The 144,179-nt window shown below is 43.8% G+C and overlaps 2 protein-coding genes and 1 long non-coding RNA gene across 4 annotated transcripts; 2 read left to right on the forward strand and 1 right to left on the reverse strand.

Annotated features, from left to right (window-relative positions):
• Window positions 1-4,279: 4,279 nt before the first annotated feature.
• Window positions 4,280-13,854, reverse strand: LOC133084938 (uncharacterized). The gene is made up of 3 exons (XR_009699492.1): window positions 13,731-13,854; window positions 13,150-13,226; window positions 4,280-4,504 (listed from the first exon to the last, which is right to left on the reverse strand). It is a non-coding gene; the product is annotated as an uncharacterized LOC133084938 (long non-coding RNA).
• Window positions 13,855-13,924: 70 nt separating this feature from the next.
• Window positions 13,925-120,486, forward strand: CRTC3 (CREB regulated transcription coactivator 3). Of its 2 annotated transcripts, none has more exons than XM_061179900.1 (15): window positions 13,925-14,207; window positions 21,733-21,831; window positions 77,983-78,102; window positions 85,645-85,706; window positions 87,025-87,087; window positions 89,305-89,405; window positions 97,332-97,367; window positions 100,295-100,380; window positions 102,072-102,121; window positions 107,557-107,774; window positions 110,436-110,734; window positions 114,647-114,847; window positions 114,935-115,015; window positions 116,450-116,552; window positions 117,006-120,486. In XM_061179900.1, the coding sequence occupies exons 1-15, from the start codon at window positions 14,076-14,078 to the stop codon at window positions 117,212-117,214; spliced, it is 1,860 nt and encodes a 619-aa protein (XP_061035883.1). In that variant the 5' UTR covers window positions 13,925-14,075; the 3' UTR covers window positions 117,215-120,486. The 2 variants fall into 2 exon arrangements, with proteins under 2 accessions (XP_061035883.1, XP_061035885.1); XM_061179902.1 differs by having other exon boundaries at window positions 117,009-120,486.
• LOC133085748 (cytochrome c oxidase subunit 7C, mitochondrial-like) lies at window positions 37,993-68,109 on the forward strand. The gene is made up of 3 exons (XM_061182939.1): window positions 37,993-38,112; window positions 66,206-66,213; window positions 67,884-68,109. Exons 1-3 carry the CDS (start codon window positions 37,993-37,995, stop codon window positions 68,107-68,109), a joined length of 354 nt encoding a protein of 117 aa, XP_061038922.1.
• Window positions 120,487-144,179: the final 23,693 nt, after the last annotated feature.

Genomic DNA, 144,179 nt, shown 5'->3' on the forward strand with positions numbered 1-144,179 from the left:
AGATTTTTTATTTCATTAGGGGTTGCAAAATGGTGATATTCTATCATTCCTTCTTCATTTATCAGAATTTTTCTAAAAAGAATGTCCTATCATCAATTATTTGGTTACCTTGAAGACTATACAGGAAAGATGATGAATGCTGTTTCTCTCCCTTTATTTACCAGTTTTCAGAATAAGACTGTTCCCTAACATCTTCTAAAGTTGACCAATGAGGTTTTGTTTTTTTTCAATCACATGACTCCTAGATTTATTTTTAATAAATATTTATTTATTTTTGGCTGCATTGGGTCACAGGCTTTCTCTAGTTGCTGCGAGCGGGGCTACTCTTTGTTGCAGTGCGCGGGCTTCTCACTGTGGTGGCTTCTCTCGTTGCGGTGTGTGGGCTCTAGGCATGCAGGCTTCACTAGTTGCGGCTCGTGGGCTCCAGAGCGCAGGCTCAGCAGTTGTGGTGCACGGGCTTAGTTGCTCCATGGCATGTGGGATCTTCCCGGACCAGGGTTCAAACCCGTGTTCGAGCATTGGCAGGCGGACTCTCAGCCACTGCGCCACCAGGGAAGCCCTAGATTTTTGATATATTTGATGTCTTTCAATCCACTCACGGCAGATATACATATATTTTTTTAATTTTTAATTTTTTACATGCTCAAATTGTCCCCTCTTGGGCCAGTAGAAATACCTTCAGTGGTGACCCTTGAGTTCTTTTGTCATGACCCCAGTGTTCCAGCCACATCTTGTTACTTTTCTCACCCCAGTATTCTTTTATTTTAAATTAACCTTTACTGGAGTACAGTTGCTTTACAATGTTGTGTCAGTTTCTGCTATACAGCAAAATGAATTAGCTATACATATACATACACCCCCTCTTTTTTGGATTTCTTTCCCATTTAGGTCATCACAGTGCATTAAGTAGACTTCCCTGCGCTGTACAGTATGTTTTCATTAGTTGTCTGTTTTATACATAGTATCAATAGTATATGTGTGTCAGTCCCAACTTCCCAATTCCTCCCACCCCCATCACCCCAGAATCAGCTATTTCTCCAAGGAGCCCTGGTTACTTTTAGTGGGAAAGGGTATTTAGAGAATATAGTCTGGGTGCTAGGAGCCCTCATCACTATTAGGTTGGTCATTGTTTCTCACTGTTTTCAGTGGAGATAGTTTTTAAAGAACATTTCCTGAATTCATTATTTTCTTTTAATAAAATGCTTTTATCTTAATATATGCAGCTCTATGAAAGAAAAAAGTAATGATTAGTAGCATTTGCCAATTCCATGGTGTAAATACCTCCCCATAGCTGATTTCAAGCTTGACGCCATTGGTCACTGAATGTAGAGTTGGGAAAAGATGCTAACCAGCGGCTCTCATGAACTGGTGCTAAACTACTGATTTTATTCCAAGAATAATAGGGAGCAATTGATGGATTTTAAGAAGAGCAAGAAATGATCAGATTTGGGCCTTAGAAATGTGGAGCTGGATGGCGATAAGGAGTCAAAACTCAAGACAGGTTGTGCTAGCTATCTCCTGTTTGTCCCTCCAGATCCACCGTCTACCTTCCACTCTCTGTGTGCCCTGGGAAGCTGGCCTCATGGACTGCATCACTGTCTCCCTCTAGCTTCTGGTTGGGTTTGGCCAATGACAGGCACCACAAGGAAAATAAAGGTCTAAAATAAGGTGAGGTTAAGATTTATTCCTTCAGGTCACTGTGAATTGGCTGCCTCTCCCTACCAAAGGCCAGAGCTCCTATCAGGCTGCTCTCTCCAAATAAGCACCTTCTCCCTATTGCAGTAAGCAATCCCTCCCCAAGTCCCTTCAGGCCCAGAGTGCTAATGATTCCTGCTGTAACTAGGCCCGGGAGGTACTGCATTGTCCATAAACCCTGCCCTGTTTCTTTATTAACTTTTCTTCAAATTGCCAGTTTCAGTGTGCCATCTGTTTCCTGCTGGGACCCTGACTGATACACAGGTGGACCAATTAAGGTCTCAGTTAGTGAGAGATTTGGTGGCCTGAATTGGATGGTGGTTGTTAGAATGAAAAGAGGTAGGTAAATTCTAGAGATATTTAGGAAGCAGAGTTGATTTACTGGATGTTGGAAGAGTGGGCCCTTGTGGAACACTGGGCCAGCCAGTGCTCTGTAGGAAATATTCTATGATCAAGAGAGTTTAGGAAGTGCTGTATCCCACCATTCTACTTAGAAGTCAAAACACACATAAATGTATTAAAAAGCTTTGAGGGGACTTCCCTGGTGGTCCAGTGGTTAAGAATCCACCTTCCAATGCAGGGAATGTGGGTACGATCCCTGGTCAGGAAACTAAGATCCCACATGTCGTGGGGCAACTAAGCCCGCACACCACAACTACTGAGCTCGTGTGCTCTGGAGCCCGCCCGCTGCAACTGGAGAAGCCCACGTGTTGCAACGAAGAGCCCTCACGCCACAATGAAGACCCAGAGCAGCCAAAATTTTAAAAATAAAAATAAATAAAAATAAAAAAGCTTTGAGAAATCCCACAGCCAAGAGACCAGCTTAACTTTGTGCAGCCTAGCTTTCCCCAAATGTATTTGACTATGCAGTCCCACCCCTCCTACTTTTCAGGAAGCTCCTCTTAGCCATCTATGACACTCATGTTCCATGGAACACACTCTGTGAAATGCTGGAGAAAGAGGAGGCTAGAATAGAACCTGACTTTAAGCTCTCAATAACTGTTAAATATTACTTAGGAAACAAAAAATCAAAAATATTTATTTGTATATCACCTTTGCTAAAGAGTTTTGGATCCCATTCAACAATATGAGTTTGGTGAAATTATTTGTGAAACACTTTTGGCCTTAAATTGCAGTTATTCTAAAATTTGCCCTATTTTCTAGAAAATAAATTTGATATGATTACGTAAAAATATGTGCTTGCTAAACTTACTATATTGCTCACAGTCACTGGCCTTTGTCCCTGGAGAAACACATTCCCAGTTCCTGTAGGTACAGAGGCACTGAGATCTGGATGGTGAGGGGAAATCTGGAGGTAGGGGTTGAAAAGGCACACAATTGAAAGGATGATGTAACAGAAATTAAAGGATAATTCCTCTCATAAAAAGCCAACTCAGAAAGACTAGCTTCCAAAAATTAAAAGAACCAGTGCCCAAACACCCTTTTCCACTAAAAGAAAGCAGGACTGCTTGGAGAAGTGGCTGGATCTGGGGCTGGGAAGAAAAAGTACAAGATGGTCAGAATATCTTGTTGTGCCCCAAAAGAAAAAAACACTAAAAAATGGATGGGGGCATATTAAAAGGCCACAGAAGCCAGCTTAAAGGTTAAAGCTGGGATAATTTAAATATAAAAATAGTAATAGTAATGGATTATAACCTAATTGGATAAAATAAGAATTCATGAGCCCATTCTAATATAAACAAATAAATGGGGAAAAGGCAAGAATCATTAATGAGTGCTAAAACTAGTTGGGTGCAAGTTTATTGAGTACCAAAATATGCGGTCTCAGACTGTCTCCCTTCAAGAGTTGTATTGACTACTAATGGAAAAAATAGAAACTTTACAGTGGAGAAACCTGGCAGAGAGCATCTTAACTAAATGATCCAAACTTAACATCAGTAATAGGACAAGTTGACATCGTGTGCCTCCTGATTGATAAACTATGAATGCAACATTGCTCCTGTGCTATTCCTACCAAAAATGCATAATGTGAAACTAATCATGAGGACATACAAGACAAACCCTAATTAAGGGACATTCCACAAAATAACTGGCCTGTCACTTCAAAACTTTTCAAAGTCATGAAAGACACAAAAACTGAACAACTGTTCCAGATTAAAGGATACTAAAGAGACATGACAACTGAATATTGGGAGTGATCCTAGATTTTCTTTTGCCATAATATTATATTGGGACAGTTTGCAAAATTTTTAAATAATATCTGCAGATTAGATAACAGTGCTATATCAAAGATTATTTCCTGATTTGGTAATTATACTGTGGTTATGTAAGAGAATACCCTTGTTTTTATGAAATAAACACTGAAATATTTAGGGATAAAGGGGCATCATATCAACTTACTCTCAAATGGTTTAGAAAAAACGAACATATATAGAGAGAAAGAAATAATAAAGCAAGTGCAGTAAAATGTTAATATTTGGGAATCTGGGTAAAGAGTATATGGGAATTCTTTTTTTTTTTTTAATAAATTTATTTTATTTATTTATTTTTGGCTGCGTTGGGTCTTCGTTGCTGTGCGCGGGCTTTCTTTAGTTGCAGTGAGCGGGGGCTACTCTTCATCGCAGTGTGCGGGCCTCTCACTATCGTGGCCTCTCTTGTTGCGGAGCACAGGCTCCAGACGTGCAGGCTCAGTAGTTGTGGCGCACAGGCTTAGTTGCTCCGTGGCATGTGGGATCTTCCCGGACCAGGGCTCGAACCCGTGTCCCCTGCATTAGCAGGCTGATTCTTAACCACTGCGCCACCAGGGAAGCCCAGGAATTCTTTACATATCTGCAACTTTTCTGTGACTCTGAAATTATGAAAACATTAAAAGTTAAAAAAAAAAAAAAGGAAAAAAAAAGAAATGAGGATCTTTACCGAAGTGCATCAGGAATTGGCTGCAAGAAATGGAAAACAGACTTCCAGTGATTTAAACAAATAGGGTTATCTTTGTTTCACATAAGTCTAGAAGAAAACAGTTGCAAGTATTTGTTTAGCTACTCACAATACTAACACTGATCAGGTTGTTTTCTATCTTTCTGAATACTCAATTTGTTCTTATGCTTTCTCTTTTCATGGTTGCAAGAAGGCTCCATAGCTCCAGGCAGCATGTCTGTATTCAAAGTATAAAGGAGAAAGGGGCTAGCTGCAGCTAAATATGTCCCTTTTATCTGAAAACCAAAGTTTTCTGGGAAGCTTTCCAATTGGCTTTTCCTTAAGTCTCAATAACCAAGCTGGTCATGTGGCCAGGCCCATCTGTGAGGGAGCCCTGGAAGTGGCATCTGCCTTTCTGGTCTCTGTGAAAGAAGAGTGGAGGGAGGGTTTGCCATACCAAGAAGTCGATTACTTTCCATTTGAAAACCATAGCCCATAGTAATTCTTTGATTCACTCTGATTTCATTCTTAATGGCAGCATTTCCTAAGGTTTGACCCATAAACCACCTGTATAAAAATCACCTTCTGTGATTTTGATCTTCTATGGGCCCTGAGCATTCCTGGACATTCTGACTGGTTATGCCACAAATACAAAGCTCTGATCATTCTTTACTGGGGCATTTCTCAGGGTTGTGTTTGCAGCAAGCAACTTTGAGGGATGAGGCAATGCCTTCTGAATCAAAGAGCAGTTTGGTTCCTCTCTTGTGACAGAAGCCACTGCATGTGTAGGCGTCCATCTGGGCCCTTCTGCATCACCCCTGTGGGACTTGGTGGGCAAGAGGAATTGACACAAAAATGATGCTCATGCTGTTTGCTGTGCAGTGTCTCTGACCCAGGCATCTCATGCCTCCTGCCAGCATCCATGAAGTAGTAACAGGTTAATGTACTAGTTTGTAAGTAGGGTAAAATCCCAGCCTGAAAGGGTAAACTCTACCACAGGCAAAGTTAATAAGGAAGCTTGACTATCTCTGGCTGGGCTCTGGGGGCGGGGGTGGGAAGCCCCTTGCAAAGCCAAAAACTTGGCCCTACATGGGTTTAGGGGCTGAATTTATGGTCTCTATGTAATAAAATTCCCAGGTCTAGTAATTGATTCCCATGCAGCTCATGGAACAAAGCAAAACAACATTTGAGTCATATTCCCACTACCCAGGATACCCATGGGGTAAGATAATTGAACCTTCCTAAAGATGAAAGCATAGTTAAAAACATTAGGAAACAATCCATCATAAATAAGAGCCAGCAAATACAACAAACAGGATTAGAGCTCCCCAAACTTGAAATAATAGAACTACATGCTGAAAGGAAGTATAAAATTAGTATAACTAAAGGCAAAAAAAGAAGGAATAAAAAGATAAGAAAAGAACAGGACTCTGAGTAAAGAGTAGGCAGATTTGAAAAAGAACTAAATGGAGTTTGTAGATGGGAAAACAGTCCTTGAGGAAGAAAAAACTCAATGGATAGGTTAAACAGCAGATTAGACATGGCTGAAAAGAGAAGTTAGTAAAGTGGAAGATAGATCTGATGAAATTACCTAGAATGTAGCACACACACACAAAAAGAGTAGACAAATATAAAAGGGAGGTAAAAAGACATGAAGGATAGAATGGAAATGTTTAATATGCATCTAACTGAACTTCTACAGGGAAAGAACAAATAATGGAGAAGAAGCAATATTTAAAGAGATTTTAGAAAAATTTCTGGAACACTTGGAAGACATGTAGCAGGGTCTTCCAGTTGTTCTTCAGTATCTGTTTTCCTGGCATCTAAAAGTAATGGTCCTCAAAGTGAGGTCCCAGAGCAGGCAGCATCAGCATCACCTGAGAACTTGTTAAAAATGCAAATTCTGGGCTTCCTTGGTGGCGCAGTGGTTGAGAATCCACCTGCCAATGCAGGGGACACAGGTTCGATCCCTGGTCCGGGAAGATCCCACATGCTGCAGAGCAACTAAGCCCGTGCACCACAACTACTGAGCCTGTGCTCTAGAGCCTGCGAGCCACAACTACTGAGCCCACATACTGCAACTACTGAAGCCCGTGCGCCTAGAGCCCGTGCTCTGCAACAAGAGAAGCCACCACAGTGAGAAGCCCACACACCGCAACAAAGGGTAGCCCCCGCTCGCTGCAACTAGAGAAAGCCTGCGTGCAGCAACAAAGACCCAACGTAGCCAAAAATAAATAAATTAAATAAATAAATTTATATTAAATAAATGCAAATTCTCCCCACCATCCAAGACATACTGAGTCAGAAACTCAGAGGTTTCTGAGCTCAGAAGAATTTGAGCCTCAGAAGGTGCTCAGCAATCTGTGTTTTAAGAAGCTCCCCAGTGATTCTGATGAATGCTAAAGTTTGAGAACCACTGTTCCATCATAATAGAATCCTGATTTTTAGTTGGACACGTCTACCTTGTATCTAGGTATGGCCATGTAACTAAGTTCTGTTCAATGGAATGGATATAAAAGGAAGTTCATGTAGCAGCTTATGAGAACCTTCCTTAAAGAGACAGAATGCATGTGCCCTTCTCCCTTTCTTTTCACCCTCCTGTGTATTGCTGCTTAGCGTGGAGATACTACCATCTTGTATCATGAAGGTGAGGGTGTGAATGGCAGAGCAACAGGATAGTACCTTGACTTTTACACAAGAGAGAAATAAATTTTCGTATTGTTTAAGGTTACTTTTTGGGAGGTTTTCTGTTACAGCTAAATCTAATTCTAAATGATATAGGTATTCAGATTGAAATATACTGAGTTCCAAACAAGATAAACAAAACAAAAAATCCATATCTTGACATATTGTTACAAAACTGCAAAGTAACCAAGGAGAGGAGACAGATTATCTACAAAGGAACAGAAATTAAGCTAAGAGCAACAGCAACAAAAGAGACCAGAAGACCAAAAGAAAAACAACTCTTAAGTTCTGAGTTTGACCTGAAAATAACTGATACTCACAGATAATGAGCAATTCTCTTACAATCTTTATTTTTTTATTTTATTTTTTGGTTGTGTTGGGTCTTTGTTGCTGCACACAGGCTTTCCCTAGTTGTGGTGAGCAGGGGTTACTCTTTGTTGCGGTGCGAGGCCTTCTCATTGCAGTGGCTTCTCTTGTTGCGGAGCACGGGCTCTATGAGCACGGGCTTCAGTAGTTGCAGCACACAGGCTCAGTAGTTGCGGCATGCGGGACCTAGGGCGCATGGGCTTCAGTAGTTGTGGTGTGTGGGCTCAGTAGTTGTGGCGCACAGACTTAGTTGCTCCGTGGCATGTGGGATCTTGCCAGACCAGGGATCGAAACTGTGTCCCCTGCATTGGCAGGCGGATTCTTAACCGCTGCACCACCAGGGAAGTCCTACAATCTCTATGAAGAATGAAGAGGTATGAGAACAACTTAGACAACCAGGGGTCAGCAAACTATAGTCAATGGGCCAAATCTGTCCCACTGTCTGCTGTTGTAAATAAAGTTTTATTAGAATTCAGCCACGTCCATTTATTTATGTGTTGTCTATGGCTGCTTTCATGATACAATGGCAAAGGTGAGGAGTTACAAGGCGACAAGACCAGATGACCTGCAAAACCTAAAATGTTTACTATCTGGCCCTTTACAGCAAAAAGTTTACCAATCCCTGACTTAGACAAATGATACATCTCAGTGAGTGTGGATTCCCAGTTCCCTTCTATTCCTCTTAGGGGATGCTCAGATGGCGGTAGCAATGGTCAACAGGCCTGAAGAGCTTCAATATAAAGCTCCCAGTTTTAAATTCTACTCCTGCCAGAGCAGCCATATCAGCGCTTGGAAACAACTTAGGTTACGGTAGCACATAGGGAAATAATTTTGCCACTCTGCAAGCCAGGTCACTTGGGTCCTGATTCTGGGTCCAGGTTCATGGTCCTGAAATTCTTAGCGTGTCCAACTTATGCAATCTCTCCTTGCCTGTGCCTTTACTTTTAACTTTTTTTTTTAAAACCCTCCCAGCACTTATACGTATAACTTTTAAGTTTTGTCCAGCTAGGGGCTTTCCCGTAGCAGGCCTAGCCATGCCCCCCTCCCCCCATCCCATGGACCAATGGTAACTGACAAAGCAGAACATAAAAAGCTGAAACCAAAGTGCCTGAGAACCAGGGGAAAGGGGAAAAGCTAATAAGAAGCAAGATGATTTACACCAAAGAACTTCAGAAAGAGGACTAGAGGCACCAGAAGAGGGGAGGGATAGAGCTGAAAATACAAATGTTGGTCAAAAGTGTATACGAGGAGCAGTTAGACACCCAGATCCCCTCCCCAACTGCTCAAAGCAACCTGATGACTCCTTTCCACCAGGAGTGTAGACAGGAGGTTAACTCTGGGGAAGCAGAGCCAGAGATGTTCTGGACTCAGGGTGAGGCAAAGAAAAAGCTAGAGTGAGGTGCTGTCTGAAAACAAAGAGAGTAACAGCAAGTCAACACATCAAATAGTGAGACCCTTAGCTCTTTTTTCTTCCCACATGACTCTCAGAATGCCAGCAGTTTATTTATACTCCTGGATAGTCAACTGGAAGATTCTTTAGGCAGGAGAAACTGACCTGCCCAAGAGAAAAAACAAAACAAAACAAATTTTAAAAACTCCCCAGGGACTTCCCTGGTGGCGAAGTGGTTAAGAATCTGCCTGCCAATGCAGGGGATGTGGGTTCATGCCCTGGTCTGGGAAGATCCCACATGCCGCGGAGCAACCAAGCCCGTACACCACAGCTGCTGAGCCTGTGCTCTAGAGCCTGTGAGCCACAACTACTGAGCCCACATGCCACAACTACTGAAGCCCACGCTCCTGGAGCCCATGCTCCACAACAAGAGAAACCACCACAATGAGAAGCCCGCGCACTGCAATAAAGAGTGGCCCCCGCTTGCCGCACCTAGAAAAAGCCCGTGCGCAGCAATGAAGACCCAATGCAGCCAAAAATAAATAAATAAATAAATTTTAAAAAATAAAAATAATTGATATTTGTACCATCTTTCTTTTTTCTGATTTTACTAGTAATACATACTTGTCTTTAGAATTGCACATAATTTAGAAATGTGTAAAGTGTAAGGTAAGTTTCTCAGTAGTCCCTACATCCCCAAAGACAACTGTTGTTAACCATATCTTGATATGTTTACAAAATTTTTTCTATTTAAGTATAACAGGTACTGGTTTGGTTGCTGTAACAAAGGCCAAAACAACAGGGCTTTAAACAAAACCAATGGTTATCTCTCAGTGATGTTATAGTCTAGAAGCAGTTTAGAGCTAACATTGTGGTTCCCCAGGGCTGGGAACCCAGGTGCCTTTGCTACCATCGTTCTGTCATTCTGAACACATAGTTTTCCTCTAATGGTCTAAGATAGCTGCTCTTGATCTAGTTACCACATCCATATTCCAGCCAGTGAGAAGAAGAGGAAAAAGGCCATTCTCCTTTACATTTAAGGGCATGATCCCAAAGTTGCCTATATTTCTTCTGCTAACATCTGTTGGGTGGAACACAGTCACATGACCATACCTAGTTGCAAGGGAGAATGGGAAATGTAGTCTTTAGCTGACTTTAGCTGGGCAGTGAAGCACCCAGCTAAAGCTCAGTATTTCTTTTAATAAAGGAAGGAGGGAAGAATGAATATTGGGAGACAATCAGCAATCTCTGCTACAGAATATATAAAAATATTTATTTAAAAACATTTTAATTTCCAGAAACAAGGAATCTATACATATTTAGTGTCTCTGTCTTAATTATGAATGGAGTCAGGATCACCAGAGGTTTGAGGAAAGCCTCTAGAGGGAGACCAAAGTGAACAAACTGAAAAACTCAGACAAAACAGAGACAGACAATACAAGGAGTAGAAGAAAATGTAAAAACAGAAATAACCTATAATTAATAGTGCACCCATGAAATGAGTACAGGATGCTATTTTTAAAAATTTCAGAAATCAGGAAAGAGCATTCAGAAATTAAAAATACACTAACAGAAATAAAAGTTTAACAGAAGGGTTGAAAGACAAAGTTGAGAAAATTTAGCAGGAAATAGAACAACAACAAAAGACAGAAATAGAAAATAGGAGAGAAAAGATGAGAAAATTAGAAGAGCAATCTAGGAGATCCATTAACTGACCAACAGAATTTCCAGAAAGAAAGAACATAAAGAAAATAAAGAGAAGAAAATTATCAAAAAGATAAGACAATTTCCCAGAACTAAAGGGCATGAGTGTCCAGGTTCCACACACATACCTAATGCCAGTGCAATGAACAACAAACAACAAAATCCCCACACCAAGGCACAGCATCATAAAATATCAGAACACGAAGCCTTCAGAGAATGGGGGGCAGGGGGAATGAAAATAAATAAACAATAACAGCCCTCAAAAAAACCAGGTCATCTACAAAGGAAAGGGAAACAGAATGTGAGTGGCCTTCCCAATAGCAACACTGGACGTGAGAAAACAGTGAAGCAATGCATTCAAAGAACTAAATGAAAAGGATTTCCGATGAAGAAGACTATTCTTAGCCAAAATATCAATTAAGTCTGAGGGAAAAATAAAAACATCTGCATACACACAAATTCTCAAGGATTTTATCTTTTATGTATTCTTTCTTTCTCAGGAAACTATTGGAGAATGTCCTCCACTAACATGAAGCAGTACACGGAGCAAGAGGACAACTTGGGACACAGGAGGCAGAGGTCAGAAGACAGCAGATGAAGGGAACCCTCAGGATGATGGTGAGGTCAGCCAGCAGATAGCAGCGCAGCAGGCCTGGAGAGCAACCAGTCCAGGATGGAGCAGGAAGGTAAAGTGCTCTAGGAGAGAAGTTCCCCCCAAAACTGATCATTCATGGGTTCAGTAATGTCTTTCACAATTCTGGGAACTTTTTAGAAAGAAGACCAGAGGCACCAGAAGAGGGGAGGAACAGGGCTGAAAATCCAAATACTATAAATCAGAGTTTGGGAAAGCATTTCTAACGAGTTGAGAGACATCTAAGCAAATAAAAAACAAAGGCAGTTTTTAACTCAGAAAAGTTGTATAAAAATGGAACTATAGTACACTGTGTAAACACTTAATATTGACTTACCAAGAATTATCATATAACTACATTGAAAGAATGGGAGCAGGGAAAATCATATTTTTGTTGGGGGGGCACAAAAGAGCCAAAGCATCCTTTCCCATAATAGAAAATGAATAGTCAACATCTAAAACTGAAAAATAATCACAAAACAGCAGGAAAAACTTATTACAGTGGGATTGGGCATTACTTCTTTTTAAAATTGTATGCCTTGTAAAACAATTGTTTAAAAAATCCACATGTATTTATTTGATTAAAAAATTAAATGGAAAAAGATTAGATTAACCATAATAAGAACAGAAGTAGGATGACTATCTTCCAAATTAGATAACGGAAACATGGAAATAAAAAAGTCATTCAGTGCAATAGAATTCGATATGATAGATCCTTGCATTGGTGAATTGGTGGATGAAAATGGAGGATTTAGCTCAACACCCATTCCAGTGTCCTCCTGTGCCTTCCTATACTTCAGAAGCTGAAAGGCTACATTTCCTAGATGTTATTGCAGCTAGAATTCTGGATGCAATTTTGGCACTTCCAAGCCAATTTTCTCTCTTACTGGATTTGTAAGGTGGAAGTGAAGCTGAGACTGTGTATGTGCTGTTTCTATTGGTGAGGACTGTCAGATTTTTCTACAGTGGCTTCTTCTCATATGGTTCAGGAGGTGGCAAGTGTAGTGACAGCTCTCCAATTCAGTAGGTGGCTTCCAGATTTTAGAAGAGGCAGTGGCTCTTTTGGTGGCCTGGTTCTGCAGCATGTCTCTCAAGGTCATTTCTGAACCGTTCAACCTGGAGTCTGCTTCCTCAGCCCTCCAAACAAGTCCTTAAGCCATTTTATACCCTATACCCTTTTATACTTAAACTATCTAGAATGAATTCTGTTCTCTGAAACTGAACCCAATGTAACAGGAAAGCGGAAAATAAAATATAAAGAAAAAGCATGGTAGATGGCACAAAATAAAACAGAAGAAATAAATCCAATTATACTTAATAAAACAAGCTAACCTCTAGCTAATAGAGATATGTTCTCATATTAAATTTTCTAAAAAAAATCTATGAGACATATGAAAAATACAATGAAATACTACACAGTAATTAAAACAAATGAATCAACGCAAATGAATTTCAAAAACAATAGTAAATGAAAAAGGTTGCAAAAGGTTATTAAGCATGATGTTTAAAGCCAAATTTGGTATTTCATATGCAGTTGGTGGAGCCATACATCGTATATAGTAAAAGTGTAAAAACATGAATGTGAGTGATACGTACCAACTTGAGCCCGGTGACAATCTCTAGGGAGGAAGGAGAAAGAATAAGGGTCGGGTTTTACTTCTGTCTAATTTTCTATTTCTTTAATAAATACCAAGTAACTGAAGCAAAATGTTTTGATACATTTAATCTTGATAGTGGAGGGCGTAGGTGTCGCTAACATCATTTTCTGCACTCTTCTGCGTGTCCCTAATAGTTCTTAACTTACAAAACGCAGACGCATTCTCAGAGCCGTCCAGGACATCTTTACACACAGCCACATCTATACGGAGAGGAGCTTCTGGGCTGCAAGAGAGGGAGAAAACCATTGAGGCTGAGAAGCTAGTTATAAACGGGGAGTTGACGTCTGACTGGAGCTGGAGTCTGCAGAGGCCACGGATGCTCAGAAAGAGCCTGGAAAAGGGGCCGGGGCCGAGGAGCGAGGAGGGTGCCCCCGGCTCAAGTTCGGGCAACCCGGGAGATGGTTTTAGAAACTGAGATCCCGATTTAGTAACTTTTTTCTTGGGTGGGCCTGAGCGGACTGTCAGCGACACAAATCGAGGGAGGAAGCGGGCTGGGAGGCGGAGGACGGAGGGAAGACGTTAGGCCCCAGAGTGTGGGAACTGAGGGAGAGGATTGCTCAAGCGTAGGTCGCCCCGTTTTCACCCCCTGAAGGAAATCAGCATAACTGGAGGGAAGACGGGCGAGAAGGATGTTAAAACTGTTCTAAAATTGTAACGTAAATCCAAAGGCCAGGACGTCCCTACGAGGGACCGTTTTGGTAAAATGGTACCCTAGCTGCTCCCTCACGTCGGATGCGTTTTGCTCTGCTGACGGGGTTTCCTCGGTGTCTGCGTGGCGGGTCGCGAGCCCGGCTCGGGACGCCGGGGAAAGCCCTCCGGTGGCTGGCGCGGAGCCGGGTCTGGGCCGGGCGGCGGGCGGGCCGCGCCGAGGGCGGAGCCGGGCGCGCGGGGGCGGACCTCGGCGCGCTCCCGGCCGCTCGCTGGCGGTGGGGCCGCGGCGGCTCCTCTGCCGGGTCGCGCCGGAGGACGGGCTTCGGGCGGCGGCCGGGGCGGCCTGCGGACGGACGGGTGGGCCGAGTCGCAGGGCCCGCGCCCGCCGTCTCCCCCCTCCTGCCGGCGCCGGGCCCGCGCCATGGCCGCCTCGCCGGGCTCGGGCAGCGCCAACCCGCGGAAGTTCAGTGAGAAGATCGCGCTGCACACGCAGCGGCAGGCCGAGGAGACGCGGGCCTTCGAGCAGCTCATGACCGACCTCACCCTGTCGCGGGTGAGGGCCCGGGCCGGCGCGGGCGGGCGGCCACGGCCGCGGGCGGGCCCCGCGCGGCGGGTGAGAGGTCGCGGGGCCGAGGCGACGGCGGGGCCGGGCGGGGTCGCGCCCGCGGAGTGGAACCCGGGAGCGGGGCCGGCGCGGCCGCGGCCTCGGCGCTTGCCCGCCTTCCGACACCCGCTGGCGGTTTGCTGTTGCCGCGGAGGTGGGAGGGTCGCGGGGCAGTGTGTACGGGGAGATGGGAAGGGGCCGAGCCCGGGAAGGCGGGCCGCCGAGTGAGGGCGGCCTAAGGGGGAGGGTGACCGGGAGCCCGGGGAGGAAATCACAAACAGCTCGGAGGCGGGCGGTGCGGCTTCTCACTGCTCCGAACATCCACCGCCCGCGAGTCCTCCCGACTGCTCGGCGTGGAGGGCCCGAGGCTCCCACCCGCTCCTTCGGGAGAGCTCCGCGCACCAGTGAATCCAGGGCCGGCCCCGGGCTGGTTTGGGGTCTGTCTGGGTATCGAGATGTGATTCCATGTCGAGTGTGGGGCTTTGCTACTCTTCCTCCATGGAGGTGCTGTATCGGTGCGGTTTACTGACTTCAGCCCCGATGGTTCATGAGAACTGGGAAGGTGTACAGCGTTGCTGGTGACGGAGGAGGGTCCAGGAGGAATAAGGCGCCAGCCGGGACAAACACCCGGCGAGGTTAGGTAACTGTCGAGGGAGGCAGTGGAGGATGGAGAGCCAACAGGAGTGTCCGCGCAGAACTGCAGAGAAGGAGGGTCAGCGTGAGCGGGGCAGGCAGGCCTTGAGGATCCTGAATGCTGACCTTGAAGGACCGTCAGGAGGATGGGGGAGGATGTACAGAAGCGGGGGCGGGGTTGGGGGCAGCCTGAAGGAGAATTGAGAGCCGAGTCGCAAACTGGTGGCCCCTGGCTCGCTGAGCTGCAGACGCGATATTTTTTGGCCATTGGTGCTTGGGAAAACTTCTGGAGTCTGTTGCCAGAATTGGGAGATTTTTCATAGAAATCAAAGTTGGAGATTTTAGTGTACAATCAAAATTTCGTTCTTTCTCTCTATTTTAAAAATATATTTATATACATTTAAAATTGGGAGACCCGATAACACTCATCCTGATTTCCCATGTGACAGCCAACTGGCTGGAGCTGGGTGATGGCTGCCCCCTCAAATGGAGCATGTATTCTCTGGTTGGCCACAGTTCACCCCACACCCTGTCATGATCCCCCACTCCTGAGGCTAGGTGTCACTTGCCATTTATCATATTTTTTCCCCCACCCCCGTATCATATTTTTGATGGTGTTTTCTTTTAGCGAGGTTAAGGAGAAAGTGAAATATCTCTTGTACTTACATTTCTATCATGATGAGAAGAAATATATATAGATAGTGCTAAACCCTATAGCTCAGATTCTCTTGAGTTTAGCAAGCCTGATCAACTCTGCCCCATATGATAACTCAATTCAGCCACCACTTTTCTCTATTCTAATTGCTATAAAATTATGATGTCATTTTGTCCCTCACCTTGTACAGGGCATTATTTACATGTTAATTCTGCCTATGTTCTTTTCTACTCTCTACCAATTGCAAGTAAAATAATAAATACTACTTGGCTCCACGGTGTTCATAAACACAAAGGCAAGCGATAACACTGAATTTGCCTAGTAATGTTTGCTTATTTAAAATTTTAAGGGTAACTTTCATAATGAAATTATAAAACTGAAACACTTCTTGTAGAGAACTCGTAGATCCCCAAGCGTATGTCTGAACCTCCAAGGGTCCAAAGATCTCAGATGGAGAAGAATCTATCCAGTTCATTATTGATAACCAGATGGCAGATATACTGATTTTCCATTACTAGCCCATGGTGGGCATGCTTATAAATGGAACAGACATCGCTAATCAATCTAGGTACTCTTTCCTTTCTGAGTCTGTGTTGGGCTTCGACTCTTTCTCCATATAATCAGAGTCAGTCCTTCAGAGTTGGAGTTAAATCCTATTTGTTTAGTTGGTGGGATAGATTAGATTATGGAGAATTTTTCACTCTAGCTTTAGGGGTTCAGCCTTACCTGGAAGCAATGGAAAATTTTTGAGAAGAGAATGCTAGGAGGATCAGTTCAATGGTGGTACCTGGAATGATAAGGAGAGGGAAAAAAGTGGAGGCAGATATGCCTGGTAAGAGACTGTTCCTTTGTTCATTCATTAATTTGTTGGTACTTGAGTCCCCAGTGGGGGGTGTAGGGGTGGGGGGAGGTGAAGATGTGGTACCTTGCTTCAAAGATCTTATTAATTTGTCTAGCAAATACTTTTTGAGTCTCTAGTGTGTGCTGGGGGTTAGGATGGACACTGGGGATATAGTAGTGTCTCGTCATAGATTTTAGGGTTTAATGGGGAAGACATTCATTTGACAAGTCAGGACACATTTTGATGAATAGTATGAAAGGGGAACAGTTGGGAGTGTATGGTAGGGAGTCCTCACCTCTTCTAGTGGCGTAAAGGGTTAGTGGGAGTGGGGAAGGCATGTGAGGGTATATGCTCCTGTGTTGAGGGAGGGTGAGTGTTTTAGGCACAGGGGACAGGTTCAGCAAGGGGATGAGGAGGGTAATTTGAGATGAGGCATTCATGGGGATTTGGGACTTGATCCTAAGGACAATGGAAAGTCATTGAAGGGGTTGAACCAGGGGAGATTTGCATTTTGAAAGAATGCCTCTAGCTCCAGAATGTAGGATAGATCGGAGGAGGAGGTAGCAGGGAAATCCTTTGGAGTCTAGGAGATGTGATGGTGGCATTGGCAAGGGTGGTAGCAACAGGGAGGCAGAGAGGTGAACAGACTGATACTTAGGAAGTAGAAAGGACCAGACTTGGTGAATGGATGAGGGAGGTGAAGGAGAGGGAGGACTCAGGATGATCCCCAGCTTTTGGACTTGAGCCATGTCAGGGTATCCTCCGCTAAGAGAGGGAGCACTGGCAGGAGCAAGGCGGGAGCTGACTCAGTGTCAGGAGAGGCTGAGCTTGAGGTGCCTGTGAGGCATTTAAGTAGAGATGGGCCAGCAGATAGTTGTATATATGGTCCTGGAGCTCAGTAGAGAAGTCTAGGCTAGTGGGAATCTTTGGTGTGTAGCAGCAGGAGTAGATTCTGCTGCCTAGGAAGAATTTCTAGAAAAGATCTTAGAAATTGGTGGCCTAAATTCTAATTTGGCCCTCTGATTTTTTTTTTTTTTTTCAATTAGGGCCAACAGTGAATATTGTGATTTTACATTAAAATCTGGACTCTGTCTTCTTTTGAAAAAAGAGATCATCTAATAACACTTACCCTACATTTCCGCATGGCAGCGATTGCCTGGAGTTGAATAGCCGCTGCCCCCCTTAGACAGGGCACGGGTGTGTCCTTCAGTTTGCCACAGTCCCTGTCACTTCCTATGGTTTCCTCACAGTGATTCTAGGCCTCTTCGCTTACTTATCTTCCATACTTGGCACCCGTAGGCTTTTGAGTTTGTAACCCATGCTATACATAGAGTGAAACATGGAAAGGGCCTAGGAGAAGCCCAAGGAGCTCCACCATTTAGAGGGGAGGTAGAGGAGGAGGAGCCAGCAAAGAAGACTGAAGAGCAACCAGAGAGCTAGGAGGAGAGCCAGGAGGATTATGGTTAAGAGGAGGGGATGTGGACCAGCCGAGCCCCGTGCTGCTGACTTGGTCTGATGTGATAAGGACGCGTTCTTTGGTCCAGTCATGTGGAGGTCGTTGGTAACCTTGGTGAGAGCCACCGTGTCCACAGTGTGCTGGGTGGAAGGGAGGTTGTGAGGCACTGAGGCCTTGAATGGAGGAAGTGGGACAGGGTTGGGAACTTGTTCAAGAAGTTTGGCTTTGAAGGACAACTGGTAGTGTTGAGAAACCACACGATCAATAGCACATCAACCTGGAGTGTTAATTTTGCTGGAATATTTGGGAAAAGCTATTACTTTTATATTAAAACAAACAATAGATATGTTATGGCATAGTGAGGCCTCAGAGGGGAATAGAGGAGACTGGAAAGATTAGATTTGGGCTGAATATGGAGCGTTATCTCTTTGCCAGCCACTGTGCTGATCACTTTACATTCATTATCTCATGTAGTTCTCACAGTAACCCTGTGGACTGTGTATCTGGAGCGATCCTCATTTTGTGGGAGAGCAAACAGACTTGAGACGTAAGGTTGCATGGCTGGTAAGAGGCAGAGCTGGGGTTTGATTATGGTTGTCACACTGAATGTCTATATACTCAACTGCTTTTTCTCCCCCATTAGGATATCTAATTGTACCAGCGGCATTTGTTGAAAACAGTTTTCCTTCTCCATTGAATTGCTCTGACACTTGTCAAAAATCAACTGGCCATGTATACGTCGGTCTATTTTTAGACTGTCTCCTGTTCTGTTGATATGTTCATCTCTCTTTTGAACAATAGCACATTGCCTGGATTATGATAGCTTTATAGTCAGTCTTGAAACGAGGTAACTCAAGTCTTCCACCTTTACTGTTCTTAAAAATTGCTTTGGCTACTCTAGGTCATTCACATATCTACATATTTTTGAATTATCAATTTCTGTGAAAAGGCCTGCTGGGATTGTGTTGACTATTACAAGACTTTTTCAAAAAGGAATTAGTGAGACTTAGATCTCGTTTCATACAGACATTGGAGGAAATTCCACTAAAAGTGTGTGACTATAGGCTAAAAGTTGCTAACTCAAGGTACTGGGTGAGGCAGGTCAGGAAAATGAGTGGAGGGGCGAGGAATGAGATGGTACATGGTAGCTGATCTTGGGCCATAGTGGAGGAGTAACAGGGTACAGTGAGGACACGGGCAAACTGGAGAACCCAAGCCCTGTCTAAGGGGGCAGGCACTTCTCAGCTCCACCCATTGTTGCCATGAAGAATATGGGTTCAGTGTCGTTAGATCTTTCAATCAAGAGAAGATGGAAATCCAGATTTTTGTGGCTTCTTGCAATTTAAAAATTTAAAACACTGAGTGGGTCAGTAGCATGTGGGTCAGACAGAACTCTCTAGGCTAACCATGTCCTGTCGCCTGCCAGTCCATGACCTCTGCCTCAGGCTAATCATCCTTTGGTCCTCATTTTCCTCATCAGTAAGCATGACGGTATTGAAGACAGTCTCTAAGGTTCTTTCTAGCTCAATGGCTCTAAATTTCAAAGGAGAAAAGTGTCAGAATTACTCAAGGGTTTAGGAGGTAGTTGAGGATATCAGCAATAATGATAATATTTTGAGCAGTTGTCCAGACCTGTACACTTTACACACCACTGTCATGTCTGTTCTCTGTTTTAATCCTTCCATCATCTTTGTGAAGTAGGCAGCAGAATAATCTGCGCAACCACGTGGGAGCTCCGGGTTACAAAGTCAGGTCTTCCCATTCCAAAGCCAGTGCTCTTTTTACTGTAGCACGACCATCTCTGAAGACTCTAGAAATGGGCACTTCGGTAGGGACAGCAGATATGGATGACCGTGAGAGGGCCTCAAGCTCAGTTGAAGGCAAATCTCTAGCTAGATTTAGAACTTAGCTTGGTTGAAGTGTCAAGGTTTTTGGATAAGAGTTGAAGCCTTTGTGAGAACTCCCTGCAGGTAGGAACCTTGGCACGTATTCATCTTAGTAAGCTAGCGCCTGGCACAGTACCTGACACACAGTTAAACGTTTTTATGTAAGTGACTAAGTGGATGGATTGATGCAAGAAGGAATCAAAGGCTTTAGATCAAGGGGGCTGAGAATTTTGTCGAGAGACTTTCAAGGATAGAGTCAAATGCTTCTGGTTGAGAATGTCAAGATCAAAAGCTGAGACTTTATAACTTAGCTGATAGATGGGAAAAGCTCATCATGGTTTCCTTCTCATATTTGGCTCTCAGATCTGGGTTTTGATTAATAGAGTTTTACTGTGCAGTATGTTTGAGAAATCAAGTACTGTGGGTATAAGGAAGTTAAGGCTGCCAAAGGGTTTTATCTGCCTTTAAAACTTCCAAACAGATACAAGTCCTTATCTTTGGAGATGCATATTGAAATATGGAATGCTAGGATGCCTGGATTTCTTTCAGTGGAGTGCAGTGGGTTATGGAGGAGGTAAAGATGAATCAAGATTGGATGTAAGTTGATCATTGTTGGAGCTGGAAGATGAAGAGATGGGGTTTCATTGTACTCATCTCTATTTTGTACGTATTTGAAAATTTTCATAATAAATGTAAAAACAAAAAATCAGAGCACTTCATAGGTGCAGCGATGCTTTTGGTCAACCAAACTTCACTTTCCTCTGAGCTTGTGAATAGTATGATCATTGAGGGAGAAATGGAACAAAGGAAAGGTACATGGCAGAAATAAGAATGTGGGTTTTGAGTTAGCCATAGCTCAGCCTCCTCTAGCTGTGTGACCTTGGGCAGGTGTCTGAACTTCCCTGAGTCTGGGTCTCCACGTTCGTAAAAGCAGGATCATGTGGTCTCCCTTGGTGATTGCTGAGAGGGTTAGGGATAAAATGGGCAGAGCGTCTGAGGACAGCATCTGGCTCATCTTAGGGGCTCATATCTGGTAGTTTTTATTATTATTAGACAAAGACAGAGAGTAATGAAAGGGTAAAAATCTGCCTCGGAGTTCCTATCTACCCTTTCTTCTCTACATGAATTACACGTGCCAAGGGTTACATAACCACAGAGGTAATTTATTGTTTTAGAAGCAGAACTCTTAAAGACCAAATTGGACCACTCTGGGGTTTACAAGAACTGTAGTCAGTTTACTGCCTTTTGAAAAATGAAGCAAGGAAGAACTTACAGAAGAAAAGCATATTAAAACAGTGGGATACCATTTTATACCTGTTCAGTTGGCCTCCTTCTTTTCCCCAATTCATGATAATATCCAGTGTTAGTGAGTTTTTGGTCAAACTGTTTTCTCATATATACATTGGTATACCCTCCGGGAAAACATTTTGGCAGTGTGTATGGAGAGCCATCAAAAGGCCCAAACCCAGAGACTTAGCAATCACTCTTTGCAATGCGTTCTAAGGAAATAATTCAGAAGAAGAAATGTTATATAGCCATTAAAAATGCTTATGTAATATCATAGAAAAGAGTTATGATGTAAGCATGCAAGATTATACCTATGTTGTGATCACCACTGTGGAGTTATTACGCATAAATGTAAAAGGAGACTGGAAAAGAGCATGGAGAAGGGAAGATAGTCAATGTGTTAGAGTCATGGACAGTGGCTTAGTTTTTTTTAAGAAATTCTTTTGTTGCTGTGCCTCCACACACATACACTCAAAGACCGTGCAAGAGTACCTCACTGTCATGGCTGGGACATTTAGCACAGGGGTAAATTCTTTCCAAAAATAGACTAATCAAAACCCAGAAAGCACTGGAAACCTGAAAGGTTTTTAGTAGAGAAGAAATCGAAGCCAAGACTTTCACTCTTGAACCATTTCGCTACACGACACCATACTTTGATGCTTCTTTCAGATTTTTGCCGTCATCTCTCAACAGCTTTGAAATGTCTTTGTTCCCAGGTTCAATTTCAGAAGCTTCAGCAACTGCGCCTTACACAGTACCATGGAGGATCCTTACCCAATGTGAGCCAGCTGCGGAGCAGTGCCTCCGAGTTTCAGGTACCTGAGATACTTACTTTCTTTGAGCTGAGTGGGGTGTAAAAGGAGAAGCAAAAATTTTCCTTGAAAAGATTAGATCTTGGCTTCCCTGGTGGCACAGTGGTCGGGAGTCCGCCTGCCAGTGCAGGGGATACGGGTTTGAGCCCTGGTCCGGGACGATCCCTCATGCCACGGAGCAGCTGAGTCCGTGCGCCACAGCTGCTGAGCCTGCGCTCTAGAGCCTGCGAGCCACAACTACTGAAGCCCGCACGCCTGGAGCCCGTGCTCCGCGGCAAGAGAGGCCAGCGCCATGAGGGGCCCGCGCACCGCAGCGAAGAGGAGCCCCCGCTCGCCACAACTAGAGAAAAGCCCGCGTGTAGCAACGAAGACCCAACGCAGACAAAAATAAATTAATTAAAAAAAAAAAAAGATTAGATCTTGAAGATAAACTGGGCTTAGATACAGTTCAGTGTTCTTCTGGGAAGTCCATTGTTATTCTTTTTCCTAGTTGCGGCAGCATAAGATAGTGTTATTTCACAAATGGTCTAAGGCAGCACTGTCCATTGGAAATATAATGTGAGCCACATATGTCATTTAAACATTTCTAGTAGCCACATTAAAGAAAAAGAAACCAGTATAATTAATTTTAATATTATTTAAATAATTTAAATAATTATTTGACCAAATCTATCCAAAATATTATTGTTTCAACATAGAATCAATATTAAAAAACATTAATGAGGTATTTCACATTCTTTTTTTTCTTTTTTTTAAATTAAGTCTTTGAAATCTGATGTGTATTTTGCACTTAAAGCACATCTTAATTTGTACCAGCCATGTTTCACTACCTTCATGTGGCTAGTTCCTACCATTCTGGACAGGACAAATCTACAGCACAGATAAGTGGTCTATATTGCGTTTATTTTTAAATTTTTTTTAATTAATTTTTTTTTTTTTGGCTGTGTTGGGTCTTCGTTGCTGCACGCGGGCTTTCTCTAGTTGCGGTGAGCAGGGGCTACTCTTCGTCGAGGTGCGTGGGCTTCTCACTGCAGCAGCTTCTCTTGTTGTGGAGCACAGGCTCGAGACGCATGGGCTTCGGTAGTTGCAATATGTGGGCTCAGTAGTTGTGGTGCGTGGGCTCAGTAGTTGTGGCTTGCAGGCTCTAGAGCGCAGGCTCAGTAGTTGTGGCGCACAGGCTTAGTTGCTCCGCGGCATGTGGGATCTTCCCAAACCAGGGATCGAACCCCTGTCCCCTACACTGGCAGGCAGATTCTTAACCAGTGCGCCACCAGGGAAGTCCCTATATTGCATTTAGATTAGTGCAGTGTCATAGGGTGCTTTAATCATTCATATTAATGAAGAGCCTTGTTCAAAACAATGTGGAATTGGTGATTTAGACAGTGGTATATGATACTGTTTTTAAGATCTGAATTAGATTTAGATATCCTAGTCTTTGAAAAATTAGGAGCCTGACATTCTAATTATACAATTTAAGATTCAGTGTTAAATTTGAGATGTAAACTTTAAGATGAAGTTTATTCATTTGGACGCCTCTCCATTTTAAAAGTACTATCTTCTTTCTTTGTTGTGAAATCTGGTTCACTTGTTTGATGATGTCCCGTACAGCATAAATATTATTTAAATGGAGACTTCCATCTGGGAGTGCTAATAGGAACTCTTAAATGTAATGTGATTAGAAAAAGTACTATATGAACATATTTGTACCTTAGTACACTGGAATCTTGTCTTTAATATAATGACTTTGGAATCTCACTATAATACTGCCTATATTAGAAATCTACCTCTATAGATCAAACTGTCTTACATGTTGGCCATTGGGTCATTCAGTATCCAAATAAAGTAGATCTCTGCTTTATGCTGGATTTCATGCTTCAGAAAATAGAACTTTGTCAAGATATGCTGTGTTTGAAATCCCGATTTTGTGGTACTTTCCTGTCAACTTTAGAGGAAGATAGAATGTGCTATAGTGTCCTTTTCCTTGTGTATTGGGGGATGGGATGAAGTGACAGCCCCAGGGCTTCCCAGGATTCTTTCTCTGAGTAATTTTTACACTTTGAAACAATCACAAACTTATAGAAAAGTTGGATGTACAGTAAAAATAACTGTATTTTTACCCTTGAGAATAAGTTGCTGACCTAATGCCCTATCAACCCAAAATACTTCACCGTGTATTTCCTACAAGCAAGGCCGTTGTTCTACATAACCTGGATAGAGCCATCAAAATCAGGAAATTAACAGTGATGCATTATTACCATTTGATCCTGAGACCCCATTCAGGTTTCACCAGATGTCCCATTACTGTCCTCTACAGCGGAAGGATCCAGTTCAGAGCACATACATTGTCTTTACTCTCCTTCAGTCTAGAACAATTTTTCAATCTTTTATTTTTGACATTAAAGAAATTATTTTTGACTTTTGTGACCTTGCCACTTCTGAAGATCACAGGCCAGTTCTTTTGTAGAATATCCCTCTGTTGGGGTTTGTCTGATGTTTCTTCATGATTTGATTCAGATTATGCATCTTTGGCAGGAATAGCCAAAAGTGGTTCTGTTATTGTATCCCATTAAGCGGGTGACTTTTCATTTTCATGATGTTCACTTCTATCACGTAGTTAAGGTGGTGTCTGTCAGTCTTCTCCACTCTGAAGTTACTCTTCTCCTTTGTAATTAATAGGTATTTTGTGAGGAGATACTTTATCCTGATTCTCATCAAACTTTCAATTTATACATTTATTTATTTATTTCTATATATGTGGTTTTGTGATTTCTTATTTTTTTCCATGGTTTATAATCTATAACTATTATTGTTATTTTGATCCTCACATCATCCCTGATTAGGCCAATAGGAGCTCCTTCCCAGGATTCTTGTCAAACTGAGAAAAAAAGGGAATCCCAGAAGCATAAATTTTTTTAAGCAAACATTTTTGAAGTGTAATTTATATGCAATACAATTGACCTTTTTTAGATTTACAGGTTACGTTGTATAATTACCACCACAATCAAGATACAGAACAGTTTCATCATCCCCCAGAAGTTCCCTTAATATCCCTTTGTAATCTATTCCCATCCCCTACCTCCAGCCTCTGGAACCACTGATCTGTAGTTTTGCCTTTTCCAATGTGTCCTATAAACAGAATCAGAAGTATAGTTCTTCTTTCACTTAGCAATTGCATTTGAGACTCATCCATGTTGTGGCATGTATGAGTTTCCTAGAGCTGCCATAACAAAGTACCACAAACTGGGTGGCTTACATTTTGAACAGCAGAAATTTATTCTCTCACGGTTCTGAGGCTGGAATTGTGAAATCAAGGTGTCCGTAGGGCCGTGCTCTCTGGGGACTCTAGGGAAGAATCCTTCCTCGTCTCTTCCTAGCTTCTCTTGGTTGCCTCCAGTCCTTGGTGTCCCTTGGCTTGTAGCTTCATCACTCTACTCTCTGCCTCCATTCCATATGACCTTCTTCCCTGTTTGTCTGTGTCCAAATCTCCCTCTTCCTTCTCTTATAAAGACACCAGTCATTGGATTTAGGGCCCACCCTAATCCAGTATGACCTCATCTTAACTTGTTTACATCTGCAAAGATTCTCTTCCCAAATAAAGTCACATTCATGGGTACTTGGGGTTAGGACTTGAACAAATCTTTTTGAGGGAACGTGATTCAACCCACTACATTGCAGTTATCAGTAGTTGACTCTTTTTATTGCTGAGTAGTATTCCATTGTATGGAGGTACTATATAATTTGTTTATCCATTCATCACTTGATGAGCATTTGGATTGTTTCCACCTTTTGGCAATTGTGAGTAAAGATATTCACATTCAGTTTTTGTGTAAACACCTAGTAGTGGAACTGCTGGATCAAATGTAAGTGTATATTTAACTTTGTAAGAGACTGCCAAACTGTTTTACAAAGTGGCTATACCATTTCACATTCCAGCAATGTTCCAGTGACGCTGCATTCTCTCCAGCCCTTGGTATTTCATTTTTTTTTTTTAAATTGCGGTTAAAAAAACACAACATAAAATTTATCATCTTAACCATTTTTTTTTGACTTTTTATTTTATTTTTTTTTTCACACACACACACTGTATTTTATTTTTACAAGAGATAAATAAACTGACACCAAGCATTGTAAATGGATGACCATGACAAAAGCAACAATGATTGCAATTACCAAACACGAAACACCTCATACTATGTCATAATATTGACATTCAGTCCAGTAATCTGCCACTGTAACAACGCCCTTACTTTGCAGTGAAAATTGATTTGTATATTTTTTGCCTCTGAGTCCTTGTGGGATTTTTTTTTTTATTCAAACAGAAAGTCACAAATATTATAATCATCCTCATCAGTTCACTAAGTCCCATGTAATTAATTTTTTTTTTCATCTTGATCTTTTGTTAGCACTTTTATGAATTCATCAGTTTTCCATTAGAGTTCTGAAAATGCTTATTCATTCAGTTCAGTAGTATAGTCAGTTACCAGAAACCTGTACTAGTCAGAGTCTTTTCCATGAATTCCTTGAAGATGAAACCCTTTTATAGGAACATTTTTGCGAAAGCATCAGAGTACACCCAGAACTGTCTGTAAATGACAAAAGACTTAAAAATGACCACGGTTAAAGATTTGATGAAAGTTCATAATAATGCAATTGACAAGGAACTTTAGTTATTTCTGAGATATACATTTTAAAGTAATAACTAGAATTATGACTTATAACATTATACCAGAACATATAAGATTTTTAGAAATTTCATGTAATGTCTAAAACATTTATATTAACGTATTTCCATACAAATAACCCAAAGAAAGTTTAGTATTAGTTGTTTTTTTTTGTTTGTTTGTTTTTTCATACTGCAGGTTCTTATTAGTCATCAATTTTATACACATCAGTGTATACATGTCAATCCCAATGGCCCAATTCAGCACACCACCATCCCCACCCCACCGCGGTTTTCCCCCCTTGGTGTCCCTACGTTTGTTCTCTACATCTCTGTCTCAACTTCTGCCCTGCAAACTGGTTCATCTGTACCATTTTTCTAGGTTCCACATACGTGTGTTAATATACGATATTTGTTTTTCTCTTTCTGACTTACTTCACTCCGTATGACAGTCTCTAGATCCAGCCACGTCTCAACAAATGACTCAATTTCATTCCTTTTTATGGCTGAGTAATATTCCACTGTATATATGTACCACATCTTCTTTATCCATTCGTCTGTCGATGGGCATTTAGGTCGCTTCCATGACCTGGCTATTGTAAACAGTGCTGCAATGAACATTGGGGTGCATGTGTCTTTTTGAATTATGGTTTTCTCTGGGTATATGCCCAGTAGTGGGATTGCTGGATCATATGGTAATTCTATTTTTAGTTTTTTAAGGAACCTCCATACTGTTCTCCATAGTGGCTGTATCAATTTACATTTCCACCAACAGTGCAAGAGGGTTCCCTTTTCTCCACACCCTCTCCAGCATTTGTTGTTTGTAGATTTTCTGATGATGCCCATTCTAACTGGTGTGAGGTGATACCGCATTGTAGTTTTGATTTGCATTTCTCAAATAAATAGTGATGTTGAGCAGCTTTTCATGTGCTTCTTGGCCATCTGTATGTCTTCTTTGGAGAAATGTCTATTTAGGTCTTCTGCCCATTTTTGGATTGGGTTGTTTGTTTCTTTAATATTGAGCTGCATGAGCTGTTTATATATTTTGGAGATTAATCCTTTGTCTGTTGATTCGTTTGTTAATATTTTCTCCCATTCTGAGGGTTGTCTTTTCGTCTTGTTTATGGTTTCCTTTGCTTTGCAAAAGCTTTTAAGTTTCATTAGGTCCCATTTGTTTACTTTTGTTTTTATTTCCTTTACTCTAGGAGGTGAGTCAAAAAAGATCTTGCTGTGATTTATGTCAAAGAGTGTTCTTCCTATGTTTTCCTCTAAGAGTTTTATAGTGTCCGGTCTTACATTTAGGTCTCTAATCCATTTTGAGTTTATTTTTGTGTATGGTGTTAGGGAGTGTTCTAATTTCATTCTTTTACATGTAGCTGTCCAGTTTTCCCAGCACCACTTATTGAAGAGGCTGTCTTTTCTCCATTGTATATCTTTGCCTCCTTTGTCATAGATTAGTTGACCATAGGTGCGTGGGTTTATCTCTGGGCTTTCTATCTTGTTCCATTGATCTATGTTTCTGTTTTTCTGCCAGTACCATATTGTCTTGATTACTGTAGCTTTCTGGTATAGTCTGAAGTCAGGGAGTCTGATTCCTCCAGCTCCGTTTTTTTCCCTCAAGACTGCTTTGGCTATTCGGGGTCTTTTGTGTCTCCATACAAATTTTAAGATGATTTGTTCTAGTTCTGTAAAAAATGCCATTGGTAATTTGATAGGAATTGCATTGAATCTGTAGATTGCTTTGGGTAGTATAGTCATTTTCACAATATTGATTCTTCCAATCCAAGAACATGGTATATCTCTCCATCTGTTGGTATCATCTTTAATTTCTTTCATCAGTGTCTTATAGTTTTCTGCATATAGGTCTTTTGTTTCCCTAGGTAGTTTATTCCTAGGTATTTTATTCTTTTTGTTGCAATGGTAAATGGGAGTGTTTCCATAATTTCTCTTTCAGATTTTTCATCATTAGTGTATAGGAATGCAAGAGATTTCTGTGCATTAATTTTGTATCCTGCAACTTTACCAAATTTCTGGTGGCATTTTTAGGATTCTCTATGTATAGTATCATGTTATCTGCAAACAGTGACAGTTTGACTTCTTCTTTTCCAATTTGTATTCCTTTTATTTCTTTTTCTTCTGTGATTGCCATGGCTAGGACTTCCAAAACTATGTTGAATAATAGTGGTGAGAGTGGACATCCTTGTCTCGTTCCTGATCTTAGAGGAAATGCTTTCAGTTTTTCACCATTGAGAATGATGTTTGCTGTGGGTTTGTCGTATATGGCCTTTATTATGTTGAGGTATGTTCCCTCTATGCCCACTTTCTGGAGAGCTTTTATCATAAATGGGTGTTGAATTTTGTCAAAAGCTTTTTCTGCATCTATTGAGATGATCTTATGGTTTTTATTCTTCAATTTGTTAATATGGTGTATCACGTTGATTGATTTGCGTATAGTGAAGAATCCTTGCATCCCTGGGATAAATCCCACTTGATCATGGTGTATGATCCTTTTAATGTGTTGCTGGATTCTGTTTGCTAGTATTTTGTTGAGGATTTTTGCATCTATATTCATCAGTGATATTGGTCTGTAATTTTCTTTGTTTGTAGTATCTTTGTCTGGTTTTGGTATCAGGGTGATGGTGGCCTCATAGAATGAGTTTGGGAGTGTTCCTTCCTCTGCAATTTTTTGGAAGAGTTTGAGAAGGATGGGTGTTAGCTCTTCTCTAAATGTTTGATAGAATTCACCTGTGAAGCCATCTGGTCCTGGACTTTTGTTTGTTGGAAGATTTTTAATCACAGTTTCAATTTCATTACTTGTGATTGGTCTGTTCATATTTTCTCTTTCTTCCTGGTTCAGTCTTGGAAGGTTATACCTTTCTAAGAATTTGTCCATTTCTTCCAGGTTGTCCATTTTATTGGCATAGAGTTGCTTGTAGTAGTCTCTTAGGATGCTTTGTATTTCTACGGTGTCTGTTGTAACGTCTCCTTTTTCATTTCTAATTTTATTGATTTGAGTCCTCTCCCTCTTTTTCTTGATGAATCTGGCTAATGGTTTATCAATTTTGTTTATCTTCTCAAAGAACCAGCTTTTAGTTTTATTGATCTTTGCTATTGTTTTCTTTGTTTCTATTTCATTTATTTCTGCTCTGATCTTTATGATTTCTTTCCTTCTGCTAACTTTGTGTTTTGTTTGTTCTTCTTTCTCTAGTTCCTTTAGGTGTAAGGTTAGATTGTTTACTTGAGATTTTTCTTGTTTCTTGAGGTAGGCTTGCATAGCTATAAACTTCCCTCTTAGAACTGCTTTTGCTGCATCCCATAGGTTTTGGATCATCGTGTTTTCATTGTCATTTGTCTCTAGGTATTTTTTGATTTCCTCTTTGATTTCTTCAGTGATCTCTTGGTTATTTAGTAACGTATTGTTTCGCCTCCATGTGTTTGTGTTTTTTACATTGTTTTCCCTGTAATTGATTTCTAATCTCATAGCGTTGTGGCCAGAAAAAATGCTTGATATAATTTCAATTTTCTTAAATTTACTGAGGCTTGATTTGTGACCCAAGATGTGATGTATCCTGGAGAGTGTTCCATGCGCACTTGAGAAGAAAGTGTAATCTGCTGTTTTTGGATGGAATGTCCTATAAATATCAATTAAATCTATCTGGTCTGTTGTGTCATTTAAAGCTTGTGTTTCCTTATTAATTTTCTGTTTGGATGATTTGCCCATTGGTGTAAGTGAGATGCTAAAGTCCCCCACTATTATTGTGTTGCTGTCGATTTCCTCTTTTATAGCTGTTAGCAGTTGCCTTAGGTATTGAGGTGCTCCTATGTTGGGTGCATATATATTTATAATTGTTACATCTTCTTCTTGGATTGATCCCTTGATCATTATGTAGTGTCTTTCCTTGTCTCTTGTAACATTCTCTATTTTAAAGTCTATTTTATCTGATATGAGTATTGCTACTCCAGCTTTCTTTTGATTTCCATTTGCATGGAATACCTTTTTCCATCCCCTCACTTTCAGTCTGTATGTGTCCCTAGGTCTGAAGTGGGTCTCTTGTAGACAGCATATAGATGGGTCTTGTTTTTGTATCCATTCAGCAAGCCTGTGTCTTTTGGTTGGAGCATTTAATCCATTCACGTTTAAGGTAATTATCAATATGTATGTTCCTATGACCATTTCCTTAATTGTTTTGGGTTTGTTTTTGTAGATCCTTTTCTTCTCTTGTGTTTCCCACTTAGAGAAGTTCCTTTAGCATTTGTTGTAGAGCTGGTTTGGTGGTGCTGAATTCTCTTAGCTTTTGCTTGTCTGTAAAGCTTTTGATTTCTCCATTGAATCTGAATGAGATCCTTGCCGGGTAGAGTAATCTTGGTTGTACGTTCTTCCCTTTTATCACTTTAAGTATATCATGCCACTCCCTTCTGGCTTGTAGAGTTTCTGCTGAGAAATCAGCTGTTAACTTTATGGGAGTTCTCTTGTATGTTATTTGTCGTTTTTCCCTTGCTGCTTTCAATAATTTTTCTTTGTCTTTAATTTTTGCCAGTTTGATTACTATGTGTCTCGGCGTGTTTCTCCTTGGGTTTATCCTGTATGGGACTCTCTGTGCTTCCTGGACTTAGGTGGCTATTTCCTTTCCCATGTTAGGGAAGTTTTCGACTATAATCTCTTCAAATATTTTCTCTGGTCCTTTCTCTGTCTCTTCTCCTTCTGGGACCCCTATAATGTGAATGTTGTTGCGTTTAATGTTGTCCCAGAGGTCTCTTAGGCTGTCTTCATTTCTTTTCATTCTTTTTTCTTTATTCTGTTCCACAGCAGTGAATTCCACCATTCTGTCTTCCAGGTCACTTATCCGTTCTTCTGCCTCAGTTATTCTGCTATTGATTCCTTCTAGTGTAATTTTCATTTCAGTTATTGTATTGTTCACCTCTGTTTGTTTGTTCTTTGTTTAATTCTTCTAGGTCTTTGTTAAACATTTCTTGCATCTTCTCGATCTTTGCCTCCATTGTTTTTCCGAGGTCCTGGATCATCTTCACTATCATTATTCTGAATTCTTTTTCTGCAAGGTTGCCTATCTCCACTTCATTTAGTTGTTTTTCTGGGGTTTTATCTTGTTCCTTCATCTGGTACATAGCCCTCTGCCTTTTCATCTTGTCTATCTTTCTGTGAATGTGGTTTTTGTTCCACAGGCTGCAGGATTGTAGTTCTTTTTGCTTCTGGTCTCTGCCCTCTGGTGGATGAGGCTATCTAAGAGGCTTGATCGGAGGGACTGGTGGTGGGTAGAGCTGACTGTTGCTCTGGTGGGCAGAGCTCAGTAAAACTTTAATCCACTTGACTGTTGATGGGTGGGGCTGGGTTTCCTCCCTGTTGGTTGTTTTGCCTGAGGCAACCCAACACTGGAGCCTACCTGGGCTCTTTGCTGGGGCTAATGACAGACTCTGGGAGAGCTCATGCCAAGGAGTACTTCCCAGAACTTCTGCTGTCAGTGTCCTTGTCCCCACAGTGAGCCACAGCCCGCCCCCGCCTCTGCAGGAGACCCTCCAACACTAACAGGTAGGTCTGGTTCAGTCTCCCCTGGGGTCACTGCTCCTTCCCCTGGGTCCTGATGCGCACACTACTTTGTGTGTGCCCTCCAAGAGTGGAGTCTCTGTTTCCCCCAGTCCTGTCGAAATCCTGCAATCAATTCCCACTAGGCTTCAAAGTCTGATTCTCTAGGAATTCCTCCTCCCGTTGCTGGACCCCCAGATTGGGAAGCCTGACGTGGGGCTCAGAACCTTCACTCCAGTGGGTGGACTTCTGTGGTATAAGTGTTCTCCAGTCTGTGAGTCACCCACCCAGCAGTTATGGGATTTGATTTTACTGTGATTGCGCCCCTTCTGCCGTCTCACTGTGGCTTCTCCTTTGTCTTTGGATGTGGGGTATCTTTTTTGGTGAGTTCCAGTGTCTTCCTGTTGATGATTGTCCAGCAGCTAGTTGTGATTCTGGTGTTCTTGCAAGAGGGAGTGAGAGCTCGTCCTTCTACTCCGCCATCTTGGTTCCTCCCTCCCATCTTAACCATTTTTAAGTGTATAGTTCAGTAGTGTTAAGTATATTCACGTTGTTGTGCAACCAGTCTCCTGAACTTTTTCATCTTATAAAACTAAAACTCCATACCCATTAAACAACAACTCCCTACTGCCTCATTCCCCAGCCCCTGGCAACCACTATTCCAATTTCTGTCTCTATAAATTTGACTACTCTAGGTACATTATATAAATGGAGTCACACAATACCTATCTTTTTGTGACTGGCTTATTTCATTTAGCATAATGCCCTCAAGGCTCATCCATATTGTAGCATGTGACAGGATTTCCTTCCTGTTTAAGGCCGAATAATACTTCATTGTATATATATATATGCCACATTTTGTTTATCCATTCATCCATTGATGGACACCTGGGTTGCTTCCACATCTTGGCTATTGTGAATGATGCTGCTATGAACACGGGTGTGAAAATATCTCTTTGAGATCCTGCTTTCAATTCTTGTTGATACATACCCGGAAGTGGGATTGCTGGATCATATGGTAATTCTATTTTTAATGGCTTGAGGAACCCCCATACTGTTTTCCACAGTGGCTGTACCATTTTACACTCCTACCAACAGTGTACAAAGGTTCCCATTTCTCCACATTGTTATTATTATTTTCTGTTTTTGTTTGTTTTTCGTTGTTGTTTTTTATAGTAGTCATCCTAATGGGTGTGAGGTGGTGGTGTATCAGTTTTATTTATTTTTTTTTTAATTATTATTATTTTTTAATTTATTTTATTTTTATTTATTTTTGGCTGCATTGGGTCTTCATTGCTGTGCGCGGGCTTTCTCTAGTTGTGGTGAGCGGGGGCTACTCTTCGTTGCGGTGCGCGGGCTTCTCATTGCAGTGGCTTCTCTTGTTGTGGAGCACGGGCTCTAGGTGCACGGGCTTCAGTAGTTGTGGCATGTGGGCTGCAGTAGTTGTAGCTCGTGGGCTCTAGAGCGCAGGCTCAGTAGTTGTGGCGCATGGACTTAGTTGCTCCGCAGCATGTGGGATCTTCCTGGATCAGGGCTCGAACCCATGTCCCCTGCATTGGCAGGCAGATTCTTAACCACTGCACCACCAGGGAAGCCCCCGTTTATCAGTTTTTAAAAGTTGATCGTTCTAGTGCATGTGTAGTGGTATCTTGTGGTTTTAATTTGCATTTTCCTAATGACTTATGATGTTGAGCATCTTTGTGTATGCTTATTTGCCATTCTTATCTCTTCTTTGGAGAAATGTCTGTTTAAATCTTTTGCCCAGTTTTTAAATGGAGTTGTTCATTTTTTTATTATTGAGTTGTGAGAGTTCTTTATATATTTTGGATACCATTTCTTCATCAGATATGTATTTTGCAAATATTTTATCCCAGTCTGTGGCTTATCTTTTAATTTTCTTAAAGTTTTTTTTTTTTTTTTATAATTGCTGGTTTTTTCTTTTTTTTTTAAAATTTATTTATTTGTTTTTTATTTTTGGGTGTGTTGGGTCCTCGCTGTGCATGGGCTTTCTCTAGTTGCGGCAAGCAGGGGCTACTCTTTGCTGCGGTGCGCGTGCTTTTCATTGCGGTGGCTTCTCTTGTTGCGGAGCACAGGCTCTAGGTGCGCGGACCTCAGTAGTTGTGGCATACGGGCTCAGTAGTTGTGGCTCACGGGCTCTAGAGTGCAGGCTCAGTAGTTGTGGCACACGGGCTCAGTTGCTCTGCGGCATGTGGGATCATCCTGGACCAGGGCTCAAACCTGTGTCTCCTGCATTGACAGGCGGATTCCTAACCACTGCACCACCAGGGAAGCCCTTCTTAAAGTTTTGAAGAGCAGAAGTTTTAAATTTTGATGAGGTCCAATTTATCAAATTTGTTCTTTTATGATTTGTGTCTTTTATGTTTTATCTAAGAATTCTTTGCTTAACTCAAGGTCACAAAGATTTTTTTTCCTTTGTTTTCTTCTAGAAGTTTTATAGTTTTAGGTTTTATGCTTTGGTAATTTCAAGTTAATTTTTTTTAATGTGGTGCAAAGTATGGTTTGGAGGACCACTCTTTTTGCATATGGGTGTTGAATTGTTCCAGCATCATTTGTTGAGAAGACTTTCCTTTCCCTATTGAACTGCCATGGCACCTTTGTTGAAAATCAATTGACCATATATGTGTGAGTCTATTTCTGGACTCTGTCTTCTGTTCCATTGGTCTCTATGCCTGTCATTTTGCTAATATCACACTGCTGTGATTGCTATACCTTTATAGGAAGGCTTGGAATCAGGTAGCAGGAATCCTTCAACTTTGTTCTTTTTCAAAGTTGTTTTTTGCTTATTTTAGTTGCTTTGCTTATCCATAGATTTTTTTTTTAATTTACCATTTTAACCATTTTTATTTTTATTTTTTTTTAAATCACAGTGCTTTATTTATTTATTTTTTCTTTATGTTTTGGCGGCCTTGGGTCTTAGTTGTGGCACACGGGATCTTCATTGAGGCATGCAGAATCTTTTTTTTTTTGTTGTGGCACGCGGGTTCTTTGTTGCAGTGCATGGGCTTCTCTCATTGTGGTGAGTGGGTTTTCTCTTTCTAGTTGTGGCGCGTGGGCTCTGTAGTTTGTGGCATGCGGGCTCTCTCGTTGAGGTGCATGAACTCAGTAGTTGTGGCGCACAGGCTTAGTTGCTCCGCGGCACGTGGGATCTTAGTTCCCCGACCAGGGATCGAACCTACGTCCCCCGCATTGGAAGGCAGATTCTTTACCACTGGACCACTAGGGAAGTCCCCTCTATAGATTTTTAGACTCAGCTTATTGACTTCTACAAAAAGTCGTGTTGGGATTTTAAGTGGGATTTCACTGAATCTGTAATCAGGTTGGGGAGAACTGATGTTTTAATTTTTTTTTTAAATTTATTTAATTTATTTATTTTTGGCTGTGTTGGGTCTTCATTGCTGCACGCGGGCTTTCTCTAGTTGCGGCAAGCAGGGGCTACTCTTCGTTGCGGTGCGCAGGCTTCTCACTGCGGTGGCTTCTCTTGTTGTGGAGCACGGGCTCTAGGCGTGAGGGCTTCAGTAGTTGTGGCTCACGGGCTCAGTAGTTGTGGCTCGCAGGCTCTAGAGCTCAGGCTCAGTAGAGAACTGATGTTTTAATACTGAGTTTTCTAATCCATGTACATGGAACAGAAGCAGAGATTTTTGATTCAAGTTAAGTTGCTTATAATTATTTATTTAAACACAGTCCACTTCCTTTTATGTTTATAGATCATTTTGGAGTTTACAAAATGTTTTCACAACTCTTATTCTACTTGATCCTTAATACATTAGTTGGTAAGCATAGCACTATATTAATATTGGTTAAAGACCAATTTTCTATGCTAATGGAGGATCTAAAAGTACATTCTTTTCATCTAACCCATTGGGCCCTTATTCAGAGAACACAAACTTACCAGATGAGTAAACCAAAGTAAGCTTTTCAGGCTACCTTCTGATAATCCTTAGCAAAGGACAGGTCATCGGTCAGGGGTGGCTAGGGTTACAGCCCTCCTATTTCTAGGCAGGGCCTGGTGTGTGTACACTGAAGGCAGAGAGAGGAAGTGGGCATTATCTTCTTCTCTGAGGGCTAGGGCTGTCTTTTCTGGTTAGGGGAGGGCTTGCCGTTCTCCAGTGCGTTGCAGCCTGCGTAACAGCGAGGGCACCTGTTGGCTGTGCGGCCTAATTGTCAGGCAGCTACAGAGAGAGGGACAGAGGGCATCTCTTTGTATAGTGCTATCTGGGTACAGTTGTAGCCTTTCACAGCCTTCACATAACCCCCCTAGTCCTTTCAAATTATATCACTAAAAACTAATCACACTTTTTTACATTTCTGACTACTACATTTTTTAAAAATTGGGTCATCTTGTTTATAACTGAGAGTTTATAATTTAGGGAACAAACAAAGGGAGAAAGCCCTATTGCAAGCAGAAGGACTTGGCCAGATGCAAAATGGTGATTTTTCTGAGACCCACCACCAATACAAGTGGGTATAGTGAGGCCCAGAGTTTGCATAGCAAGTATGTCGGAGAAGCAGAACTTAAAAATCAAGTCTTTGACTCCTAGTTCAATTTTAATGGCTTTCCTTTGCTGAATTTCCTTTAAAAGTTTTATAAGATTGTTTAAAAAATGACTGGCAGGGAATTCCCTGACGGTCCAGTGGTTAGGACTCCACGCTTTCACTGCTGAGGGTGCGGGTTCGATCTCTGGTCAGGGAACTAAGATCCCGCAAGCTGCACGGCGCAGCCAAAAAAAAAAAAAAGATTGGCAAGGTACATTGGTTAAATTCAAACAAATGGAAAACACAAGTAGCAATATTAGCCTCAAAATACTACTGCTAAAAATAGCCAACATTTGTTGAGTATGAGCTATGTGCCAGACACTGCATTAAGCTCACTACATAGATTATTTAATTTTCACAAAAACCTATTGGGTATATGTATTTGGTAATTGTCATAGCATTATTTGAGTTGTACATGATAAAATAACATAGCAACAAATTGCAAAAAGCAAAAACTAGTAAAATGAGGAGAATGTGACAGCACAATTGTAGATTTTTAATTCACTATAACAGTTGAGTCAGTACTCAAAATATAGAGTGATATCATTAGCAAATGAGGATTACTATATACAAAATGTTTTTTTGATAAAAGTCCCTTTTATTTTCTACTCAATATAAAATATGTAAAATCAGATATTATATCGTTTCTTCAGCCTTCTGCCAGTGAAGCCCTGGTCCTTGAAATACTTTTTTATAATTTTTGTTGAAATATAGTTGATTTACAATGTTATGTTACTTTCAGGTATACAGCAAAGTGATTCATTTACCCATATATAAATATATATATATTCTTTTTTTACATTCTCTTCCCTTATAGGTTATTACAAGATATTGAGTATAGTTCCCTGTGCTCAAAAATTTATTCTCTATAATTTTTTTCTCTAAAAAGGTAAGATAACCTTTTTTAGATATTCATAGACAAGTTTTAAAAAAACATTTTTTTTCCTGATTGTAAAAGTGATGCTTATTATAGAAAACAGGTAACATTCCTGTTCACATTTTGGCTCTTTTCTTTCAATAGTTTTGTTGTGACTGTAAATATTTTTAACAAAATCAACATCATACTGCATGTATAGTTTTGTATCTTTTTGACATCATGAACACTTTCTTATGTTTAAATGGTCTTCAAAAACATTATTTCTAGTGATTTATGATATTCTATCACATGGATGCACCACAATTTATTGAACTGCTCCCTTATTGTTGGACATTTGGGTTGTTTTCACTATTCATAGGATATATGTGTGTGTGTGTATGTGTTGTATGTATAAATCGATCATATACTAGGCCAAAGAATTTCTCAGTAAGTTAAAAAATGTTCCACCCTGATAATCCCAAACACCTCCAATTTCTGTAGTCGAAGTGCATCTCTCAGAGCTCCTCCAGGCCCTTGTCCTCCTCACTGTGGGCTATGGGGCCTGACAAGGGGGAAAGGGCAGCAGAAGCAGGTTTGGATGAAGGGTGGAGATCTGTGCACCCACCACACAGCACAGGGAACACTCCGAGCTTCGAGGAGCTGAATTCCAAGAAGGTGAGAAGCTTATGCAGTGAAACAAGAGAGACTGATTCTCACTGAATATCCTCGCAGATTGTGCAGGGCAGAAAGATGAGGTGACAGGGATCTGTCCATCTTGTACTTCTTTTTTCCTGAAGGAAGAGCTGAGGTTCCTGGATGCTACCTTGTCAGCTTGGAGTTAAATGACCGGCGGGCCTGCAGCCCATCCTCCTCCTGAGCCTCCTCAGGCAAACCACGAAATTCTCTAAACCTCATCTGTGAGTCATGATAATGACAGTCACTTGATGGAGTTGTTATGAGCATCTAGTGAATGCAGAATAAAATGCAGAGGAGCTTTGGAAACTGTCAAGTGTGAAACAACCATCAGTTATTAACACAAATAGTGCTCAGGAACAATTTTGAAGTAGGAAGTTTGTATCTATCACTTTCTACCTCTATTTTTCCTCTGCTCTTCCCGTTCTCCCCACCCCACTGAGACCTGTGCTGTCCAGTATGGTAGTCACGAGCCAGATTTACATCTTTAATTAAGATGAAATAAAATTAGAGATTCAGTTTCTCGCTCACACTAGCCACACTTAAGGTCTCAGTAGGTGCCACGTGGTGGGTGGCTGCTCCTGCGGTTGGCCCTCTTTATGCTGTGCCCGAGTCCCCATTTCAGCACTGGGTTAAGGCTTCACCTGCCCCTAAAAACCCAGTGCTTTCAGGTGATCTTCCCCTCCTTCCTTTCCTTCATCAGTCAGTGAGATTTTTGTGTCTTGGCTAAAGTGCTTGTTTGGATTACAAGAACAGTTTTCTGGGGGAATTCCCTGGCAGTCCAGTGGTTAGGACTCCATGCTTTCACTGCCGAGGGCCCGGGTTCAATCCCTGGTCTGGGAACTAAGATCCTACGAGCCATGCAGTGTGGCCAAAAAAAAAAAAAAAAAAGAAAGAAAGAAAAGAAAAGTATTCTGATTAAATTTCATATAAAAAATTTTAGGATAGACCTAGAGATTATCATACTGAGTGAAGTAAGTCAGACGGAGAAAGAAAAATACCATATGATATCACTTACATGTAGAATCGAAAATATGACACAAATGAACATATTTACAAAACAGAAACACACTCACAGACTTAGAAAACAAACTTATGGTTACCAAAGGGGAGAGGGAGTTGGGAAGGATAAATTAGGAGTTTGGGATTAGCAAATACAAACTACTATATATAAAATAGATAGGGACTTCCCTGGTGGCGCAGTGGTTAAGGATCTGCCTGCCAATGCAGGGGACACGGGTTCGAGCCCTGGTTCGGGAAGATCCCACATGCCTTGGAGCAACTAAGCCTGTGCACCACAACTACTGAGCCTGTGCTCTAGAGCCTGCGAGCCACAACTACTGAGCCCATGTGCCACAACTAAGGAAGCCCGCGTGCCTAGAGCCCGCAACAAGAGAAGCTGCTGCAACTAGAGAAAGCCCATGCGCAGCAACGAAGACCCAACGCAGCCAAAAATAAAAAAATAAATAAATAAATTTATTTTAAAAATAATAAATAAAATAGATAAACAACAAGGTCCTACTGTATAGCACAGGGAACTATATTCAGTATCTTGTAATAACCATAATGGAAAAGAATATGAAAAAAATATACATGTGCACATATGTATAACTGAATCACTTTGCTGTATACCAGAAACTAACACAACATTGTAAATCAACTATATTTCAATTAAAAAAAAAAAAAATTTTAGCTTCCACTTCACTACTCGGAAGCACATTTATCAATATTTCAAAAGAGGATGCCTGCAAAATCACATCTCCAGTTGGCAGAATTCCACACAATAAATGATGGAAGTTAATCTGAAAGGCTGTGAGGAAGGGCTTATCCTTAAATTACTGCATGCACACACACCACACACACACACACACAAACACACGTGTGTGTACGCACGCAGGTGGACATCTGAATGAGCATACTGACCCTGGGAGGGCTTTGTGTTCTCCTGTTCCTTACTTCCTCTAAGAGAGGATTAACTACACTTCTTTTTCACTTCTCATTAATTGATAGATAGATAATAAATAAATTCAAAAATTTCTTGAGCACCTACTGTGGTGGCAGAAACATATTTCTATATGAAGCAGAGGAAAGATGGAAATGAGTAAGTTGGCCCCTCCACAGAAGAAGATTGTGGCCCGGCTAGTCCTTGTTGAACACCCCTCAGCTGTGGTCCTGAGGTCTGAGCAGCCTGCAATTGGCCACTGCCCCCATGGAAGGAGGGCTGCTCTGCCTTAAGCCAAGAGTGATCATGGTGAAGAAAAAGAAATAAAAGGAATACAAATTGGAAAAGAAGAAGTCAAACTGTCACTGTTTGCAGATGACATGATACTATACATAGACAATCCTAAAGATGCCACCAGAAAACTACTAGAGCTAATCAATGAATTTGGTAAAGTTGCAGGATACAAAATTAATGCACAAAAATCTCTTGCATTCCTATACACTAACAATGAAAGATCAGAAAGAGAAATTAAGGAAACAATCCCATTCACCATTGCAACAAAAAGAATAAAATACCTAGGAAGAAACCTACCTAAGGAGGTAAAAGACCTGTACTCAGAAAACTATGAGACACTGATGAAAGAAATTAAAGATAACACAAACAGTTGGAGCGATATACCATGTTCTTGGATTGGAAGAATCAATATTGCGAAAATGACTATACTACCCAAAGCAATCTACAGATTCAATGCAATCACTATCAAATTACCAGTGGCATTTTTTACAGAACTAGAACAAAAAATCTTAAAGTTTGTATTGAGACACAAAAGACCCCAAATAGCCAAAGCAGTATTGAGGGAAAAAAACAGAGCTGGAGGAATCAGACTCCCTGACTTCAGACTATACTACCAAGCTACAGTAATCAAGACAATATGGTACTGGCATGAAAACACAGATATAGATCAATGGAACAGGATAGAAAGCCCAGAGATAAACCCACGCACCTATGGTCAACTAATCTATGACAAAGGAGGCAAGGACATACAATGGAGAAAAGACAGTCTCTTCAATAAGTGGTGCTGGGAAAACTGGACAGCTACATGTAAAAGAATGAAATTAGAACACTCCCTAACACCATACACAAAAATAAACTCAAAATGGATTAGAGACCTAAATGTAAGACCGGACACTATAAAACTCTTAGAGGAAAACATAGGAAGAACACTCTTTGACATAAATCACAGCAAGATCTTTTTTGACTCATCTCCTAGAGTAAGGGAAATAAAAACAAAAATAAACAAATGGGACCTAAAGAAACTTAAAAGCTTTTGCAAAGCAAAGGAAACTATAATCAAGACGAAAAGACAACCCTCAGAATGGGAGAAAATATTTGCAAACGAATCAACGGACAAAGGATTAATCTCCAAAATATATAAACAGCTCATACAGCTCAATGTTAAAAAAACAAGCAACCCAATCCAAAAATGGGCAGAAGACCTAAATAGACATTTCTCCAAAGAAGACGTACAGGTGGCCAAGAAGCAAGTGAAAAACTGCTCAACATCACTAATTATTGGAGAAATGCAAATCAAAACTACAATGAGGTATCACCTCACACCAGTTAGAATGGGTATCATCAGAAAATCTACAAACAACAAATCCTGGAGAGGGTGTGGAGGGAAGGGAACCCTCTTGCACTGTTGGTGGGAATGTAAATTGATACAGCCACTATGGAGAACAGTATGGAGGTTCCTTAAAAAACTAAAAATAGAATTACCATATGACCTAGCAATCCCACTACTGGGCATATACCCAGAGAAAACCATAATTCAAAAAGACACGTGTACCCCAATGTTCATTGCAGTACTATTTACAATAGCCAGGTCATGGAAGCAACCTAAATGCCCATCAACAGATGAATGGATAAAGAAGATGTGGTATGTATATACAATGGAATATTACCCAGCCATAAAAAAGAATGAAATTGGGTCATTTGTAGAGATGTGGATGGATCTAGAGACTGTCATACAGTGTGAAGTAAGTCAGAAAGAGAAAAACAAATATCGTATATTAACGCATATATGTGGAACCTAGGAAAATGGTACAGATGAACCGGTTTGCAGGGCAGAAATGGGGGCACGGATGTAGAGAACAGACGTATGGACACCAAGGGGGGAAAGTGGGGGGGGGTGGTGGTGGTGGGGTGAATTGGGAGATTGGGATTGACATATACACACTAATATGTATAAAATAGATAACTAATAAGAACCTGCTGTATAAAAAATAAATAAAATAAAATTCAAAATTTCCAAAAAAAAAAAAAAAAGAGTGATCATGGAATCTCAGAGACCATCCCAAAATGGTTATGGCTTGAGTCACAGATGAGAGTCTCCGCAGAGACCTCAGAACAGCCTCTTGTGCCATCTGTTGGTCTTCAGAAATTCTGTCTATCTCTACCTTCACCTCCCTCCCAGCTCCTCATATTTCCTGACCGTCTCTCCTCTAGTTCTCTCTCCTGGAATTTTGGCAGTGACTTGCAAGGTGAACTTGCCCTAAACCTCTGCTTCCTCTGGGTACCACGCAGGAGGAGGCTGTGGTGTGATGAGGAGTATGGCTTGGGTGTCCGTCCGACCTGGGCTTGAGTCCTGGCTCTGTCACTCTTTTGATCTGTGATCCTGGGCTTTCCCTCAACCTCTCTAAGCATTTTTTTGTTTGTTTTTTTGGTATATAAAATAGGGATAATAATAATTATCCATAAGATAAACTGAGATAATGGGAGGCATGGAAGCACTGACCAAGGGATTTGGGAGCTGGAGTGAGTTAAGGGGACTAGGGTGTAAAAATAACTGACTCCTTCCCAAGCCACTAACTAAATTCTGTTTATGTATGCTCCTTCATCAGAGTTTGTGGCTTTTGTGGCATAGTCATCTGCTCAAAACTTAAAAGCGAGAGGGAATTTTGTTCCCAAGGTCATAAACCTTAGCCAGCCCTGCTCTTGGGTACAGCATGGTCTCTGTCAGCCCTGAAACAATACCCTTTTATCCAAATACCATTAGGTATAATGAGATAGGGCAGTGACCTTGGGCTTCTGCGTGAGATGTAGAAGACCCCATTTACTAATTATTTTAGCGTGCGTTATTTCCAGGAAAGATTTTCACTGATTACTAATATCTATTTTATGTTATGTCTTAGTTTCTTTTTTAGCGAATGTTATATTTCTGAATTTGCCCCTAAACTCTATTTAGGAGTCTGTACCTCCCAAACTATGTGCACTTTACAACTGTGATTTTTTTTTTTTTTTTTTTTTTTTTTTTTTTTTTTTTTACTATCTATCTCTGTGCTTGATTTGCTCCCTGGTTTGCCTTTGATTTTGACTTCCAACGAGATGTTCTTCTCTTCTGCCTAAGGAAACAGTGAGAAGCACAGAAAGTTAGGGGCTTACTTAATAGTTTTGGAATGTGCATCTGTCCCAAAATAGGAACTGTGACCAAGATTATGGTTGTCATATTTTTAATACAGATTTGAGTAGTACTTTTTTTCCCTTTTTATCTAACCATACGTGTTGAATAGAAAACTTAAGAGTGAAAGAGTAAAGTAGACAACTCATGAATCTCTAGTCATCCAGAATAAAGGCCTTTGATATTATGTAAGGGGCAAGGGAACATTGGCTCCACACACTGAATTAGGAACATCTGCATCCATGAGAACTTGAACAAGAGACCTGGAATATTGCCACTTTCATTCTGCCTTTCACGTGCTCCTAAGTGTTCATGTAATGGAGGGTCAGAAATAGCGTGGATACTCCAAATAGTGCTTTAAAGACTGAACTGTATTACATCAATTTAAATTTTTTATGCCAGAAAAGTAGGAAAAGATGGGAATTTCTCCTGGGAAGTCCATCTATTGGATAAAATCAGGGGTCTGTTGGAAAAGAAATACCATGAGGACTGAAGTGGCAATGGACATTTTGCTTTAGAGTAAAAGCTTTAGTGTAACACAGAGGCTGCATAGTATGATGGCCAAAAGGTAGGACTCTGATTTCAAATCCAGCCTCTGCCACTTTCCAGCCGGGTGACCTGGGACAAGTCACTTAACATCTCCGCCTCAGTTTCCTCACCTGTAATGTGAGGATGGCAGTAATGCTGATATCAGAGTTTTGTCGTGAGGAATAAGTGAGTTAATATATAGAACACTCTTAGAGCAGTGCGTGGCACAAGGTGAGCACGTTGCACGTCTTTCCTCTTGTTATTGGTTTTGTTCCTACCCCCACCCCCATCCCGCCGCTACCACCACTCTGATTACTTCTACCACCTCGTCTATGGCTACCGCTATGGCCATACTACCTCTTGGGCTTTGGCATCGGCCTGGGTTGAGTTCTAACTCTGCCACTATTTAAGTCTAAAAGTCTCTGTGTCTGCATTTGTAAAATAGCAGTGTTAATAGTGTGCTTCCCAGGGTCCTGGTGAAGGTGACACCGGGATAGTGCGTGTGGGGCACTGTGCCCGTGCCTGGAGCCATCGGTGCTTGTTGCTGTCTTATCGTTACTGTGGTGTCTCACAGCCAAGGTGTCACCCACAGAGCACTGGGCTCCGTGGTGAGTTGTGTCAAAAGCAATTTGTTCTTATTAATAAGCTGTCAGTGCTTGAGTATTATTTTTAAAAGGTAATTGGAACTAAGTCAAGGTTATCCCCACATAGCATTGCTGTTTGCTTCTGTACTGAGAAGTGGGCGAGTGCTTGGAGGGTAGGGACACCCCGGGTATACCTGCTGGAACACGGATCCTGCATTTGAAAGTTGAGTGCTTTGTGTGAGGCAGAAAGCAAGCTCAAGAACCGCTGGCCCGGGGGTGCTGGCCTTTCTGCCATAGAGGGTACTGTTCACAGTCTTCCATGTTCATGGCAAACCTCTGTTCCTGTGCTTGTCAGACCAAAGCGCCACCCTCTCCAAACCCAACCATTTTTATCCTGTCCAAGCATATGTAGGTACCAAAGAAATACTTGTTTTGACTCTTAAAATCACTTTCCTTATACATTAAACAGTTACTGTGACTTGCCCTGACTTTACCCATTAATAAATATCTACTGAGTGCCTGTTAAGAGAAACCTATTATTGGGCTTATGAAGATAACTCAGAGAATGTCCGTTTAAGAAGCTTATAATCAAGTTTGAGAGACAGGTTGTGTACACAGAACTGTAGCAGAAAAACATTGGCTCTAGTGTTCTTTTTCTTTTTTAGCTTCCATTTTTAAACTTTTAAATTCAGGAAAAGTAATAACATTGTTTATAGCTTGGTCCTTAATTCTTTGTTGTTCAGTGTAAAAGTAATACATACTCATTGTATAAAATTTAGAAAATATATAAAAATGAAAAAGGAACAGAAAACATTATATTTCGTCAACTAGAAATAACCATTTGAATGTTTTATTTTAGTTATTTTTCATCTTTTATATGGGTGAGATCATTATCTGTATTTATATCCTTTAAAAATATTTTTAGCCATTATATAATCATTATTTCCCTAAGTTAAGATACTTTATAAGTATAATTTTAATAGTTTAATAATATTTCTTCACATATGACTTATAATTTATAACCACTCTTACTATATGTTGGATATTTTGGTTGATTCTGATTTTTCTTTATTATATATAATATAGTAATAAACATCTTGGTGTGTGAGTCATCTGTATTTCTGAAACATAGATTCCCATAGGTAGAATTATTCAAAGAGTAGAAATATTTGTAATGTTATTAATACATGTGGCTTTGTTGCTTTTTGGCAAAGATATTTAACCTAACAAAAATTTTGACTCTGATTTGAATATTTATTGCCTTAGCCTGAACGTTTATTACCTTACGTCCTTAGCCTTTGCAGATCTAACATCCCAAGTATTGACTATTCAAGAATGACTCCAAAGGAGGGGGGGAAATATACATATATATGTGTGTGTGTGTGTGTGTGTATCTGAATCACTTTGCTGTACACCAGAAACTAGCACAACATTGTAAATCAGCTATACTTTGGTTAAAAAAAAAACTAAAAAAAAAAAAAAAATGACTCCAAAGTTCATGACATAAGTAGTTTGCATATTTACTGAAGCACAAAATTTAATCACAGGGGCCTTGAGGCTGGTGTACACAGTTGAGTCCCTTGACTAGTGAGTGACCAAGGCTACCTAGCACATTTCACTGGGGCTTCATGGTTCTTTCTGCAATACCTCTTGTATATTGCTTTAAAAATTAATTTTTTTAAACATAGAGAACTTTTGTGAACACTGAAAAAGCCATTAATTTATAGTATACAAACATGCATAGAAAATCTATGTCAGAGAAATGTAACTCAAGAAAAAACAAGTTTGTACAGATATTTTCATATTAGAAAATTGAAGATTTACTATCTAATTGTTTGATAGCGTGTATTAACCTGTCACTTCTAGAAAATAAATACAATTTCATTTTTAGTGCCAACTGAAGAAATTATTCTCTTTATAATAAGTCATGGGATGGTTATATATATCTTTATAATAAAATATGAAAATAAGTACATTAATGAAGTCATCAGACAATGAGCTGCAACAGATATTTCCCCCCTTGCATTAATTTTAAAAGAAGTTCTTTGTATTTTGGTGGGAATGTCTTATACTCTAGCTAGGAAAGAAAGTGTGTGGAAAACAATTTAATCAGTGTCTAGGAAGGAGTCAGAGAACACACGAGACATTGCTTAGACCAATCACAAGTTAATCTCTGCTTAACCTTGTACTTCTAAGTGGAACCACCGACCCTGCCAGCCCCCAGCATCACAGTCTAGAGCAGCTTCCCCTTACCCACTTTGTTTGAACTATTCCCCTTGAGGTTGCTTTTTCTCCTTTCGGTGACACGGAGGTGGTGGTAGCTACAGTTGCTTCCTATCTGGCCCCCAAAATGTTTCTTGCTTTTATTTCACAATCCCTTGGCAAACTATCATCCCCAACTCTTCCCATCCTAGGACCTGCCTTTTCCTCCCTCCCCCGATAGGGTCTCAGACATATGCGAAATGGGGCCCCCTCTTGGAGGGACTCGTGTTTCTGCACCTTTCATATAGTGATCTGGCCTTGTGGCCCTGCACAGTATGTTAAAGGACTGGAATCAGTCTGTAACATGCCGACATCTCCCTGATGATACAGCTGTGGATAGAGATGGAGTTACGTCTGTGCCGTTTCTGGCTTCTGGTGTAGCCTTCTTCCCCAGGCTCTGGAGGCTACGTGACCTCTGGCTAGCCAGCCTCTTGCCGTCTCTAAGACCCAGCCGGAGCTGAGCAGAGGGATTGAGGCTGCCTCACACTCTGTAATTTGGCTTCAAGTCACCATTGTTGGCCTGTGCCTCGGTTCTGATAACTGGACTCTTGTCTGGTTCCTGAGTGCCAGAATCCCATGGTAACCTGCCTTGTATCCCTGTGCCTTGTTTTTATCAGCCTCTCTCCCAGGGACTGAAGTCCTGCCCTGAAACAGTGACCGATGCACTTTCCTGATGTCAGCCACCCATTCTGCCTTTCTGGTTGGATTCCAGAGCGCCCTAGATTTCTCATTGTTCTACAGTGCCTGCAGTCAGGAAGCCTCTGTTCTGGACACTTATCTCAGCAAATGGCAACTGTGTTCTTCCAGTCACTCAGGCCAAAACCTTGGACTCATCCTTAACTCCTCCCGTTCTCTCACATCCCACATCTGAACCTTCAGCAAATTCTTGGTTCTACGTTAAAAATATAGCCAGACTCTGACTACCCTGGTCTGAACCAGTATCTTCTCTGCCCTGCATTCTTACAAAGAGCCTCCTGACTGGTGTGCTGGCTTCTGCCTGATCCCCTTTCAGTTATTCTCAACACTGCCATCTGAGTGATCCTTTTAAAAGATGAGCCAGATTATATCACTTCTCTTTTCAGAATCCTCCCGTGGCTTCCCATCTCACAGTGTAAAACCAAAGTGCAAAGTGCAGTCACTGCCCCATAAGGCCCATTACCTCTCTGCTCTTACCTGCTGCACATCTGTCCAGCACCCTTTCTCGCTCGCTCTGCTCTGGCCTTTTTCTCTGCTCCTTGGACCCTCCCTAGGATCTCGCTGCCAAGAATGCTCTCCCCCCAGAAATCTGAATGGCTTACTTCCTCACTTCGCTTAGCTCTTTATTCAAATATCTCCCTTCAGTGAGGCCTTCCCTCTTTAAAATCATAACCCCTCACCCTCTTTCCTGTTTTATTTTTTTCTCCTTCTCATTATCCAACATACTATATATTTCTATTTATTTATCTTATTTGTATTCTGTTTCCTCCATTGGAATGTAAGCTCCATGAGGTCAAGGGCACTTTGGTTCACTGCTGTATTTCTAAAGTCTGGAACAGTGCCTGGCCATGGTATGAGTTCATTAAATATTTGTTGAATGAATGAATCAGGTAGTTGAATATTTGCCATGCGTAAGCGCTGTTCCAAGCATTTCATAAGCAGTATCTCATTTAATTCTCACAATAACCTTATGTGAAGGTACTTTTGTGAATCCCATTTTGCTGATGAGAGAAGTGAGTCTAATTAGAGAGGTTAAGTGACTTGACCAAGAGGATGTGAGCACACACAAATAATTGGATAGGGCAGCATGTTAGAACAAACATAGACTTTTTTTACTAGACAAATCTGCATTCAAGTCCCAGCTCTGCCAATTATTGGTTGAGTTAAAACCTCTTCAAGCTTCAATTTTCTGTTATAAAAAATGGACAATGATTCTACTTCTCAGGTAGAAGGACTGCATGAGATCATGGGTATGTTATTTTCATACGTATTTTCTTGATTGCTGGTAAGGTTGACATGTTTTTCATATATTTATTGGCCATTCAGATGTCTTCTGGGAATTTCCTGTTTATAACCTTTGCCCAGTTTTCCTTCTTTTCCTTTTTTTTCCCCTTATCAAGTTGCAGGAGTTCTTTGAATATTAAATATACACATTGTCCTATGTGTTACAAATAATTTTGCTCACACTGTCATTTGTCTTTTGATAATGTTTTTGGAATACTCTTTTATTCATATATAGGCATACGTCAGAGATATTGCAGGTTCAGTTCCAGACCACTGCAATAAAGCAAATATTGCAATAAAGCATGTCACACAAATTTTTTTGTTTCCCAGTGCGTATACAAGTTATGTTTACACTATATTGTAGCCTATTAAGTATAATAGCATTATGTCTAAAAAACCAACGTACTTACCTTCATTAAAAATACTTTATTGCTAAAAAATGCTAACCATCATCTGAGCCTTCAGCAAGTGGTGATCTTTTTGCTGGTGGAGGGTCTCTGTGTTGATGGCTGCTTGGCTGATCAGGGTGGTGGCTGCTGAAGGCTGGGAGGCTGTGACAATTTCTAAGAGAAGACAACAGTGAAGTCTGCTGCATCAGCTGACTATTCCTTTCCCGAATGATTTCTCTGTAGCAGGCAATGCTGTTTGATAGCATTTTACCCACAGTAGAACTTTCAAAATTGGAGTCCATCCTCTCAAACTCTGCTGCTGTCTTATTAACTAAGTTTATGTAATATTCCAGATCCTTCATTGTCATTTCAATAATTTTCATAGCATCTTCACCAGGAGTAGATTCCATCTTAAGAAACCCCTTTCTTTGCTCATCCATAAGAAGCAACTTATGTTAAAGTTTTATCATGAGGTTGCAGCAATTCAGTTACATCTTCAAGCTCCACTTCTAATTCTGGTTCTCTTGCTGTTTCCACCATATCTGCAGTTACTTCCTCCACTGAAGTCTTGAATCTCTCAAAGGCATCCATGAGGGTTGGAATCAACTTCTTTTAACATTGATATTTTGACCTCTTCCCATGAATCATGAATATTCTTAATGGCATCTAGAATAGTGAATCCTTTCCAAAAGGTTTTCAATTGACTTTTGTCCAGATCCATTAGAGGAATCACTGTCTATGGCAGCTATAGCCTTATGAAGTGTATTTCTTTCTTTTTTTTTCCTTCTTTCGGCCGCACCATGTGCACCATGCAAGATCTTAGTTCCCCGACCAGGGATTGAACCCGTGCCCCCTGCAGTGGAAGCACGGAGTCTTAACCACTGGACCACCAGGGAAGTCCCTGAAGTGTATTTCTTAAATAATAAGACTTGAAAGTTGAAATTCCTCCGTAATCTATGGGCTGCAGAATGGATGTTGTGTTAGCAGGTTCATACCTGCTAACACAACATTAATCTCATTGTACATCTCCATCAGAGCTCTTGGGTGACCATTTACCTTGTCAATGAGCAGTAATATTTTGAATGGAATCTTTTATTTTATTTTTTTTCTGAGTAGTAGGTCTCAGCAGTGGGCTTAAAATATTCAGCAAACATGTTGCCAACAGATGTGATGTCATCCAGGCTTTGTTGTTCCATTTATAGACCACAGGCAGAGTAAATTTAGCATAATTCTTAAGGCTCCTAGGATTTCGAGAATGGTAAATGAACATTGGCTTCAACTTCAAGTCACCAGCAGCATTAGCCCCTAACAAGAAAGTCAGCTTGTCCTTTGAAGCTTTGAAGCCAAGCATTGACTTCTCTCTAGCTATGAAAGTCCTAGATGGCATCGTCTTCCAATAGAAGGCTGTTCCATCTACACTGAAGGTCTGTTGTTTGGTGTAGCCACCTTCATTAATTATCTTAGCTTGATCTTCTGGATAACTTACTGCAGCTTCTACATCAACACTTGCTGCTTTACCTTGCACTTTTATGTTATGGAGGTGGCTTCTTTCCTTAAACCTCATGAACTAACCTCGGCTAGCTTCAAAAGTTTCTTCTGCAGCTTCCTTACCTCTCTCACCCTTCATAGAATTGAAGAGAGTTAGGGCCTTGCTCTGGTTTAGGCTTCGGCCTAAGGGAATGTTGGGAATGGTTTGATATTCTGTCTAGACCACTGAAACTTTCTCCATATCACATAAGGCTATTTCGTTTTTTATCATCCATGTGTTCACAGGAGTAGCGCCTTTAATTTCCTTCAAAAACTTTTCTTTTGCAGTCACAACTTGGCTAACTGGTGCAAGAAGCCAAGCTTTTTGCCTTTTCCGGCTTTCAACATGCCTTCCTCACTAAGCTTAAGCATTTCTAGCTCTTGATTTAAAGTGAGAGACATGAGACTCTTCCTTTCACTTGAACACTTACAGGCCATTGTAGGGTTATTAATTGGCCTAATTTCAATATTGTTGTGTATCAGGGAATGGGGAAGCTGAGGAGAGGGAGCGAGATGGGGGAACGGCTGGTCAGTGGAGCAGTCAGAACACGCACAACATTTACTGCTTAAGTTTACTGTCTTATATGTTCACGGTCCATGGTACCCCAAAACAATTACAATAGTGACGTCAAAGATCACCGATCACAGATCACTGCAACGTATATAATCATAATGAAAAAGTTTGAAATTGCGAGAATTACCAAAATGTGACACAAAGATACAAAGCGAGCAAACGCTGTCGGAAAAATGGCACCAATAGACTTGCTCAATGCAGGGTTGCCACAAACCTTCAATTTGTAAAAAATGCAATATCCGCGAAGCACAATAAAAGCAAGGTGTACCTGTAGTTAGCGGTTGAGTGTTAGTGACTGATCAAGCTAATGAGAATACAGATTTATTCATTCAACAAGTACTGACTGAGTGCTAGGACTTTGTGGGATTCAGTTAGGACAGCTCTAAATCCTTCCTTTCAATTTGTGTCACTGATGGTGGCTCTCAGCTTTGGTTTTAGCAGATTCTTGAAAGAGAATGTGTTTTCTCAGAGTTAAGTAGACCCAAACATTTCCCAGACTTTGGCCACATAATCAGAAATTTCAAGAGTCTTGGAATTTGTGGGTGTGGCTCCAAATGATCAGGTCTACGCTGTCTTCTCCGTGGGCAGAGTCTTCTTTCCCCCTGCAACTCTGCGGCATGAATAGAGGAGATAACGAGGACTTCAGACTTGCCCTGTGGGGTGAGCTCAGGGCAGCCTCAGAAACTAGATGCATAGTTCATATGGTCAAAACCTGGGAGGCTCTTCTGAAATCGTGTGACATAGTATCAGGCCGCCAGCTCTGCAGGTCCTCGAAGGTCAGGGTGGTGCAGCAGTGGGGACTGAGGGCAGCAGCCACATACCGCCCACCCCAGCTGCAGATCTAGGTGCGTCTGAATAGTAAATGTCCCGTGAATGAGTCACCAGTGCTCCTGGTTTCACCCTCCAGTCCAGGTTTAGTTTGTGGAGACGTCTCACACAGGAACTGTCTTGTGAGCCTCTTGAGGGTTAAACAAATGGGTCTCTCAGAAACCTTTAATAATACAAAAGTCCTTGTTTTGAAAAAAAGCATCTTCAGTAAATCTCTTCCAAAAATCTCTACAACGTGCCATCCAGTGCATCAAAATAAACACAATTTTCACGCTCTATCTTGGTATCTCAGTGTGCGGTCAAGAGTGCAGTCCTTGGAGTCAGTCTGGGGATCTGATTACCAGTTTCCCCACTAACTGTCACTGGGACTTTAGACAAGATCCCTAACCTCTCTGTGCCTCAGTTTACTAGTCTGAGATGTGGCTACTAAGTAGTACCTAAGGGACTTCCCTGGTAGCTCAGTGGTTCAGACTCCGTGCTCCCAATGTAGGGGCCCAGGTTTGATCCCTGGTCAGGGAACTAGATCCCACGTGCATGCTGCAACTAAGGAGCTGGCGAGCCACAACTAAGGAGCATGCCTGCCGCAACTAAGGAGCCAGCCTGCCGCAACCAAGACCTGGCACAACCAAATAAATAAAATAAATATTAAAAAAATAACAATAAAATTAAAAAATTGTACCTACTATAACGTCGTTGTGAGGATTAAATTAGTTAGTACACGTGTGTCTTTAGAACAATGCCCAACACATAGTTACTGCTCAAGCAATGTTGCAAAGTTCCTGGTACAAACTCTCCTGTTGAGTGAAATACTAGAAGCTAGGCATACCAGCCTTCTAATTTAACTTCAATAAATTGTTGGTATCATTTTTCCCTCTTTCATTGCAGGTACCCTTTCTAGGGCTAGAGAACTAAGAATTTTTGCTGTTTATATAAAGCTGCTTAAATTCTGGACAGGCTAGTTACGTCTTACTCGTTCTTCACTGACTAGATGAAAACACTTTTGTGGAAAGTCTTCATTGGCCTCTCGTGGGGTCAGCTAGGCTATGTGTTGATCCCCTGACCCAGTGCAGCTTCCAGGAAAGGTAGAGGGAATATCCACATAAAGAAGACAGACCTGGGTGGTGTCAGAGCCAGCACCAGGACAGAGCCCAGGTCTCTGGATTTCCTTGCATTTTGATTTCATGTTAAGTTCATATCGTATTAATATGAAGTAATCCTCTTACCTTTCTCCTTGTTCCAGACTGTGACTGCTAAATCATAAAAGAGAGTGAGAAGAGACACTACATTTAAAGCAGTGATTGTCTCTAACTAAACTTAAATTCTCACACTTTTTGGCAGTAGAAATAGCCAAAGTTTTGTTCTGATTCCCTGCAAAGTTTCACAATAGTCAGGAGTCAGAATTGGTCCCTATGTTATGAAACAGACAGTTTTTATACTTTAGACTTTAAAAATGAAGCTTTAGTTGTTTATGATTACTTTGGATGTTTTCCAGGAGTCAGGATAACATCTGTAGAAGATTCTACACAGGCCTTGATGTCAGGTACCAAGGTGGCTTCCCCGTTCAAAGGCAATAGTCTGTGCTTCAGGGAACTCCCTGGGTATAGAAATTGGCTGCCTCAGCAACAGCTAGCTAACTAACAGCCCTCTTCCGTCTTTACCCCCAGCCTCTTGGGGACGTGACCTCAGAAAGCTCTCCCCATCCATGTTCTCCTGTAACCTTGGCAGAGACAGTCACCGTGGTAACTACCTTCTTTTATGCTAGTTTGCTTGAGTACAAGGGAAAACACTTGCCCACAGGCGTTAATTAGATAGAAGTTTAGCGGTGGTGAGGAGAAGAGTACAGTTACTGAGTACCTGAGTGTGCTTTGTGAACCCCGTATCATTTAATCCTCTCGTTAGCCCTCTGAGATAAGCATTATTATCCCCATTTTACTGACATTTAAACAGTAACCGTACCCAAGGTCACCAAAGTGTTAAGTATTGGAGTCTGGACTCAAACCCAGGTTTATCTGTCCCAGGCTTTTGCTTTTATTTTGCAAATTAAACAAGTATGGACACACTAAATCAATTCATTTTCAGTTAGGAAAGTGGTTTTTTGTTTTTTGTTTTTTTTAATTTATTTATGGCTGTGTTGGGTCTTCGTTTCTGTGCGAGGGCTTTCTCTAGTTGCGGCAAGTGGGGGCCACTCTCCATCGCGGTGCGTGGGCCTCTCACTATCGCGGCCTCTCTTGTTGCGGAGCACAGTCTCCAGACGCGCAGGCTCAGTAATTGTGGCTCACGGGCCTAGCTGCTCCGCGGCATGTGGGATCTTCCCAGACCAGGGCTCAAACCCGTGTCCCCTGCATCGGCAGGCAGATTCTCAACCACTGCGCCACCAGGGAAGCCCAGGAAAGTGTTTTATTCTTTCTTTTTCTCATCTGGGTAGATGCCTTTTTCTAGTCCCCGGGGGCCAACAGATGCCCATTTCAATGTGACTTTTGCTTGGTTCCTTCTCTTAGGTTATATCTGTTTGTTCACTTGTCAGCCACCTGAGAAGTCTTTTGCCTAGTTGAATCCTACTTTCTGCCCTTCCCTTGACTATCTAGGAAATATCTCATTGGGTTAGTCTTAAGTCTCCCCTGAACTGAGATTTTCATACTGGAACTTGGTCAGGAAAAGCTAGAACTGCGAGGCTAGAGCCACGAAGAAAAAGGGGGCTCAGATAACAAAAAAAAGCACAAGACCAAAGGCAAGCGGGGTCCGAAAGATCAGGTAGCTAGTGAGGAAGGAGGCAGGGGTGGTCAACAAAAGCAGCTATGGCCACACAGGTCGTGACTCTTCCCTAGCTGCCGCGGCTGCCGCATCTGCCAGGATGCCTATGACCTAAAGAGCTCAGGGACTTGCTGTTGCATTAGAGGCTGTGCTTATCTCTTCTCAGTATCTCTCACCCACCATCTTGTCGTTCACGGAATTGCTCAAGACATGCTTTCTACCAGTCTGTGCCTGTTGGTCTCTAAGTAGTTTTCAGGGTTAATTTAGAATTAATTAATTTAGAACTATCATTTGAAAGGTTTGAAGAACTATCATTTGAAAGGTTTGAAGCAGCTTATAAATTAAAATGTAACTCAAAATGAAGCAGAGAGAAGGACATTAAAAGGGCAACATTTATGGGAAGCAAAGCATAGCCTTGACTGGGCTTCTGCCAATAAAGGACGGCTCTAATTTGGAACAGAGATCTTTCCATATTGACTGCTTGCCCTGGCAGATGAAGCAGAATTTTTAGAACCGGAACAGACCCTGTAGCTCTTTTGATGCAACACTCTTATGTTATAGGTCAGAAACTTGAAAGCAAGAAAGAGTAGCTGATTAGCTTAATGTTTCTCATCTAGTAAGTAGCTGATACCAGAATCAAATTCTTCTTACTTCGTCTAGAGTTTTTTAGCCACTCCATACCATTTGACCAGCACATTTACCCTTTATTTCTGAGTGCAGTGGAAAAGGAAATTTACTCCTTCCTTCCTCCCTCCCTCCCTCCCTTACTTCCTCCCTCCCTCCCTCCCTCCTTCCCTCCCTGCCTTCCTTCCTTCCTTCCAAACAAGATTACTACTGTTAGTATTTTAGTGCTACCACTTCTACCACTGCCTCTCCTGGTGAAAATGTACCGAATTTGTACCAGGCATCAGGCACTATTGCTAAGTACTTTGCATACATTGTTTACTCTTCCCGATAACCCCGGAGGTAGGTTCTGTTACTGTCTCTATTTAAGGGGGGTACAGAGGAGGCAAGAGGGATTACGAAGCTTCCCTAGATCTCACAGCCATAAATGGTAGCACCGGATTTCAAGTCCTGGCTGTTTGATTGTGGAGTTTGTGCTTGTAGCTACTAGCAATCCTTCCGGCAGTTTTTTTATTCTTTTGTTGGATTACTAAAACAGAACTGTTTTCTCTAAATGCAGAAGTTGAAACCTGTTGAGGAAATTCAACCAGAGTATTTTTTGAAGAAAAAAGAAACCATTTCCTGATTTCTTCATTTGTTAACCCTGTGACATCATTAGGGCTGGTACTAGCCGCCCTCTTGCCTTCACACACCAGAATGGAGTGAGATAGTTCTTTAGGAACTTCTGAGGCTGTTTGGAGGGCCAGAAGCTCGACCCGCCTCTTTGATTCTCTCTGCCCTATATCCGGCCCTTGAAGCCTTACCATCCCAGCCACTGAGGAAAGGCAGATGGCAAAGGCCTCACGTCTAGTCCCTGCAGTAACTGTAGACAGTCTTCTCTTGATTCCGATCTGCTTTATTACAGACCCTGTCCTGTCCATTGTCAAAACTTTGGCTCTGAAACCCTGAGTTTTAAGCTACCTCTGACCCTTCAGACTTGTCTGTATTTGCCATGGATAGAAAAATCAGGAAATAGGAAATTCACCCAGCAAAGAGATCTTTGGGAGTGTGTTTGTCACTATAAGCAATGATACGTAGATTAAAACAATAATGAGATACCATGGGCAGGAGTGGTTGGCATATGGACTCAGGCTTTAGACAGCTTCAGTTCAAAGCCTGCTTCCACCCTTGCTGAGCTTTGCACTCAAGAACATAAGCTTTCTAAGCCTCAGTTTCCTCATCCATAAGATGGGGATAACATTTTAGTACCATCTCAAAAGGTTGTTGTAAAATTAAATGAGATGATGTATATGAAGCATATAGCACTGTGCCTGGAATGTTGTAAATGCCAATAAAGGTTAATTATTATCAAAGTAATAATTTAGCCTTTTTGCTCATTAAATTAGGAAAAAATTTGAGTTAATACTCAATGTTGGTGAGGGGGTAATGAAATTTGTTCTTGTATATGTTATTACAGACATTGTAAATCGGTATACATCTTTTTTTTTTTAATTTTATTTATTTTTGGCTGTGTTAGGTCTTCGTTGCTGTGCGTGGGCTTTCTCTACCGCGGTGAGCGGGGGCTACTCTTTGTTGTGGTGTGCGGGCTTCTCATTGCGGTGGCTTCTCTTGTTGCAGAGCACAGGGTCTAGGCACGCGGGCTTCAGTAGTTGTGGCACACGGGCTTAGCTGCTCCGTGGCATGTGGGATCTTCCCAGACCAGGGATCGAACCCGTGTCTCCTGCATTGGCAGGCAGATTCTTAACCACTGTACCACCAGGGAAGTCCCAGTATACATCTTTTTGAAAGCAGTTTAAGAATATGCATGAAGTGTTAAGATATTCATATTCTTAGATGAATTCCACTTTTGGGACTCTAGCCTAAGACAGTAATCCAAGGTGTGAAAAGAAAACTTTAGGTCTGATAATGCTGCAGTATTATTTGTCATAGTGAATAACTGACTTGAATAAAATATGATACATCTGCTCAGTATTAAAATTATGAGTGTAAAGACTCTGCAGCTACATGGAAAAATACTTGTATTACTATATTAAAGGAACAATTTAAAAGGAGGTGCAAAATTGTATGCACTGATGGTTAGAGGAGTATATGAACTTTCTACACAGCTGCTAGGACATAACTGGTTTGTCCCCAGGGACTTTTTGACACTCCCACTGAGACATTAGTTTTTCTTGTTTTTGTTTTTTTAATGTGGCAAAAAAAAAAAGTCAAGTAATGAGCAAAACATAGAACCGAATATCATGTCTGAGTCTTCTCCCCTGTTGCCAACCTCTAATCTCAGGCTGAGGGTAAACGATGGAGGATAGTGAGGGTTGAGGCAGGGCTCAGAGATTCTCTGAGGAGTCACTCGTGTCTTATGTGGGCTTCTTCTCAGATTCTCAAACTTCTCTTTATAGACCTGGGGAGGGAGGTGGGGAGAGGGGTGTGTGGGCATTAGTGTGATTTCTTATTCTTGACCTCACCACTGTCAGGGACATCCTCAGTGAAATTCTTAACAGTTTCTTCAGCCACGCATACATTATATTGATGTTTTAATACTTCTTTATAGTGATTATTTGGGAGAAGGAGTACTAAATTTTAGAAGTTAACCAAGTAGGCTGTAAGTAAATCATTGCTTTTTTTTTTTACTTTTATTTTTAATTTAATTTAATTTATTTGTTTGTTATATTTTTGGCTGCTCCGCAGCAGCATGTGGAATCCCAGTTCCCCGACCAGGGGTCGAACCCACGCCCCCTGCACTGGAAGGGCAGAGTCTCAACCACTGGACCGCCAGAGAAATCCCAAATCACTGCTTTTTAAAAAATTATAATAGTAATCCATCCTCATAAGAGTTCAAACAATCCAGTAATTAATGGGGTACAAAATAAAAGTCCTGGCGAATGAGAGGTAGGTTAGTGATGAGAAAGAGTCTGGGATGTCTGTGATCTCTTGTGCACATTACTTGATTATAAAAACAGCAATCTTTACTTTGGCTGATAAAAGTCTCATGTTTCCACAGGGTGTAGCAAAATGTTCCCCGACCAAAATGTCTGTGTCAGGAGGGTCTTGTCAAAATGTCCAGCTTGGGAATACAGCTATGAAAAAACATGCACAGGGAACAAAAACACTGAGTGGAAACAGTGCTTGTGTTTGGGTGGTAGGATTATAATTCCACCTCCCCTCTTCTGTGTTCCTAATTTGTCTATAATGTGGTTATAGTTCTTTTGTAATGAAAGTCCAACTTGGCAGATATGTATCAAACACCATCTATGTGCCAGACATTGTGCTTGATGCCAGAGATAGGACAGTGACCCAGACAGGCATGGTCACTGCTTGGAGGAACTTCAGTCCGGTGGGAAATTGCAAATGATTTTACAAGTCATTGTGAGACCATGTGATAAACCCAGGACGGAGGGGTTTAGGGAGCGGCTGGAACACATCTGAGGGGTGCCTACCCCAGACTGGGGGTAGGGGGAGCTCCAGGGAAGATTTCCTGGAGGAAGAGATGTCTGAGCTGGGACTTGAGGGCCATGTGACTGAAGGTTGGAGTGGGGAGTGTTCCAAGCAAAAGAAACAGCATCTGGCAAAGCTTGGAGGCGAGAGAAAACGTGTCCTGTTTGAGGAACTGGAGGTTGGTGAGACTGGAGCATAGATTGCGTGTGAGGTGGGGGTGGTGAGAGGTGAGAATGGAGGGTAAAACAGGGACCAGATTACGAAGGATTTTACTTTCTTTTTAAGGGATTTAGATTTTGTCCTAAGGGCAATGTAAAGATACTGGGGAAATATTTCTTTGTTTGCTTGTCTGCTTGCTCACTTATTTATCCTTCCAAATTAATTTTTATGTAAAAGTAATACATGTTTGTTACAAAAACTCAAATAAAATAGAAGTATATAAAATGAAAAGTAAAAGTCTCCCTTTCTCTCCTTGACACTCTCCCCGAGTCTAATCCCCGGAGGTACTTATTGCCAAGGGTTCCTTTTGCACCCTTCCAGGAGTTTTCTGTGTATATGCAAGCATGTATTGTGTGTGTATATATTTATATACTTTCTCTTTACACAAATGGAACCATGCCATAATAAATAACTTCCACCTTGAAGGCAAAACTTGAATGTCTTGGACATCATATCCGTACATAAAGATACGTATTCTTTTCAATGGCTGCGTGGTATACTTTTACATAGCTATCCCATCATTTACTTAACCAGTCTCTTATTGAGGTCTGGTTTCTCTGCTTCAGGGTCTCACCAGTCTGCAGTGCAGATACTGGCTGAGTCTGTGGACTCATCAGAGGCTGAACCAAGAATGCGCTTCCCAGCTCCCTTGGGCAGAGTTTATTTCCTTGTGGTTGCAGGACTGAGGCACCAGTTTCTTGCCTGGGACTCCCCTCAGCTCCTACAGGCCACCCACACTTCCTTGGCACGTGGGCTTCTCCAGCATGGCCATTAATGTCATGGCAGCTTACTTTTTCCAGGCCAGTGAAGAGGAGTCTCTCCAACACTTCTGCTAGCAAGACAGAGGCTTTCAAATATCAAAACGGAATCACTCCATTGCCATATCCTATTGGTGAGAAAAAAGTCACAGGTCCTGCCCACACTTAAGGGCAGGGAATTACACAAAGGCATGAACCAGGAGGTGGCGATCATCAGGAGACACCTTAGAGTCTGTCCACCACAATCTGCCATATATATTCCAAATATTTTCTCCATTTAGTAATTTTTTTTTGTTTGGGAGTTTTCTGTTCTGATTTTTATGAGGCAAACGTATTGATCGTTTTGTGACTTCCGTGTTATAATCTGTATGTTTAGAATGGCCTTTATCATGTCAAGATTTCTCAAACACTCACCCAATTTTTTTTAACCCATATTAATACTAATACTAGTATTCTAATACTGTTATTACTTTGGGATTTATTTTGTCTTGAGCCTTGAGACAGAGATCCCACCCTTTTTCTTCTGTGTCCAACCTGTTGTCTCAGTTCTTGAATAATTTATTTTTTGTATGATTCTTTCTGTTTTTTTAAATTTATTTATTTTATTTATTATTTATTTTTGGCTGCACTGGGTCTTCATTGCTGCGTGCGGGCTTTCTCTAGTTGCGGCGAGTGGGGGCTACCCTTCGTTGCAGTGCACGGGCTTCTCATTGCGGTGGCTTCTCTTGTTGCAAAGCACGGGCTCTAGGTGTGCGGGCTTCAGTAGTTGTGGTGCACGGACTTAGTTGCTCTGAGACATGTGGGATCTTCCCTGACCAGGGATTAAACCTGTGTCCCCTGTGTTGGCAGGCGGATTCTTAACCACTGCGCCACCAGGGAAGTCCCTTTCTGTTTGTTTTGTTACATTGATATGGCTGCCCATTTCCTCTGTCCATTTCCATATCAGTGTAGTTACTGTAGCTTTGTAATATGCTCTTCAATTTTAATTTTAGTCGTTTTTTGAATATATATGTATTTATATTCATGTGGTTCAGAATTAAAGATAATCAAAAGAGTGTGCAGTGAAAATACCCCTTCCATCTCTGTCCTAGTCACCCAGTTCACTCCCTACAGGCAACCCCCACTATCAAGTTTGTTTATTCTTTCAGGGATATTTTATGCAGTATTAGGAAATGTGAATATATAATTCACTTCACCCCACCCTTTTACCCAGAAGGTAGCTAACCATACACATTCCTGTACATTGCATTTTTCACTAATATATCTTAAAGGTCTTTCTATATCAGCTCCCCAAGAGCATCGTTATTCTTATTTTGTTTTGTTTTGTTTGTTTTTGAGTGCACAGTATTCTACTGTATGTATTTACCATAATTTGTTCAATTAGTTCTCCAATGATGAACATTTAAGTTATTTACAGACTTTAAAAAAAAATACAAACTAAGTTTCAATGAACAACCTTATACACATATGATTTTATACACATGCAAATATAACTGCAAGAAAAATTTCTAGGAGTGGAATTGCTGGGGCAATGAGTATATGCATTTATAGCTTTGCTAGGTGTGTCAGTTCACACTCCATAGAAGTTGCACCAATTTACATTCCTACCTGCCATGTATGAAAGTGCCTGTTTGCCCACATCCTCCCCAGCTCAGTGTTTTATCAGCTGATCTTTGTCAATCTTATAGATGAAAAATCATGTCTCTGTGTTCTTTTAAATTACATTTCTCTTACTATGAGTGAGGTACATTTTTTCTTATGTTTATGTATTATGTATTGCCTTTACTGTGAACAAACTGTTCATCTCTTTTGCCCTTAATTCTTTAGGGTGGTTGATCTTTTTCTTATTGACTTTTTTAAAAAAATTATTTATTTATTTATTTATTTTTGGCTGTGTTGGGTCTGCGTTTCTGTGCGAGGGCTTTTCTCCAGTTGCGGCAAGTGGGGGCCACTCTTCATCGCGGTGCGCGGGCCTCTCACTATTGCGGCCCCTCTTGTTGCGGAGCACAGGCTCCAGATGCGCAGGCTCAGTAGTTGGGGCTCACGGGCCTAGCCGCTCCGCGGCATGTGGGATCCTCCCAGACCAGGGCTCGAACCCGTGTGCCCTGCATTGGCAGGCAGACTCTCAACCACTGCGCCACCAGGGAAGCCCTCTTATTGACTTTTTAGGAGCTCTTTATATATTAAAAAAAAGTAGACGTTTATCTGTGTTATAAGTTGTAAATATTTTCCCAGTTTGCCATTTGTCTTTTGACTTTTTTTGTGATGGGATTTTTTTTTTTCCATGCAGACATTTACATTTTTTTATGTATCAAACTTTAATGTTTTTCAATGGCTTCTAGGGCTTTGTAAAAAGTCTTCTTCTCTTTGTTTCTTTTAATACTTTGTGCCTTCATCTTTAGATTTAAAATCTTTGGTCCATCAGGAGCTTATGCTAACGTAGGGTATGCAGTGTGAATCTGACTTAATTTTTTTTCAGTTTGCTAGCCAGTTGTCCCAACACTGTTTATTGAATAATCATCTTTTCTCCACTAATTTGAAATGCCACTTTTATCATATACTAAATTCCCACATGTGTTTGCTTATATTTCGAGACTTCCCATTCTCTTTTATTGATTTAGGTGTCTATTCATACACCAGAATCACAGTGTTTTAACTGATTACTGTAGCTTTATATTACATTTTAAAATTCTGGTAGGATTAATTCACTCTCATGCTTCTTTTCAGTGATTTTTCCAAGCTATTCTTGGATGGTTATTTTTCCAGGTGAACTTTAAAATCGACTTGTTAGCATCTATTTTTAAAAATCCTGTCATTAATGGGTTTTATGTAGCTGAATGATGTGATCAGATTTGTGTTTTAGGAAGATTACTCTGACTGCATTGTGAAAGCTAGATTGGAGGAAACAAGATTAGAGACAAAAAGACCAATTTTAAGGCTGTTGCAGTAATTCCGGGGAATGGGTAGATGGGAAATTGAGGATAGTAGCAGGTTTGAGAAGTGTTTGGAAGGTCAGAGTGACCAGACATGGAGATGCCTGGGATGGGGAGGGGCTGGGAGGAAGTGCTCAAGGAGGACCCCAAACTTCCAGGGCTCGGCTGTAGGGTGGTGCCATTCCCAGACATTCGAAATACACAAGATAGAGCTGGTATGGGAGGAAGATGACAGATTCGTTTCTAAATATGCTGGGTTTGAAATGCCTGCCAGGTAGTCCTAGAAGAGTTGTCCAGTGGGCTGTTGAACTACAAGTCTGAAGCTTTGGTGAGAGGTCCGTGCTGAAGAGAAAGAGTTATATGACAGAGTCCTGAAGAAGACCAGCACTTAAAGGATGGTCGGGAAGTTCAGGAGTCAGCATAGAAGATTGGAAAGAAACACCACAGTGGTAGGAAGGAAACTGGAGAGCATGGAGTCGCAGAAGCCAGAAGAACATTTTCAAAAGAGAGTGAATTGTCAGTAATTTCATATGGTTCTAATAGGTCAGGTAACTTAAGAGCTGAAAAACGTCCAGTTGGATTTAGTAACAAGGAAAGTCAATGGTTATCTTGGGGAGAGAAGTTTCAGTGGAGTAGAGGGGTCGGGGGCTGAGGGGTGAGTGGGAGTTGAGGAGGTAGTTGAGGCAACTCCTTCATCAGGAAACTTGGCTGTGGAGAAGGGAAGAGACACAGGGGTGAGAGGAGAAGAACAGAGCATCAAGTTCTATTTCAAACACCACTCCCAACCCCCAGGGGAGAGGCTTGGCTGTGGTTAAATGGAGATGAGAGGGAGGCAGTGAAAGGGAAGAGGGTAGTGATCCTAGGCTTTGAGGACCAGGTAATCCTGAGATAGATATAAGGGCTTAGAGAAATTGGCCAATATGAACTGTCTAGAACGGAGTGATCCAGTTATAGCCTTGGTATATGTTCTCTGATGGTTTTTACTTTTAATTTTGTTGAGTTTTCTAATATTTTTGTTTGGCTATTTTTTTTAAATTAATTAATTAATTACTTTATTTTTGGCTGCGTTGGGTCTTCGTTGCTGCGCGCGGACTTTCTCTAGTTGTGGTGAGCGGGGGCTACTCTTCGTTGCGGTGCGCAGGCTTCTCATTGCGGTGGCTTCCCTTGTTGCAGAGCACAGGCTCTAGGTGCATGGGCTGCAGTAGTTGTGACACGCGGGCTCAGTAGTTGTGGCTCGCGGGCTCTAGAGCGCAGGTCCAGTAGTTGTGGCGCATGGGATTAGTTGCTCCGCGGCGTGTGGGATCTTCCTGGACCAGGGCTCGAACCCGTGTCTCCTGCATTGGCAGGTGGATTCTTAACCACTGTGCCACAAGGGAAGTCCCTGTTTGGCTATTTTTATATCTTGAGAATTTAGAGAAAGAACTTCTAAGAAATTGGAATCAGGTTTAGAAATTTAATTGGCAATTAAGTTAAAAAGGTACAGAACAGTGTATTAGTATGCTACCATTTGTGTAAAAAAGGGGGGGTAGAAATAATATGTATTTGCTCTACATGCATAATCAGTATTTGGGAGGAGTCACAAGAAACTAATAATGTGGTTACCCATTGGGAGGTAGGAACTGGAGAGAGGGGAACAAGGGGTGGAGGTTGTCTCTTCACTGTCCATCTTTTATTTAAGAATGTAAATATATTTCTTATTTAAATAATTTGATCTAAGCGGGTTGGTTGTCTTTAAAAGTAATGGTTCCAGCAGAGCCTGAATTTTCTTAATTACTGATGGCTCTAAGTGGGATCCATCTGTTCTTCCATATCTAAGAACGACCAAGAAGCAAGTTCTTGCTTTATGCCTGTGAGGTGTGGATCTTTGCCTTTTCTCTACTCTTCCCCACTGGAGAACAGCAGCCCTGGGGAAGTGGGCAGTCCTAGATTTTGGTTTAGGGAAAAGGACTGTGCCCTGGCCTGGCATGTCCTGGCCCTACTATCCATAGTTTGACTGAGTAGGCTATTAAGGGTTCTGCACCCAATTCCACCATGGGCAGAAGGGGGTTCCCGACACCAACAAGCAATTCTCCTACCGTTCAGCTCAATTCTGACACCATCTTCCCAGAGACAGCATCAAGTGACGCAGGTTAAGGACTCAGTCCTATATAAGACTGCCCCACCTCTACACTTCAGACACCAGTTACAAGTCTAGGTCACCGAGTTACCTACAACTTCTGTCCAACTTGGCTGTAAATCGGAGGTTCCCATGACCTCCTCCTCCTTTGGATTCAATTAATTTAATAGAGCAGCTCATAGATTTCAGGGAAACATTTACTTACACTTACCAGTTTATTATAAAAGAATATGATAAAGGATACAGATGAACATCCAGATGTAAGAGATGTGTAGGGCAAGGTATGTGGGAAAGGGGCACAGAGCTTCTGTGCCCTCTCCAGGACACACCACTGTCTTCAAATCTCCATGTGTTCACCAACCCAGAAGTTCTGCAAACCCTGGCCTCTTGGGTTTTTATGGAGGCTTCATTACAGAAGCATGATTGATGACATCATCGGCCATTGGCGATTGCTTCAACTTCCAGTCCCTCTCCCCTGTCTGGTGGTGGTGAGGGGGACACTGAAAGTTTCAACCCTCTAATCACAGGGTTGGTTCTCCAGACAACCAGCCCCTACCATTAGGTGTGTTCCAAAAGTCACCTGATTAACATAACAAAAAACACCTTTGCTGCTCTCATCACTTAGGAAATTCCAAAGGAGCTCTGTGCCAGAAATGAGGAGGAAGACCAAATATATTTTCCTTATTAAAAGTCACAATCCCACAGCTGTAAAGCTGGTTTATAGGGAAGAGAAAGGAGAAAGGGGGCAGTCATTATCCTGACACAGGCAGAAGTCTCCCACTGGTTGTCCCCTTCCCTGTCGTGGCACATCCCACTGACAGTTAATCCTATGGCTTGTCAGTCTCTCCATTACCATAAATTATTTCCAGAAACTCCAGAAATTTTCAAAACATGTCAAAAATTCCCTAAGCACAAACAAGTAAAATACACAGAAAATGAAAAAAAAAATTTTTTTTAGCATTTCTCAGTAAGTTTCTTGGTGGCTTTAGAGGAAACATCTGAATTATTGCATTGATGAAACATTTTACTTTTAATCTCTGGTTTTATACTCCATGCGGATTGCACACCTCCACCGTTGGAGCATCAGATGAAATACAGTCACCTCAAAACTTTGAAATCCCACAAAAATAACCAAATTCACTGATGATAATTTTACTTATCCATTTTTTAGGGTGCCAGGTAAAGTAGTTAGTTAGGGCTGTGTTAATGGTGCGTAATCTGAGAAGCTGAACCATAACATTCTGGCAGTTGAGGAAGCTGATTGATCACCGTTCCCTTTTCTGGGTTCTCACTGGTGCGGAGCTGACTCAGGGAGCTGATGGAGGATCAGATCATTAGCTTTATTAGCTTTATTACTAGCTGCTGGGTGGCTCCCAGAGCCCTTTTGGGCGGGGCTTTGGGATCAAAATGGGACATCCCTCCTCACGCCTCCCTCTTCCTGGAAGTTAGGCCACCTGCGCCTGCATAAGCAGGGCTGACCAGGCTTACCTCACCAGTCACAGGCCAGAGCCAGAGCTGGAGAAAGGCCCACCTTCCTTGTAAGGGAGAGACCCTGCCCTACTGTTGGGAACCAAGAAGCTGTCAGTAGCACGTTCACGCATCCAAAGGAGGGGCCCGGTTCAGGATGGCAGCTCTCACCAGCTCACGTCTGAGTGGTTGGATTTCTCTCCCCTGTCTGTAGGCAGAGGGGTGCACTTGCAGGTGAGAAAAAAAGACTTCCTCCTTATGAGCCCTGCCAGTTTTTGTATTAGGTGACAAAAGGAATGCCAAACCCACTTAACTTGGAGTCTCCAAACAAGCACCCAGACTCATTTGCAGTTTGAACTCAAATTAAATGGAGAACCTGGTCCCACAGACCAATCCTCCTACTTTTGGTAACTTGGTTCCTCATGGAGAAGAATGACCTTATAATGATGAATTTTTAGAAACCTCTCATCTGGGCAGATTCCCCCAAGAGATTCCCCCAGGGATACTTTACAGCTCAGCCTAAGGGAAGATATACCAGAAGCAGGGCTGTATGAAAAAGGAGTGGCCTGCCTGGGAAAGTCATCGGGTCCCATCTCCTGTGGGGTCTAGTAGAGGCTGGATGGCCGCGGTGAGGGTGCTGCGTAGTGGGATTGAAAGGCCTGTAAGGGCGTTCCTAACTCTTGTGACTGACTGTATGAATCCAGGAGGAACAGGACACTATGCGTGCCTCTTCATGAGCAAGTGGTCGGGTGAGGAAAAGTACCCAAGGCTCTTTTAAATCAAAAACAGGATGTACATTTTGTTGGTTTTTTTTAAAACTCAATATGCTTTGTTTAGAATTGCCATGTGCTGTTATATCTAACTAAATATTCCAGATTATTTTATTCCCTCTAGAAACATTTTCTTTTATGATATACCTTCCTAGTTCCTTTGTGAAATTATACACTTATTTTGTCCTTTAAAGTCATGTGAAGAAAAGTATTTTAGTAATAATTTTTGCAGGCCATATGGTAAAGCACTTAGCTTTCATCTCTTTTTTTGCATGTCTGTAAGTTATTGGGTTAAAGCTGAAAAAGATACCCTTAATTTATTATAGTGTCACAATTTTAATTTTAAAAAATTAAACTTTTTATTTGAAAATGTAAAATATACTCTAAAGTAGAGAACAGAATAATGAACCCCCTTATACTCATCACCAGTCTTAATATTTTCCAGTTTTATTGAGGTATAATTGACATATAACATTGTATTAGTTTAAGGTATACAACATAATGATTTGCTCTGTGTATATATTGCAAAAAATGATTACCACAATACACAGGGGAACAAGGTCATGAGGAAAGGAGGGCTTGGTGTGCTGCTGCCATTTCTTCCACCTTCAGTCTCTGCGCCTTTCGCCGAGCTTCCAACAGCACTGCGTTGGGACAGAGCATTCGGAGGTTCACAACCTCAGTGGTCCGTAGGAGCCACTATGAGGAGGGTCCAGGGAAGAATTTACCATTTTCAGTGGAAAACAAGTGGTGGTTACTAGCTATGATGACTTTGTACTTTGGGTCTGGATTTACTGCACCTTTCTTTATAGTAAGACACCAACTGCTTAAAAAATAGTCCATGAGACAGATATGAAGAGGAGCATTTTAAGATGTGCAGTCTCTTTGAAAAAAGGATCAAACTCTTGAACTCAGCGTCCTAGATATGATATGTTTGTAAATAGACTTATGGCATAAATCCTTAATGCCTCTTCTCTGAAATATGGAACATGATAATTAAGCATGTGCTTACTTTTATTTGGGTAATATTGCATTATTAGTTTCTTAATTAAATATGTATGTGATTTTTTAAAAAATGATTACCACAGTAAGTCTAGTTAACATCCATCACCACACACAGTTACAAATATTTTTTTCATTGATGGGAACTTTTAAGATCTACTGTCTTAGCAACTTTCAAATATGTATTATGGTGTTATTAGCTCTAGTCACCATGCCATACATTACATCCTCAGAACTTGTTTATCTTAAAACTGGAAGTTTGTGCCTTTTGACCACCTTCACCCATTTCCCTCAATAATTTTCAACACTTTTTCAATTTTGTTGCATTTATCCCCCTTACATTTTATTTTTTAATTCCAAATTACGGATCTCTTTTATACTCAGTGAAGTATTTTACCAAGTTTAATCACAGTGGTGTATCTGGCGTGGTCCAGGATGCAGCGAGACTGAAAGGAGAGGGAAGAAGGGCAGTCCGTGCCCACACATGACTCTTCCTCACCTCTGTCTCATACGGCAGGAAGAGGCAGGTGATGGGGTGAAGCCACGTTCAGGTGCCTTGACTCCTTTCCTACCGGACCTAAAATACCTATCTGACCCCTCTGGCCTCTGAGGACAAGACACCATTGGCCTTACTCTACTGGCCAATTGCTTTCCTGTTTAACCTGCCTCTAGGCCAGGCTCCTGCTGCCCTGCCCTGTCACTGCTCAAGTCTTAGCTCACAAAAACCAGTTCCTCCCTTCCACAATTCCTTTCCATCATTCCATCATCACATAAGAAGCAAATCAGCTTCTTCTGGAGGAAATAAATGGGCAGACCCAATTTACCCAGAACTAATTTCTCTAGTCATGATCATATTAGGAGCCAAAGGGGAACTGCACTCAACAGAAGGCCTCTCTTTCCACTGAAGACGTTGCACCAGTCAGGAAGGTGGGGATGGGAATGGACAGTTTAAAACTTCTACCTCTGTGAGGGCTTGTGTGGTATTTCCTGGAAAGACAGTAATATGCCTGCAGGGGCTTGGGGTCTGCATTAACCTCTGCCATGCCCATGCCCATCCCTGAGGATTTGAAGTGGAAATTCTTCTTTTTATTACGGAAAATTTTAGCTATCCCCCAAAGTAGAAAGAATAGAATACTAAGCTCCCATATAGCCATCACCAGTTTCAATAATTCTCAACATTTTGTCATTTAAACTTTTTGATCATGCATCCTAGTAGTAAAAAAGAGTTTTGTATCCCCAATCTGGTTACGTTTTTGTTTGTCAGTTATATATACATACCCCTGTACTGTTATATTATTACACAAAAAATAGAAAACTGAGTGGTGGAAACAGGGCTTCTAATATCTTCTCTACACCCTATATACATCACACACTCTGCTTTGGATCCTAATTATTTAGAAACATAATAATAATTCATCAAACGTGTGTTGGAACCCACTGTCACAGACACCATGTGGGGGCCGAGAGGGAAGGTGCTGGGGCAGGATAACAGGTCTCACTGCTTGCAGTCTGCTAGGTCAGCAGAATGTCACCCACCAACCTCTCCAGGTGAGATGCCTGTGCGAGCCCCACCTGGGATATTGACCTTCTCAACTGCCTCTTCCGGGAACAAGAGCCCCACCATGAACCCTAAACCCTGCACTCTGGGCATGTTTTATGCTTTGTTGTTATTTCTTATTTTTACAGATTATTCCTCCTGGTCCTCTGAGGTAATTTTGACTGCTTTGATTTTTTTTTCTGTTTGGACCTTTGCTGCCTTAAAAAACAAACAGTTTTATCACTGTCATTTTCTAGAGTAATCTTTATGCGTAGTTTATCTTATTAACTTTTCTTCCCTTTTACCTTTCATTTAAAAATAAGGACTAGGAAGGGGCAACACATGGGATACAGATATGGTGACAGGCCAGGTCACAGGTCAGAAGGTTTGGGTGCCAGCACCTTCTCTGCTCTGGTCTGCTCTTTGTAGCTTCTTTTCATCCTCACAGCAGGACTCATTTGGTCCTTGGGAGAAGATTGGATCCCAAATTCAGTTGGCAAAACAGGCATAGTCTCAATGTTAAAAATAAAATAAAAACTACCCACTCAGGTGATTCAGGGGCTCTGAGAGTCAAAGTACCCTGTAAGACTGGACTAAGACCAGCCTGAAGATAGTGTAGCACTGGCCGACTGCTGGGAGAAAAGCCTCACCTTATTCCCAGAAGTTAGGAGCCTTACAGTTTTGTGAACTCAAGATCTAGCCCTCTGGCGTGGCTGAGCACCAGCTGCTGCCCAGTTCTGACACTGCAGAGGGCAAAGGAAGAGGCTGGGGAGCTGAGGTCAGGGAGGGCTGGCAGAGCGCTGGCACGTCTGATCCTGGAGATTTGTAAAGTGTTTTGAATTTCATTTTAAGGTTGTTTTGTTTTGATAGTGATATAATAGAGTCCATAACCAAGCTATGAAATCCTTTTTATTCTGCTCATTTTGTAAGGTAGAATTAAAATGCTCCATTTAGCCCCCAGGGAGTGAATTAATAGCCTCTTCTTTGCAGTGGGCAGGTCTTCCTGACTCCCTCCCTCCCTTCATCATGAGAACCAAAGGAGGCCCTGGCTGTGGCTGGAATGATCTCCAGCTGGGTTCCCAAGAGAGGCACAGTTGTCCCTTTGTTAGACTCACTCTTTTTAAAAGAGGGGACCTATAACATCGTCCATTAACTATAGCCTGCATATAAATAAGAAGCGCTGCAAACTCAGAGAATCTGCCTTCCTGCCCTTTTAAAGTCTCCACTCTTCTCCCCAGAGAAATGTATTCAGAACCAGGGGTCAGTCTTTCATGAACGAAAGAAGAGCTAAACAGCATTGTGGGCGGGCTGGAGGTCCTGTAGAGCAAATTAGTGAGTGTGAGGGTGACCTCAGAGCCAAGCATTAACACACCATGTCTAGTAGTGCCTTTATGATTTGTTAAACTTCTACCCAGTCTCCTGTTCCACCTCTTGCTCTACTGGGGAGGAGGGAAACAGATGGGAGCTCAAATATATAGAGGAATTTAGAAGGATTGAGGTAGCATTTTAATTCTATAGGAGGAAACATGGGAAGGTCAATAAATAGCCTTGGGACTTGTAGCTAACCTTTATAAAATATTGTCGGACACCTACCCCAAATGAGACTGTTGGATCCAGTTTAAAAGGTAGGTATGCTGTTTATACTGCAAGATAGCCAGATACCTTAGCAAGGCTCTTACCCTTTAATTGAATCTTGGGTCGTCAGTAGATTTATGAGAACATAATAAAATTTTGTCTGGAACATTTCTGGAAAAATATTTTTTATTTTTTCTGTATATGTCAGCAAAAATCCACTTACAATCTCAAAAATAGCTGATTTTATGTGGGCAACTGAGCAAAGGAGGCAAAATGGTGAGGTGAAGAGAACCCTGAAGGAGGCTCAGAATCCTGAGTTCCAGTTGCCAGGCTGTGTGACCGTGAGAAAAATCACTTCATCTCTCTGGGTCCTGGTTTCTCATCTGTAGAAGGAAAGCACGGAGCTGGATTCCATTATGGTCAGCAGTCCTTTTGCTTATCACTCTGATAAGCCAGCAGCCCCTGTTCCCTTGTGTTGCTCATCCCCACCTTATTTTCACCTGCTCTGGGCTGAAAAGCCAGGTGGTCCAGTTTATTAGGCTCAGGTAAGGGGTAATGGAGAACCTGAGGGCTCCCTTCCAAGTGCTGTCCTGGAGGGTTCTGTTTTTGTTGCTTAGAGACTCTCTTTGCTTCCTGGTTTGCTGCTGAGATGGGTGAAGTTGTCACATAAATGACCCCTGGTTCAGGCTAGCACACTGTCCTCATACCGTAAAATAATGGTATCATCACATCCAGTGCAACTCCTGTCAGTATGTATTTCTAGTATTGACAGTGGTATTCCAGAAAAATATCTGTTGCTCTGACAGGAATTTTTTTTTTTCTTGTGCTTTAGTTATCATAATGTCTACAAATGAAGCTACTGAGAGTTGTCTTATGTAGAATTGCTTCTGTTTGAGAACAGTGATTGGGCATCCCCTTGTAAAGATACTGAGGTTATGATATTCTGGATCAAGACTTTTCAAAGGAACCATTAATGTGCTTAATCTCTGTCTTCTCAAATGTTTTAAATATATTTTTTAAAACTCAGTAGAACTTCTTACAATGCAGGAATGTACTTGGTCATCCTACTAGCATTTAGAAATCTATATTTCACTTGAGAGAAGTTGCAAATTACATTTCTCCTGCTTTTAATAACATCGTATAGAAATACAGCTGTAAGCGAGAATTGATTTTGCTGCAAGAAAGAAGTGTGGCTTGGTCATTCACGTATAAAGAATATGCTATAGCGTATATACCTTTAATAATGACAGTCTCCTTGAGTTGGCAATAAGCAACTCTCCAATTGTCAAACTTCAGCTCATTTCATGACTAAACATGGGCTTAGTAGTAGGAATCTGCTTGTGGTTTATTAGTCATGTAAGAAAGATCTGGGGTTTCTAATTAGCCACAAAGTTAATGATCTGCCAGCGATGCGGTACGTCTGCTAAAAGAATCAATGCAAATGTAGGTCACATTGATAGATCAATAGTGTCTAATTAGAGGAAGTAATCTTCCCCCCAGGAAAGGTAAGGAAAGCCAGCTGCCACGTTCAGCCATTCACCCCAGGCTGCAGCTTTCACAGGTGATGTGAGGTGACTGCAGATGGTGCTACACGTAAAGACACCTGCGTGAGGTCTCGGTCCTTGGGGGGAGTGCTCTGAGAGTGTGGTCCTGTCTGCCGTTGCCCTGCAAATCCACAACGCTGCTTCTTTTGGAGGATTCACGTGTCCTGTTTCATCTCGGAAAGAGTTCTGCTATCAGCATTAGCCATGTCACCCCCGCCCTATCAGCCACCCTAATACCTGGAAACCTGAACCAATTTGCCATCCACGTAGAGGTATTTTCAGAAACAATCAGGAGCATGCAATCCTGCAAAGCGGGGAGAGCCTGAGACGGGGGCTCTCTGCAAGTGGACATTCAATTCCCAGAAGTACCTTGAACCGCTTTGAATTCGCCTCCTCCCCCCAAAGCCCAGCCACAGAAACTAAGTAAGAATTGCCTATGGCTAGCTACTTGCCAACTCAGGAAGCACCTGTACCCTCCCACCCCGGCCTCATTGCCCTTCACTGTTGAGGTTCATGGAACCTTGGTGTTTGGTCTGTACTCCACCTAGTCTACCCTCTCTCAGATTTGGGGACCTAAGCCCAGAATCCACCTTTCCCCTGCCTTGGGTTACCACTCGGTCATTCCTCTCCATGCTCAGCCCCTGGCAATTCAGTCACAATGTGAAACAGAATTCTCTGGCCACCCCTTCACTGCTCAGGTTCCTATTGAGCCTCCTGGTGCTAAACCTCACCCCTGCATTATCTCAGGCAGCCAGCAAGGACACTGCCGCTCCCCATGTGCCATTCCCATCCGCTTTCTAGTGCCTGGGACCCTGCAGTAAGACCAATGCTGGCCCGGGCCTTGAAGAGGTTATTGGACCTCCCATCCCTATGTATTTCAGAATAAAAACTATTAAGCCATCCAGAACAAACAAACAAAAAGATAAGGAAATCCAGCTAAATTTTGATTTTTCCCACAATGAATACTTTGAATGTTATTGGACAGTCTCTCAAATAGAATCTTCCTCTTCTGTGTTGCCCTTTTCTTGCTTGTATCCTAAGAATGTGCTCGGTCTACCTATGGGTAGTCCAGCACCGGATCCCAGATATCAGTGTGGAGGAGCTTTTGTATACGGGTGCGCAGGAGTCCTCTCTTCTCTACTTAGTGTCTGGGTCCCACGTTTTCAGATAGGGTGGTGCTTGTCAGAACCTGAGCCTGAGGCCCTCCTCAAAACATGTAGGCACCAATTTGCAGGATCTTTTGACTTTACACTTCCCTTGTTGCTCTTCGTGAAAAGCAGGACTCTCCATCTCACTGCAGTCTCTCTGCCATCACTGCCGTATCAGTCAGCTTTGCTACAGTACCAACCAATTCAAAAACTCTGGGACTTTCAGCAAACCTTTGTTTTTCACTCATATTCCCTGCTGTGCTCTCCTCCCTGTATCTTCCCCTTCTGCAACTGAGGTTGAAGCAGCATCCGCTCTTTGGGACATGGCATTCTCATGGCAGAAGGAAGGGTGTGAGAGTTTCTGTTTGGACAAGATGTATATCACGTGTGCTCATGATCCATTGATTAAAGCAAGTCACAAGACCCTGCCAACATTCTTTTCAGGCATTCATCCCAGATTGCAGCTTTCAGAGGTGACATGGCATGGGCAGCAGATGGGTGTGGGAGGCTCAGAATGCTGGGGGATGCCCCTAACGATGATGTCACTCCTGCTGTCCACAGAAGGGCTCTGCAGGGTGGCCTCACCTTTAACAAGATGCTCTCCAGTGTCCCACCACCTGGATATCCATCCTCCTTCTGATGCCCAGTGTATTGGCCTGCTTGACCTTCCCTAACAGAATACCACAGACTGGGTGGCTTAAACAACAGAAATTTATTTTTTCATAGTTCTGGAGGCTGCAAAGTTCAAAATCAAGGTGTTGGTAGTGTTGGTTTCTATTGAGGACTCTCTTCCTGGCTTGCAGATGGCTGCCTTCTTGCTTTGTCCTCACATGGCCTTTCATCAGTGTGCGTGTCCTCCTGGCGTCTCTTCCTCTTCTTAAAAGGACACCAGTCCTATGGATTAGATCCTACCTTATGACCTCATTTAACCTTAATTACTTCCTTAAAGCCCCCATCTCCAAATACAGTCACATTGGGGATTAGGGCTTTAATGCACAAATTCTGGGGGACACAATTCAGTCTGTAACACCCAGTATCCTTGGGATAAGGCAGCTTTCACACACATAATCTAATTTCGTTTTCTCAACAAGCCTGTGAGGAAGTTATCAGATGATCATTTCCACTTTACAGATAAGGAAGACGAAGTAACTTGTTAGTAAGTGGAAGATTCTGGGCTGAGACTGTTTTCTTTGATTCCAAACCACAAGTTCTTTGAACTGTATAATGGAGTTTTGGCCTTTTGAACGTTGGAAATGAAATACTGTACGCTTATTGAATTAATAACTGTAAGGATTTCATAATATATGGAAGATTGTTTACAAAATGTTAAGTACGGAAAATAGATCACAAAAAATAAATGTGCTATGAGTGCCACCATGTAAAAACTATGGATAAAACTTGAAAAGGAACAGAAAAAATGAAGTACTTGGCCTTCAGGGTGGTAGGGTTTTATTTCTTTTTTGTATTAAAGTTAGCTTAAGAAACACATTTTTAAATAACAGAATTTTAGCTCTTATCAAGGACGAGATTGGAAGTTGGTGGGAACAGGAGGACTGTGTGTCTGTTTGTCCCTAGCTTTTTGGGAGACTTAGGCCAACTACCAAACACCATAGTGTTTAACAGACTCCTTCACTGTGAAACCTCCTCCAGTTCCAGCTTCCTGGACTGAACTGCTCTAATTCATTTGATGGGCAAGGCCCTGTGAGTTGAGAGGGCTAAAGTCAAATATAGTTTGGAAGAAGATCAACTACTACAGGGGCAGAGAGTTGAACTTGTGCCACGGTGAGGAAGAGAAGAAAATATCAAATGTGGCCAGAGATTTCCCCCCTCCACACACACACACACACTGAGTCCAAGTAATAATAGAGGATCTAGGCCAGCAGGGGTTAAGGCAAAAGAGGCAAGTGTAAATAGAAAATATATGTGTAATAGGAAGTCCAGAAGACATTCCAAGAGCTTTCTGCTTTTTGGATCCCCCCCCCCTTTATTTTTAATTTTTAATTTTATTATTTTGGCCACGCCATGCGGCATGCGGGATCTCAGTTCCCCTGCAGTGGAAGCATGGAGTCTTAACCACTGCACCGCCAGGGAAGTCCCCTTGGATCCCCTTCTAAAGACCCTCAGTGCCCCTTCTGTAGGCTGGCCTCTGGGAGCTCAGTCTGGCAGTAGTTGTGCTCTAAGACTCCTAGATGAAAATGTTGTTTTCAAGTACAGTTAACATTCGTGTGATTTTATTACCAGAGAGTCCTCCCTTTTCTTTTATCCTGGAACAAAGTAATCTGTCTCTTAAAATTATGTCTATTGTGTAAGCAGGTCCTGATAAAGTGTGCCGTGGGTATTCATCCTCTTGATTAACAAAGGTGTTTCAATTTATCACTCCCTAGATTAGTGTGCTCTCTTGTCTGAGATCAACATCCATCTTACCTATCACAATGGATATTTTTCTTCCAGTACCAGAGGTTGTTCCTCAGTAAGATCTCTTTTATTTTAGGAGTTAATAGATTTAGATTGTAAAAACAGAGAAGAACTGAGACAGGCTGGGACCTGGGACCCTTTGCTGACAGAACTGTTCAACTAAACTAGTCCAGACATTTTATCAGTCCACTCGGGAGAAATAGGAGTCATTCCCAAATCCAACATGAGAAAATCTGTGTGTTTAACAAAGAAAAATTAGTGACCAATTCTTAACTAAAAGAAGCTCCCCCAGAAAGACATACTCCGTCAAAGGATTCCTTTCATAGTAAGCTAGGTATTTGACATATGATTCAATTTACATAAAAGAAAATCTGTTTTCATGTATTTCACAAACATCTCTGGCATAATATTGTATACACATTGCCCCATTATGTGAGGTAGAATGGTCCATCCTAGGATTTGGTTTTTGCTTGCGACCACCTAGAGGGGTGGGATAAAGAGGATGGGAGGGAGACGCAAGTGGAAGGGGATTTGGGGATATACGTATGCATATAGCTGATTCACTTTGTAATGCAGCAGAAACTAACACAACACTGTAAAGCAATTATACTCCAATAAAGATGTTAAAAGAAAAAAAAAAGGTTGCCTTTTATGATGCCAAACTTAAAAATGTTAAGAATGTCACCCAAGCCTCCCTTAATAAAGGACTTTGTATTTATTGACCATGGATTATCTTGAATCTGTTTGTATTTTCATTTGTGCCATTTGGGGTATAATGAGTTGATAAAGAGTTGTGTGTTTCTCACTTGTATTCAGGTAGTATTCTTTTTTCTCTCCTTGACTCAGGGGTCACAAACTCAGATGTCTAACGTAAGAAGTCATTTGAGTGGTCTGGTGTCCCACCTGCAGAGAGCAGCTACTCTCAATTTCAGTCCCCATTGCCAAGTGGGAATTTGGGACCAGTGTGGCCAAGATGTTCAGATTTTTCACTAGAAGCCCCAAACGTGAATTTTTAAACATTGTCGAGTCAATCAAAAATATAAAAAGACACCGTATAGAGCAAGTAGTCCCCAGTCTCCAGTAGGTATCCCATTTTATTTCTGGATGCCACATCTATGTTTCTGCACACTGCATGCTGTAGGTACTCAGTTCGTTTCTGTCTTAAGTATACCTCTTTTACATTTCATGCTTATCTCCTAGTTCCTGGGATTTGATGTATGAATCCATAGTCTCCAAATTGTGACAACTTTTAATATATCATTCTTTCAGCTTTCATCTTCACACACTAAAGACTATTTTAAATTATTCTGTAATGATGTAGAAACAGCTCCATGTGCTGCATTTTATTTACCTTGACTCAAGGCACAGTCATAGACACCAGTAAAATTATAAAGTCAGCCTTGTCGTCTGTTGTTGTGATCAGTTGGTGTTCTTGAGGGTGAGTGGCAATGTCACGGTCACAGGCCAACTCTTCTTCCTTCTCTCTGCAGCCGGCGTTCCACCCAGCTGACAGCGTGCGCGGAACCCGCCACCACGGGCTGGTGGAGAGGCCGTCCCGGACCCGCTTCCACCCCCTCCACCGACGGTCTGGGGACAAGCCGGGACGACAAATATCCTTTTTCATCGTCTGAGGAGAGGATAAGTTTTGAAAGGTTTTCAGGATGTATCTTCCCTGTCATTCCCCTTTGGCCTCAAAATCTTCATTTTATCTGATGAACGGAGGCAATAAAAATGAGTGAGTTGGAAACCAGAAACATCTCCGCAGGTAAAAATTGGAAGGATCATTGTAGATGTTTACTTTATGAAAGTGTCAATAAAGTTCAGTTTAATGAAGTAACTGAACATAAACAACATGTAATTCAGCCCCATTGCAAGGCCTTCTCAGCATTTTCTTCAGAAATCAGCAAAGTAGAATTAAACGTGACTTTGAATCAGGTTAGATAGATTTAATCTGTCTAGCTAAAACAAACAGACAGATAGGTGATTTGTTTTTATTTCTGTTGACCCACTGACCTGCTGCTGGAACTTACAGAAGAAATTTTATATGATTTTCTATTTATGGAGTTTCAAACTCAGTAGATGACAACTAAAATATAAAGCTGGTATTTAGGAAAATCTTACGTAGTGATATTCACTCACACCAAATCCTATGCTATTAAGTAGGAAGAAAGAAAAGGAGATTGTGAATTCATCTGACAATTTTATTTATGAGGCCAGAGTGGGGTGTGCTGCTGGGGGTCCAGCATTGTGCTCAGGGCTTTTGGAAACAGACCTGAGCTGGATTTTGTGGGAGGAGGGCCTGCATTCTCACTTCACTCTTCTCACCCGCAGGGGTGGAGGAAGACGAGAAAGGCGGGGTCAGTCTTACTGCAGAGCTGGATTCCTGGCAGTGATGGTAGAGTTGGCTTCACCAGCCTAGAAACCAGGAAGTGGGGGGAGGGCGATTATGTTTGCTGAGCACCTACCCATGCCAGACACTGTGCTGGGCAATTCATATGTCATTTAGTCCTCAATACTTACTGAGCAGTTTACTTTATTTAACCCCCATTTTCCAATGAGGAACCTGAGTGTCAGAGTAACTTGCCCAAAATTCCACTGCTGAGGTTGGAGGGGCCCAGACTCAGCCCAGGTCAAGCTGACCCCCCAGCCTGAGCCCCTCCCTCACTACAGCACTCAGTGGTCCCCAGGACCACACTCAAGAGAGACCCCCTGGGAGGAGTTGTGGTGGCGGGGGAGGGGGGGGCGATGCACAGAGGAAACCACTGCTTCTCTTGCCCTCAGGCTTCTTGCAGTTTTCTGTCAATGTGAGGCGAGGGTAATGACCCCAATGAATGTTTACTTCTCCTCTTTTCCACCCCCAGGGACACACCACATTTGGTCCACTGAGATACCTTGACTTCTAATTTTGTATATTATGTGACCATTATCAGGCAAAATGAAGTTGATAACTGATTTTTTCCAATTTCTTTCTGGGAGGTGAGAATTCTACCATTTAACCACCAATACCCCTCAAATTCCTTTCTGGAATGTGTAATAACTTTTACATAGAATGCAAAAGGAAAGGAGAATTGAGGCAGTACTTCAACTAATTCACACATGTGCCGGTGGAGTAGTACCTGGAACCATTGTCTAAATTGCTTGGAATTTTCAAGTAAAAGAGTGTTTCTTTGCTTGATGTAACTAACATTATATCTTTTTCTAATTTCTCAATTCCCTCTTTCCCTTGTAGGTGTTCTCTCTAAATATTATAATACATATAGATATATTTATAGCTATCTCAAATCCTTTTTGCAGCAAGTATAGTCTAAATATATGCATGTACTCACAACTTTTTAAACTAGAGAACTATCTAGAAGAGGAGGAGATTGAAGAAAAGCAACAGAGAAAAATGTTCATTCAGTTAACAACAGTTAGTGTTAGGCACCGTTTAGACACTATAGATATCATGGGAAGCATAACGTAGTCCCTGCCCTCAAGTTGCTTGTAGTTCAGTGGGAGAGGCAGCTGGGCAAGCGCACAGTGTCAGCACAGTGTGGCGAGCTGCAGGTGATGCAGCTTAGGGGCTGTGCAAGCTCAGAGGTGCACAGCCTGCACCAGTCTTGGGGAGATGGAGAAGGCATCCCAGAGGAAAATCTGAGGCTTGAAGGATGGGTAACAAGTGAGGGGATAGCATGTTTATTTATTTAACAGGTATTCACAGAGCCCCTTCTCTGTACAAGGTACTGTTCTAAGCACTGGGGACTCAGAGGTGAATGAGACAGACGTGTCCCTGCCTTCTTGAGTTTACAGTCCTGTGGGAGATGACAGACAACAAACAGGTTAAAAAAAAAAAAAAAAGAAAAAATTATTAAAGGAAAATAACTTCAGGTGGTTGTGATATGCAGGGAGGAAGACAGCCAGGAGGAGATGTTTCAGGTGGAGGGAACAGCTTGTGCAAAGTGCCGGAGGGAAGACTTCACTGTGTGTTCAGGTGACTCTATCTCTTTTCAGGTAATAAGTCATAGGTTAGAACTTGACTGTGTATACGGGTCAACTCATGAGAGCAGCAGCAAAGCAGATCAACTCCTAAGGGCAGGAGAAGCAAGAACCAAATAAATATACAGATGAATTAAAGTTGTTCATCAGACAGTACAAGTCTGATTCACAGACCATGAGATGTCTCTCTGAAGCACCTAACGGGGGTCCTGGGACTGACCATCTGCTGACTCAAAAGAATTCTTTAGCGTAGGCCTGCCCATGAATAAACAGCAAGTCTCTTTTGAAGAATCAAGGGACTTTGAGCTCCTAGTAAAATATAAAAGTGGGATGATTTTATGTCGAAGATATGAATATATTCAGGAGAAGATGGGGAAGAGGGCTGCAATTCCATCTTTCCTTTCCTGGCCTGCATTCATTTGATTTTGCAGTAATTTGCTTAAAATGGTTGCCTTTCTCACCGGTCTGTTACCTCCTTAATGAAGTTTTATTATTCAGAAGCATTAACACCGGTTTGAATCTTTGCTAGAACAAAGAGAAGAAATGTATTCAGAATTTTCTTCTTCCAGCTGTTTCTTGGCTTGGGTGTTATTTTAGAACGCGCACACTGGCTTAGAGAAGGGTTCAGTCCTATGATCTCAAATGAACGTTGTTCACAGTGTGGGCAGCGACAAGCAGCGGAGATCTGGCACAAGGGCATTCCTCCCGCGGTGGGCAGTGGGCGGCCATCATCGCAGGGAAGGCTGGCACAGTGGGCTCTGGGCTCTGCTGTTGGCATGGGGGCCACCACAAGCAGAGACCAGGGCACTGCCCACCTGAGATCTGGCCCGGGGCTGCACTCAGGGCAGCAGAGAGGCGCTGCCTGGTCCCCAGCTGGGGGCCTGGGCCTGAGAACTCGGAGGAGAGGCTCTCCTACCTTCCTGCAGCTGCTCGTGTCTTCAGCAGCCCTTCTCACTCCTCAAAGGCAGCAAGCATGTATCCCAAACACCATCCTGTTGAATTTCTGAACTATTAACATAAATTTACAGCAAATATAATATTATCTCAGACCTGTGGGTGATACATTGAAGAAAAGGGGGACACACTGAAGAATCATAAGAAGCGCCTTCCTCTAAAAGAGATGTGTTTTTAGGAAGAAAGAAAAACAAATGTTTAGAAATTTTCTGATTTACATTCCCAACAAGGTTTGAGAGTATATTGTGTCCAGAAAACTAGGGTGAACAGTCATGAAGAGATGCCTTAAGACCCGCCAAAGTTAGGAATGGCTTTCCTCTTTGGAATAGGCCTTGCTTTGATTCTTTTCATACAATGAGATGAAAATTTTAGGACGTTGGTTTATAGAACACTGTTTCTTTGAAATGCACTGCTTATTATATTTGAGAAATGTCGGGCTCTCTGTATCTTCTTGAAGCTTCACAGTTTATATTAGGGCTCTGAGAAGCCTGGCAGTTAAGAAACTTCTTGTCTTTAATCCAGGGTTTCCAAAACTTACTTGATCACAAAACCTAGTTCTTACCTAACACCCATTAAGGATTTCCATCTCGGAGGATAAGGAAATGCTAGTTTTTAGAGTTTTAAGGGGAAAATAGTCAGACTTCAAAATCCCACATGCCGCCTATTTGTCACTCGCATGCTGAGGTAAACAGGAAGACATTTTCATACACACAGGGACTCAAAAAAGATCTCACTCATGTACCTCCCTTCATGTTTGACTTTTAGATGTAGTCTGGCAGGACATAGTTGGAGGTAAAAGGACAAGAGGAAGTTGAGTGATGGTGAAGACATGGTTGAGAAATTAGGAAGGAACCAAATTGTGGTCAGTTTTATATGTTAAATCTGACCCTGGCACTTGTCTTGGTGGGTGGATGGGTTCTATTAACCCACCAGACCTGGAGTTCACGTACCCCACCGGCTGCATGGACCATCGTGAACCTGCCCCACAAACTCTGTGCCTGGAAGAACATGGAGTTGCAGAGGGCAAGAGAGAACATGGTCGCCCCCAGGCTGCTCAAGAAGGCAGTTCCTGAGCCCTGCCCCAGGTGCCCTTACCGCATGGGAACAGGAAGCCAAAAGAAGAACCCGGCTGTGCTCACCAGCCACGAGCAGGCAGCACAAGAAAGAGACAGGGTCGGACTTGTTTGGAGCTTCTGAGGCTCAGTGACCCCACCCACGGGGAAATGGGCCAGCAGATGTCCTGTCATATCAACAGAAGGGCTACTCCCCTTCCTTTGGGAAAGAGTGAGTGAGAACTTTCCCTCTAACACTCCCCAAGCTGAGAAGGAGCAGGAGTCCCCTTGTCGATAGACTGAGGCAGGAACGCGAGGGGAAGGACTTTCCGCTACAGAACTGCAGGGACTTGGGGAGAGAGAACAGCCCGGGATGACTGACATTTCCACCTGGAGCACCTGGGTGGATGGCACCCTCCATTACATACGATGGACTCCTAACAAGACTAGCAGGCGAGAGGCAAGATGATGAGTGGGGTTTAGGTAGAATTTGAGGTACTTTTGGTGGAGAAGCTGAGTAGGCAGTTGGAAATCTGGGCTTGAAGTTCATGAGAACTGTTGGGAGCTGGAGGTATGGATTTATGAGTTACTGGACTATGGATGATGGATGGAGCCAAAGGCGTGGGTGGGACCGACCAAGGTGAGCATGGAAGGCAGGACACTCTTCCCAAAGTGGCTGTGCCTGGAGTCTCCAGCCTCTCGCCCTGCTCTCACTCTGTGTGGTACCCATGATACTGAGACCCTTCTCCCCATCCTGTCCTTTTGAGAGCAGTGTAAGCAGATGTGGGCTGAGAGGCTGTGAGGCCACAGAAACTCTGGACCATCAGGGTTGAAGGCAGAAGAGGAGGAGCCAGAAAAGGAGTGCACAGGGGGATAAATAAAAAGGCCCATTATAATGTGGGATTGTTTGTTTTCGGATTTTTTTTTTTTTAATGTGGACCATTTTTAAAGTCTTCATTGAATTTGCTACAATACTGCCTCCATTCCATGCCTTGGCTCCTTGGCCGCGAGGCATGTGGGATCCCAGCTCCCCAACCAGGGATCGAACCTGCACCCCCTGCGCCGGAAGGCAAAGTCTCAACCACTGGACCGCCAGGGAAGTCCCTGTGGGACTGTTTTTTGACTTAGGTTTAACTAACGTGGTACTGGGTGAGGAGCTGATCTGGCTTGTTAAAAACCCTGCCACCTCTGCTGTTGTTCTGTTTGTTTGCTGGCAACTAGCAAGCACTCTAGAAATGTTTGTTGAATTAAATGGTAAATTCAAGTTTACAAATAAGGGTATTTTTTCTGTCTTTAGGATGTTCTTTAGGACATATTAGTGTTGTAGAGTAATTAAAGCCACCTGAACAAAGTTTTCTGAAATCTTCAGAAGAACAAATAAACCTTTTCTAGGTTTTCTTCTGTTGAATTTAGCTGTAAGCTATTGACATTAGTGGTTACTAACATTAGTGGTTCTCTTGGTGCTAACAATTGTTGGGTTTTTGAATATCCATTAAGTGAGATGTGAATGGTGAGAATTGGGAGAGCTCAGAGGTCACATCTTTTAACTTTTGATGCCTCAGCCTACTCATATTAAAATTTCAGGAATTTACTACATTTCCGTGTTGTTAATATACATCAGAAAGGCTAAAATGCTGACTTATACCTCAACATTGAAATAATCGATGTTTGATCATTGCAGTACTATTACACCACTACATTCTAATTTGTATTACAGGTTCCAGATAAGTGGACTTAAGGACTTTAAGGGTGGCGATGTCCTGAGGGAATTGGTAAACTTCTGCTTCTGAAATTTATCTTTTCTGGACAGAGATTCATCAAACTCTGCAGGAAAGAGAAAGGCTCAATGCCTTCTCCCTAATGGCTCTGCCAACTGAGATACTGATGTGCTTCCTCTCAGAGGGCCTTCTTATTTCTTTATCACCTTTTCCTCTTCTGTCTCCTTCTGCAGTCTATTCTCATCTGTACTTTGCATACATTAAGCCTGATATTTGGTGTTGAAGAAATGTCTGGTCTCTCTTTTGAAAATATCTCTGTTTTATTGCCTTGACTAAGATTCAGATTAAGAAAGAAGGTAACTAGACATGACAAAACTAATACACAGGAAGTGAACCTTGTGATCTTAATGCTTCTGGCAAAGGAAATATTTCATAAAGAGTTCATTAGTGCCCATGTTTTACTAATGCCAGATTCTGTCTGTAGGATAGGGTCCTTCTCCGTTGGCTCCCATTTCCTCCTGAGCCCTAGCTGATGATGGCTTCTTTTATACAGAATCATTGAAGATTTTTTAGCAGGAGAATAATATGATATAAAATGTTAAAATAAAAAAGAAGGCTATTCTATATGTATAATTAACTAAATTAACCAAAACGGCTCTACTGTGCTCAGCATGTATAGTGTAGCATCACATTTGTTTTTCCATATTTCCATTTCACCTGGAATATGTTCTAAGGCAGGCTAGACCGAGTGAAGAATACAGAAATTATAAAACGGGGCCCCTGACAACCCAAGGAAGTTCACATTTCTCCACAAACCTAATGCCGCTCTCTTTTGGTTTTAAGAAACAGAAACCCTCAACTTGGAAAAAAGGAAATTTACTGGCTTATGTCACTAGAAGCCCAAGGGGCTAGATCCAGGGGTTTGTACAATAGCATCGAGATTCAGTATCTGTGAGGTGCTACCTCTGAACTGACTTCCAGGGAGAGAAACCCAGGTCCACGTAGTCCTCGGGCTCACCACCTCAGCTGGGGGCACTCCTTTTCCCCCTTGTTTGTATCATGAGCCCATCCCTGAACCAGTCACAGGGGGATAAGTTACCTTGACTGGAAATACTGGGTCTGGGTACATTTTGTGTGGCAGGCAGGCCCACACAGAATGACAGCCTTACCAGGTTTCGGGTCGGGGTGGAAGCAGTTTTTGAAAGTAAAAGATGTTGGGCAAGCAGAAAAAAAATAAGAAACACCCCATGTGAATCATGCAAAGATGGCACTGGTTAGAAGATAGAATAGATTTTTCCAGAGGAAGTTGATAAGACAAACCATGGAGGAAGAGATGTCGGGTGTAGAGATAAAGATAAGAACCAGAAAAGTTGTTGAACTCCCCACGATTCCAGCCTCTTAGTTCTGCTTCAACTTTCCATTCATTATATTTTTCCTTTATTGAAAATTCTACTTTGATGGTAGTACATTTGGAGCTAATTACGCCTCGCAGCCCCTGGATGAGAGTTGGCCAAGGTAAGCAAGCCTTATTTTCAAAGATATGATGGGCATGTGCTATTTTTGGATGGTTTCGCTTTATTGTATCCACCTTGAATGTTGTTTTAGAAATTTCTAATCTAAAGCACAGACTCTTGTTTTCTCTTATAAAACTTAAGTCTTTCCATGTATAATCATAGACTTATATGAAAGTCTAAAATTAAGTTATTTAAATCAATCTAGATCTTCATTTTAAAGACCAAATAGAAACACATTTGGAATACAATTACCAACATAATACTCTGATTTTGTATTCTTATATTTGAATATATAATGTGTCTTGGTAAGCTACTGAAAGAAACATAAGGCTTTAGTAAGCTCCTAAAACTAATTTGCGTAGTGGGTTTGACCTAGGGTCTCTCTGAGTATTTTTGTATATAGAGAATATATACCGAAAAGTTGAGTGTTTTTGAATACTGAGGGTGACAGAATATAAAAGTAACTGAAAAGATTGTTACATCCGGTGGATGCATGGTATCATTTTCAGATCACCTAGTCAGATTTAAGAGGCATTTGAAATGTACGTATTGAGAAAATTTAGCTCTCTGGGTTGAGATCTATTCTCCATCCATTCTCGGGGCAAACACTGGCAGCACTTACTGTGGATAATGTAGTCAGGACCTGGAAAAGGTCGATATGAAGATGGGTGACAGCTGGCCCCTACCTCAAGTAGGTTTTCAGCAGCACTTAAGAATCTTGGGATCCACGATTGTAGGACAAGGACAATATTTTATTTTAAATCATAAAAGGATACCTCCAAATTGAGATTTTAAAAATTTGTATTCAAGAAAAATTGTCTTAGGCTTTCCAGAGCGTGAGGATTAGTCAGATTCATAGTTTCATAAACTGGGCTACTGTAACAGTTATATTCCTCTTCATGGGTGTCTGTGTGGGGTTGCAGCATTTCTGCTTCCAGGCCAGCCAGGCACCCGCACGCGCACACTCCACGCACTCGGGGTATGTGACAAGGGGTAGTTTTTCACACATCTGGAGTAAGACCTCACATCCCCAGAGAGGAACTGGTCATAGATTTGAAACATTTCAAAAGGCATTCAAAGGTGCTTGTTTGACCTTTAAAAAAAACCTTGTTATGTGCCCAGCTATCTCATTTGCTCCTCCTGTTCCCATGGATTTGTGATAGTTTTTATCATGGAAATCAGAAATCACAGGAACTGGAGAGGTCAGCCGTGCAGCTGGGTTAATAGAGGAGCCAGTTCTCAAACCCAGGCCGGAGGTTCTCCTTTGCTCCCCGTGGATTGAACTTCTTTTTCTTTGTATGTTATTCTGGTTTTTAAAGGCAGCAGCCTCCTTGGAAGGAAGAGAAGCACCCTGGGTTCAGGCTAACATCTGCACTTAACAGGTACATGGCTTGTTTTCTAGTAGAAATGAACTTTAAGCCAGTCACCTTGATTGTCCTGATGTTTTCTAATATATCATCCATTTGCCAGAGTACGTTTATATCAGTTGTCTTTATATGAAGTGTATATGAAGTATATAAAATGAAGTATATTTTTTAAAAGTATATAAAAATTATATGAAGTATATAAAAAAATTATATGAAGTATATAAAAATTATATGAAGTATATAAAAAAAAAAAAAGGAACCCAAATCTCCCACCAGGTAGTGAACGTCTGCTCAGGACACTACAGCAGTGTGAGAACATGAGGTCTGAGTGGATAACAGGGTCTGCCTCTCTTACTCTGTGACCTTGAGCAAGTTAGGTAGCTTCCCTATGCCTCAGTTTACTCATCTGAAAAAGGGAGATAACAGTACCAACATCAAGGGGTGGTTGTGAGGATTAAATAAGATACATAAGGAACTTGGGAATCGTAAGTATTCAATATACATTAGCTATTAAATGATCACTTTGAGCTGGACCCCAGTGGTAAGTGTTCTACATAGGTCATTTTTTTCGATCCTGATAACATTCTACAAGAATGAGTAGTATTTTCTGTTCTAAGAGGTTATAAACGACTTGTCCAAGGCCACTTAGCTAATATGTGATGGAACTGGGATTTAAAAAAAAAAAAAATTAGTGCAAAATTTTAACATATACAAAAAAGAGTTGGAAAGGAAAATAGTTATAAGAATTCCGTGTGCCCATCCTTCAGCTTCTATTTCTACCCCACCGTCCCCCACACCCCCATCCCACCACCGGCCAGATAAAGTATTTCACCTGTAAATATATCTAACAGTATAAGCCTGATAGGAACCTTTTTTTAAAAAACATAACCACAATGCCATTATTACACTTAACAAAATTAACAGTAATTTCTAACATTATTTAATACCCAGTCTGTATTCAGATTTTCCCAGTTGTCTCTCTGCATTTGATTGATATTCTCCTGAGTCTTTTTGAATCTGTAAAGGAGCTAGAATCTGAACCCAGGGCTCTCTGATCCCAGAGTCCACACTCTTCCTGTTTTTCATGCAGGTTCTGAACCGCCTCTCCCTTGTCTGAACACAACACAGCCATGGTGCACAGTCAAGCCACATGGCTTAGTGGCCACAGGAGGCCATCACCTGGAACAGCCCACAAAGAAGCATTTTAGATTAATCTCAAGTCTCTCACAAGTTCTTTTTATGGCAGACAGTTTGACCCTTGGATGAGATAAGTAAATAATATCTCTTGGAGTCGAAGCTAAATATAAATTGGAGCTGTCTGGGAGAATTCCAGAAATTTGCTATAGTTCAACGGTTCCCAAAATGTTTGTCTTAAGACTCCTTTGCAATCTTAAAAGCCATTGAGGCCCTCAAACAGTGTTTGTTTGTGTGAGTATATTTGTTTGTATTTCGCTATTGATATTGGAAATTAAATTGAGAGATTTATAGAAGATACTTATTAATGCATTTAGAAATAACAAAATAACAATAATAAACTCATTACGTGTCAATAAATATCTTTTTTTAAGAAGCACAGTTATATTTTCTGAAACAAAAAAAATTTACTGAGAAGAGTGGCATTGTTGTACCTTTTACAAATCTCTTGAAGATAGCTCGATTCGCTGCTTGTGCATTCAGCCTGCGGTGACATCACAGGTCACGAGGCTGCTGGAAAACTACTGTGCTCATGAGAGAGCGAGAGTGAAAGGGCAAAGGACACATTAGGGTTATTTTGAAAGTTGTCTTGACCTTGCATTCTCCCTGGAAGGGTTTGATAGTCACTGCTATAGGTGATCCTTCGTATAGGAGGAGTTATTCTCAGATGGGGAAAAGCTAGTGCAGCCACAGAGAATATACTGATCACAGCCATCTTCTGAGTTGCGAGGAAAACTGGGAAGTTTCTTAGAGGAAGCCGCGAATCCAGGGTCTGCCTTGTTGAACCAGATCATTATGCCATTAGCTTCAAAGGAAAAGATCATACAAGTACAAATTACAGTCTTTTGGGTGTGGGCCATCCTCAGAGGCTGTTACTGATCTAAGGGACTTCAGGTAGGTCCAGACCCCTCATTTTATGGATGATTGCAAATCTGTTATTCTTGCCTTCTCTCCTGTTGGTAAATTTTCAACAAAGAACGTTGCATTTTCACTAAGGAAAAATGGATTTTCAGCCAGACTCTCTCCTCCCCCCATTAGGACCAATTCTGACTCTGCTCTTCACACGAGTGCTCTGAGCACCAAGCCCCAGGACCCCTATGGAGGAGGGGGCCAGTCGGCCTGGCCTGCCTCATACATGGGTAAGACATGCAGGCCTGATGCTAACAGCATCTGTGCCTTCTCATTCTGTCCTATGGGAACTGGGAGAGAGAAAAGCTTAAACCGCGAGTGCATTTCCCCGATTCGTCGTCCTCAGGGAAAAACTCCTGGCAGGGGAGATGTGTGTGTGCTCATGATGAAATAAGAATGGAGCTTCTCTCCTGCCTCTTCCTCTGCAAATTCTCTCTTCTTGGCATCTCTTGACCCTCCAGCTTCCTCTACTCCACACTCTTCCATTTTCAGGCCCTCATCATTTTTATAGGGACTCATAACAACTTGCTAACTGGTCTCCTTATTTCCAGTCTTATGTCCTCCCAATCCAGTTTTATGTTGGGTTCTCTGAAAGTCCTTTTTTCCCATCCAGAATCTGGACAAACTGAGAAATAAAAGTAGAAGTGACGGGTGGAGGTAAATACCACCTTTCTTCCTGACAAGAGGAAGTGACTTCTCTCTGTGGGTCCGTGGCTGTTAAAACTGAACCCCAGAGGGAGACTGACGCCCCCAGTGGCCGGCAGCACTGGCCCAGGGCGCCCCCCCCCCCCCCGCCCCCGCCCCCCACAGGAGCACCGAGGTCAGACTGCAGGGCAGGGCCGGCAGGGAGGCTGCTCTCCGAGGGAAGGCGCGCCCCTGGCCAGGAGGAGCGGGAGCCAGAGTGGAGCCGGCACCCCCGCTCACTTGTTCCCCTCTTTGCTGCAGGTCATCGTTCCACCTCCCTGGGGCCAGAGTGAGTAAAGGAGTGGAGAGAGGCCAGGGGAGACCAGGAGTGGGGAAAAGATTCATGCTGTCTGCTTCCAGAGTGAACCCACATCTGATCATATTCCTCTCCTGCTTAAAATCTCAGTGCCACCCCCTCACCTCCCAGAGAGAGTCCAAATCTCTCAGTTTGGAATGACGCGAACTCCAGGATCTGGCCCTTGCCCACCTCTCTCCCTTCTCTCCTCACTCACCAGCCCCTCCCCCCAAGTGGGTGAACTACTTCGGTTTCTATTAATGTTCCATCCTCTTCCCATCTCCTCCTCTCTTAACTTACTCCTGGCTCACCTGACCAGGGCCCTCAGCTTTGTCCCCACGTCTGTGGAGCCATCCTTGACCTTCTTCCCTTTGCCAGCCCAGAACTCCCCATGTCCTTCTAACATCCCAAAGCTCCTACCTATAGATGGCCATCTCGGCACCTGTGTCACTTGACTGCCTTTCTAGTGGATGTGCTTCACTCCTTCTGCTCCCAGGAGATTTCTTACAGTCAGCGTCTTATGGTCTTACCTTCCGCACAATGCCTGGCACAGAGGAGTCCTCAGTGACGGAGAGTGTGGAGAAATTACTCAGTGGCTTATGCGTACAGAGCACACTCTAGTTGCTGAATCTAACCTGCACGTGAACCAAGTCTGGTTCACTAAGACACAGACCAAGCCTGCCTTTCTGGGGCTTATAATCCAGTAGGAACAATGGTCCTGAACTATCCATTCCTTATGCACATTGACTCTTGTCCATAAATAGGGCTGTGTGTTTGGTCTTGAAATGGGAATAAATAAATCTTTGCCCAAGATAATGCTAGCTTTTCTAGTTTTCTTTACTTTTTAGGTAGTTTAAACCCTAAATAGTCTCTTTTCCTTCTGAGGAGAATATTCCGGGTCTTATTTCCTTGCATATAGTAGGGATGGGATTTAATAATCCCTGTATTGTTGTAATAATGCTGCATTTGTTCCCTTGGTGAAATTCAGGGATGCTACATTTACCCGAACAGTTTGTCAAGTATGAGCTCTTTTAGAATTGGTTAGGACCGTCTAGCTGTGTTTCCACACATGGGGATATGAGAGTAAAGCTGGCAGTTACGTTGGAATTGGATATGGGTCCACTGCTCACCACTTAGAGAGATAGGATATACGGGAAGATGGAGTAGTTTAGCTTCCGTATAGGTAGGGTTGTAGGTAGACTATAGGCATGTATAAACCTAAACAAAGTGCAGCAAGCGCTTAGTCTCCCCAGATTGGGAGGGAACCAGACTGATAGGCTTTAACCTGGAACCCCCAAAAAAGAGCTGCATTTCTGCCTCTGCCATTCCTTCATTCGTGTCACCCTCTGTTTAAAGTTTACGCTTCTCTAGAAAGGGCCAAAGTCCTAGAGAGAACAAGGAAATCATAGGTAACAAGATCTTGAGGCCTGCATGCAGAGAGGAAAAAAAAAAAACTAAAGAAAGTGATTAATTGAGTGAAGTATTTATGCCAAGAGTGATGTAGCCTCTGAGGGAAGAGGTGAGAAATGTCAGAAGGTGTGAGTGAGGATGAATAAGTAAAGCAGAAGAATGTCAGTGTTGATCCTAGTAGACAGAGCAATACAAAAAGCAGAAAGAAAGAAATCCTGGAGCAGAATTCCTGGGTTACTCCTTTTCACATCAGCAGTTAGAAACCGTTGGGCCCCAATATCTCTCAACCGTGGAAGGTGGGCCGACCTCCAGCTTGAATGTCTGAACTGTGTGCCTGCTTCTGCAAAACTGCCTTGCAAGTATAGCAGAACTCAGAAACACATCCAAATATGGATGTGTTTACATGGGAAAGCCAGTGTGTTTAAAATATTATTCAAGTCTCCAAGGATAGGAATTATTTCTGGAGAATTATATTTGTTGGTGGGAGCTATTTTAAATAGTTTCATGTACTTTTCCCCCTGTCATTCATTAAAGTTTTTCATTTTCTTTCCTTTTGGACTTTAAAAATATCAACTAGCTTTCCAAAAGGTATTTCTTATTATTGGACCAACCAAATAAAGTAAAGATTTAAAAAGTGATGGGAAAATATGATTGAAGCCCAGAATTAGGCTCCATAGCAGAAGCAATAACTGCTCTTTCCCTGGGAATCTTTCCTGAGCATAATGATGTAACCTCAGTTAATGTTCCCATTATTTATTTATTTTTTTAATGACCAGATGATAAGGGAGCATCTGCTCACAGCTTAACTACATGAGCAATAAACTATGATACATTCATGAGCAGAGGTTTGTGTCCCAAGAAAACAAAGCCATTAGACTGATACGTAGTTAGTAATTTTCGTAATGGTTATTGAGTTGCACGGCAATTAGGCATCCATGGTAAGCAGTTGATGTAAATGCTAGAAATAAACTTTTATACATCCAAACAAGATTTTTATAATTTCTCTCTTCTTGTTTAATTATCCAGAATTTATAAAGAGAAATATTGATCATTTCCCTGGCAGCATGTGCAGTTTAATTATCATTTCACAGGCACACACCCACACCCACACACACACCCCCCAGTGGGTAAGCATGAGGGCACTCTGTGACACTTGCCCCGTTGCCCTGTCCCATAGCCTAGGACTGTCCCTATCTCCCCTCCACTCCTCACCAGCGAGTGGAGGAGGGGGCTGTGGTGGTCCCTGTCCTTTCAGGGGGCAGTCTAGAGCTTCGGGCAGAAGAGGGCATGAGGGTTGTCATCTTTGCACCCAGAGCGGTAGATGCTGAGTGTCACCAGCTTTGAGAACTACAGCCCTGAGCTCCTCCCCAGGGAAAGAGGCCTGCTTCCCACCTCAGTGACCTTGCCAGAGGCAACACCTTTGACCAGCGCAGTTAAAGTTTTTTTGTTTTTTTTTTTTAACATCTTTATTGGAGTATAATTGCTTTACAATGGTGTGTTAGTTTCTGCTTTATAACAAAGTGAATCAGTTATACATATACATATGTTCCCATATCTCTTCCCTCTTGCATCTCCCTCCCTCCCACCCTCCCTATCCCACCCCTCTAGGTGGTCACAGAGCACGGAGCTGATCTCCCTGTGCTATGCGGCTGCTTCCCACTAGCTATCTGTTTTACGTTTGGTAGTGTATATATGTCCATGCCACTCTCTCACTTTGTCACAGCTTACCCTTCCCCCTCCCCGTATCCTCAAGTCCATTCTCTAGTAAGTCTGTGTCTTTATTCCTGTCTTGCCCCTAGGTTCTTCATGACCTTTTTTTTTTTTCCTTAGATTCCACGTATATGTGTTAGCATACGGTATTTGTTTTTCTCTTTCTGACTTACTTCACTCTGTATGACAGACTCTAGGTCCATCCACCTCACTACAAATCACTCAATTTTGTTTAATGTTTAAAATGCAAGTAACCCTGATAGAAGCTTGACTGCACGGATAGGAGGAAGAGGGGGATGGCAAAAGCATCCCAGATCTAAAGTGGGGCAAGAGTGTCACCCAGATGATAGGAGGGCCCAGAATGGAGAGGCTGAAGCCAGAGGCTTCTTAAAGGACACACTCTGGTTAAGGGATCTACCCCCTGCCTCTGCCTCTATTCAGCAAATCAAGGCTGTGCTAGGAGTTAGATTCGTCAGGCGTGGGAGTGGGGAGAGGGAACATGGTCTCCATTACACTAGGAGGTCAGCCCTCAGTGGCTCCGAGACTTCGAGGTTTCTTGGAACACAGACACAGCCTTGGTCATGGCTGTTCCATGCCCTGTGGAACTGATATGAGTTTCCTTTGTTTCTAGATATCCAGTCACAACTCGTTCCTTTTTGTTTTTATCCCTTTATTTATAGTTGTATCATATGATATTTTTTATCCAGTAGTAAAAATCCAGCCGTGGATATTTTGGTTATACATTAGCTTGATGCTAACATATCAGTTATTGCCACCACCATCCTTCTAGTTACCTAAACTCTAAACCAGGAGTTAGTTGTCTTTAATTACTCTCATTCCCATACCCCTCACACCCATTCAGTAGCCGGGTCGTCTTCGTTCTCCCTGCAGGGTATCCCAGATCTGCTGCCTCTTTTCTGTCCTCACTGGCAATTAATACCCTACTTCCTTCCTTCTTGCCTGGACTATTACAGTGGTTTTTCCACTTGGTCTCCCTGCCTTTAGGCTTTCTCCTTTCAATCCATCTCACACTGCTGCAAGAACCATCTCTCTAAAGCTTAGCTATAATCATGTCACTTCTCTAGCCAAAACCTTCTATTCCCTGCATCAAGCCAGGTAACTCACAGACACCTTCAATCCAGCCTCATCTCCCCTTCCTCCCATCCTGAGCCCCAGCCAGACTACACCATTCTCTGCCCCTGCTGTACCCTCCCCCTCTTCCTTCTCCTCCTGTCTTTACACTGGGGCATCCCCTTCATCCTCATTCCTGAGTGTCTAAACTCCTCCAGGTGAAGCAAGTTGGACATTCTGAAGGCACACAGGCCGGAGTTCTGCTTCAAACTTCCTAGCGTGTGATCTTGGGGGTGATAATAGCCCCAGCCTCATGGGGTTGCTGTGGGGATGACCTGAGATCATCCATGTAAGTGCCTGGCACGTAATAAGAGAACAGTCACAGTGGCTCTTGTTATTATCATCCTCGTCATTGTCCTTCAGTGGCTAACTCAGGTGCCACCTCCTCCACGAGGCTTTCTTTCTGTCCCAGTCTGAGAGGATATTATGTGGGGTGTCTGCTCCCCACTCAGGCAGTTCCACAAGGTAGCCATCAGTTGAGTCTGTTCCAGGGACAGGTCAGACTTACTACTTAAATGGAAAACTGGCCTTATTTATTAAACCCAGAGTGATTGGTGCCTTAATGATAAAGAGATGCTTCAACATACTATACCAGATTGCTGTGTCAAACTTCGTTTTTTATCTGTAATAGAATTGTCACTTTTTAAGTGATCTGAATGGTCAAGTTCCCAATATAAGCGTCCCAGGGAAACCAAACTATGAATCAGAAGCTTCTCCCCCTCCTTCTGATGTGCTGATTGTAGAGCCACACCTTTCGTCTCTCCGCACCTGTCTCCTAGTGTTTTGTTCACACTGCCTGTCTTTAGTAGGCGTGTTAGATCATGACTAAGCTACAGCCTAGTCCAAGTCTCTCTAAGAGACCATCTGCAGTAAAGTCCTCTGAGCTGATTGTTAAAAATGTAGATTCCCGGGCCCATTCTCACAGCTTCTGAACCAAATTCTGTGCAGTTTGGGCCCGTGAACTTGCATTTTAGCAAGCTTACCCAAATAGTCTGTATGTGCACTAAACAGAGTTTTAAATCACTAACTTGGATTCTGTTCTGTGGGCCTGAGAGAAATGCTGTCTTTATGAGTGTTCTTAATTTTTAATTTTAGTGCTTCTGGGGATTCTCAGTATTGCCCAGCCCCAGGGCGCCACTAAAATTTTACATCTTCTGCCTGTGTTACAGAATTTGCTTCCGTGTTCTATCTTCTCACCTACACTGTATCGTCTGGCCACACCTAGTAGTCAGTGCAGGAACTTAATTATGTTCAGTGTATGGTTATTAGACATTTGGCTTAAGTTTTGTAGACTAATCAGGTTAATTTATAGGTTAAGCTTATTGAGAAACATAGTTAAACCTGAAGTAAGTTATATTTAAAGGCTTAAAACTTAAAAATTTGTCCTGATCTTATACTGAAAACTCATATGGTATATTTGATTACTCCACAGAGAATGCTAACGTATAACATTCTTGGCACGATTCCTTGGTTTTAGCTTAGAGCAATAGGATATACTCTACTTGTCATCTGCAATATATTTTATGGATCAGAATTCCTTACAAGTCAAAATTTTTTTTTTTAAACATCTTTATTGGAGTATAATTGCTTTACAATGGTGTGTTAGTTTCTGCTTTATAACAAAGTGAGTCAGTTATACATATACATATGTTCCCATATCTCTTCCCTCTTGCATCTCCCTCCCTCCCACCCTCCCTATCCCACCCCACTAGGTGGTCACAGAGCACGGAGCTGATCTCCCTGTGCTATGCGGCTGCTTCCCACTAGCTATCTGTTTTACATTTGGTAGTGTATATATGTCCATGACTCTCTCTCACCCTGTCACGTCTCACCCCTCCCCCTCCCCATATCCTCAAGTCCATTCTCTAGTAGGTCTGTGTCTTTATTCCCGTCTTGCCACTAGGTTCTTCATGACCTTTTTTTTTTCCCTTAGATTCCATATATATGTGTTAGCATACTGTATTTGTTTTTCTCTTTCTGACTTACTTCACTCTGTATGACAGACTCTAACTCCATCCACCTCACTACAAATACCTCCATTTCATTTCTTTTTATGGCTGAGTAATTACAAGTCAAATTTTTAAAACTTTGTGAATAGCTATCATATATACTATTTAAATTGACTGAGACTCCAGATAAGTTTCTTTTTAAAAAATATTTATTTATTTATTTATTTATTTATTTTATTTTTGGCTGCGTCGGGGTGTCTTAGTTGCAGCATGCAGGATCTTTGTCGCGGCGCGCGGGCTTCAGAGCACATGAGCCCTGTAGTTTGCAGCACGCAGTCTCTAGTTCTGGCTCCCGTGCACAGTAGCTGCGGCGCTCAGGCTTAGCTGCCCCACGGCATGTGGGATCTTAGTTCCCCGACCAGGGATCAAACCCGCGTCCCCTGCATTGGAAGGTGGATTCTTAACCACTGGACCACCAGGGAAGTCCCAAGTTTCTTTTTAAAATGACTGTTTGCAAGAAATATAAATAACAGTACTCAGCATGGAACTTCCAGTTTGTTTCTCTAGACACGCATGGTGAGTGTGAAACAGTGATGTAGACTTTTTTAGTTACCTCCCCTTCCCCCCACAATAAAGCATTTGGAAGAGAGTTTCGATCTATATACTTCTTTTCTTTGTGATTTGGTTAGAGGTTCTCAGACTTTGTAAATTGTTCTTCTCTCAGGACAGAGGCAGTAAAAAATTTTAAGATGGAGATAATTTTAAAGAAAAGTAGATAGGCACCAACTTTAGACTTAAATTAGCCATATCTATTTTAATTGTATTATAAATGCTAATGTACACTGATTTGACCATCAGTGTACCGAAATTGCCTTGGAATTTTCGAAATTCTATTTTGAATCAGAAAAACTTACAAATTCATGAATAAATAAAGGTGAAAGCACCACATAAAAGTGTTTTTTTTTCTTTCCCACTAGGTTTCTGTGATGGTGAGAACGACGTACATGGGGAAGGTATGAATTGATTTCACCTACCTGTGTTGAGTGGGATACTGACTTTAGTATTCATAACCTTCTTTCAACATCTGAACTAGTTAATACTCATGTTTTCAGGACTTCCCAAAATGCTGACAACTGCTGATTGGTTTACTTTTCTGAGATGCTCTATAAAATTAAGGCTAGCCATGATCAAGGCCACGAGAAAGGAAATGTGTGGTTAGATTACAAGGCTCCTCATCATCTGAGTCCCACAGTCCCACGGTCACAAGGTTGTGCAGGGAAGCAAAAGTTGTAATCACATGAAAATATTAATAAATTGGTCACTTAAGCCATTAGTTGTTCCAATATCCTTCCTTCCTCAGCTGTCTTTCTCTGCCTGTTTAGAAAGTTTTGTGAGTCAGTAATTGACAGATATAAATAATGTGAGGAAAATGCAAACTGAATGCAGAATGAAATTGCAAATCTTGCAGAAGATAATGAGTTTCATAAAGCTGATTAAAGTAATGTTGGAGGGCTTCCCTGGTGGCGCAGTAGTTGGGAAGCTGCCTGCCAATGCAGGGGACACGGGTTCAAGCCCTGGTCCAGGAAGATCCCACATGCTGCGGAGCAACTAAGCCTGTGCGCCACAACTACTGAGCCTGCGCTCTAGAGCCCGTAAGCCACAGCTATTGAGCCCACGTGCCACAACTACTGAAGCCCGCGTGCCTAGAGCCCGTGCTGCGCAATGAGAGAGACCACTGCAATGAGAAGCCCATGCACCGCAACAAAGAGTAACCCCTGCTCGCCGCAGCTAGAGAAAGCCCATGTGCAGCAACGAAGGCCCAATGCAGCCAAAAATAAATAAAATAAATTTAGAAAAAAAAAAGGAATGTTGGAGATCTACTAAATGACTCTCGAAGCCATTGACAGATGAGGGTCTGACACAGTTCATTTATTCATTCAGTACCAGGCACTGTTTTCTTTTCCCTAAAATTTTATAATCTGGAATTTAATTTTCATAATCTAGAAGTGAACAACTAAATTAGGTTTATGTATCGCAGCGGTCAGGACTTGTGGGGAATATGATAAATGAGGAGCATCTTGCGCCAGAGGCACAATTCTCTTTCATCATCTTATATACTCGTTTCTGGGCAAGCCATTTTAGGCCATGAGTAAAACCATGGAAAGTTGAAACAGCAATAAATATCTAATCCACTAGGACAGAGATAAAGAAATGGCTTCAAGGTTGTTTGCATTCCCCCAGTGAGTTCTCTGAAGAATTCCCAACCAATCTTGGATATGAAGAGACTAAAAACAATGAACTACTCTAAGGAAACCATCCCCTTTATGGTGCCAGAATACACTCCAGCCATACTCCTGTGACCAAACTCTTACAAGAAGTAGCCTTGAGTCATGAAGCTACCTCACTCAGCCCTTGAAACTTTTCCTATCATCTAGCGGTACATTACAGAAAAATTTTTTTAATTCTTGAGTCATTGTATGGCTTTATAAAGGCTCTCAAACCTATTATTCCTGTCCTCCAGTTTGTTGAAAGAGGGCTGTAGGGCCAGTGTTTACCAGGTACTATTTTAAGCACTGCCCACCAGTGCATAAAATAAAAGCCCTGCCATCATGGAACTTACATTTCTGAAGCAGTTTACAGTTGACAGTTAGACAAGTTAGACAAGTTAACAAGGAAGCCAAGAAAAGGAAGAAAACAAGAAGGTTGACAAATAAGCTTTTCCAAAGAGAGTGGTTTGACTATCAGGATTAAGACACACACCTGGGATCATTGATAAAGCCTGGAATATTTGAGCAGAAATGACTGCTGTTGTGATGGTGCTGAGTAGGTCACCTGTAAAGAGCATTGCCTCATTCTCAGAATTTACTCCGAAATTTCAGTCTATTTGAAGTGGCTTCTCTCTGGGGTCTGTCATCCTGTGTGGGGCTAAGACAGGACAGTCATGACAGTCACCCTGGAGCTTACATGGTCGCCAGAACCTAACAGCATTCGTAGTTCTGAGCGTCACCCGTCTGTCTAATGAATCCCCTTCCTAACATCAGATCCCTTAATTCCTGAGGGTTGGCCCTTTGTCTACTTGTCTCTCTCTGAGAACAAGAAGTTTTCCCTTTTTTATGGCTCAGCACTCCTGTTTTACCTGGCAGAATGTTAAAGCAGAAAGCCCTGGATTGGTCCCTTGATACAAAGCCAGGCTGTTTTACAGCCTTTAAGAGCCAGGAGAGGGCCCTTCAGCTGCCCAGCCTCAGTCCTCTGGGTTCTCAATTCCTCTTTATCCCCCACTCCCAGCCTATGACCAGGTAGCTTTACTGCCACCATGTCTGCCATGTAATATTCCTCTTCTCTCTTTGTTATCTTCCTCATTTCCTCTCTCCTGGATTTTTGTGGGTCTCTCCTCATCCCTTTTCTTCCATCCTCTCCTCGCCAAGTTGGCAGGGCCCTTCCTGATCTGGCCTCGACCTTCCTACCCTTCTCCTTTACTTTCCCTACACTCCAGTTGAAAAGAGCAGCTCTGCTCAGAAGTCGTCCACCACTTCCTCTCTCTCTAGGCCTTTGTTCTTATTCCTCCCTCTCTGGGGATGTTCATTTCCTGTGTCCCTAAAGGGCTCGCCTCAGTGCCAAGCCCCAGAGGCCGGCGTGGGCTCTTCCTGCTCTACACTTGAGCAGCACTGAGCCTTCGCTCTTGTGGGCCTCCCCCGGCTTCTCCTTCCAGACATGGGTATTCACATTTTGTCCTTTCCCCTGACTAGAGTATAAAGTCCTCAAGGGCTGAATCCATGTCTTACTCACCTATGCAACCCCCGTAGTAACGCTCAAAACACCTTCCCTAGTAGACAGTCAATAAATATGTGTTAAATCAATCATTTTTACAAAGATAATTGGTTTGGCCAAAGGTGGGTTGGCTTCCTTCTAACACAGTGAATGTGCTTCTTCCCCGCTTTAGTTGTGTCTTTCCCCAGCCCATTGAAGGAAGAGAATCTGCTACACGTTCCCAAGCCACTGCCAAAACAGCTGTGGGAGACCAAGGAGGTGGGTGGACAGCTATGTTTGTTGTCACTGAATATTTGTACTTCAGAGGTCATCGTCAAATTCTGCTGAGGAGAAAACAAGAGGAATTGGGGAAAAAGGCAGAGCGGATGTCTGGGGACAGAGATAGGAAGAATGTACTAGGGAATGATGGTTCAAATAAAAATTATCATAGTTGTGTTGATGAATTAGTACAGCGATCTCTTGCCTTCCTAATTTTCTGAATTTACTCATTCAGAAAAACCTGTTGGTCCCTCACATCTCATTTGTATTACAAGAAGCACTGAAACCTGGTTACAAGTCACAGGCAGATTTTTCTGTTTTGTAGCCAACACTGCCTGCCAGTCACCAGCTTCTGTCCAGAATTGCTGGTTTACCAGATATTACTTTCTTTAATCAAGGCCATTTGACCCGAGTCCTCCAGAAGTCAGAAAGGAAGTCCTCTGTTAAATGGTTTCTAAGAGCCTTCGAGTACTTGTCCCTGTCTCCACCATGGCTCTCTCTGTAAACTCACCTGCTGTGGAAGAGAGGGAGGTCCCAGCAGTACCTGAGTTGGCCTTTCTTCCCATAGAGAAGCTGTTGCCTTTGAAAGAAAACAGTGCGTCTGCCCTGGCCCTGAGATGTGCTTTTGCAGTTGCTTGTATTGTCTCGTGCTTGACCATCGCCGCCTGTTCAGGCTTCCTTTAGTCAGTTCCAGTTTCTTCTGCCAAGTCTACCAAAGTCATCATTAGCATTAGGGTGGGCTTGAATGGTCTTTTGTAAAAGCAAGATGTTTTGATGTTTAGTCTTTTGGGGAAAAAAGGAGATTTAAAATTCACATACTTAAACATAGGAGAAGCAGCCCACTGTCTTTGGCTATGGAGGCTCAGGTGGTTTTGGAGGCTTTTATCAGAGGACAACTGTGTCTTCCCCACAAAGGGGGCAGTGGTATCCACTCTTCCCCAAGTACCAGGGAAGAGGTGCTCTCTCTGGGAAGAGGTGTTCGTCTCCTCTTTTAGTTCTTTTTTTTGCCACACCACACGGCTTGCAGGATCTTAGTTCCCTGACCAGGGGTTGAACCCAGGACCATGGTAGCGAAAGCACCAAGTCCTAACCACTGGACCGCCAGGGAATTCCCCTCATCTCTCTTAGTTCTTATGGATTTGCAGTTCTCCATAAATCATTTCTGGGCAAAGAGTTGAGTCAATAGGTTCATTCATTTTATATATATATATATATGGCACCTGTTGCCAGGCATCCTGGGTGCAGGGATACAGCAATAAACAAAATGAAAATCCCCCCCATCCTGGAATTTAGATTCCAGTTGAAATATTTTTTTTCTTCTGACATTAATTTCCTCTTTCTTCACCCTGTTTTATTTTTCTTTTTTCTTCTTTTCCTCTCAGGCCAACTGGAAAATGAATGTTTATTTAAAAGCTCTGTATGAAAAATATTGGCCTTTTATAAGAAAATAATATTCATCTAGAAGATAAATTAAGAAAGCATCAAATTAAGAAAATTTGTTAATATTATGCCTCCGTTATGCCTGGAAAAGTCTAGTCAAAGCTTAAATGGCTGTTTTGTGGGGATGCTGTTTATATGTGCTGACTCTCACTGGCACTGACTAGAGTCCCAAGATACCTGCAAAGACACTTTTTAAAAACTTGAATTTGGCTTGACAATGAGTAAGCCCAGCTTTCTGTGTCTCTCCCCAGATCCAGTCCCTGTCAGGGCGCCCTCGATCCTGTGATGTCAGAGGTGGCAGGTAAGTAATGTTCTTTCAGTTCTTGGCTCGGAGGCCATCCTGAAGGTTTTCCCAAAAGGAAAGTCTTACTGCTTCATCAGAGAACTCTTGAGAAATTTCACTTGTTATACATAAGTTGAAAGTCAACTGAATTTTCACGAAAACAACAGCTCCCTTTTGGTACTCATATTTCATTTAAAGTAATTATGTTGCATAATTGCAATAACAAATAAAACCGCCATAAATATATTAGAGAATAATACAGCTGACTCTCAGTAAACACACAACTCCACGGGTAGAAGCAGAAGCGAGCCCGCACTGAGAGGGGCCCACCAGCCTCGCACCTTTGGCAGCTGCGGGCCCCTGGCAACTTGCTGACACAGAAGTTAACTAAGAGAGTTTGTACGAATGTACTGAATGCCACAGAACCATACACTTAAAAGGGATAAATTTTATGTTATCTATGTTTTACCACAATTTTTTTAAACTAATGGAAGATGCATAAATAGGAAAATTTGCAATATAAAAAGAATTTCTATGGAACAATTAATTAACGTATTTAGGAGTATACAACTTTACTCCCTGAAAGATTTGAGACAGCTTTCAAAAATATGTGTAGTACTAAAAGATTAAGACGTTCTTGAGGAAATTGGGACCAAGGAAGAACATGGAGACGACAGTTAAGGAAGCCCACACGTTGACAGACACCGTGAAGACACGAAGAAAGAGCCCATCAGTGCCATCACTTGAGTGACACAGACGCTGGGCGACTCTCGCGCGGGTCTTCGCAGAGAGGACCGAGCCCTTGGGATGCACGGAGGTGTCCCGAGAGCAGCAGGGGAGCCACCTGGGACTGTTGACCACAGCATCCCTCAGGGCTGCCCCGGGGGCTTGGAACCAAAACCTGCTCAGAAGCGGCAACTCTTCCCGGGGGCAAGATCATGTGGTTTGAAATCAGGACCCTTGCCTGATCTAGCTGAGTGCAAGCACACATTTCAGAGGGTCTGCAGAGGAACTAAATCTACATCAGGCCGTCCTATTTATCATTCCCCCCAGTAACGCCTTCTCTGGGTATCTAACTGCAGTGAGTTCAGGGCACTCCATACTCAGTAGCTGGAGTGCAGGCATTCTTTTTGGCTAGTTAAATATGAACGCATGTAATTAACAGCCCGCTGAGCCGAGATGATCGGAAATTCAAAAAGCCAGCCAGGACGCATGCCTGGAGAGAAGACCAGCACCCCTAGAGGTGTAGGATGTCCCCACAGATAGGGCTGAGATTCTTCTCAAGAGCTCATTTTGGCTCAATCCTCAGACAAATGAGTGCTGGAGGCCCAGAAGGCCTACATTTCAGAAGGGGGCTACGGTACTTTAAACCCCTTGTCCCCACCCCCAAGAATCTTGAAGGAACTGTTTCTTAGATAAGGAAAGTTGCTTTCTTGTTCTTATGTTAGAGATAGAATTCTATTCAGTGACTCCTATTCATTCAGGTATTGATTGACCCCCTAATTCTAGGCACTGGGGTAGAGCAGTGAACAAAACAGATCAAGTCTCTGCTTTCAAGGAGCTAATGCTCTAGTGGAGCAAAATAGGCAAAAACAATTAAGCAAATAAATATATGTCATGTGTTGGTAAATGCAGTGAAGAAAAAGCACAGTAAGGGGAGAGGCAATGATGGGTGTCTGGGAGAGCCTTTCTGATAAGATGATATGTCACCAGAACCTGGATGAAGGGGAGGGAAGGGCAGAGGGAACAGCAAGATCCTGAGTGCAAAGACCCTGAGGCGGGAGCATACCTGCAGAGTATGGAGGCTTGTGTAGCCTGACTCAGAGTAAGGTCAGAATCATCAGAGGGTTTTGAACCAGGGAGAGCATAATCTGCCTTATATCAGATCCAAGAGATGACTCCAGCAGGTCGGAACTATATTTGGAAAGTTACAACTTGTATTCCTCTCAACTGGAGAGAAATTGCTTTGAATGTCACTGATGACCTGGGTCTTGTTTGTCACAGTTGCCTTCTCCATCCTTGCTCTGTGCCACCAGATGCTGTTCAGCCTTCCCCCCACCTCCTTCTGCCTTCATTCCTACCTAAGCACCCATGGAGCTTTCTTCTCTCAGTCAGAGAGCCCATCTGCCCTCATAGCAAGCAGCTCTGGGTTCTCAAGTTTATTTCCTAGTCCTTGACCTTAACACTTTAACCAGCCATCCGAGAGACAAAGTATCACATTCAGTTTTTCTACAACCAAAATCATCCTTCTTCCTCATCCATCAAATTGGACACCTTTCCTGCTTCCCCATTTCTTTTCAAGCCTCCACAATTATCCCAGTCCTACTTTTACTAAGAAAAGAGAGACCATCAGGAATGAATGCTCAGCTTCCCTCCCGCCCCTACTTCCCCCCTCGCCATCCTTTTTTGTTTCTAGTCTTAGGGACACAGGTGTCCCTCTGTTCAAGACTGATAGCCTCACCCATGTCCTTGACCCTTCCTGAGGCCTCTCTCTCCTGCTTATCCTTCCCTCTTCTATGTTTTCAGCCTTTCCCTCTCTACAAGGTTTTCTCTCTGCGTTTCAATATACTTAAGGATTCTGCACTAAAAAGTCCTTCTGTGACCCTGCATTCCCTTTTAGTTACTTCCTTCTCATTTCCAGAATTCTCAGCCACACTTTCTGAAAGAGTATTGACTATCGAGGCCCCCTCACTGCTTGTCTGTTCCTCAGCCCACTGTGGCCGGGCTTCCACCCCCACTGTTCCGATGGAGCACATCCCATGACATGTCCTTCCGTATTACAGAAACTCAGTGTCTAAAACAGAATTCGTTGTCTGACCCCACCACCTACCCTTATCCCCAGTCTACTGATGTGCCTCCGTGTTCCCTGTCCTGGTAGAGGTGGTTCCACCAGTCCCCATGGCAGAAACTCGGGAGTCATTCTTGAGTACTTCCTTAAATATCTCCAGAACCCCTCCCTGTCTCTCCACCTCCATGCTCTCATTATGTCTTGTTTGACTTCTCAGCAGCAGCATAACTCACCTCTCTGCCTCCAGGCTCTGCTCCTCACACCCTGTCCTCCCTCCCCCAAGTCTGTCCTAAGAATGATTATGTCTTTTCCCTGCTCTCAACCTTCCACTGGCTTCTTGTCAGCAACGCGTCAGTTTAAGCCTCATGTGCTTTCTGCCTCCTCCTCCAGGCCCATCTCCCATCATATCCACCCCTCCTAAACTTGACCTTCCTGTGGCAGCTAAGTTCCTAGGGCATACAATATAGTCACGTGCCTCTCTGCTTTGCCTGTGCTGGGAACTCTACCTGAAATGATTTTCCTGTTTAGAGCATCTGAATTCTCGAGCCTTCCAACTCAGTTCAGACGTCCTCCAGGAAGCCCCCTCCAGCCTGCTGGTCATTCCCTCCATACCTTATACCATCAGGTTCTGTCACTGTACAGTAAGTCCCCTACACACGAACCTTCAAGTTGCAAACTCTCAAAGATGTGAACGTGCGTTCACATGTCCAATCACGTAAGTTAGTTCACATATCTGGTGTACATGGTCACGTGCATGCATCCTCTACAAGTGGTTGTGCGTTTGTGTTCTTTACTGTACAGTACTGTATAGAGTACAGTACTACAGTGTCTTTATTTCAAGCCCAGCATGTCCGGAAGCAAGCGTAAAAGCAGTGGTATATAGCCAGTTGTGGTAGTTGGGTATCTAGGCTAACTTTGTTGGACTTACAAACAAATTGGACTTATGAATGCGCTCTCAGGGCGGAACTCGTTCGTATGTAGGGGACTTACTGCACTACTGAATGGTATTATGTTGCAAGTTGTTTTCTTTATGGCTCTTTCTCCCTGCTCTGTCCGAGTCTCTTGAGGCCCTAATGCCAGTGGCTGGCACCCGGGAGGCGCTCTGCTGGTGTGTGCTGTATTGAGTCTGGTGTCCTCAATCAAATTCATTATCTCTCCCCGCCGTCCCATTCCTGGCTAACGGCACTTCCTCCAACCATTCTCCTCCTCTTCAGCCTCTCTGTTCTCTTCCTAGATCAGACCTGAACCACACAGGTGCTTCTGACTGGTTCCCCGCACCTCTCTTTCTGCCCCCTTAAGCCATCCTCCACGCTGCAACCACAGTGGCGTTTCTAAAATGTGATTCTGATGCTCCAGCTTAATCCTGGGCTCCCTGTCTCCTGCCGTCCCTGACCCAGACTCTTCAGAGCAGCATGTCATCGTGCCCTTGTTTTCTCCCTTACCTGCCTCCCCCACCTCATCTCCTGTCCCCTGTTCCCCACTCTGCCCCGACGCCTTGGCCATGCTGCGCTGCTTGCAGTTCCATGTGCACAGGGTCATGTGCTTGGTCAAGGCTTCCCTTCCCCACCCATCCTCACAACCACAGCTCCTGCTTCTGCGTTCCCAGCGTCACTTGTATCAGACCTGGCCCAGCGAGCTTCCTGCCGTACTGCAATCGCTTGCCTTACCGGTCTGTCTCCGGCCTGCCCGTGAGCTCTAAGAGCAGTGCCCCCTCAGCCCGGGGCCACGCGGCCCCTCCCTGGGCCCACACTTCAGAGGTCTCTGCTCCCATGGAGTAAGGAGTCCAAGGAGCCACAGGGGATGTGGAGCTTGGCCAGAGCTGGCCCCTAGGCTGGGATATCCATAAGCATGCCCTGCAGTGCAGAACAGGGCTTGGGGGAGAGACAGTGGCGTGGACTGAGGGTCGGGGCTGCCTCTCTGCACGTTCTAGTGTGGAGCTCCAAGGAGTCGGAGAATTCTAAATTTGAATCTGGCCTTCCAGGCTATTACAAAGGTACAATTTGTCAAGACAGAAACATAGAACATAATTAATTTAAAGATTTATTGATTTATAACTTGAAAAAATTTAAACTAGATGGTGTACTAGGCCTCCATTTGTACTCTTGCTCCAGGCCTGCACACACTCTGCTCATTCATCATCCCATCTCCAGCACTTAGCCCAGTGCCTGGGCACAGAGTGACCACCCAACAGATTCTGACAAAGGAATGGTCACATCTCTTTCTCACTTTAAAGTTTATGAAAACTGTAATTGAAAAAATATATCTTGGAAGGCATCTGGTTGATACAGAGATACTTTTTTTGGTAGGAAAGATAATTTAGCAATGTAGCAAAAGGAACTGAATAAATACAAAGCAGTGCCTCACATTTTATATAGTGCTTTATAATTTTCAAAGTACTTTTGCATCAATAATCTACTCTTACCTCGGAAAATATTCCTGTAACGTGGGCATCCTTAGTCCAACATACCAGGTAAGCAAATTGCACTTCAGAGAGGTTAAGCCAAGGATGCAAGTTTTCAGAACAAGGGAGAGGCAGAGTCTACAGGAGGACTTAGATCTTTGGTACCAACTGCTTTTATTGAACAAGGAAAAGTATCATACATGTCCTATTCCCCAGAGCAGCGGAATGCATTTTAAAAAGTAATACTTATCTTTCTTTTTTCAGCGCTTTTCCACACAGTGGTCAAAACATGGGCCTCTCACCCTTTCTGGGAACCCTGAACACTGGGGGGTCATTGCCAGATCTAACCAACCTCCACTACTCAGCGCCCCTGCCCACCTCCCTGGACACCAGTGACCACCTCTTTGGTAGTATGAGTGTGGGGAACAGTGTGGGCAACCTTCCCGCTGCCATGACTCACCTGGGCATAAGAAGCTCTTCTGGTAAGTATTCCCCACTCCATAAGGACCTTGTCTGTGTCCCCTGGTGGCTTAACCATAGGTGGTCCCTGGCCAGGTGGCATGTTAGTAAATCATAGAATGAGAATGACTGCCTCTGAGTTAGAGATAATAACTCACTAGCTCTTGTAGCTCTCAACCCTGCTGACATTTCACTTTGGTGGTTCTATTTCTGCTGGATTTGATGAGCTCTGGAGAGCTCTGTGAAACCTCATTCTTTATTGTCTTCACCAGCCTGTGTGTCCCGGGGACTTGGAGAATAAGATTTGAGAGCCAAGGAATAAGTGTCCATTCTATTCTGTGTTAGCTGAACAATGTTTGTAGCTCTTATCAACATATGGTGATCTTTAATCATTGCAAATATCTCTCTAGATCCCTCCAACTTCCCATTGGATTTCAAAAGAGAATATCTTGAATTTTAGAAAATTTACAGTGGATACAAGGAAAATGTTTATACTTAATAGATATGTATATTAAATAGAAATCTACCACAGTTCAAACTTATTGGTTCAGATTTTCAGAAGTGCTTAAAGATGTAGCATCTAACTGTACTAAAAAGCTACCCAAAATGTGACTTGGCTGTTACTGTATGAGTTTGAGTGCCTGCAGCTCAGACCACATGTTGAAACATGACTACTTTTGCTTGAACCCTGACGGACACTCTTGTCAATGTCTAGGACAGGTATTACAGCCCCTGGCCATAAGGGGTCTAGGAATGATGGTGTAGACCATTTCCTTTAGAAAGGATCCTCAGTGATGGTCTGTCAGTGTGGTCACCTGGAAGGTTCTCTGATGATTACAGCAATGCTGCCATTGTGCTACATAATTTTAGGTTTGAAGAATTGATTTCAGAGACCATCTTTTTTTTGTTGTTTTTTTGGCTGCGTTTGGGTCTTCATTGCCGCGCGTGAGTTTTCCTCTAGTTGTGGCGAGCGGGGGCTACTCTTCTCTGCGGTGTGTGGGCTTCTCATTGCGGTGGCTTCTCTTGTGGAGCACGGGCTCTAGGCGCACAGGTTTAAGTAGTTGTGGCTCATGGGCTCTAGAGCGCAGGCTCAGTAGTTGTGGCGCACGGGCTTAGCTGCTCCGTGGCATGTGGTATCTTCCCGGACCAGGGCTCGAATCCATGTCCCCTACAATGGCAGGTGTATTCTTAACCACTGCGCCACCAGGGAAGCCCCAGAGACCATCTTTATTTTGGGGTCTTTGGGGTCATTTTATTATATTGCTGCTTTACTTATGTGACCTTGGTGAAGTCTCTGAACAAGGACATCCAAGGTCACATGAGTAAAGCAGCATTGGCACTTAGCTCCCTTGGGTTTTGGGGAAGCTGGCATTCTCCAGTACAGCCTTTGACACTGCTTCAGCTGAAAATCCTGTGTTTAATTGCTGGCTCTTATTTTCCTCAAACAAGCATTATTTTGTCCAGAATATGTCAGAACCAGTGCTTAAGTTTTTATAGTTTCTATGCGCTCCTTAAAAATGCATGGTACGCAAGGTTGCACGTACATTTTTTAAGATGTGTGTGCTTTCTTTCTGAATGGGTGGGTTTTTAAAAAGTCTAAATTCATATCTTTAGCTCTAATTTTAATTCTTATCTGAGCCAGCTGCATCTCTGACCTTTCCATGGGGAGTTGAGCAGTCGAAGAGACATCGTTCCTACCTTTTAAAAATCACTTGCCAGCTAAAAATGCTTTATTTTGTCATTTCTTCATTTCCATAATTTTAATCTAATACTTAACTTTTTACCGACATGAAACAACACCCAGTTCTGCTCACCCCAGCTGCTGGTACAGGAATAGTAGGCCGAGCTCTGAAAAATGGGGATTGCCCGCTGAGATGCACAGCAGCAGCAGCAGCATTTATTTATGGAGTGAAGCCACTCTGTCAGGCCCCAGGCCGGGTGCCAAAGAGTCAGCAGGGCATAGGACAGGGTCCCTGGCCTCCTGGAGCTTGTGCCCTTGCAGCATGTGTCATGGAAATGTCTTTCCCAAACTCTCTTTCTCTTGCTAAAATTCACACCCCTCCCCTTCAAATAAAACAAAGCACCAACAAAAGCTTCCTTTTCCCTGAATTGGAGTAGACCGTGATGAACAACTTCTCAGGAGCCAGAAAAACAAAGAGAAAGGAGCCCTGGGGCAGGAGACCTGGGAGAGTGTCCCTTAGCTGCTGTGCTCAGGGTGTTTAAAGGGCCGGGCCCAGTGAGGCAGCTCCCCGACAGCCACGAGTCTCAGTGAAGGCAGCTGAGGGTCCTGGCTCTGCGCCTGGGACAGAGGCTTCCAGGGGCCCTGCGCGGAATTGGTTGTCCAGCCCTGGGGTCTGTTCCTTGGGTGGGAACAGAGTACACTGAACATTCGCCTCTGCTGTCCCCACCCCGCTTACCTAGTCCAGCTCTCCCAGTGTGGTTTACACAGTCTTCTTCTTGAGAAAAAGCCATTCTCATCTTGATGGCCTCGTCCCTCTCAGTCTTAGTGTACCTTTTCTTTGCCGTTGGTACCATTTTCAGTAGGAGAGTTGCCCAGAGCTCCTTCTCATACAGAATCATCATCAAATACAAGTAGTAGGAAGTCGAGTTTTCTTTAATCTTTGGAAAACAGAAGATTTGGTCTGAAATTATGACAAGTAACTTGTGAATGTGTTGTCTTCTAGGTCTGCAGAGTTCTCGAAGCAACCCCTCCATCCAGGCCACGCTCAATAAGACAGCGCTTTCCTCTTCCCTAAACAGCCGCCCACAGGCATCTGCTCCCAACGCCTCTGCGCTTCACCCTTCGCTCCGTCTCTTCTCCCTTAGCAACCCGTCTCTTTCCACCACAAACCTGAGCGGCCCCTCTCGGCGTAGGCAGCCTCCCGTCAGCCCTCTCACGCTTTCTCCTGGCCCCGAAGCACATCAAAGTTTCAGCAGACAGCTCTCTTCAACCAGCCCACTGAAGCCGTATCCTGCCTCGCAGGTAAAAGCAAACGAACAGCGAAACAGACTGAAGCGGTTAGGAATTGGATTAGGTACTCACACCGAGCACTGTGAGGTCTGAAATGCAGTCAGTTCTCACTTCTGTGCGAAATCAAATGGTTCAGAATGCACTAATGATTTTCCAACAGCAGATTTGTTGTGTTGATTGCTCTTAAGCAAATGCTGAACAGTTTGCAGTACTCTGGTGAAGTTGGAGCTGGAGGAAAGGGTCGGGTGTAGAGGGTGCAATCCAGGCATGTCTGAAATAGCTAAGGGAAGACAGGTTGGGATTTTAAATTTGGTATGCAAGATCAATAATTGACTCTATGAGCACTTTGAGCCACAGAGGAAAGCCAAGGAAGACATTTAAATACCTTCCTGAAGCTTTGATATTGGGTTAGACCTCTTCCCTAATTACAACAACAGATTTCATCAACAATACTTCTATTGTTGATGAAATACTAGGTACAATAGGATCATATCTCTGTAAAAGGACCCAAATAAATCTGTTTAGAAAGAGGCACATTTTGAGGTCACAAGCCTGTTACAGAAATTTAGGGTGGGAAGGTCATATTTTGACTTGTTGACTTTGTTTCTATTCTAAGTTCTTAGGGTGGCTCTTACTACCATCATGAATGAATATGTTTTTAACCTGTTGGTCACTCCCTAGATACATTATAGCATCACTTACTCACCACTTCACTATAAATGAGTAATGATTTAGCAAGAAAGAGTTGACAGAGCACAGCGGAAGGAGTTAGCAGGTCCAGTTTTTAGTCACTCTTTACCAATTAGTAGCTACGGGATCTTTATTATATGAGTAATCCCTTTCGGGAGAGGGTAAGAGGGTATTTCATAATTGTTTTTTTAATGGTTATTTTCATGTTATTGGATTGCCTTTAATTCTATTTTGCAAGATTATTTTATAGGATATAAAAATATTACTCCTGCTTTCTAGTTACATTTTAAGGAGAGATAAAAAGCATCCTTTTAAAGATATTTTCATTTTTTGTTTGCTTAATATTTTAAAATATTTTTAAAAAAATCAATGTTATTCATGCACATAATTTAAAAAGTCAAATACTTCTAAAGGGCTTGTTGTGAAATTACAGTTGTCTTCCCCTCCCTCCCCGACTAGCCATATTTCTCACTGCCTGGAGATGGCTACTTTTGACCATTTTAGCTACTCTCTTTGGTATATCAGCATTATTTCATGCTTATTTTGTTCTAGATTTTTAGTGTTAGGTACTATCTAATGACATCCTACCATGCAAGATTAGGGGTTAGTTCTCTTTCAACTCCCCCAATCCCCTCACTCCCCACTCCCCACACATATTTCCTACTCACCCTCCTCATCTTCACAATGTGGTTTATTATAGTTTTGATTAGAGCAATACTCAGTGTTTATAGTGTTTTCATGGTTATAATAATACAATCAGAGTTGAACCATAGTTTACTATGAAATAACAAAATGAACATCTTTTTCTCCTGGGAGTTAATAAATGTCTTACTTTTTTCTCTGTATGTATTACTTATTCAATCCCAAACTCTCAGGGTTGGGTAGATCTCCTCTCAATACAGTTAAAAATGAATCCTCTAGTAGCTTTACAAGAAAGAGTACATGTGACCTGGCGTGACTTCACCGTGTCTTCATTCTGCCCACCATTTAACTAATAATTGGCTAAGCATAGAATTCAAATTTGAAATAATTTTCTCTTGAAATTTTGAAGGTATTAATCCATTGCCTTTTAGTTTCTAGAGTTGCTATTGAGAAATCCAATGGCATTCTGATTCTTAATACTTTGAATTAAATCTCCTTTTTATTCCCCTCGGGAGGCTTGTGGGATCTTCTTTTTGTCCCTAGTGTTCTGAAACTTCAAGATAATGTGGCTTGATATGAGTCTGGCTCTTTGGTGGGTTTCTTCAATCTGGAAACTCATTACCTTCATTTCTGGGAAATTTTCCTTAATTATTTCTTCAACGATTTCTTCTCTTCAGTTTTCTCTGTTTTCTCTTGAATGTATGAATGTTGGATGTCCTGTACTTTTCCTCTAACATCCTTATTTTTTCTCTCCTCTTTTCTCTCTCTGTCTTTTTTCTCTTCTTTCTGGAAGAGTTTCTCACCATTATTTTCCACCCTTATGTTGAGGTTTTCATGTCTGCTCTCATACTTTTAAATTGCCAAGAATTTTTTTCTTCTTCTTCTCTGAATGTTCCTTTTTTATAGTGTCATGCTTATTCCATGGATGCCATATCATCTTTGATCTCTTTGAGGTTTTTAGTGGTAATTTTTATTCCGGTTTCTTTTATTTTTATTTTTTGTAATACGAATTTTCCAAATTGCATAGAAATAGAGAACATAATATAATGAATCCTCTATACCCATCATCTAGCCTCAACAATCATCAACATTTTTATAATCTTGTTTTATCCATATCCCTACTTTTTTTTTATATGTATATATTTTTTGGCTGTGCCGCACAGCGCGTGGAGTCTAAGTTCCCCGACCAGGGATCGAACCCACGCCCCTTGCATTGGAAGTGCGGAGTCTTAACCACTGGACCACCAGGGAAGTCCTCCATATCCCTACTTTTAAAAAATGTATATAGAAGTACATATTACAAATAGTTTAATATGTATTTCTAACAGATAAGGATTTTTTAATAGCTCTAAATATTATAATGATAATGTTGTTTTTCATGACTACTTCTTCCTACATAGACTTCTCCAAGTTTCTTTTCTCAGTTTGTCTGCTTGGGTCTCTGACTTTCATTCACATGCTTTCCTCATGGTCTGGTGATCCTTGGCACCCTGCTTGTTTTTATGAACAGGACACACACACACAAAAACTGATTGGAAGCTCTGTGTAGGTGGGTGGGCTTGTTGAGTATGGTCTTCATGGTAGAGTGATCTAGCTCAGCCATTTCCTTGGGGAACCTCTGGTGTCATAAGTTGGATTTTCTCCCAGCCTGGTCAGATCCCCAAAGGATGCTATCCTGATCTTGCTCCTGGCATGTGCCTGGATCCCAGCACTCTGAGAGCTGAGTTGGGAAAGAGAGGTGGAGGACTCAAGATGCGATAGTGGGCTTTCTCATAAGCCCTGTGTTTTCAGGAGTGCCTTGCCTTCTAGGGTCTGGTGCACCCCATCCAGAGACCCTGAGCTGTACTCTCTCCAGAGCACAGCCCTCAGTCTCCCGCCACGCAAGGGCTCTGGAGCCTAACTGCTGCCCACGAGCTCCTCCAGGTTTAGCTCCATCTTCACCCGCTGCTGCCTGCTGCCCCAGTTCCAGACCCCTTTAGGGATTCTGTGATGTAAACCAGAGTGTCTCTTGACTTTCCCCGCTGCCAGCTTTGCATTTGGCTTTCTCAGCTCTGCTCAGCCAGCTACTACTTGTCCATCTGCTTTTCATTTTCCAAATTTTGTTGCCATTTTCTTCTTTCTCATTATCTTTGTCCTCGTGTTGTTACTTATCCTTTCATGTTGTTTATGTTTTAGTGTTGTTTATTAATGTTTATGGTTGTTTAATGTTGTTTTAGGGGTTTTAGGAGAGTTTTGGGAGACAGCAGAGCTAAATGCTTTTTTCAGTCTTCCATTTTTAACCAGAAGTTTTGGCTGTGAAAAAACAAACATGATTTTCACTGAGAAAACTGAGATGAAACTGGTTAAATTGGCTTGGTGTTGTTTTGTTTGTTTTTTAAAACAATAGAAATTGTCGTTGAATGGAAAATGTTTTGTGGGGAAGTGAGAGTTGAGATATACTTTGAAGGAACAGAACTGGGCTTCTCAGAGCATAGTATAGACTATCAGGGTGAGGAAAATCTCAGGGTTTTTCCTCACTTTGACATTTCCTAATCATAAAGGACTTACTACTAGAAACTCAGAAGCGAAGTAGTTGGTGGCTTTGTTTTTCAGATGGTGTCCTCAGATCGAAGCCCGCTCTCCTTCCTGCCCACAGAAGCTCAAGCCCAAGTGTCACCCCCGCCCCCTTACCCCACGCCCCAGGACCTCCCCCAGCCTCTGCTGCAGCAGCCCCATGCCCAGGAGCCCGCTGCTCAGCAGCCCCAGGCAGCCCCTTCGCTGCCCCAGTCAGACTTCCAGCTCCTCACAGCCCAGGTGAGTCCCACCGGGAACACCAGGAGGAGGGAACGCTTAGGTCGCCCCGAGTTCCAAGCTAAATGGTCCCCTCCTTCTTTCCTGAAGGGCTCATCTTTGACCAACTTCTTCCCAGATGTGAGTTTTGACCAGCAGTCCATGAGGCCAGGCCCAGCCTTTACTCAGCAGGTGAGTGGTCGCCGGGGCCTGCCTCTTCCTCGGAGCAGGAACTGCCACAGTCAGGCCTCTTCCGTGCGTGGAACCCACACCAAACAGACTCGGTACTGCACTTCTCTGACCTCCGGTGTGCTCAGCGGCTAGGAGAGCCTGGCACCGCCCCAAGCCCTAGAGGCTGGTGCTGGCTGCCTTATTTAATTGTCAGGCCTCAGCAGAGGACCTGTTTGAACAAGTGGTAGAAGACTTGTGATGACACTCTAGCCATAGAATTGTAGAGTCACTGATGCTGAAAGGAACCGTAGCAATTCACAGATCTATCTATCGTGTTGAGGAGACTCAGACCCAGGGAGGGGCTTTGCCTCAGCCTGAGTTGCTGTGCCTTGCACAGTGTGTGGCCTCCTGGGAGCTCGTCCTGGCTGGGGCAGGGGTCAATCCCGAAGGTACTTTCATTCAGCCTTTTTCTTTTTCTTTTTAGTTTCTCCCTAACACAGACCATTTTTAAATATCCCTAGATTTTATAGTATTCAATAATTATGGTTTGGGCTCCAGGATATATTATGGAGCGAAGAAAGAGCACTTTCCAGAACTTAATAATAATAATAACAGTAAAATAAATAAAGACAGATGTTTCCTGAATAGGCCATGGGGAAGCCTTGTGGTAAGAACCAATAGTCCTTGCCTCCCCAATTTCTAAAGAAGCCATTTGAGTCTAGGTGAGTCAGTGTGTTTCTGAAAAAATGATGGAAACTCCTACTTTTGAAAGATTTTTTTAAATGGTTTAAAAATTAATTTCAGGAATGGCACCTAAAGTAGGCCCCAGAAACTGGGAACTTCATGGTGATCTGTACATATTGGAGTTTCTCTGGTACTCAAAGGTTATATAGTTAATAAATATTCATTAACAAAAAAATAAAAATAAAAAAAAATAAATAAAGTAGGTCCCAGTTCTAACCCATCCTCACAGAGGCTTTCTTGCAGAGAGGGGCTTGCCTGTGGTTCCTCCCTCTGCATGAGAGAAGGAGAAGGTTCTGCTTTCTCCTTTTTCTAGAAACCAAAGAGGAAAAGAGCCCATCACTTCCTTGGTTACAGACAGGGCCTTTGAAGGGCTCCACAGGTGGTCGTTCCCAGAGGCCTTTGTGTACTGAGCCTCAGGGGAGGTGGCTGAGACCAGAGGGCCCGCAGAATCCATGGCCAGTGGTGTCTGCTGGGCTGGCATAGAGGGCCAGGCAGTGTGCAAACAGGGACAGGTGTGGCCCTCAGGGACCCCTCCTCTACCGCAGCACCGCCTGCCTGAGCAGATGTCGCAGCGGCCGGGCACTCTGGGATCCTGGAGAGAAGGGGCTGTAAGAGAGCGTTCACGTCTGGTTTTGCCCCGGGAGCACACTGCACTGTTCTGTCCTTGGAAATAGAGACCGTCCCTTACAACGTGACCTTTAATGCTTCCAGGTGCCCCTGGTGCAGCAAGGTTCCCGAGAACCACAGGACTCCTTTCATTTGAGACCAAACCTGTATTCCAACTGTGGGAATTTCCCAAACACCATCCTGACAGGTGAGTGCTGCTTCTTTTATTTCACTGTGTTCCTACAGATACCACTGTAAGATAGTTTAAACAACATAACATTATATAAAGCAGAAGATGAAAGTCCTGCAGCTCAACTTTACCTTTCTGAGATGCAGGTGTCCAGCCCCAGAGACTGTGAGGCAGTGGGGAAGGGGCCTGGTGACCCAAGCCTTTTCCGAACTACTTAATTTCCCGTGATTGACAACTGTTCCAAGGGAGAAAACCTGCAAAACTGGGAGTTGTGGGACTGACTGAAAAGAACATAGATTCCAGAGCAAAACCGTAGGCCCAGGAGTGGTTGGGACACAGGTGATGACTGTCCTGGTTGGGAAGATGACAGCAACGGCGTTTTGGGGGTTGTCATCAGTTGTGTCCTCTTAGTGACCTGGGCCCTCACACCTCCTAATGCGCATTGTTTTCCCCTCCCGCTGCTCTTTCCAGAAGACTCGAGCACCAGCCTGTTCAAAGACCTCGGCAGTGCTCTGGCAGGCATGCCCGAGGTCAGCCTAAACGTGGACACTCCGTTTCCATTGGAAGAAGAGCTCCAGATCGAACCCCTGAGCCTGGACGGACTTAGCATGTTAAGTGATTCCAGCCTGGGCCTGCTCGACCCCTCTATTGAAGAGACGTTTCGAGCTGACCGACTGTGAGCAGAAGGGAACGGAGCAGGAGGACTTATTTCTGAAACAGCTAAAACAGAACGGAATAGAACGGAGCCAGCTACACCCCTGGGCTTTAGTTATCTCGGGCTTCTGACACGGAAGGAACCAATTCCTTGGCTCCCAGCTCTCAGACGAGGTCCCATCTCAGACGCCGTGGCTCATTCTAGACCACAGAGCTGGGCGCCGCCCCTCAGGCCTGCGGCACAGGTCCTGTTGCTGCAGGCAGGCTGCTCTGGGGCTTCCGATGAATTGGTCGTCACCACAACTGTTACATCTTTTACTGGTCATCTAATCGGTCAATGTGTAAAAATATAACGAGAGGCCTCAGTAGCCTTGTGTAGTGCTCAGAACCACTGATCTCAGTCAACACTGAAGAAAGGACCCGGAGTGGGGGGCGGTTAGGGGCCACAGGCCTTCGGAAGTTGGCTCAGCATCCAGCAACGGTACCACAGCCCCACGATGCCTTCTCTGATCCGGCCATCATGCCTCAGCGGCGGCAGGATGTTCCAGGGCAGAGCGGAGGGCCAGGGCTCTCTCAGAGGCCTCAATTCTAACATGAAGAAGGCTTTTTACCACAAGTCCAAGAACAGACTTGAGTTAAGCAAACTGAATTCTAATTTGTTTCCCCCCCCAAGTTTGTAATCTCTTTTCTGCTGCTTCAGAACCCCTTTTCCTATGGACAAGAGGAAAAGGAAGACTATTTTATTCAGTCACTGAAAAAAAAAAAAAAAAAAATCCCCTGGTAATAGATGAGCCTGAAGAGAACGGTGCTTCTTCTTGGAGGCTGGGGAAGAGAGGAAGGGGGCTGCAGGTATCTCAGAGACACACGAAGTCCTCCAGACAAGTTCTGGACCATACAGGCCTCCCTCTCTACAGACCAGCTGGAGGGAGTGGCTGGAGGTCTGGATCGGGCCCACCCAGCAGCTGCGCAGCAGCAAAGGGAAGCTGTTTCTCTGTGGAATGGAGGTGGTTCATGTAACCCCACTAGACCGTAAGCTCCTTGAGGGCAGGGACTGTGCCTTAGTCATCATCGAACCCCTAGCACCTAACAAGTGCCTGGCGCTGGGCAGGTGCTGCAGAACCGTGCGTTGAATGCACACGTGAATGAGTGAATGAATGCACGAATGAATGAATCTGCTTTGCTGTGAGGCAGTCTAATCTTTCACTGTTCCTATTCCTTACCAAATCTTCTCAGAGCTTCAGCTTTTCTAACACTTGTGCCTGTGGTTAAGTTAAGCACGCACTTTAATATGCTTTTAACACTAGGTGACCAAATCCACGGTTAGACTGCACGCCCTGTTCTCCTCCAGAGTATGCAGGTAGGTGGAAACTGTCTTCTGAGTGCATCCAGAATGGCTCAGCAAACTGAGGCCTCCCACCTGCCGGGACCTCAGGGGTCCTGGCCACCTCAAAAGATCTTCCCTCTCAGACCCAGGTTTTGCTCTCGATTGCGTTAGGAAGAGATTCATTCTCTGAGGTTGAAGAAATAGTCTATAGTAAAATGAAGGCCTAATTTATGAAACCATCATTAGTCATCAGTTTCTTAGCACAAAACAGTATTACTATATTTCCACCACCACCTGCCCCCTCTGACTTAGTCCAGGCCAGCCCTTGACCAGAAACCTGATGGGTGGGTTTGGAAGCCGTCTGGGGAGGAGGGTGGGCAACAGGGCCGAATGCGGGCATGGGTAGACAGCACAGAGAGGACAGACACACTGAAGGAGGGATGAAGATGCCAGAGCCTTTGCCCAGACAGCCGGTGTCCTTCCAGGAGACACCAGGGGTGTTGCTGAAGGGTCCAGACTGCTCCCACCCAAAGAAGCAAGGCTGCACCTTGTGGGTCTGAATCTGACACGTGTGCCTGGTGGCCGGAGGGGTCTGTCACAGGGTCCTGGGCTGTTAACCTCTCCAGACCTTGTCCCATTTCCTTCTGTCTTCAGGGGGATCCCTTCCCTCCAGTCTTTCCAGTAACCTCGATCGTGCACTGCTCCATCTTCACTGTGGAGCCCAAGTCTTCCCGCCTCACGTTCACCCTGAACCCCTGCTACTGAATTAGGAAGTCAAACCAGAGTCCTCCCTGCCTGAGCTCTGGCTCAGGGAGAGGCAGTTGGCCTCCCCTTCGAAGCCATATTCCCAGTTAAACTTCCCGATCTGAGAGGGCAGTGAGTTTTTGTTAAAGTAAAAGGGCCTTTCATCGTACACAGCACCCCAGTGTGCCAAAAGAAGCCAGATCCTGGCTGCCTTTCCTGTGTCAGAGACCCCCAAATCTGATCTGGCCTTTCAGACAGGAGGAGTGCTGATGTGTTAAGAGAGGTTTTTTTTGAAAAATGGAGGTTCCAGGATAATTTGCTTTTTACACAGTGCCTTACCCACGGGGATCACTAGTGTCAGGGTCCCAACTCTCTTTGCACAGCAGCGCAGTCTTACAGCTGGAGACCCCGAGACCTACAGGACGAAGTGTGCTCCCCCTGGGCATTCGCCAGGGACTCGTGGAAATGGAGGCTCCTGGGAAAAGTGACTTGTTTGGGGTAGTATAATGATGACAGTGAGGTTTAGCACTGAATTCAATTTGTCCTGAGGTCCATCCGTCCCATCTTTTCCTGTGAAAAGGTTTTGGGCATTATATAACCCACGTTGCTTACATGGTGTCAAGGACACCCATGGACAGGGGTCGCCCTGACCTTCTCACTGCTGCCTTTGCAACAAACCAGGCGTGGTCCTCGGCATCTGAAGTGGCTGCAGAGTTCAGAGTAAACTATTTTTCAATATTTAGTTTTTCACAAGAAATCGATGGTTGTACTACTCTCATTTACTAGCAGTTAAACAGCATAGCACTAAAAACCTATCTGTATTTTCTGTTTTTCCCTTCTGTACGTTTGTGGTTTTCAGGACATACAGTGTCAGGAGAAACTTTGATGATGTCAAGATCAACATGAATTCTCCATTGTCCTGTTTCATTTCTCCTAAGTCTACTGTATATTACCCGAGCTGAAATCTATATTCCAGTCCATTTGCATATTTGAAGACATTTCCAACTCCGCCTCTCATCGGCTCTTCTGATTCATGCACAGACGGTTCCGAGCGTGTGTCTTCCACTGCTTCGTGATGGAACCATCACAGCAACTAATCAGACTTCCCGCCAGTATCCTAGTTCCCAGGTCCCTTGTTAAACAATATTTAAAGATTGGAATTTGTATAAAGTAGCTTCCAAGTTTTATACTGCATCATTTTACATCTTTCGTAATTAAAAGCAGCACAATAAGGTTGTATGTGCATTTGGTGTTTTTCTTCAGCCTTGGGTGAGGTGAACTGGCGGAGAGCCCTCCTCACTCAGCTCAGCCTGCAGTTAGAGATTTCTGGTCCGTGGCCCGCTTCTCACGTGTTCTTAATACTTGCTGTTGCGCCCAGTCCTGAGAGAAGTTCAGAAGGAAGTGGAGGCACGCTGTTCCTTTGAAGCCGCGTGGACCCAGGACAGAGACATCATTGTAGGGGCTCAGGATTCTGCTCCCCCTGCTGGCGCCCCTTCCAGACCCCGCGCCTGCCCTCCCCTAAAACCCCTCCCCTTCTGAGGTTCAGGCCACTGATGCTCCTCCCCCAGCTACTCTGCCTCATGTACCGGGTCTCTAGCCCTTTCTCCCGTTTCACCAAAGACTTGGACTCTGTTTTCTACCCCCAGAGCCCCTCCCCATGTCCCAACAGGGCTCACAGCCCCGGCCTATCCAACAGCAAACAGCCTCAGCTGCCTTCAGAGACCCACTTCCCCAGCCACACGCAGGGCTTGTCATAAAGGTGACTCTTCTGAAATCCTAGAAATCCCGTCTCTGACCCCAACTTCCTGAGCCACCATTTCTACTCTGGTCCACACACACCCTGTTATTTGACCCCACCGAGGATTCTGTTCCTTGTGCCTCCTCTCAGCCTGCCTGTCCTCTCCTGTCCCTTCCTTCCCCGGCCTAGCCCACTGGGTCAGAGGCCTTCATGACACCCTCACCAGCCCTCCTCTGCTCTGACCCTTAAAGTTTCTCTGCCAGGAGTCCCACCAGAACCAACCACCACACACTGTCCCTTAACCCCGTCCCTCTCCTGCTATCCAGGGGCACTCCAGACCTCTCCTCTCCTCAAGGCCCTCATCAGGGCCCTGCTCTCCTCACGACCAGAAACTCCAGGCCTTCAGGGGGCAGCTCCCTCCACGTCCCAGCGGCTCGCACCTGCTCCCCACTCCATCCTTTTTCCTGGTAAACTTGCCCAAATCTATACCCATCCTTCCCGCCTTCCCCTCTGCCTTACCTGGTTCTCATTTTTCATGTGTGATTGATCTGTGCTCCCTCCAAGGATTCCCTACCCTCCGCCAGGCCTCCTTCTCATCCTCTCCAGTGGCTCTTTCCCCTCAGCCTGTAGGTGGTCTCCTCCTTGTTAAAAACAAACAATGGAACCACACTCTCCTCCAACCACAGCCCTGCCTCCCTCCCTTCCTGGAAGAGTCGCTCACACTCAGCTCCCTTCTCAACTCCTCTGGCCTGTCCAGTCCCTCTCCTCCTTGGCCCTCCCCTGACATTTGAGCCCTGTGGCCGCTCCCTTTCCCCCCAGATCCTCTCTCCGGCTCCAGTAAATCCTTTTCCTCTTGTTCTCTCAGGGCATATCCATCTCCTATGTGTACCCTCCTCCACTGCCATCTCTTCTCAGACACACTGTCCCCAGGCCGTCACCTCCAAGCTGATGACCTCCCACATCCAGCCTCCTACCCCACCTGCCTGTCAGCGCAGGCCCACCCGCACTCCACCCTGTGCGGCCCGCTGCACCGTCCTTCACAGATCTGTGGACACCGGCAAGCATTCATCATCACCTTGGACACCGGCCTTCCCCACGGGGCTCTCGACTCTGCAAGGACAGGGGCCGTGTCTTCTACCTGAATTCTACAGCCACGGTGCCTGGCATGTAGTAGGTGCTCAATGCAGTAAGTCCCCTACATACGAACGAGTTCTGAGAGCTCGTTCGCAAGTCCAACAAAGTTAGCCTAGGTACACAACTAACACAATCAGCTATATCGTACTGTACTGTAATAGGTTTATCATACTTTTCACACAAATAATACATAAAAAACAAACACAAAAAAATAGAACTTTTTAAAATTTTTAATTTATTTTTGGCTGCCTTGGGTCTTTGTTGCTGCGCGCGGGCTTTCTCTAGTTGCGGCGAGCAGGGGCTACTCTTCATTGCGGTGCACAGGGTGCATGGGCTTCTCACTGCGGTGGCTTCTCTTGTGGAGCACGGGCTCTGGGTGCACGGGCTCAGTAGTTGTGGTTCGCGGGCTTCAGTAGTTGTGGCTCGCGGGCTCTAGAGTGCAGGCTCAGTAGTTGTGGCGCATGGGCTTAGTTGCTCTGCGGCCTGTGGGATCTTCCCAGACCAGGGCTCAAACCCGTGCCCCCTGCATTGGCAGGCGGATTCTTAACCACTGCGCCACCAGGGAAGCCCAAAGAAAACATTTTTAATCTTACAGTACAGTACCTTGAGAAGTACAGTAGTACAGTACAACAGCTGGCATCCAGGGGCTGGCATCGAGTGAACAGGCAAGAAGAGTTACTGACTGGAGGAGGGAGAGGAGGTGGGAGATGGTAGAGCTGAAGGATTGTCAGCAATAGGATTCGGAGGGTGAGCTGCAGTTTCACTCACACCTGACACTGATGGCACAGCTTCCTTGCTGCAACCAGATGCACGTTCACCTCTTTGAAAGTTCGCAACTTGCAGGTTTGTATGTAGGGGACTTACTGTAAATATGTTCAAACTGCTAACTACTGTCCGCCCTCTCAGATCAGAGCCTCTAACTACCCTGATGCTCAAGCTGGAGAGCGAGCCCTTCTGCATAGCTCTCCTCCTCCCCTCAGATCCAGCCTGAGTCCCGGAGGGCTGTCTCAGCCCCCATTCTCCCTCTCCTGAGCCTGGCAGTAGCTTCCCATCTGGCTCCCTCCTCCTCTCTGGCCCACTAGGCAGCCTCTGCCTCCCCTCAGAAATTAGCAGAGTGACAGGTTTTACTTTTATCTTTGTGTGCCCCAGGGTTCTTATCTTAAAGCGAAACAATAAGTACCTCCAACCCCACCCTGGTTTCACAGCTTTGTAAAGGGTGCAGTGAACTCATAATGAAAGCACTTAGAATTGTGCCAAGCACATCCTAAACACTCAATAAATGTCAATTATTATAAATATCATTTGTTGCACGAATTCGCTGTCCTTTCAAACAAAGGATGTACACATCTTTATAAGTGCTGAATTTGTATAGTGCTTGCTTTGAAATCCCAAACCTTAGTATGGGGAGGAGTGTTTTAAACTGGTCGTATTTAGGTCCTGTTTGCCTAATGAGCCCTTTACCATTTGCAAGTATGGAAATTTTACCCTAAACCAGTTATATGGGCCTGTGTCCCCATGTGGACACTAGATGGAGCTGCAGCATAGAGTGGCTGTTGGGACCTGGAAACAGCCGGCAGTGCCACCTGACCCTCTCCTCTCCAATTTAACCTTTAGCCTGTGGTGGCGGCACCGTGGCTTAGAATCGAATCCTATGATGGCAGAGTGTATTAATGTCTCTCTAGTGACCGCTCCACTGTGGACACTCAGGCCCTGCACATCACACATCCCTCACAGCAACCTGGACGTGAGGCAGGCCAAGGATGGCTTCTTGGGTTTCCGGATGAGGAAGCAGGCCCAGAGCGGCACAGAGTCACCCGGCGACACGTGGAGCACAGACCCTGCACGCGGGCGGGTCCCCAAGGTTCAAACATGCTGGCGGAGCTGGGGAAGCGGCACCGCCGGGCCTCCCGTGCCCGGGCCACGCACCCACGCCTCCCAGGGGCTGGACCGGCCCCCTCACCCACCCGGGAACCAGACTGTCCGGCAGCGCACGCAGGAAGCACGAGCCAGAAGGGAGCGCCCGATTTTCTCTTTTCCAGAAATGTATTTTCAGTTTTTAAATAAAAGGCTTTGCTTCTACAATAGTAGTGCACGCACATTATAAGAAATTCAAGGGACTTCCCTGGTGGTCCAGTGGTTAAGACTCCCAATGCAGGGGTCCCGGGTTCGATCCCTGGTGGGGGAACTAGATCCCACAGGCTGCAACTAAAAGAGCCCTGCAACTAAAAGAGACCACATGCAGCAATTAAAAGATCCCGCGTGCTGCAACTAAGACCCAGCAGCAGCCAAATAAATAGAAAGAACTTCCAGTAACACTGAAGAGCACAAAAAAGAAAATTTTCAAGTGCTCTGGAAAGCCAGCACCCCCAGAAGCATCGATGGAGACATCTGTCTATGCACCGATTCAGAGAAAAGGACAGGTAGATTGATGGAAATTTTTACCAAAAAGTGTTCACACAGTACATGCTCTTTTTGGAAAAAGTGTTCAACAGAAAGGAAAAAAAAAAGAAGAAGAAGAAGCCTAAATGTAACTAAAGAAATTGCCAAGCTGCAAATAATTAAAAGGAAAGAAAAATATCCAGAGGCCGAATTCATTCTTTAAATATGCTTCAACTGTAGATGGCATCTCTTGACAGCCTGCGGATTTAGGATGAGGAAATGAGCTCACCCACTTCCTATCTCTTCCCCCCTCCCAAATGTTGTGAGTTCTTATTTTTACATTGTCAAGGTTTGTAACTACCTGCATCCTGTCCTGTAACCATCCTTCCCACCATTGTTTGGCCCCTGTTCTGTGCGTGCGCGGGTCCCCTGCTCACTGCCAGTCCTTTTAGAGTGGGTTTCCCAGCCCTCCATTCTTGAGTTCTTTACTTTGATTCACCTCATGTTTGACTTGACTTGTCCCCAAGAAGTCTGTTCAGGGAGGGCTTTGGTGGTCACAGCCAAGAGGGGTGGCTGCTAGGAGCAAGGTTGGAGACCTCAATTCTGAAAAGGGGGTAGGCGGACTATAAAATTGGCTGATTTATGCCCAGTGAAACTGGCATAAATCCCCAATGTAGGGACAAGCGCTAATACTTTCCAGTATGACTCCTTGCTGAAAAGAGTCTTCAACTTGTATTTGGTGGCACATAGTTGAAGTCTTAGAATTTGGAAATAAAGAAAATGACTAGGGTGGGGAACCCAGAGAGTATTATTTTCTTTTTTCTTTTTTTTGGCCACACCACACAGCATGTGGGATCTTAGTTCCCCAACCAGGGATCCAACCCATGCCCCCTGCATTGGGAGCACAGAGTCTTAGCCACTGGACCACTGGGGAAGTCCCTTGTTTTCAAAGAAAGGACATGCCAGATTTCTGGCTCAGGGGGCCTCTATGACCAGGCCACCACCACTACCCTAACAGCACCCGCCCCCAACACACACACACACACACACACACACACACACACACACACACACACACTTCATCCCTTTGATAGCAGTGCCCTATCCCATATTCACCTGGAAAAACCCAACTTCTCCTTCAAGACCAAGGTCAAGTGATACCTCCTCTGTGAAGCCTTTTGTATGTTCTGGATTATTGCTTGGCAAATATTTACTTCTCTGCCTTCCCGCTTTGGCAGTGGTATACCTCCAGGCCCCTTTGCTCTTGGGCTCTGCTATGTGACTTGCTTCGACCAATGAGATATTTGGAGACAAGACCTGGAGTACAGCCTTGTCATGAGCTGGTGGCAGAGCCCGCCCACTCGTGTTTCTGCCATTGCCACGAGCACATCTTTCCCTGCATGGCCCAGTGGTTCCAGGAGAATGAGAGGCAGGGTAGACCTCCATGTAATCCATGCCCAGGAGCCAGTCTAACCAGGCCCAGCTGAAATTGTCAGGGCTGCCCCAGTCAGTGTGCAGACACATGAGCCAGAAATAAATGCTTGTAACAGTAAGTGATTGAATTATGGGGTCATTTGTTATGCAGCATTGTTGTGACAATAGTTGACCGATACACGTTCTCTGTTCATTTCCTCTTTTGTGCTTGAGATGCACTTTGTGCCCACAGCTTTACTTATTAACTGTAGGGCTTATTTTGTAGCAGTCTGCCCTCCCTCTGGCCTGTGAACAGTTTGAAGAAAGGACTGCATCTCATTCAATTCTGACTCCCCAGTGCCCAGCTAGATGGCACCCAATATCATTCTTTCCATCGGCACTCTGTCCAGGATAGCCAAGTCCAAGTGGAGAGCCCAGGCCTATGCTTCCAGGACTCACCTGCAAGTATGGACAAGAAGGTTCCAAAGCCCTAATCTTCGGTACCCACCACTGGGGAAAACACTCAGGCATAGTTGCCCTTACCTGGGAGCACCAGGGACCACAGTGGCTGCTTTCCTAGCCAGGTAATGTATGAAAACAGGGAGAAGACCCTGGTAAGTAGATGTAGGGGTGTGGGAGCAGGGAGAAAACTAAGCTCTTTGTCCAAATAGAAACAAAGAGCCTTGGGGTATGGAAATCCTGGAAGCCTTCCTTACAAAGTGCCCGAGTATCCAGCGGCAGTGAAGGCCATGTCACTAATATAATACAGACCCACCCTGGGAGAATGAGTACTGAGAGCCAGAGTTCTGGCACAGTGAGAACAGCTGTGGACTGGGTTTTCCAAACTCTGCCCATCAGCATCTTGTGATGCTAATCCTAGTTCCACCTACCCTACTTTCCTTAAAATTTGTCATCCAAACCAGAACACTTTGGTGAGTGAAAGGAGACACTGTTAATAATTGTGCCAGGACAACCAGCATAAACAGGGACAGGGACATATGGTCAGCCTGTGTATAGGACCAAGACCTAGACGCAGTACTGCTCAGGGGCCAAGGGTGTAGGCTCCAGAGTTAAGAGACCTGGGTTCAAATCTGCCTCTTTGTGGCTCTGAAGCCAGGGCAAGCGAGTGGCCTCTGTGTGATTCAGTTTCCTGATTTAAGCACTTCCTAAATGTTAGCTATCGTTTTCACTGTTACTCTTTTCACTAAATGGGTCCTTCATTGCTAGATCTCAGAAACACAACAAAAGGATTTCTTAAGAGCAAGCTCACATTCTGAAAGGAGCCCTGAATAGTTTTCGCCACGCACAGAGGGCTCCTGTGGAGTCTCCACCCTCCTCTCTAAGGAGCTGGTGTGACTGACACTGACCAGTCTGGCCAGGGCACCCGCAGCCAAACTTGAATCTTCTGGATGCACCAGCTTTCCTGATTCAGGAGCCTCAGGACTAACCTCAGATGATGCTTATTCTTCACCTGCTCAAAACCTGGCCTTGTAAGTACTGAATCTTCCTCAGCTGCTTTCTGCAGGGCCTTGGTTTCCCTCCAACAAGCCTGGCACACTGCCTGGGGCCCATTTACTGGTTGCAGGAGGAGCCAGGCAAACTGGAGGCTGCTGGGCTCTCCCCTCCCAGAAGCCAGGCCAGCGCACACAGGGTCCCCTGGCATGTTTGCTTGATCCACTTGGCCAATCAGATGTTCCCTCCCAGGACTTTGAAGCTTGAATGGGAGAGCTGGGTGGGGGTGGAGTGTCAGTGAAATTGAGCCACATTAATGGCAGTGCCTTGGAGAGAAGGTTCCCCAGGCCCCTGCGCGGCCATTATTCTGCCATCGGGAGGCCTGGTTGTTCAGCAGTTCTCCCAGGCTGTGTGCTGCCCCACTAACTTTCTCATAAGTCCCCTGGAGCGAAGAGTTGCTTCAGTTCACCAGCTTGCGAGGCTGAACTCCCCAAGAGGCAGCCTGGGAATCTCTGCAGCTCTGTGTCTTCCCCGGCCCGGGGGGCTGGTCTGCCATCTGGGCTCCTGCTTCTGACTCTGCCTTCTCTTTCAGATCAGCCGGTAGCAGTGGGAGTTGGTGAAACGTGTCACTTCTGGCTCCAGGTTCTTTCTGAAGAAAGAACTCCCTGGGCTTCCGCGGTTACACCAGCACACACCTCTAGCCACTGCAAACAGCGCTGTTTAATCACTTCCCACCCGGGGGCCTGAGAACCAGCACTCCCCATGGCAAGGCCTGACAAATGCTAGTTCTGCAGAATGCTGATAAGGGGTGCACAGAGCAGTGCTCCTACAGGCCTGGGGTACTGGCTGCTTAAGCACAGTGAAAAGCTGTCTTCACTGAAGGACTTCGCAAGGGGCCCTCACGTGCCAACCCACCTCCAAGAGGTTGACTAAGTCGGCATTGCTCAAATGTGTTCGACCCCTGAGTCCTTTTTGTCAGGACCATCTTGTGAGTCTGATGTTCTGTGGAACACACAGGGAAAGGCATGGAGACAGGTAGAGATGGATGAGAGCAGGAGAATCAGACTTTGAGAGGACCAAAGAAGGAGAAGGGAAAGGGTGGAGCACAGAAAAGAGCACAAGAAAAGGATGAGAGGGCACCCAGGGTTTCCAACATGGAAGATCCAGTGGGCCCAGGCTGCGGGAAGCCTGAGAGATGCCTCTGACCAATTCAGGGATATTATTATTACATCTATTGATGGCCAGTATTAATACAAATAAATGACTGCCCAAGAAGCCACACCTGAGAATTTAGTATTAACTGGAGAAGGGGCTGTGGCCTGTAAAGAGCGCCCCCTGGTGTTCTTCCACCTCCTTGTGGTCAGGGTTACCGGGCACCCAGCCCAGGACGGGTTGATTGGCAGCCTCTGGTCTAGAGGTGATTTTATTCATTCATTCATTCATTTAATCAATTCAAAAACGTCTCCGTGGTCATCTGGTTTGTGTGAATGAGAGTGTGGCTTGAAAATGCAAGCTTGTTAAAATGTCTTGGGTAAAATAAACATTTTACCAAATGATTTTAGACCTGAAATCTTGGAGAAAATACAGTTTAAAACCAGAAAAAACGGACTTCCCTCGTGGCGCAGTGGTTAAGAATCCGCCTGCCAATGCAGGGGACACGGGTTTGATCCCTGGTCCAGAAAGATCCCACATGCCGTGGAGCAACTAAGCCCGTGCACCACAAGTACTGAGCCTGCGGTCTAGAGCCCGCAAGCTACAACTACTGAGCCTGCGTGCCACAACTGCTGAAGCCCACGCTCCTAGAGCCCGAGCTCCACAACAAGAGAAGCCAACGCAATGAGAAGCCTACGCACCGCAAAGAAGAGTAGCCCGCACTCACCGCAACTAGAGAAAGCCCGCGCACAGCAACGAAGACCCAACGCAGCCAAAAATTAATTAATTAATTAATTTTAAAAATATGTATTTTTAAAAAATCTATCATAGGGCTAGAAACTACAAAGGGATATCCTCATTATCAGAAATTATGAGGAGTAAAGGATGCTGAAGAGTGAAAGGCAAATAGCTGGAATTGAGTTGAAGGTGAAAATCTAGCCATAAATATTCAGAAGAGGATTCTGTAAAGGGAGGGGCTGGCCTTTGGGGTGCACCAAGGGCAGGGCAGGCGGGCACAGGGAGCAGGAGAGGCCCAGGCTGACAAGGTGACTGGGGGCGTGTGGCTCCTCCCCACCCCACTGCACCAAGCAGCTGGCAACGGATGCTGCTAGCAGACAGCAGAGATATAAGGGCAAACTGGGGGGCCTTATTTACCACACGGGGCCAGACACAGGGTTCGTTTCCTTAAGAAACAGTGAGCCCTTTATCAGAAGATAAAGACTGACAGCCAACAGAAAAACCAGGGTGAAGATACCATCAGGCAGTTCACAGAAAAAGAAATACAAATAACTAATACCCATATGAAAAGATTCTGGATCTCACTGATAATTAAAGAAATGCTAATTAAAACAACAAGATACAAACTGTTCACTCCTGGCAAGGATTTGAAAAGATTGCGGATGCTCAGGGCTGGTGAGGGTGTGGGGAAGGGCTCATACACACAGCTGATGGGATGTAAACTGGTAAACCTTTCTGGAGAACAATTTGACATCAGCCATCAAACAGAATTATTAAGGCACTGGAAGAAAATATGATAAACTATTTTTTATATTCTTGGAGTGGGGAAAACTTTCCTAAGCAAGACAAAATCTAGAAGCCCTAAAGGGAAAAGTGGACAGATTTGACCTCATAAAAATGTAAAACTTCTGTAGGGCTAGAGACCATATCAAAGATAAAAGGCAAATGATAGACATTAGGTACAACATGCATAATAACCTGAAATATGCAGAGTCCCTTCATATCAAAGGATGAAGCTTTATTTTTCAAGACATAAATGGTCAAAGGACAAGAACAGGCAATTTGCAAGAGAAGAAATTCAAATGGCCACTAGTTGAGAAATGACATTTATGCTCACTAGGGATCAGAGAAATGCAAATTTTTAAAGTGATAATATCTAGCGTTGGAAAGAAGAAAAGCGTGCTCCTGTATAGTGTGAGCTTTTGTGCTGGTACAGTCTTTTGAAGAACCTTGGGGAGAACCCATCAGCGTATGTAAAATGTGCAGATAAACTTCTAGGAATCTATTCCTTAGAAATACTTGCTCAACGGTTCGTGGAAATGTGAACAAGTATGTGTATCACAGAACTATTTGTATTAGAGAAAAACCAAAGATAATCTAAATAATCAGAGAGTGGGAAGAGTAAGGGGAGTTCACTTTTTATATTTTTGTATTGTTTGAACTTTTTCTATGTAGTGTTTTTTAAATTAATGCCATGTGTCTGATTTTCAAGAAATTATTTAGAGTGAGCTGAAATTCCAGCACCTCCCATCCCTAAATCCCATTAAAATGTCCTTGAAATCAACCCCAACAAACCCTCAGGCACAGCCAGAACAAAAAAGGAGGAGCAGGGACTTCCTTGGTGGTGCAGTGGATAAGACTCCACGCTGCCAATGCAGGCGGCCCGGGTTCGATCCCTGGTCAGGGAACTAGATCCCACATGCATGCTGCAACTAAGAGTTCACATGCCACAACTAAGGAGCCCGAGTGCCACAACTAAGGAGCCAGCGAGCCACAGCCAAGAAGCCCACCTGCTGCAACTAAGACCCTGCGCAACCAAATAAACAAATTTTTTTTTTTTTTTTAAAGCGGAGCATAGCTCAGAATCTGAGTCCATATAATCCAGCCCCTCCTAATGGGAGGAGATGAAGAAATGGATTCCCTTCACACAGCCCCTCTCCCACCTGGCTGGGGAGGCTGACGTGCAGTGAGTATGCGGTCATAACTGCGTGAAGGAAGCTGGCCGGTGGCCGGTGCCCATATCTGGACTGAGCGCTCTACTCGGCCCAAGAGAGGGAACCAGGACAACAGCCCCATCCTCCAGCCTCAGGTCTGAAATTGCTCGGAGTGGAACAAGGAAGAGAGCTCACCCATATCACCCGAAGTCGTGGGGCATTTATAGTGAGTCCGCAGACTTGGGAACCCAGGAGAACAACCTGGATGCAGATCTTTGCTCTGTCCTCCCCCAAATAGCACGAGTGACCCAGCCCTCCCCAGGGTGCTGCCCTTCTCTCTGCCTCCATCATTTGGTCTCCTCTCACTCATGACTCTACCTCCTCTCTGTGTCATTACTCCTACTCAGGGCTAATAGTCAAGATACCTAACAACTACTAAAGCATGGGCATCTGCCAAGCAGAACAGACACCAGCCGTAACAATGGGTAGAGGTAGCAAATTATCCCAAAACTCAGTGGCCTAGAACAACAAATATTTATGATCACACACACGTATGGGTCAAGAATTTGGAGCTGCTTACCTGGGTGGTTCTGGCTCAGGGTCTCTCGTGAAGTTGTGGTCAAGATGTCGGTTGGAGTTGTAGTCATTTGAAGGCTTGACTGGGCCTGGAGGATCTGCTTCCTAGGTGTCTCACTCACAAGGCTGTAGGCAGGAGGTCTCAGTGCATCACCGGTGGGCCTCTCCATTGGGCTGCTTGAGCATCCTCACAACATGGCAGCTGGCTTCCCCAGAGGGAGTGACTCAGGGAGCAAGACAAAGTCACAATGTCTTTTTTTTTTTTTTTTTAGTATTTATTTATTTATTTGGCTGCACCGGTCTTAGTTGTGGCACGAGGGATCTTCACTGCAGTGTGCAGGCTCCTTTAGTTGCAGCATGTGGGATATTTAGTTGCGGCATGCAGGCTCTTAGTTGCGGCATGCAGGATCTAGTTCCCTGACCAGGGATCAAACCCAGGTCCTCTGCATTGGGAGTGCAGAGTCTTAACCGCTGGACCACCAGGGAAGTCCCAAAGTCACAATGTCTTTTAAGACCTAGCCTTGAAAGTCACATGCTCATTTCTGCAGTATTCTAGGGTTACACTCATCAGCTATATTCTGTGTGGGAGGGACTACACAAGCGTGTAAATACCAGGAGGTGAGGATCAATGGGAGCATTTTGGAGACTGGCTACCACAGTACCATATCACTCCCTGTTTAAAGCCTCTGATGGCTTCCCACCACCCTTAGAATCAAATACAAATGCCTGGCCATGGCCTACAAAGCCTGGCATGAACTGGCCCCTACCTACTGTCCAATCTCATCATGTCCTTCTTTTTTTTTTTGGCTGTGCCACTCGGCCTGTGGCATCTTAGTTCCCCAACCAGGGATCGAACCTGTGCCCCCTGCAGTGGAAGCTCGGAGTCTTAATGACTGGACCGTCAGGGAAGTCCCTCATCATGTTCTTCTTTACCCACTAAACACACCAACCTTCCATCTATCCCTCAACTTCCCAAGTTCATCCTTTATATTTTCTGCTCCCTCTGCCTAGAATTCTCCTTACCCAGATCTTTGCATGGCTGGTTCCTTCTCATCTTTCACGTCTCAGCTCAAATGTCACCTCCTCAGACAGGCTTCCCTGACCACCTTATCAAAAATAGCCCCTGCCCTAGCCTGTCACTCTGTTTCACATCACCTTGTGTTTTTGGTTGTTGTTCACTGTTACATGTTTGTAGATACTACGTGAGTGATGATACGTAATTTGCATTTTATGGTTTGCCACGCAGTCAGTTCCAATGTCATGCTGCGTTTCCTTAGGAGGTGCCCATCCATATCACTGTGTGTTAACTTCTTCCTAGCACTGACCTCTCTCTGAAATTATCTCGTTTACTGCTGCTCTCCCTTCCTGTACCAGCAACACACTCCTCTCTAGCTGGTCTAAGCTGGAAAGGCATTTGTTAAAGGATATTAGGTACCTCATAAAATCTCCAGGAAAACAGAGAACCAGGCATGGAGGCCATCTGTGTGGATAACCCCCATTGCGCTCACACCGTCGTTTGCTCTGGGGGTGCACTTGATGATGGACACCACCATTGGGGTGCCTGCTCCTGCTGCCTCTGAGAGCCGGCTGGATCTGCTGTCATCCTCTCTAGAGAAGATGTCTTGGCACCTGCTTCTCAGTGACACTTAGCCTCATGCAAGTGCATCAGATTGGTGGTGTCTTAAGTCACATGCTCTGCCCCGTCTGCAAGTGAGGCTGGGAAATGATCTGGCTTCCGCCATGGGGAGGTGTGAGTTCATTGGGTGGGGAATTCGCAAAATATAGGAAGCGTGTTCCTTGGTTTTGAAGCCAAAGTGAGTTGATGACGTTTATCCTCCACAATCTACCCCCTTAGTTACTTAACCTCATTGTCAACCCTTCTTCCATACTTAATCTTACAAACAACAACAGAACCCAATAGAAAGCTGAGAGCTGTTTCTCAAAAAGAAAATAGTTACTTGCAGAGAAAATTCATGGCTTCACTCCAAAACTCAGGGCTTTCTGCTGTTCTCTGACCATCTTGCTCATGTACCTATTTCTTGCTTGCCTAGAGCAGCCCTCTGGGTAAGTGTTATAAGAGCCGGGACCTTGTTCATCTCTATATCCTCACAAACTAGAACAGTGCCTGGCACATCACAGGTACCCATAAATGTTAAGTTAGTGAATTGTGTCCATGAAGTTCCCTCCCAGTGAACAGGGCTGACCTGTGTGACCAGTAGGGAACTGCAGAAGTGGCAGTGTGTGACTTTCAAGCCTCAGCTGCCATGGCTAGCAGCCTCCTTCTTTGGTGGTTCCAATTTCAGGTTTCAGAGAGGGAGAATCTGATTGGCTCATGTTGCCTATTTTGTACCAAGCCATAGATTGTCAGGGGGGGCCTATAAATTGGGGTCTCTGAGGAGAGGGGTCTGCCCACTTTGGCCATCAGAAAGGGCTATGGCATCCCAGACACTGCGGTTGAGACGTCTAGTACAATGGGGTCACATCTTACCTGAGGATTGGATTCGAAAATCTCCATGTAAGACTTTATCCCATATAGTCAGAGTCACTCATGAAAACCCTTTAAATTACCCATAAATTTCTCTACTGTATAGTACCATCTATTGAAAATCCACTTCAGCCAGTTTTCCCTTCAGTTGGGAAGAGATAGCTGTTTCTTTGGTTGGGCAGATGAAGTAGTTGGTTTACCTTATGGGTCTTGTTGTTTGAAAAACACATCTTTAGTTATTAGAGTCACATATAAGGGGCAGGTGGGACCCTAGACCACGGAGAGAACCACAGGTTCCCATCACATCTCCGATCTCTGCTCATTGCGGGGCATGTGCTCTCTAAGTAGAAGGGGAGGCCCTATTTAAATCGTCCTGTCTTCTCCCCTCCCCTCCTCTCCTTCCCGATTTCCTCTCTCTTCTCCCTTTTGAACGAATATATATTACAAGGTTTAATGATTTAAAAAAAAAATCCACTTGCTCTCATTGGATCTACACATGAATTGCAAGGAAGTCTGAATATAAGAGGAAGAAAACTAATCTGATCTCAGTGAGAAAGCCCCGAGCACAGAAGTAAAAGAAGCAGTGAAATTGTATTGATAATCCTATTCTCTGAAAAGAATGTCTCATGTGAAATGAAAGAAGATTTTAGAAAACAGCTATTACCAATTCTCAGGGTGATCAGACAAGGACAGTGCAGGGCAAGTGGGTGCCCATCACATTAGCTTGTCACTGGAAGCTGTGATTAATAGGATTAGAGGAGATTGGATTATTAAACGAGATAGGCAAGAGAAACCTCTGTGGCAAATGGGGGAAATTAATGGAGAGATGGAAGCAAAGCTCGGGGAAAATGCCGGACATTTAGGATAAAGTGTGAAGATTTAATATGGGGGGGGAAGTTCCTGAAGTTTCTAAATAAATCAGTGGAACGGAATCAGTAATCAAAACTTGTTTGTTTTCTCTCTTCCTATTTCCCTCTCCCTCCCTTCCACCCTCCCTCTCTCTCCCTCTCTCTCTCTCTCTCTCTCTCTCTCTCTCTCTCTCTCTCACACACACACACACACACACACAGGTACACACACACAAGGGCAGAGAGTTTTTTCTGTTTTCTTCACTGCTGTCTCCCCAGAACTTAAAACAGTGCCTAGCGCATAGTAAGCCCTTAATATTTGCTAAATTGTTACAATGAACTAAGATGGGTCATCTTGTACCAATTCAAATGAGAAGCCAACCGGACCCTAAGATATATTCTGGTGAAATTCCTAAACTTGATGGAAAAATAAAGGCTTCTCCCAACTTTCAAGCAGAGGAAACAAAGTCAGATGACTTTCAAAAATGTTGATAACCAGCACAGCTTTGAACTTCACGTGGCAACAGTCATTGCCTGAGACAATAGAGTGAAAACTACAGAATCCTTAGGGGATGAGGGCCCCCCCAGGACTCCCGAAGCCAGGAAGAAAATTAAAGGAAATCTCGGACCTGGAAACTCAGGAAAATGGACTCACGAGCCTTTGGTGAAATGCAGAGACTAAAGTACACCTGAAAAGGGAGAGCCCTTCGTCCTGCTTCTGATGCTTATGGAGCACCTTCTGTGGGCCACCGGGCCTTGGGTTCTCATGGGAGGAGGCAGTCAGTCAATGAACAAGTGAAGGAACGACTGAATCAACACTGGGAGAGCAGCGTTGGCCTTGCTGCCTTAACTTGGTAGGGCTGGTGGGGCTGGCGGGGCTGGAGGGGGCAGCCTCAACCCTCCCCCTGGGACAGCTAGGGAGGTTGCAGCCCAGCCCACCACTGGCAACTGCAGCTCTGTGACACTTCAGGTCACCTGGGTGGTGACCAGAGGGGCAGTCTTCCCAGACCCTGCAATCTCTCTGCACAGCCGGGATGGGCTTGGGCTGGGCACTCTCCCTTCCCCACTGCCCCTGCAGAATTGAGGCAGGGACACAGGAAGAAATGGAGCGGGGGCGAAATGGCAGCGGCCTCATCGGAGCCCAGCCTAGCATGTTTGTTGTGATGAGAAAAGGGCAGCCCAGGTCCCTCTCTCAGATCCCTGTGGCTCCCACCCTCGTGAGCTCCACCCTGGAGCTGGCTTTATTCCTCTGCCGTGAGCCAGACCGGAAGTGAGCCTGCTCGCTCCCACTTCCTCCTGAGCCTCAGCTGTCCCAGGGCAGGCATAACCCAGGACCCGCCCTGACTCCATCCAGGCAGCGTCACAGCCAGCCCCACGGCAGGAAAGGGGCCACTGGGGCCCACCTGGAAATGGGGGAGACCCCGGAAGCCCAGGACCTCGGCCCTCTGTGCTCTCCTCCTCCCATTCCTCGGCCCTGGTTATACCCATGGGCACTTGTTTGTGTGTCCCTTGTCCATTCCAGGATTTATTGTCCATTCTAGGATTTATTGAGTACCTCCTACACACTACAAGCTGGTGGACAGAACAGTCTCAAAACCTGCTGTTGCGGGGTTTTTACTCCACAGGGATGACAAAGGCAGAGCCCTACATGGATCAACCGTTCCTGGCTCTCTGAAGCTGCAGAACAATCTTGGACACCTCACCCAACCAGTGCACAGTAAGAAAGTAGGCAAGAGTTTTCTACCTTGGGGACGAAAATAAAAACCCAGTCACTTAAGTGTCACACCTACAGCAGCATTGACTTAATGACTGCAGTTAGAGAAAAAATACCGTTGTCTGAACAGAGACATATTTAGCAAGTTTTGTTATACTGACTGTCATGCTTAATTCCCTTCCCTTTGGAGAAAAAAAAAAAAGCACTGAATGCCCCCTCCCCCGAAAAGGGTAAAAATAAATGATCAGAACAGACACAAAACCGCAGCCGAGCTCCCTTCAATCCCAAGCACTGTCTGGTGACTGAATCGCCCAGATTTCGGATTATTCTGAAAAGGACAGGAAAGTGGTGCTTTACCTCCTGGGCTGAGGAGCAGCCAGGCTAGAGGTGGAGGGATATGTGGGGAGCCACGGTGCCATCGCCCTGTCGCTCTGTCTTTCGGTCTATGACTCTGTCTCTCTTTTTTTCCTACTGTGTTCTGTGTCTTTGTCAATCACTCTGTTGCTTGGTCACTGTCTCCTGGCCTCTGTTGGTCTCTGCCCGATGACCTGTCTCTCTCAGAACATGAGATCTCTCATCTCTGCTTCCCAGTACATCTGCTTTTTCCCTTCTCTCTTTCTCTCTCCCTGCAGACTGGCTTTCTCATCTCTGCTGAAACACAGCTGGTCTTTTCATGACCCTAAACTTTGGTGCCTATACTAACTGACCCATCTCTAGGTGACCCAATTCCTAATCCCCAGGCCAGGGAGGGCAATTGGCTCAGCCGCCTCTGGAGTGCTTCCTCTGGGTTGGCCACCTCTCTGTTCTGTGGCTCTGTGAGTGTGTGTGTGTGTGTGTGTGTGTGTGTAGGGCAGGGCCCATTCTTGGGAATGGCCACGGGTGTGAAAGTTCTCAGATAAAGAGGCAAACCCTGGGGACACACCTCAAAAAATTCTTCTGTGTTACAAACTCCACAGAAAGAGGTGTTCCTGGAAATCCTCGGGGCAGACCCCACGTGTAATGTTCTCTTTTGCAGATGTTATAAATATATAAATTCCTAATGCTTAAAAAAGACATATTTCACATGTGACTGTGAAATAAGATAGTGAAAAATACATCCCTGTTCTACGTGATTCAGGCTGAAAGGTTTTCTAAATGCAGTAGGTTGCATTAGCATCTTCATGCAGCCTCTTCCTAATTTGAAGATACTATAATTATATACCGTGCATTGACATTGCTGGAAATCTATCTAAAAACTTGGCCCAGGAAGGACTTAACCAAAATATGCAGTTTCCTTGATTTAAACTGGCCGAGATTGTGTCTGAAAAATTCTACACATTGTCAGAGACAGCTCTGGGAACAGGGCGTTTCCCTACCTGCTTTATCAAGACCTCCTCACATCTCTGTGAAGGACCAGAAAGGCACATCTTCAGCCAGGAGAAGCGTAGGGGGTGGGGGAGACTCTAGCTTCGGGGCGGGGGTTACTCTAGCTTCTTCTAGATTCTGCGTGCTGAATAAACTACAGAAAGGAGATGCCTGCATTAGCTTCTCTGTAGAAACTAAACACAGCAAAATTCTCTCCTCCTGAATCACAGAGAGATTAATTGTTGTTTAAGTAGCTGTTTCTCATCCAAGGCATTTGGCGGTTCTCTCTTGTTTCCTGGGAATTTTTTGAAACCATGGTTTGTCTAGTTTCGAATTATGCTGTGAGAGTGCCAGGGATGGGCTGGAGCCGAGTTCTGCCGTCCTAGCCCAAGCAGAGAGGCTCTGGTTTGACCTGTTTTATTTATTTTCCTAATTTAATTTTTATTTGGTCAGTTGTACAATAAATATTGGTTAAATAGCAACAGTCCCGTAATCCAGCCCTGCAAAGTTCAAACTCTTAAGCCAGTTCTTTTGGTATTTACCTCCCTAATTCTCAATCATATGCTTATATGATTATTGACTGATTTTTTTTCACTTTGAACCATCATCTGCTGATTTCCAACCTTCTATTCTAGAAGATGAAGATGAAGCTGTCTTATCACACACCTCTCCGCCTGTATGCTCCCGCACCCACACATCTTATACTTTCCTTTTCCTTCCTTATCTTCCCAAGACAGTTCATCACAATTTTAACTAACTCAATAGTGTTTATATTATTATGACTGCAGAAGAGGCTATTTTTTTTAAACATCTTTATTAGAGTATAATTGCTTTACAATGGTGTGTTAGTTTCTGCTTTATAACAAAGTGAATCAGTTATACATATACATATGTTTCCATATCTCTTCCCTCTTGCGTCTCCCTCCCTCCCACCCTCCCTATCCCACCCCTCTAGGTGGTCACAGAGCACGGAGCTGATCTCCCTGTGCTATGCGGCTGCTTCCCACTAGCTATCTATTTTACGTTTGGTACTGTATATATGTCCATGCCACTCTCTCACTTCGTCCCAGCTTACCCTTCCCCCTCCCCGTATCCTCAAGTCCATTCTCTAGTAGGTCTGCATCTTTATTCCCGTCTTGCCCCTAGGTTCTTCTGACCATTTTTTTTTTCTTTTTTTCTTTTTTAGATTCCATATATATGTGTTAGCATACGGTATTTATTTTTCTCTTTCTGACTTACTTCACTCTGTATGACAGTCTCTAGGTCCATCCACCTCACTACAAATAACTCAGTTTCGTTCCTTTTTATGGCTGAGTAATATTCCATTGTATATATGTGCCACATCTTTATCCATTCATCTGTTGATGGACACTTAGGTTGCTTCCATGTCCTGGCTATTGTAAATAGAGCTGCAATGAACATTTTGGTACATGACTCTTTTTGAATTATGGCTTTTTCAGGGTATATGCCCAGTAGTGGGATTGCTGGGTCGTATGGTAGTCCTATTTTTAGTTTTTTAAGTAACCTTCATGTTGTTCTCCACAGTGGCTGTAAAGAAGAGGCTATTACTGCCCTGCCCATCAGAGGAAGGGCACCTAACTCCAAGTTAGGGATCAGGGAAAGATTTCTGGGAGAAGTAATAGATAAAAGCGAGACTTGAAGATGAAGCCTAAGATGGCAAGGGGACAGGGGAACCTGGATAGGAAATGCACAGGCCCAGAGACGGAGGGAGAGTGTAGTCCACTGGGGAAGCCGATAGAGCTCAGTGGACTGCAGCGTGGGGTGAGGGGTAGGGAGCAGTGGAAGATGAGCTGCGATGTCAGCAGACAGTGGGAGCCACTGGGGAATTTGATGCAGAGTAGTGTCGGGATCAGATTTGCATTTTAGGAAGATGCCTGTGGCTGCCCTGTGAGGACGGATGGAAGGGGTGTGCCCAGAAGCCGTTTATCTGGGCAAGAGCTGGCACTGGCCTGCAGGAAGCAGTCTGGAAAAACACAGACACCTGGTCGGATGTGGACGCCGATCATGAGAGCAGAGAAAAGGAGAAGCTGGCTTAGAAGGGAGGGTGATGCGTTCTCTCTCGTTTGGGCATACTGAGTTCAAGGTGCCTACGGGCTGCGTGAGTCTGGAGCTAGGAGAAGAAAGCAGCGCTGGAACAGGTGGATAAATACTTTCTAATTAACAGCTGGCTCCAGCATGTCTGTTACAAATCGTGCTGAGGGCTTGATTTAGAAGGTGAAACACCCACTCCCGGGAGGGCCTGGGTGTCAGTAGATCTCAAGATTCAAAGGAGGGGGAGAGGCTTCAGATGACGGGGAGGTAGGTTTCGCTGGTGCCATGGCAAAATGAAACGTAAAGGGGATGAGGAGCTGATGGCGAGAAAGCAAGATGGCGGGAGGCCAGGCAAGGCTAACGTGACCCCTGACTTAGTACAACACCCCCACCGAACCCTTTGGCAAAGCCCAAGAACCCCACAGTGTGCTGTGATTAAATGCCGGGGAACCAAAGAAGCAGTCAGAATGCTGAGGACTGAATGGGTTCCAGTGATGGAGTGACAAGGGAGGTGGGGAGGCCCCAGGGAGCGCTGCCTCAGTGGGGGCTGAGGCCCGGCAGAACAGAGGTGGACGGACCAGGAAACGAGAAAGTAAAGCACATAGGTAGAAAATGCTTTCCAGAATCTTGGCTTCAAAGAGGTTCCAGGAGCCCTGTGGTTAAATTCTCTTCCAAAGGCCTGAAAACCCTGTAACACCACCATTGAGCCATATTGCTTTCTTCTCTTTCTGGAGAAAAAGATAAACAAAGCAAATTGTGACGGTTTATGATTCAAAGTCTCACCAAAATCTGTGTTTCCCTTTCGCACAAAGACATATTTTACATCATTGGTATATAATGAGTATGCAGCGTTTTCAAAAGTTCCGTCCCAAAATTGTGCCAATTACTGAACAGAGAGGGGCCTGCCTTGAGGAGGAAATGCAGCTTTGATCGGAAGGTGACCTCCCCCTTCCCTTTGAAACAGGTTGATTGGTTGTGGACACTCCGGGGCAGCTCCCCTAAAAGTTAGGGGATCCAATTCTCCCCGGATTATTTTTTAAATACACCAGGGAGAAGACGGAAACCAGTGTGGTCACAACCAAACCTGCATGATGTTGTTTAGAGAGAAAAGGGAATGTAGAATAAACCTTTTGGACGGGTCTCTAGGTTTCTTGGTGTCTAGATATTTTCACCTCATTTCTCATTTTAACAGAACTAAAAATTAGGCTGAGCATAGACAAGGGAGGTCCCTCTTGCGTATGTAGAAGGGGAGCAGAGTGACTGGAAGTAGCCGGAGGGGGAAGGGGAGGCAAGGGGGAGACTTCGATGGAAAGGACTTGAGCTTGTTTAAAGGCTGATGAGAAGCACACAGTTGAGAGGAAAGAGGCTGAAGACGATGAAAGGTTTTGAGGTTGCAGAACCAATGGGAGGGGATGGATTGAGAGCTCGGGAGGTCTGGCCTTAGACAGAGAGAAAAAGGTGGGCGTGGGCGTAGCGAAGTTTGGTGAGGGGTTGGGGGAAGGAGAGCAGGAGGTTGAAAGAAGTCCTGTCGGAGGCAGGCGTGCTCTCTGCTCCGTGCAGCAGGCAGGGAGGGTGTGTGCTCAGAGCCACCGCGGGGAAATGGGGGTGCAGGTGGAGGTGGAGTTTGGAAAAGCCGATGTGGGCAAAGGGAGAAAAGAGCTGACCAGGGAGATAGGTTGGGGTGTCGGGATAGGAAGTTGGGGGCCCTCAGCAACCATTCCCCCTTCTTTCACGGTGGTAGAAGATTAAATGGTCACCCAAGGGCCAGAAACAAGGGTTGGGATTTTGTTTCTGCGTGTTTGCTTGTTTGTTTTTTCCCTAGCCCGACCATGTCCACCACGCACCTCCTTTCCAGATCCTGGAGTAGCCCCAAAACACTTTCCAAGAGAGACTGGTGTCTGCAGCCCGAGCAGTGCGCATCAAATACCGATCCAGGCTTTACGGGGACCCTGCACCCACTTGCACAGGGGTTCCAGCACCATCAACAGCCCAGCCTGCGAGGCGCCACTCGGGGCTCGGCTGGGAGGGAAGGAGGCCGCTCAGCTCCGTTAGGCGAGTTTTGCTCCACACTCTGTTGGTAATATTCATGTATGCCGACTTTTCTTTGTGTTAATCTTTTTTACACAGCGTTTCTGAAACAGGACATACAACAAGGCCTGAAAATACAAAACAGCCACGGCCCTATCACCCGGCGTAAGGGGAACAACACAAACATACTAACAGGACGGGCGGGGGGCTGCGGGAGTGCGCGGCGGCCGCGGAGCGGGCGGGGTCGGTCCGGAGCGCGGGGGACGCGGGCGGCCTGGCGGCGGGCGCGCTGAGCTGGCGGGGCGGGCCGGGCCGGGCCGGGCCGGGGCGTGGGCAGCGGCCCCTCCTCCTCGGGCTGCAGGTAAGGGCGGCCGCGGGGAGCGTCCAAGGGGAACGGCTGGCCCCGGGGTCTCGGGGCCCCAGGGGGGGAACCCCCGGAGCGTCCCCCACTGCGGAACACCCCTAAACGTATTGACCCCCAGAATTTAGAGGGGAGTACCCCAGAACCCATCGTCCAGAGAAAGGGAATTCCCTCCGAGAGGGGGACAGGCCCTTGCCCGCCCCTTCGCACCAGCTGGAGAGAGCTCCCACCCGGGGCGTCTCCCTCCAGGCTGCTCGGCGGCTTCACTGGCGCCTTCACAGACTCAGGCCTCCCGAAAGAGGCCAACAGAGGATTCGCACTGCCTCTCTCTAAAGGCCGGCGTCTGTCTCAGAAGCTTAGGCCCTGCCCCGTTACTCTGAGCGACGTGGAAGACCCACGTTCCGGAGAGAAAGTGTTGTGGGAAACCTGGGCCTGTGGGTCCCAACTGGCTCTCTGGCTTCTGTCCCGTGTTGCACGTCAGGGTCACAGACGGTGGGATTCTAGGCACTCCGGGGCAGGTGGTGTGCGGCTGCCGCCCTCATACAGTCAGCAAACATTCCGACAGCTTTTTTTGTGCCATGAATTGGGCCAAGGACATGGCCGTGACCAACACCAGGCCCTTGCCTTCCTAAAGCCCAGAGTGTGTCAAGGGAGACAGCCACGTAACCCCACAAATATAAGCCGGATTTACTCTGGGGTAGCGAAGCCCGGGAGATGTGAGAGCTCAGGGGAGATGCAGCTGAATGTGAGGTTTGGGGGAGGCTCCCTTGACTCCTGAAAGCCAAGTAGGAGCTAGACAGAGAAGAGGTAGAGAAAGTGGATGTATATTCTTAGTGCCTTTTCCACCTTTCAGCCTGGCAGAGACTAAACAGACTTTCCCTCGTCTGCAGAAATAGACGTGTCCCTCTGTGTTATCCCTCTTTAAATGCACTTCACGGGGTGGCAGTTGCTGCAGAGACTTTATGGTATTTGAGCTATAAAGATAATCATGGGAAAAGGAGATTGCTTGTCAGGTTTGATTTCAGAGAGATCTCCATTGGAATCCATGTCTTTCCTTGTGTTTGAATTTGTTTTCATGATTATTATCAAAGATCGTGTTCCCTTTCAGAGCTGAGAACCAGCCTTGCTCCGGGATTAACAAGATCATTCAACAAATATCACATACCTACTACCATTTACCAGACACGGTTTTAGATGGCAAGGATACACCAGTAAACACTCTTTACTGGGGTCACTGTTCTCATAGAGCAGGGAACACAGAAATAAAGAAACAAATCAAATAAATGAGATAATTTGATAAAAAAAAAAACAAACATACTAACAGAGGTGAATCCCCCAGTGTCCCTCTCTGACTGCATCCCCTCCCCCTGCCTCGAGGCACCCGCTACCTCGAGTTTGGGGTGTATCCTTCCCTTGCTCCCCACCATGGGAGCCCAGAGAGGACAGCCGTCTGTGGTGGGTCACATTGCAGGTGAGTGAAGGGGCTGCATTGCGGCGTTGCCATAACAAATAGAAAGATAAATTATGGAAGGAACAAAACTCTCCTTTAGAGATAGAAATAGAGCAGTTTCAGAG

This window comes from Eubalaena glacialis, chromosome 2, assembly GCF_028564815.1.
Source record: "Eubalaena glacialis isolate mEubGla1 chromosome 2, mEubGla1.1.hap2.+ XY, whole genome shotgun sequence".
Taxonomy (NCBI): domain Eukaryota; kingdom Metazoa; phylum Chordata; class Mammalia; order Artiodactyla; family Balaenidae; genus Eubalaena; species Eubalaena glacialis.

What these genes read in the sequence shown, in the direction of transcription:
- LOC133085748 (XM_061182939.1), top strand. Translation starts at nt 37,993, where the DNA reads ATGGGGCCTGACAAGGGGGAAAGGGCAGCAGAAGCAGGTTTGGATGAA.
- CRTC3 (XM_061179900.1), top strand. Translation starts at nt 14,076, where the DNA reads ATGGCCGCCTCGCCGGGCTCGGGCAGCGCCAACCCGCGGAAGTTCAGT. An exon ending in TGTGATGTCAGAGGTGGCAG is followed by an intron (nt 102,122 to 107,556) that starts GTAAGTAATGTT and finishes TTCTTTTTTCAG; the next exon opens with CGCTTTTCCACACAGTGGTC. An exon ending in GGGCATAAGAAGCTCTTCTG is followed by an intron (nt 107,775 to 110,435) that starts GTAAGTATTCCC and finishes GTTGTCTTCTAG; the next exon opens with GTCTGCAGAGTTCTCGAAGC.